Below are 144,179 nucleotides of genomic sequence, written 5' to 3' on the forward strand. Positions count from 1 at the left end.
TAGGGACAAAAGAGCCACAGAACACTCTGATTGCCGTTTGTAATACTCTGAACAGACAAAACACACAGTCAAATTGCATACAAGTCAAAATTCTTTAAATAAGCAAGTTCTTCCATTGGAGGCAGTTGAGAAAACTATTGAAATACTAGACACGTCAGCAGTGGTGTGAGCACCAAACATGTTTTTGCAAGTTGTGACGGCTTCACTGGTCCTTGATAATGTTGCTTTATGGAGGAAACAAGAAAACAGAAAATATTATGCGACAAAGTAACATTAGAGAGGTTTATTTCCCCCATTAACAAAAAGAACAGCTTCTGACTACATTTACATATTAACTAGAGTTTGGGGGATTGCACAACGACAATATTCTTCATTTAAAGAAGGTTTACATTGTGCCTGAAATAACATGAATAATGACTGCTGGCTAAGAGGTGTTCAGTGAATAGGAATGACATGAAGATAAAAAGTGTAATCTAGAAGCTTGGCACATTTTGCTTATTTGTAATCTCAGATGGTAGGTAAAGGTGTTCCATTGGCCTCTGATTCAGCCTTTGAAACAAAAGGCTAGGGGAAAGAATTAGTACAGGAACATTTTACCTCAGGGATGTTAAGGTCAACTAGTATTTCAAGATTTCCCCTTTTAATTGTCATCATATTTATCAAAGCCTGGAAATTAAAGACCATTTCCTTAATATCCTTGCTTTCTATCTGTTCAGATATCTGAGCTCAGGACTCCTGGGGGGAGAGAAGGGGATATAAATGTGGTTTTTCCCTGTTCTCCGCAGGAATCTGAGATGGGATCTGTTATATGTGGCTAACTTGAATGATAGCAAAGGCAAAGGGAAAATAAAAAGAGCCTAAAATACCTACAGAGGCAAAGATGTCAGATTCAGTGCACTTTTTGTGCTCTCGGTGTATTTCCCCCCCAAAATAATAACATTAGAGCTTTTCAGATACGCCATCTGGGATCCTACTGGGACCATAGCCTTATGGGCAAATACGTATATCTGCTCTGACCACTTCCAAGTTCTTAAAAACAGAACAGATTTACTTCAGGCAAGGAAATTTCTAAACACAGCTGATGTTTTAGCTCATTTAAGTCTCAAGTCACATCCCCATTTGTCAAGATGGTAAATAATGAATGCTTTTGTGTCTAAGTACTGTTGACTTTGGGGAGACTGAGAACAGTGCATAATCTTATGTGTCATATGGGCTGCACTGTGCAACAGGAATTGGGCCTGTTTACATCAGAGCTGGATTTGACCCTGGAAAAACAGTGCTAAGGAGAGGCTGAAGAGTCTTAAAACTGACTTTCCCCATCTCTGCAGGACTGGAATCCAATTCATCATCCATTTTTTTTAACATAAGTTTTTTGTGCCAAGCCACCCTAAGCTTTGTAACTAGCCTTCCCAGACTGCTTTTCTAATCTGTGTACAGTGCTGTCAACTGAACAAGTAGCAAGATCTTATGGGGAATGAGATTAGACACCCCATGAGACTTCATTTCATTTCAAATGGAAGCTCCATGGGAACAGTAGAAAGATCATTGCTATTTTTTCAGCAGGCAGCACTGTTTGATCCTACGTGCCTTTTCTTTGTGCAGTTAGTGAAACAAATATTGTGAGTACAATGTAATGCACTCAGATTTCAGTGCATTCATTTTACAGCCTAGCCATCTTCTCCTTCAAACGACTGTTTACCCACCTCTTTCTATTGTTGATATCAATCATGTTAAACTAGGAAAACATCATACAAAATGGCAAGCCTTTCCTTTGCTATTGCAAAACTTGGAAAAATATGCTTTAGAAGTTGGTGAGATGGAACAAAATCAGATCAGTCATAGATGAGATCCTTTAAGTAACAGGAAAATTAAATACTCTTTCCTTTTATATTTTGCATACTATAACCTTATAATGAAATAGACACCAAGCACATTTGCTTTGAATATGCCAGGCACCAGGCTCTGTGACAGCTTATGCTCCATGCAATCTCATTGGTTTCCCTAGTGTGTAAGCCACCACAAGATTTGGTCCAAAGAATTCAGGAGTGTGTACAATGATGGTCAATGTAAAAAGGCTCTGATTCAAAGCCCATTGATTTGAATGGTCTTTGGATCCGGTTCCAAGAGAATTGCACGTATACAACAGGAATCAGTGAAAATATAGTCTAAAAAAAGAATGGATAAATATAGTAAAGGGACTTGACCCTTTATGGGGTTATATGATTTAGAGTGTGTACAATTGGTGTTCTATGGCAAAGAGGTAGCCATTTCCTCTGGGAAATTCGAAGGATATGGCCCCTCCCCTCCCAGGAAGAGGAAGTGACAACTGGAGGAGAAAAGGAGGACAGATGAGGGACAGAGGCAGGCAGTGGGGAGCCTGAGAGAGAGAGAGAAAGAGTCTAGAAATAAGTGGAGAGAAACAGGGTGAAGGGAGGGGACAGCCAGTAGGAGGCAAACTGGGTGGAGTGAAAAGGCAGAGGTTGGGCAGGACAGACATGCAGGAGAGGGTCCTGTCATCTTAAAACTGGATGGTCAAGTTAGCCTGTGTTTGATGGCATTTTCCTGAGCATCTCTTTCTGTATGTTCCTGTCATTGATTCATGTGGTCCCAGAGATCCAGGACAGGAGACCAGATGTCCTTCAGATTCTGTGGCTCTGATCTAATGTGCATGCTTCCCACTCCATAAAACAAGCAGTACTGGAGTCAAATCCATCTCTTCAGGAAGTCACAAAAGGGAATTCTGAGGTTCAAAGAATGACTTGGGCATTAGACAGCACCCAGTGAAAGATTTGGGGAAAGAGGAAACAAACTAAAAATAAAATTATCTATAAGGTAATAGCCTGTAGATATGGAGCTAGACAGAAATATATTTTTATGTAGAGGGTTATATTTAGTTAAGTACACTTAGTAGTACATTTTAGTGTGCATTTGAATTTTTTGTATACATTCTTTATATATTTAATGTTATTGTAAGTAGGTAGAATCCAGTTCTCTTTTTTCTGGTTTAACTAAAACCTGGTTCTGGCTGTCAAAAAACATTTGTATTATCTTGTGTACCATTAAACATGCCCCTGCCTCCACCTGCTGAGCAAATTATACCACCACTGTGATGGATCATTATTAAATCATGGTCAGTGGTTTTTAGAGAGGGTGAGCCTTGGATACATTTCAAATTAGAAACACAATAACTCTACTCTGAGAGGTCAGTTTACAAATGTGATCTAGGTAACAAGTGGTGGACCAGAACATATCAATCACTATAGTAATAAGCCAACCTAATGTTGTTGTGCATGAAATGGAGTTGGGAGTAATCTTGCATATGTTGTACCCCAGTTCATTGGAAACATGGTGAATTGAGACAGTGAAGTACATAGTCTTTGAGGGAAAGGACTGACCATTCCTGTTATCACAAACCCTGCCTGCTGCTGAAAGAAGCCACCAATCCTCAAAATGGCAGCACTCTTTTTTAAAAGAGATAATTATTAATTCTACCTTCTAATCTCCACGTTAATACATGAGAAAGCTATTAAAAAGCTGAAACTGCTATGCTTGATCAGGGTGTGTATTAGCAATGCAAGAATGTGAAGGTTTCTTGGTAAAAGTATGATAATTAGCAATTAAATATACATTTGTTTTTTCAAGGGAATTTTTAATTTCAAAAGGGAATTTTGTCAGGGTAAAATGAGCCAGTAATTGCAAAGTGCTCTAAATGCATCCTAAGGAGAAATTTAGCATGAAGTTGTCTTACATTCTATTAAAAATCCAAATGTGACATTACTACTGTGTCATTTTGGGGGATCATTCAGACCAATAACTGTTCAATCAAGCCTGCCCACTAACTTTGGGTGCCTTAATGCTGGTCTGCTATGGCTCAGAGCCCTGACACCCCTCGCCTGCCCAGACAAAAGTCTCATCCTGGCTTCCACCAGCCTAGTTACTCCTTGCAGGGTCACACCAACCCAGCCCTTCCAGTCGCCAGTCTCCTCAAATACATCCACCCTGAGTTCTTAACCAGACACTTGGACTTTTCCCCTAGAGTTTGTCACCCTTGAAATGTGAAACCAGCCCCCTCCCCCCCGTTATCAATTCACTTTGGCACAGTTTGCACACCAGAGACCTGCTTGAAATAAAAACGAAAAATGTGTATTTAATAGAAACATAGCAGGTACCAAAATGAAATAATAAGGGAAAGCAAACACATACAAGTTAGATTGTAAATCCTGTGGCTGCATTTTAGGAAAGAAACACTTCCAAATTAGATACATTCCCTTATCTAGTACAAGTTACCTATTTCCTCAGAACAGATTCCAAGAGGGGAGTTAAGTGTTTCACAGACAGCACCTGCCAGTGACTGTTCCTCAGTTTCTGAATCAGTTTCACTTCAAACCCCTTCCCTCTTAAACAGGGGCTTTCAGGGTGGTTCCCCCTCCCCCCCTTCAGTCACTATAGATATTCAAAGTGGGGAAACTAAGAAAGGAGGGAGTTCCCCAAGACTGGGGATCTCTTTTCAGTGTCTAGTTGTTTCAGTGTTTTCCCATTAACTTTAATGGACCATCGTTTGTCTTTTCCTGGGTTATATAATGCTAGGTTCCTGGAGCTAGTCTCATCTGGTTAGGGAGGCAGCCCCTCCTGCCTGTCTGCCCACTGCCCTGCTATGGGTGGAGCTGAATGTGCCAGCACAAATTATATATATTCATGCACAAATTCATAGTCAGGCTGTTTACATATCTTACTACCATCAAGTTCAAGACATTACAAGCTTTGATAAAGACATTATTTGATACACTTTAATAGTACAGTTGCATTGTATATGCTCAGTTGTTTCAACTGCTTAGCCTTTGTGGTTTAAACTTCTCTCCCTAGGGTATCTGGACTCTGACCGTTAAAACTACTTACTCTATTAACAATACAGTACACAGTTTGGGGTGGGGCAAGATAAGTGTTTTAGAGTTCTGTTCTGCCAAGCACTCCCATTCTATTCAGTGATTTTACTTTTCTGAGCAAGGACATGCAGAATTGAGCCTTTACTCCCTTGTACCAGGACATACCTGTTCTGACTTCCAGCCCGGTTGCGGTTTCAGTTTCCCCTTATCTACAGCTCTCCTTCCAGGCTTGCACTCCTTTCTCAAGATTTCCTCTAGCTAAGGCTTCTCTTCAGCAAGCTCCTGTTCCTTTTAGGTCTCTCACCCAGGCCTTCCCCAGGGATTTCAGGAGAGCTGTCACCTGCTTTCTTCTGAGCAGACTCCTTCCCCCAACCACCAGCTTTCTTATAACTACTTCCTACCCAGGAGCTTTGGAAAGCATCTGCCTACAAACTCTCTTCAACTCCATTAACGCTCTCCCACAGCTCCCAGGCTTCCTTTTGTAATCCCCAGCAGTCCTGGTTCTGAGTCACCTGTCCCATCACATGCCCCATCCCCCAACTCATTCCCTTCACCTGCAGAGGTGGGCTAAGTGAAGCTGAGCCCCAGCCCCCTTAAGAATCCAGCTTGTTCTGTAACAACCCTAATTCAGGAAAGCACCTCTATTGAGGAAGGGCACATAAGCAGGTGTTTAAATTTAAGTTCAATGGGTCCTTAGCACATGGTTAAAGTTAAATATGTGTACAAGTACTTTCTTTCCTCAATCGAGTTCTTAACAGTGTAATTGGATGCATAGTACCTACCAGCCAGTGAGGAAAATCACTGCTATCATACAGGAACTAATTCTCCTCTCATTCACACTGGTGCAAATCTTAAGTCACAAGGGCTATGTCAGATTTACACTTGTGTAAATGAAATCAGAATCTGGCCCACAGTGTTTTGTGCTCTACTGTGGTTACAGAATAAGCACAGCACACACGGACCCAGATCCACAAAGGAACTTAGGTGCCTAGAAAGAGGAAAAAAAATCACAGGCTATCCCTAAAGCCTGAGTTAGATGCCTACTCTACAGTAAAGGGAGAGAAATAGGCACCTCAGAATGCGATCCACAAATTCCAGCATACTAGGTGGGGTCCACCTAAAATAGCCTGTGGGAGAGGCTTACCAGAGATTCCTAAGTACATGTACTAAGCACCGCCCCACTCATTGCTTAGCAATCCACAAATGGGAACCCTTCTCCAGAGTCAGGCAGCTTAGGTACTTAAGCTGTTTCTTGGGGAATGAGTTAGGCACCTGCCTTGAGCCACACAAAAACAGCTGGAGGAGAGAAGTTGAAGGTATCAGCAAGTTAAAGAAGTATGGGTTGGATAAATGGACTATAAAATGGATAGAGAACTGGCTAGATCATTGGGCTCAACGAGTAGTGATCAATGGCTCCATGTCCAGCTGACAGCCGGTCACAGGCGGAGTGCCCCAGGTGTCGGTCTTGGGACTGGTTTTGTTCAACATCTTCATTAATGATCTGGAGGATGGTGTAGATTGCACCCTCAGCAAGTTTGCAGATGACACTAAGGTAGGGGGAGTGGTAGATACCCTGGAAGGTAGGGATAGGATACAGAGTGACCTAGACAAATTGAAAGATTGGGCCAAAAGAAATCTGATGAGGTTCAACAAGGACAAGTGCAGAGTCCTCCACTTAGGACGGAAGAATCCCATACACAGCTATAGACTGGGGACCGATGGGCTCGGCAGCAGTTCTGCAGAAAAGGACCTGGGGCTTTCAGTGGATAAGAAGCTGGATATGAGTCAATAGCGTGCCCTGGTTGCCAAGAAGGCTAATAGCATATTGGGCTGCATTAGGAGGAGCATTGCCAGCAGATCGAGAGAAGTGATTATTCCCCTCTATTTGGCATTGGTGAGGTCGCATTTAGAATATTGTGTCCAGTTTTGGCCCCTCACTGCAAAAAGGATGTGGACAAGTTGGAGAGAGTCCAGCGGAGGGCAACAAAAATGATTAGTGGGCTGGAATACAAAAGACTTATGAGCAGAGGCTGAGGGAACTAGTTTGTTTAGTCTGCAAAAGAGAAGAATGAGGGGGGATTTGATAGCAACCTTTAACTATCTGAAAGGGGGTTCCAGGGAGGATGGAGCAAGGTGTTCTCAATGGTAGTAGATGACAGAACAAGGAGCAATGGTCTCAAGTTGCAGTGGGAGAGGTCTAGGTTGGATATTAGGAAAAAGCTTTTCACTAGGGGGGTAGTGAAGCACTGGAATGGATTACCTAGGGAGGTGGTGGAATCTCCATCTTTAGAGGTTTTTAAGCTGCAGCTTGACAAAGCCCTGGCTGGGATGATATAGCTGAGGTTAGTCCTGCTTTGAGCAGGGTGTTGAACTAGATGACCTCCTGACGTCCCTTCCAACTTTAATATTCTATGATTCTAAGTTGACTTTCAATAACTTTTAGCCCAGTGTTTAGGGCACTCACCTGAGAGGTGGGAGACCCCATTGCAGATCTTTTCTCCCCACAGACAGAGGGGAAATTGAGTTATTTAAGTATTTATCAACAGTAGAACAGTAATTGGGCAAGAGAAAGCATGTGAGTAGGAATGACTGTCCAGTCTAGTGGTTAGGGTATGCACAGGGGATGTGAGACACCCAGGGTCTAGTTCTCCTTCTCCAATCACTCTTTCATTATTTATCCACAGTGGAACGGCTTGCCATGAGAGACTGAGGTACCCCACATCAGAATAGCTCAGTGGTTAAATCTTCTCCCACTCTGGCAGAAGTGGGAAAATTGAACCTTTGTCTCCTGCATACCAGGTGAGTCAGTGTGCTAACCTCTGGGATAATAGTTATAAACTGAACAGTGCCACCACCTCTGCCACATTTTGCACGAGACATGATGTCGTAGGCAGCTTCCGAGGCCATCTACCAGCTCAGGCCCTGCATGTGATGTAGGCAGATGAATATCTATCTTCCTGTGGTTCGTGAATCCCTCTGGGGCTTAAATGGGACACAGATGTCCAAACACCTAGAATGAGGCACAGTTCACATGCCCAGAATCAGAAACAGATGCCAAGGGAACAGGTACCCTTAAAACTTAAGTGCCAAATGAGTTTAGGTGCCTACAGGGTTACACAGGAGTTGTGGATTGCCGCTGAGCCAAAAACTGGGACTCGAGCACCTAAATGTAGCGTCTAGACCCCAAAGGACCTTTGTATTACCCATCACTGCTGCTTACAAAACTCTGCCAACCTCAGTGGAAATGGAGTCACATACATGCTGAAATTAAATTTGTTAGTCTTTAAAGTGCTACAGAACTCTTGTTGTTTTTGCTACATACAGAAATGCTATTTTAATTTCAAATTCCATTTTAAGCCTGGAAAAAAAAATCAATATGGTAAAAATGAGAGATTTTGAAGGGGATATAAAAACAGTGGATGCGGGGAAGGGAGTAAGTCTCAAAATATTTGACTGTGTCCTTCTCAAGGTTATGAGGTAAATAGCTGCATGATTGCCTGGAGCTATGATTGTGATGACTGCTTGGTTTAATTAATGTCATGGAAAATAGCTCCATTTTCTGCACACTGTGGCAGCTGCACACAACATGTAGTGCTTGGTGCTAGGATACAGATTCAAATCTAATTCTGCCACAATACAGACAAGTGGAAGAGGTTCCAAATTCACTAGGAAGTGTTTATATGCCTTGTGAATGACACATACTGCGTGAAGAGAACATACTCTGACTGTGCATTAGTACGTTATGCTATATATGTATGTTATTTGGGTCTTGCTTGCAGACCTGCATAGTTCCATGATTTTACTGTTGAACCCTTCTGTGGTCCCTTCCACACTGGCCAGATCATCTTCAGGCTAACATACCTTTTACTGTCATATACCTGGGCCTGAGGATTTGGTCCTATGGCAGCAATGAAATTTTTTTTTCCCCCTTTCCACATGTGAACACACACACATCAAAGGTCCTACAGGTAGGTCCCTCTTCTCTGGGAAATGAGGTGGGAATAATGAATTTCATATTGACAGGTTCATCCATTTCAATGTGTTTGCTTTCAGATGTGTCATTTGGAGCTCAGTTTCAAGCTAGAGTGCTTGGGCAATGCTTGCTCAATCCTTTTCATAGTGAACATTATGTCTCTTATGTATTCTGTGACAGGCATGAGACCTTGGAAGCCTAGAAATTTCAAGAGATGTGCCAGATGCTTTGGGCACATAGGATACTCATAGACTATTGTATCAATAGGTGTTGTATGTATCATGTGCCTGGCTCACTGATTGGTTCTGGGGAATCTGGAATCACAGAGGGGGATAGAGCAGGAGGATAATTATTGCAAGTTTCCAGTGCTGGCTATGCAGATCCCCAGCTCCTTGCATCTTCACCCCCTGAGGGGCCAGTAGCATTCACTGGTTTTACCTGGATCAGGAGGCCTGGGAGACAAAGGCCCAACACTGTAAGAGAGTCAGACTGATCTGGCTCCGCAGACTCTCACTCAGGAATGAAGAACTGAGACCTGTGTACAGACCACCCAGGATCCTAGGCAGAGGATGGGTGACACCTGGTAAGTTTAGCATGCATGCAGACTATGGTTATTATGCTTTCTCTATAATGCTTTTGCCCCAAGTACACCTATGGTGCTTTGTGAAAACTGGCTGGTCATTGATTAACTCTGTCATTGTCCCCGAGACAGCAGAACTGCCAGTGCCGAACTAAAGTCAGATCTATTGGAATAAGCATAGTGAGTGACAAGGGGGCTACAGCTCTAAAACTCCTATCTGGAGGGAAAGGAAACAGGTTCCCATCTGATAAAGGTCTCGGCCTCTAGCCATCACCTAAGTAGGTACACGTGAGGGGACCACGAAGGGAGCAGAGGTGCAGTTATCCCTGGAACTGTGAGATATGCAACTTCTGTTATTTACCTATTGTCTGGGGTGATGGTTATTAAAGTCTTTTCCTGGTCACAGTGCACAATCCAACCCTATTTTTCCCCCACAGGCTAGACTCAAGTCCCTCCCACCTCTTTCCTGTCTTGCCCTGCCCTTGAAACATACTAATAAGCTACGTGCAAAAACTGAGCAACATCAGGGATTCATGTTTTGTTAAAAAAACCCATTAGTTCACTGAGTGATGGTGGCTGACGATTTATATTGAGAGAGTCCTCCCACGAGCATTGAATACTGACACATTCCATACTCATGCCAGGCATTGGTGACCTCTATCTCCACAGTATGGCTTGTTATTAACCCATTAGTTATATTGTCATTAACATATTGACAAGAAAATACATCATCAACTACTAATGGAACTCTAACAATAGAGTACAATTCTCTGAAGAGCTTCCTTAATATTTATTATTTTATAGTGCAGTTCTAATGTTAGTTATTTATCACAGGTTATTCCAATATAGCTCCAGTTCAGATGTAATCCCATGTATCTCCATTGACTAAATTAACATCTCAGTATCTGGCCCGTTGTCTTTTTGCTACTTGTGCACCACTTCATGTACTGTATCTGAGTTGATGTTATATGCTGCTTTACATAATGGGGATCTCGGACAAGAGCTGATTGTCGTAATCCAGCAATGTTATTTGGGGATTATTAAAACAAGGGATAGTGCAGTAATGCTTCCTTGGAGGGAAGTTTATATTTGAAGGAACGAATGGAAATGAGCATGTACAGGGAATATTGCCTGATATCTGTCAAGAAAAACTATGCAACTGGAGTCTAGAAGCAAACTCATTCTGTTTATAAAATGAAAATCCTAGGGCATGTATACATTAAACAAAGGATGTCATTTCAAATACTAAAGGATACTTGACTCTTGAACTTCAAGAGCCTGTGGCATATGGGCCTTCTGGTTTAAATCAGGAATAACTATGGTAGGCAACGGAGCTATGCCCTTGTAAAACCAGCATGCCAAACCCTGTTTTCTGTCAAAAAAAGAGTTTATGTACAGGCTCTGTGATATCACAATGGGGACATAAAACTGATAGAAAACAGCAACTTTAGGTTACATGACAAGATAACTTTTGCCATATGAGGATTGAAACAAAGTCCTTGGGTCTGTCTGATTTGTGCTTGGTGCAGGACCCAAGGCAAAATGGTTTAAAGCCACCTTTCCAACAACAGACCCTAGAGCCACCCCGGCCTCAGGGCTACTCTATGTTATGCATTCAGTAAGTTTCTTAGGGACGTTCTGTTGGCCAGGGTTGGTCCCCAAAACGTTCTCCATGCCAGGAAAGGGGAGCTGGGAGTGGGCTTTACAGGACCAAGGGATTCTCTTATGCCAGGAGACTCCCCAACTGCCCCACCAAGCTGTTTTCCAGCTCTTTTCTGCTGCATAAACAGTGCAAAAACAGCTAAATGAACAGTCGAGGACATGGCCACACAGCCTCTAGTTTGTAACTAAGATCAATGCCAGTCTAGAAATGCTTTCTCTATCGTGTTTATTTTTAGCTCTCCTTTATTTAAGAATTTTTATTCTACATCACTTAAATTATCAAAGACTCATTCTGATGAAGACAAAGCCTGATTAGCTAAAGTGTTAGCCTGGGGAAGTTAATGAAAGGCACACTTGGAGAAATTAATTACACTGGTCTGTCTAGGGCAACTGGCTGGGTGAAAAGTCACAGCTGTAGAGAAGACTGAAGATCTTTCCCCAAAAGTATCACACAAGTACTTGTAAGAGCCATTATGAGTACAGGGAGACTTGCCTGATCTGAAAGTAGTGAGGCATTGTTACAATTGCCTTTTCCCCAATTTGGACCTTCCCAGAGCACACCTCCTGGTTGTTGCTGTTCAACGTAAACTCACCTAGATTTGGTGGGATGATATTTTATTTTTATACTGTCTTGTTTGGGATTAAGTCTGGATAGGGTTTGAATCCCCAATTTTGCCTGTATTTGTACAGAATCTGGTCACTGGGCAATAATTTACTCATACAGGTTTCACACAAAAATAAAGATCAGGCAATGGGTAATTAAAGTGGCCACTCTATGGTGTGGTGGAAGCCACTGCAAGTATAGCCCAGCCCCAGTGATAGTTCCTGCCTGTCTTCCCTTTGCCACTCTGTCTATTCCCTGCCTTGTCTCTGCCAACACCCATCACCAGCCCCCCTCTACTGCATTCACTCCTCTAAGGTTCTGATATGCTTTACGCTTCCTGCTAGTTAATGGCTCTGTTCTGTAACCCTTCCTCCCGGGCACTCTGTCATAATGAGCACTATTCGCTAGGAGCAGGTTGCAGAACAGGTCCTAAAGAAAGATACATTCCCAAGCCTGCATATCACTGAATACAATTAAGGCACTAAGCTAAATTTAAAGTGTTGGGGTTGATATCTGTTTAGACACACAGTACATTAATATTCTATGTAGAATGACCTGGGATGAGAGCAGCTGCAGTGTATGTTAATGTTGCAGATTCTGCAGAGGCAGGCAGCATGTGTTGGACAGAGATCCTGATTGGTTCACAAATATCCCTCAGCAGATGTTGATTTAAGAAGGAATTATGAGACATTTGGAGGGGAGAGTCTCACAATGGTATGCATCTTCACTTAAGGTATGACACAGCTCTAGGTTTTACACCTTACATTCTAGTCACAGAAATGGGGAACAAAGCAGCTTTGGTGTCACAACTATTAAGTCATAGTGTTTCCCCAAGGAAGCAAGCAACAATAGTTTATGATTTGTGGTGGAGGAAATACGTATATGTTTATTTCCTTTATGAGGTGAAACAGCAGATTATAATGCTAAAGGATCTGCCTTGCAAATGTATTTGGAGCTGCCTGCTCTAACATACCAATATTACCAAGAAGTTAAAACAGACTTCAGTAACTTGTATTGTCTATGGGTTAGTTTTCTTTCTATAGTAGATCTTGGAGAATGATCTATGAATGTGTTAATTTGAGGTCTTCGGAGTCTCCATCTACTATTTCTAAGGTGCTTATTACCTTTTGATTTAAGTGGCCATAGAGAGACTGATGCATGGAACATAGATACACTTGTTAAATTTTGTCCGTAATTTTAATGGTGAGGCCAAGGATTTTAAAGTTCTCTCCATACCCTCTTATACCCAGAGGTGGTCCCTCCATGACAGGACTGAGGCATAGCCACAGAAAGAGCAGTAAGAGAGATGGCAATCCACTGCCCATACGGTATGTGTTCATTAAGTATGGGACCTCAGTGTTCACTGTTTTCAAGCTGGCACTTCTTGTGAGCACTAAATGCATTAGAAAAATGTAAACATAAAATATTTCAAATTCAGAGTTTCTTGGGCAGATCCTCAGCCTTCGATTCAACTGAGCAGTAAGAAAACATCCCTAACAGAGCATCTGGGGACTCCTCTGGCACAGCAGAATCTATGCCTTGTTTAAAGCTAGCACTGGTGACCTTATGCCACGGTATCCTATCACACCCACTGTGGAGGGGCACATCAGGGACAGGAGAAGCTGCCACTCTGCATACCACTGCACACTTCCTTGGCAACATGGCTCCTGCACATGGGTCTGAATTTACCTAAAAACACTGCTTATGACAGGAGCATCATGAACTGAAAACCCTCCCTTCCAACTGGAAAAACCCCTTAATTACCATGTAAATACTGCAGCAATATGTTCAGGCCACCAGCAGTTGCCTAGGAAGCCAATTGCTGTTTCCAGGGGGATTGTTTAAAATTCCAATTCAGATTCTAGTCAGATTCTAGGGGTAGAACTCCTGAAGAGTAGGTAGCTTTGAGTTTCTCCCTCCCCAGCTCATCTGGGCTAACAGAAAGCAGCTGTGCCAGACAGAGCAGGTGGCCCCTGTTACCCTTATAACCAATTAAGGTTATATAAATAGCTTTTCTCAGCAGCAAGACAAGAGGAACTGCCTAGACAATATGGGACTTGGAGGGCAGCTTTGTACACACACCGGACATAGCCAGTCCAAGCTGATTATTTTTTGCCTTTGCTTGTTCTGGGTTGCCTGTGTCACTTCAGACAGTGAATCACTCAAAACCCAAAATACAAGTCATAGCAAAAAGCATTTCAATAGTACCAAAAAAAACCTTTGCAATCTGAGTTATTCAGTGGGGCTAACCCCAGTCCTGCTAACAAGCTCCAAGTTAACAAATTAACCCTGCCTGTAAAATATTGACTAGAGCAAGGATGGGTACATTGACAAGTTTGTCAACTGGCATGAATATTAGTAGCTACTGTAAAATGGAGATGTATGCACCCTCTCCAGAGAGGCTGGGGGGTAACCTTACTTAGCTGGCTTGACCACTCCGAAGAGTCTGAATGGGTGTGGTAGACCATCTGGTTACCCTCCCTTAAGAGCCTGCCTGCTACTTTACAATGTCATTGGTGATTTAAGGCTGTAAACTGAAGGGCAGGCAGCATAAGGAGGGAGCAATAGTTGCTATTCAAATTGGAGGAGGATGGTCTAAACATTCAGATACAGTAAGCATTCAGATACAGTATTAGGACACCTGAATATGAATCAGCCATGACTACTTATCAGCCTAGTCACCCACCATTACAGCAGATTTTAGAAAAAGGCGATAAAAGCTAGAGAAGAGTGTGAGTGACTTGCTTATGCTATTAAACTAAGTGTACAAAGTTATCCAAATCTGTTAAAATCCTACATTTAAAAGGTAGCATCACTGTGTTAGGAATTGCAAGTGAGATGTGAGAAAAAACGTAAGTCACCGGTCCTTGCAACAAATGGTAAACATTGCTTCTTCGTGATTTACTTTTTTGAAGGGATTTATACTAAGTGCCATGTTCCAGTGGCATTGAGCAAAGGGATATCTATTGATAATATACTGTACTAGGCCTAGTGTAAACATGGCCATGCTGAAGGGGGGTTGGCTACAAAGAACACTGTTTAATCTCTGCAAAGCAGTAGCAGATGTCAGGGCTATGCAGGTTGATTTTCCCACTCAAGAAATCAGTAATATGGAGTATTTTCTTGTACTATCAAATTACATTATTCACCAATCCTTAAACCATGTCACAAATAGCACACAGGCAAATCCCTTTTCTGGAAAACACAGCTCAAAATCCAATGCCTGGCTCTCAGGGAGTAGGGTTGCCAACAGACTGGTATTATAAGGGTCATTCATTATTTAACTTTAAAAAATTGCCCATCCTGACTAGATTAATACAGGATGCGTTTTAGTCTGTTTTGCTGCCAGAGCAGAATCTGGGCCACTCTGGCAACATTACATCCCAGTTGAAATTCAGGATAAGAGGGGTCCCTATTCTGATTTAGAATTCTGATGGCCAGGCCAAATGTGTGTGATGTTGCAACCCCTAAAATCTGGCCCCACTGGCCCTCCATCATGCTGACAGGCATAGCCAGGCCAACACCACTCAAGTTTGCTGATTGGGACAATTGGGCCAAATTTTAGGGGTATTGCGACCTGGCCCCTGCAATCACAACACCACTCAAATTTGGCCTTACCATTCTTCCATCATACACATCCTGTACTTTCAGAAAACGTTGATAGCCGTACCAGGGAGCAATTGAACCCCAGAAATTTAGAGCTATTAAGGTAGAGATCAACCTCTCCTGCTGCTCACCCATAACGAAACGATCACAAAACAATACATTTCTTCAAAAACGAACTCACTTGCACACTAAGAAAAAACACTTGTAAGACTGTTACAGCACCACCCGGTGAGTCCCACCAAAATACTAAAGGTAAGTTGCCCTTCTGTGTAGCTGGAATAATGTCTACACTGATGTCAAATGCGGGAGGTGCTACACTTGGAACACAGACTAAAGCTTGCAGTCTCTAGCAAACATTGACTACCAAAGAGGATGTAATTAGAGTATTTTGATACATTTGAGTATTGTGGTGACAAGTACATTTGTTTGCCAGAAATGTTCTCATTTTCATGTGGGTAAAAAGATACTTTTTGCTTCTCTTGGAAGAGAAACCATTGTTCCTTTTAGAAGATGCTGGAATTAAGAAATCTGATGTTTCAACTGAACAGGTTACTAGTTTGCTAGCAGGCACATTTATACCCCAGAAAGGGAAAACTGTTCACAGATAGCACTCTTCTGCATTCACTAGAGAATACACAAAGGCAGATTTTTACATAAGAAAGAAAGTTATTGGTATGTACAGCTGGATGGCATCCTCTTTTTAATACCCTATCGCAGTGACCCCCTTCTCGTAACAAAAACTGCTGTGTGACCCCAGGAGGGGGGACTGAAGCCTGAGTCTGAGCCCCAATGCCCTTGGTTGGGGGGCCAAAGCCGAAGCCAGAGGGCTTCAGTCCAGGCAGTGGAGCTCAGGTTCCAGCTTCAGCAAGTCTAATGCCAGCCCTGGCGACCCCATTAAAACAGGGTCCCAACCCACAGTTTGAGAACCGCTGCCCTATGGCAACAATAGAGCTTTCATCCCAATGGTAATCTACAAAAATCAACTTGTGAAATGCTCCAGAAAAAGAATGGAACAGTTGGTAATATTCTTGGAGTGTAGGTACTGTAATTACTGATTACTTGATTATTGCTTCAGCTGATGAATCTAAGCATGAGAACATTATCATGAAGTTAATGCCAAGAGCAAGAGATAGAAACATCACATTTAACGGGAACAAGATGCAATACAAAAAGCTTTGAGGGTAAATGTTGTGATTCTCAAATAAGTTAAGCAAAGGTCAGAGTCTAAATACCATAAACGTAGAAATAACAGACATCAGAGACTGAAGTAACAAACTAATAGGAAACTTGAAGAGATGCTGAAATTCAATGGTATGCTTATACAGATGCGAGTGATTGGCTTCACTGATTGAACAGTGGCATAGCTACTAATTTAATGTCATGAAAGATTTTGCAAAGACTCCAGATGGACTAATATCAGTAGGTAATAATATACATATCCCAGGAGGAACTAGCAGTGTAATGTTAGAATATGTGCATGAGTCATTAGAGTGTCCAGAGGAATAAAACCAGGGCTACCCCACTCAGGCATTGGCCTTATATGTCACGTGCAGAGCCCCAGCCTAATTTTTTTGGGTCCAGTAAAAACTTGTAACATGGGCCCCCTCCCACAATCCCTCATCCCATACATACAAACTTATGAGCCGTGAAAAATGTTTGAATTCTGAAATTACTGTTACGTATTCTACATTTCTGAAAAATGCCCCCCTTTGCTATTTTTGTTTAACATAACACCCAGTCTGAGAGTCCTACAAGTTTGCTGACTATTTTGTAACTTTTTGGTCATTATAAAGGTATTATATCCTGTCAATATCTTGATTTTTTTATTCTAAAGGACCAGTGTGACTGCACACATTTTATAATTAGGCCAATTAACTTTAAAACTTTATTTCTCTGGCCTTTTTCATTGCAAAATCATGAATTAGCCCCCCAAAATCAATTTCTCTCGCAAGTTCACACTCAATGGACAAGATAGCTAGGTGGCTTAACCGTTCTTGCCCCATTGCAGAATGCCTGCAGTTTTTGATGACTTTTAGCTTGCTGAAACTTCTTTCAGCTTCTGCCACAAAAAAATCCGTAGAGCTATGCACACTTCACTGAAAATTAGTTGCAGTTGTTTTTTGTAAATCTCATTTAATAAGATAAGTGGGGGTAGTTCATATTCTTTTCCAAAAGCAGACTTGTAGATTTTTTTCAGGTGCAACATTTCACAAGGAAAATTCTCAGAAAGATCTGTAGGATACTTGTGAAGTAGACGTTTAGAAGCTTCTTCCAGTTCCCCAGGCTCTAGTGTCACATATTTTAGGACTGAATGGAATGTCAAACAAATGTTATTGGTTGCTTTGAACCTGTGCTCTAATTCGCAGATGACATTGTCCAAAGTTGCATCAAAAACATTCCTTCTGAATAAAGACTCTGGTTCATTTTCAGAGACGGTAGAACATGATTCCTCAGGCTCAAATGTCTCATCGTGAACTTTTTTTTCATTTCATTCCTCTCTTCTTTGGCAATTGTGCCAAAATTCCTATGTCGTCTGCCACAAGACATGCTTCCTGTAGAATTTTGGGCCACTGATCTCTAAGGTGTTTTATTTCTTCAATAATATCAGCAATGAGAGCTACCTCTGATTCAAGAGAGATTCCTCTAGCTTGTAAAATCTTGTTTCTGTCCTCAGTACTTGAAAGAACTCTGTACCAGAAGCTAGCCATCAAAAGGCATAAAAATGAGCTGAAGTACCTTTTCAGTGCTTCTACTTGTGATTGAGCTTCATGTGTCAAGTTTAATTCAAGAGCACATTCCAGGGCTTCCAGAATACCTGGAAGATGCTTTGTGAGTGGATGGAGAGCATCAGCACACGCACTCCAGCGTGTGTCTGACAAAGAATGGAGTGAACGGTGTATCCTATCTGTTATAATCTTCCACCTCATTGGGCTAGCACTGAAAAACACACAAAGTTGCTGAACATAACCAAAAAATGTTAATGTTTCAGTACAGGCTGCAGCAGCATTAACACCTACAAGGTTTAGTGAATGGGAACCACAAAGAGAATACACTGCAAGTGCATTTTTGTACATAATGCAGGCCTGAACACCTTTTATTTTCCCTGATATATTAGAGCCATTATCAAATCCTTAACCTCTACAGTCATCCAGAAGAATGTTATGACGCTTCAAGTTGCCAATTAGCATTTCAGCTATCTGTTCTCCTTTTTTAAAATCAAAGTTGATAAACTCAATAAACTTTTCTTTAATGTTAAATGTACCACTTTCTTTGTTGTTAACTACAAATCACAATATCAACACATGTTGTTCATGGTGAAAGGCATCAGGAGTAGCATCACATATGATACAATAATAAATGGCCTTTTCTCTCTCTGCAAGGATGGCCTTCTGCACACTCTTACCACATAATTCAATAAACTCACTCTGACTCGCCCATGAGAGATAATGAGCTTGTCTTTTCGTTGTTCTGCCCTCTGTTTGCTTCTGTTTGACTTTAGCCAAATGGTCATGATTGATGCTGTCATAGTGAGCTATAATCTCAAGAGTTCCTAGAAAGTTACCACTGTGTGGGTCACCTATCAGATTATTATTTCCTTGGAATGCTAAACCTCATGAAGCAAGAAATAAAGTAGCATCCAACAATCTTTCCAATATTTCTTTCCACCTTGTACCTTCTGTTAATATTTGTTTTTGAATCTGACTGTCCACTCCACGTCCACCTGACAGTGACTGCTGTAATTGCTTCCACTGGCAGTAGCAAGTTTTCTGTTCTATGCTCTTTTCGTGTTCAGGAAGTTTAGTATATAATTTAAGCCATTTGTTCACAGTTGGTGAATACTCTTCATTTTTTTCCAGCATACTGTATTGTTTAACCCTCCCTTCAGGAAACAGCCAACATGGAAAACAATACAGTGCTGGTAGCACTCTAAACAAGCCAGTCTCTTGGTATCTTTTCTCTTTTGTTGGAAGTCTTACATTTGAGAAGAAATTCAAGAAAATTATGCCCATCAACATCTTTTGGCATGGACTTTGCTAGTTTATACATTTCTTCAAAAGTCAGGACACCAGATAGAACAATTTTTTGACGAATAGAATCTGTTATGTTTTCAGGCCACAAGCCTGGATCTTTGAAAAGGCAAGATTCAGATTGTGTAGCACTACTCTTTCCTGCTTCTTGTAAATCTTCTGAATGTGGTGGTGCTAATGGTGATACTACCTGGACAATAAATACAGGGAAATAAGTTTCTATAAATATCCTCAGGTATGATCTACAATTTAGCCTCAATTTTTTTCCTTATGGTAATGGGGGTTGCAGCCTGGGATGGATCCCTGTAAAGTGTACCCTACTCCCCCCCATGTGGGGACCCTGGTCACATGACATTCAGAATATTCTAGAAACATGCAGACTTTGTATAAAACATGAACAAAGCAACCCAAAAAAACCCCATGGAAGGCCACATTAAATTCCAAGTATGCTGTGGCAAGAAGCAGCACAGAATTTTGATTTCAAAGGAAATTATTTTTAACTGATTGTTGGCTGTTCCTTTAAATACTGGGAATCAGTGATGAGGCAGCCCAGATTGTAATTATGAAGCTTAAAGCGGTGTTCACTAAGAATGGGATACCATCAGAAATAGTTAGTGATTTTTTTTCTAGAAGAGAGATTAAAGACTTAGTAGAGCATTGGGGAATATGTCAGAAATGCAAGCCCAGGATATCTACAATCAAACAGTGTAACAGAAAGAGTGATTAGGTAGTTAAAACTATTATTTTAAAAAGGAGGACTAGAGCCTCAGTTCTCTGTTCAATTTAAGAAATAGCCCTGGGACTGGTATGTTATATTCTTCTGCTCAGTTGCTAATTGGTATTTCACACAGAAATAGGTTGGCATGTACCTTGAATGTGCACAGCTTAAGATAAAAGTGGTTGAATCCCTCTTTCAGCTTAATCTTAACTATGGAACAGCAAGTTCTGACTCTCTGCCTTATGAAGCAGTCTGTTTTCAGGTTTTTGTGTGTTAGTTTGAATTTTCAGACATAAAATAATGTTATATTACAACCTCCTAGCAAAATAATGTTTTTATTTAACTTTTCTGTTTTCAATGATAACATGAGGGAAATGTTACCAGTGTGGCCACTTACTGTTTGTCAGGATCCTAATAAGGACAGCCAGGACTAAGAGTCTGAGCAGGGTCAAACTTGAGGCTAGGAGTAACAGAGGAGTTCATATTCAGGTTTGGAGGCAAAGCCCAAATCAAGCTAAGCACATACATGGCCATAGCAGCTACAAGAGAGCCATGCTGTCACCTGAACTCTTCTTAGCCTCCCCAGCAGCCACCTCTTGTGTTTATATAGGGCAAAAAGCCAATCAGGAGCCATGAGACTGCTGCCTGTCAAACCCCTTGAGGCAGGATTTTCCATAGCCTGTGTCCACAGTGGGTTATGGGTAGTGGAGCATAAGCAGTCCACAGGGTGGCAGCCTGGAGCAACCAGCTACCTGGTAGCTCTGTAAGCCTGGGTCCTAGACCTGTGGGGGCCTTACTGTGTTTCCTCAAGGGTAGGAGCAGAATCCAAGTCTTACCAGACTGGTACTCCGGAATATGGCATCTGCTGGAGAAACAGGAGCTACCTAAAAAGAAATCTGGCACACACCATCTATAATACTTCTGAAGAGGAGAAAAGACAACCACAGGACACTGCAGATCCTAATAGGATGAATGAAGATAATGATGGCCTGAAATGAAAGGTAATGATGAACCAGCTACATCAACATTAAGAGGGTGGAATGTTTGTTTTCTAGGAATAAACAGAATCTGTTCTGTATTAAAATTGGTAAAGACCAGATTCCCATAGCAGTTAAGTATTACTAACTGCTGACTCTTTGATGTGATTTCAGGATAGAACAGCATGGCCACACACAGGCTGAAGCAAACTGAAGACTGCTAAGAGTATAAACAATGGGACTGAGTTTAACGTCTGCATTTCATGTATTTTAAAAAAGGTGTATAGAACATAAAAGCTCAGGGGGAAATGTAATAGATTGTGGTATGTTTAGGAGGAAAAAAAACTTCCTGTTTGTGGGTTTGAGTCAGAGCAGTCGCATGCTTCAGAGTTTCACTTGCTTCTCAGTAAAGCTCCAGTTTGTTTATCTGCTGTGTTCTTTGCAGCATTCAGAAGTGCCTAGACCCCATGTATTCCTAACACTTGTACATAAGAGGATCATGAACACATATTCTTTCCTATCCAGGAAGGTGAGGCAGTCTGTAGGTAAGGTGACAATCTTCTAATGGATAACATTTGAATTTACAATGACTCTTACAATGTCCTTTGTAAATAAATAGGCTGGAATTGTATAATGCACCATATATGGCAAGAGACTTTACCTCTGACTTTATCCTAAGAAATCAATTGCTACTGAAATTCAGATACACACGAGAGCCCAGATCCTCAAAGTTATTTAGGCACCTAATTCCCATTCATTTCAGTAACCACAGAACTACAGAGTTATTCTCATTCTCTCTCTGCAGTACAGTGACTGTCCCACTGTGGACAAATACTTAAACAATAATTGGGCCAAAGAGAGAGAGAGAGAGAGAGAGAGATTGTAGTTGAGTGGTTAGGGCACACAGCTGGGAGGTGGGAGACCCAGGGCCCAGTCTCCTGCTCCAATCACTCCTTCATTTATCCACAGTGGAACAGCATCAACAAGAGAGCTTGTGGGAGTCCACATCAGAATATCCTTTAGCTCAGCTCAGCTCAGCTCTGAGCTAAAAGTGGTCCCAAAACTAGGATTAGGCACCTAAATGCAATATTTATGTGCCTAAATCTGGGGTTTAGGTGCCTCAGTATCTTTGAGGAAATGGGCCAATTTGCCCTGCCTCACTGAGGTGGTGGTATGAGAACAGTAAAAAGCTAGGCTGTTCTAATAGTTTAAGACTGAGTCCTTAAAGAATTATCTTCTTCCTGAGAAACAAAGTGCTTGAAGTGTTACCCAGAGGCTGTCTCTTGGGTGAATGAAGTCTCACAGTGAGGTTGATGAGACTTCTTATAGTAATTGGGGTAGATAAAGGCTAATGATAGTCTTGTTTAAATAAAATATATTTATTAAGTTTATTCTTAATAATTCTTTATTCTTGTCCAAAGTACTTTTTCCTTCTGGTTTGGGGGTATATAATTTAATTCTTTATAATCCCGAGTTTCTTTTTTTGACATAAATACATCTAAATATATGTCTTACTATTTTTTCCCTCATCTTGTATCTGCTGTTTATATCCCTTAAAAAAAATCTCCATAAAATATCAAAAAAGAGACACCCTTGATCCTGGAAACCAGGCACAAACAAAACAGGGCTACTTGGTGGTAGTATACTTTATTCTTAATTAAAAAACATACCTTATCTTAATTTGGCTAGCTTTTGGGTTGGCAGAAGCCAGATCTGACAGTCTGAAGTTTGTACCAAGCAGTATCTTGAAATCTAGTTTGAAACTATTTCCACTCTTCCTCCAGAGGGAGTAGGCTGTGGTAATAGCCTTCCTCCAGAGGGAGTAGGCTGTCAGGTAATACCTGACACCATATAATTTCTGATTTGCAGGTCTGCCTATCTAACCTTGGACAGAAGTCAGATAGGGAAATATCAGAGTATTTTAGACTCATAGACTTTGAGGTCAGAAGGGACCATTGTAATCATCAAGTCTCACCTCCTGCACATTGCAGGCCACAGAACCTCAATCCATCCACTCCTGTAATAGACCTCTAACTTCTGGCTGAGTTACTGAAGTCCTCATCTCTTGATTTAAAAACTTCAAGTTACAGAGAATCCACCATTTACTCTAGTTCAAACCAGCAAGTGATCCATGCTGCAGATAAAAATGAAAAACCCCCCAGATTGTGCCAATCTGACATGGGGGAAAATTTCTTCCTGACCCCAAATATCAATTAGACTGTGAGCATATCAGTGAGAATCACCAGCCAGACACCTGCAAAAGAATTCACTATAGTAACTCAGCCCGCCCTCCCCATCTAGTGTCCTGATATTTGTCTCGGATGGGCCACAATGCCATTGTAGGCAATTTCATACTATCCTCTCCAGTTTGACCCAATGCATAATGCCTTTCCTCAGCAAGGATCTAGATGCAGTTAATGGGTCTGTTGACAGGTTTTGTTTCTACACGCACAGTAGTAAGAATCTGCTGAAGTATATGTTACTGCACAAAAACCTTTGGTGATTTATAATGGTTGAAGTTCACCCTTATGCAAGGATACCCAGTGCTGTTGCTAGCAGAATAGTTTCTCTGTGCAACGAAGAGTATTTCTTCTACTCCTACAAAGACCTATAGAATCATAGGGACATTAGAGAAATGACCGGGAAAAGGGCCGGAGGATCTGCAAGTATGTAGATCCAGTTGAATGAAAACTCACTAGATGTGATAAAATAGGACTGTGGCCACTATTCCAGTCTGTAAACTGGAGTAGTCATTTGCTGTAGTCCACATGCTCTGGATTCAGAGTGAGAGAGTGGAGTTTGCCTCTCCACATACTATGATATGGTGTAAGTAATCTGGTGGCTTTAACTCCAAGAAAATTACAAATTCTTTTGGGCGTACAGACAAATGTGTCACTCTCCACAGCAAAAGGATTCTGCGAAGGAAATTAAATCCTTTTCATTAGTTAGAGAACAGATTGGGAGTTCCTGAATTCCAAATCCTTTGTGAATTGTATTTAATTCTGGGCCCAGATGGGGCTGTAACTCGCCTTGAAAGCACTTACTACCATGCCTCTATCAATGAGACAAGTCATAGCAGTTTGATTGTTTTTGGTAATATTTGCAGGATTGGGTCCCAGAGTTAATGCTACAGACCTGAATGTATTGTGTTTGTTTTTTCTTTTGATAGTCAACAGCTGGTGTGCAATCCCTGTTATATACCATGTATCTGTTAAATTTGATTTCTGTCACTAAGCAGAACTATTACACTTTGAAATGCAGGTTATATACCAAACTATGAGTCAAAGAAGGGAGTAGGCTTTTCACTAGGAATATACAAATCTGTAAAATTTAGTTTAATAGTTCCAGAGAACAAAAACAAACAAAAACCAGGTTTATTCAAAAGAACAGACTTTAGGAGCAAATGTGGAGCTATGATGATGTGGAACAATCTTCTATTATGGAAAAAGACTGGTTTAATAGTTGTGAGTTATACATTATCAATATCTCCAAATAGTTCATTGAGTTATGAAATTATTTCATTTGATATAAAAGAGTCCAAATCAATTTTAGCTTTTAGCTTTTACTTGAAATCTGTATTTCTTAAAGGGGCAATCCTGCACAGACATGCCAAATCTCAACAGTAGATCTCAGGAAGGCAAATGTGATGTGATGACAGAGTTTACCAGTATTTTTGTACATGGTGATCAACTACAGGTGTGTTTTTGTTTTTTTTATACAGGGAATTAATCGCCATACACAAAAATCTTGGGAGCAATAGGAAGAAGTTAGAACATTACATTGGTCAGCAGATATGTATTCAAAGTATTATTAAACCTAGCTCTAGCTTTTGATCCTCACCAATTGTTAGTCAAGGAAAAACAGAGAAGTATCAGACACTGGTCAAGTCACAAGCACCAGTGAGCTCAGGCTGTGGGGTGCCCAGGGCCCAGCACGCTGCAGGATCAATCCCGAGCGGGGTCTCTGGCTGACACTATAACATAAAGAATAATCATCCCCTTTGTGCAGACGGGAAACTGAGGCACAGACGGTGTGTGTGTGTGACTTGCTCAGGGTCATTCGGGGAGTCAGTGGCCGCGCTGGGAGTACAGCCCAGTCCTAAACCCGGCTGGGCTCCCCTTAGCCCCGCACGCTGAGCAGGCGAGGCCCAGGCGGAGAGGAGCTGGGCGGCCTGGCCGGGATCCGGTGGGTCGGAATCGGCGCGATGGAAAGGAACCCGGGTTGTGAGCAGCGCGGCCGAGCCGGAGGAGTCACCGCGCCGCTCCCCGCTCGGGTGAGGAGGGAGCCTAAGCTGCAGCCTCCCCGTTGAGGCGACAGATGGCGCTGGCGGCCGCCACGCTGGGCCCCAGGGAGCCCCGCGTGCGCGAGCGGGGCAGGACGGAGGCGGCGCTCGGCAGAACTTGACCCGCTCCGCGGAGTCCGACTTGGGGCCGTCGCTCGGCGGCAGCAGGAGGCGGACGGTTGCGGCGCCAGCCCCGGGCCGGGAGGAGGCGCTCAGCGGAGCAGGCGGCAGCCGCTGGGGAGGTAGGAGCCGCCACCCCTTCCCCCGCGACGGGCTCCCTCCCCGGGCGCCCGGCTCTGGGCAGCCCCTTTCCCGTCGGCATCCCCGCTCCCGCAACCCCTTCCTCCGCTCCGGGTCTCCGGAGCCAGCTCCGCGCTCCCCCTTGCACTGCCGGACTCCCCCGGGCGCCCCCGACGCTGGGCGCCCCCGGTTCCCCGCTGCCGGTAGCGCCGCCGCTGCCAGCGGGTACCGGGCTCCGCGCGGACTCTTCCCCCCCGAAAACCCCGCACCCGCTCCGGACGCTCTCTGCTGCCGCCGGGCTTGCCCGCTCCCCGGAGCGGGGGCTGCTTTGTCTGGGGAGCAGCCGGCCGGGCGGCGAACTACAGTCCGCGGCGTGTGTGAGCCAAGCGCCGGGCCGGGACTCCGCGCCCGTCCCGGATCCTGGCCGGCAGAGAGCAGCCCGGGGCGGGACGAGTGCGGGGCGGGGCGGCCCTGCCCTGCCCTCCTCCTTCCGGGGCAGTGTCACTCACTCCCCCCATTGCTGGGCAGCTCGCCCGGCGCCAGCGTGGGACATCCACGTAGCCCGCTCCCATTCGGGGCCGTCGGGAGCTGAGTCTCCAGTAGCCTGGATGGGGGGAGCTCCTAGGGCAGGGGAGGGGCTCGGTGCCGAGCGGAGTTGGACCCCGAGGGGTTGCCATGATACCACTAGTTAATAATCATGGTGCAGTGACTCTCCGGAGACATCCTCAGCCCTTCCCCAGCACAAAAAGAAATTATTTAGCTGCCAAAGAGGGTGTTTGCAGCCCCAAAGTTATCCTGCTGTAACCACCTCCTTCTCCAAATACAACCAACATGTCCCCGCTCCCAACAAAACCCCTGCCTTTTCGCAGTGAAGGCACTGCCTTAGGGTGTGACAGCCCGTGGACATTCATTGGCCTCCTCTTCACTAGGGAAAAGGTTTATTCTTATCTTGCCAATGCCATGTGGAAGACGAGTCAAGCTTTCACCCCTGCTAGTAGATGAAGTAGTTATCTCAACCTGCCAACACATGTAAAAACTACAAAGTGCCTTCTTGCTAGGATTTCCCTTTTTGTTACCCTGTTAGTTAACAAAACACATCCTTTTTTCTTTCTCTTTATTGTGGACTAGCCAATGAAATTTAGGCCCCTAAATTACTAAGGAGATGTCTATACAATGATTCTCTCTGTCCAGGTGGACAGTCTTGGACTTGGGCTTCTGCTAGTCCTCTAAAAATAGCAATAAAGACAGCATTTTGCAGTTGTGTCTGGGTGTAGAGCTCAGTCCAGAGCAACAACTTCAGAACTCTGTCTATGCAGCTATTTTTAGAGTGCCACAAGTCCCACTGAGCTGGTGTCTCTCAGCCCGGGCTGGGAGGCTTGCTTCTGTGGACTGTGTAGACATACCTTAGTCATTTTTGAAAATTTTACCTACAGGTTTTGTCTTCATGGGAAAGTTCGTCAGTATAATCTAAGATGTGACTTGACACTAGTATGGTTATCCTGGTCTGACCTCCCTTTGTGGACACTAATTCTGGGATAAGAATGGCTTTTTTCAGTTTAGTTTGTTATTTGAGGAGGGATTTAAAGTAAACTGAAAAAAGCTACTCTTACCACAGTAAAGGCTTCCATACAAAGAGGAGTACCTAGTAAAACTTTTCCTCATAGACAGTTCCTTAGGTGGTTTTGAAAAATTTACCCTAAATTTGCTGATTGGGAGTGAAGCTCCTAAACACCGAAATTGGATTTAGGAGCCTAAGTCACCTAGGTGACTGAACATTTTATCCATAGCTTGTCACTTGCCAATCTGAATGGTCTATTGGTGGCAGCACCCCAGCCAACTAACTTTTCAAAAAAGACTAAATAGTAGTAAAAATAGAATCATAATGGCAAAGGCTAGACAGAATTGTGTCTCCTCTGCCCCCCAGCTGTCTTGACACCTGATTTGTCTTCTTCTCTCACAAGTGTCTTTGTACTTTCTTCTATTCCATCCTTCACTGATGGAATGTGCTTCCTGAACTGATCTGTAAGGGGGCTCAACTCTTCTTTAAATTCTTCCTCAAGACCTGCTTGTGCCATAATGTCTCTAAGAAATTAACCAGTCAATGGCTAGCTGGACACTTAGCCCTCAATCCTGGAAATATTAATTTTATGCATGTGAGTACAGTAGTCCCATTGACTTCAGTGAAACTACTTGTATGGAAGATTAAGTGTGTGGATGTTTGCAGGACTGAGGAATTAGACAACAACTCTGAGGTTGAGATTGTATTGTCTTGTTCATGTGGTCAGTTCCTATAACATCACAGGTGGTACCAGAATATATATGCTGATAATTAGATTTGTGCCTGCGCTGGTACACTTCATAACACTAACCTTGCAAAACAGTTGTGTTGACTACTCTTGTAATGTCTTAGGGCAGGTCTAAAGTGGGAACTTACATTGGCATAGCTGCGTCTCTCAAGATGTGAAAAATCCACCCCTGAGACATCACAATGCTGTAGACAGTGCTGTGTAGACAGAAGAAGTCTTCTGTCTACCTAGCCACCACCCCTTGGGGAGGTGGATTACCTGTGCCAACGGAGAACCCTTCCTGTTGGCATAGGTAAAGTGGGTACTGAAGCGCTGCAGCATTTTAAATCTAGACATACCCCTAGTCATGCATGATATGTTTTCAAGTGATGTAGTGTCAGTTGTCAATTTCTAAAAATGATTCAATGTTTGTGAAGTTCACTGCCTTTAATGTATTTAAAGAAAGTCCATTTCTTTCAATGTACCTGAACTTCATCCTAATTTTTTTTGTCTATTTATTCTCAGATAATTCTTAATACTTACAAATCTCTGAAAGTAATTCAAAACCATTTTGATTTTTATTGTATTTTCCTTGAAATTTCTTGAGTTGTGCATACACTAGCTCCTTTATAGAACGTATCAGTCATACAGAATTTTTGCCTCGTAATTTTAGTAAAATGTTAGTTCCTTTAAAAAGTGGGGGAAAAGAAAGGATTAAAAGAAATGTTCATAACGATGCCTGTCGGAAGACTGAACTCTTAGGCTGATCACTTTATGTAAGTGCTGGGACAACAAAATGACCCGGGGGATAACCTTGTTACTGCCAGTTAAGGGACAAGCAACTGTTTTGATATACATATTCTTAAAAGGTGAAGTTTTGTGCTATTGTCCTTTATGGGTGGGGAAAAAATCTGTGGAGCAAGTGGATCTAGCATTGAGTAACTGCATGAACTGTCACACATCATGGTATGCAGTAGTTATTGAGCCAGCATTACAATAATAATGGGATGCTAGACTAACACATTTTGGCAGCAAGCAGTTGTAATACTGATGTCCCGTTTTGACATCCGTGGAAGGAAGATTAGAACAAACAGAATTGGTAGTGGGAGGGTGTGAGAGGGATGAAAAGGAAAAGCTGCTTAATTTTAATCTCTTCTCAAAAGGTGACTAAAAGTAGCACAGAGGGATAAATCATATTAACCTTATCTGAGTGGTTTTTAATTGTAGTCATTTAAACATTTGGTGTAAACTCAGCATTAGTTAAACACTACTTTAATTTTTAAACAGTCAATATATATGTAGGTACAGCTCCTTGTCTCCTGGAGAGTTTCTGCTAGAGCATAACTGGGTTCTGTGTGGAAACCTAAAAGCAGAAAATTGCTTTGATGCAGTGATTTTAATATTGTCCATAATTCTTTAAATACATTCCTGCCTTCTGATTTTGTTTTTCTTTCTATAAAAGTAGGTGACCAATTGGTGTAACATTTTAAGCCCTTTGAATTTTCTCTGCAGTTCTTTTCTGGTTTCTCTTCATACATTTTTAATAAGTGGTCTTTGAAATTGGGCTCTGGCTGAAATTTTTCCAGGGCAAACTGACCTTTCATTGTTGACTTTTTTCTTTCTTTCTTGTTTATTTAAAAAAAAAAAAAAAAAGATTGTCCATCTGCACAAAACTTGGAGCAGGTGGATGCTCTGAGAAGATATCGTGCAGTGGCTAGGCTTTTTAAATTGGAGTTAGGCTTGTTTTTTAGCAGCTGTTTATATTATTATTGAAATCTTACATAGAGAGCAAGCAGATCTGATGGATGAAGGCCGGACGCACACAGTCTTTCCTCTCAGGAGCTACTTTTCCTTCCACTTTGTCGTATGGTAGAGAAGGGTTTCCTGTGAAGTTGTTGACACACAAGGGTTTTCTGCACAGCTACTGATGGTCAAAATCTTTTGCATCAACTGCTGCACTTCTGCCTCAACCCCAACTCTCTCCCTGCTCCCCAATTTCCTACCCTGATTTAAGTGTTACAAAAATCTAGAAAATGAATACACAAAAACCTTTGTTTGGAAGCAATTATGGTTGCTACACTCAGAACATACCTAACACTAAATCACAAAAGCAAAGAAATGAAAAGTCAAGCCACCTAATATCATATATCCGCCACTCCTCGCCCACAGGTGCACACCTTACCACAAACACTGTACACCATAGATGAGGCACTGGAAACTTAGTTCTGCCACCAGGGCAATACGTTGCAACACTCCCTTTAATTAGTCTTCTGCAAACATTCAAACTAGCCTTTCCCAGCATAATCTACCATTACATCAAACATCTGCAATTGCTAGTGTTGGAGAGATGGGGAATCTGATAAAGGAGTTTATGAAGAAAGGGTGTGGAAGGAAAAAAATGGATGGGCCTCTTGTAGGTAATACTGGAGGGTGTTTGGAAACTAGGGTATGAGAAAAATGGCACGGTGCCCTACTGAATGGTTTTGAACACATTTAGTTAGCAAGTATAGACACTGCTAGATTGTATTCAAAACTCTCCTTAAAGACTCTGAAGTATCTGTTTAAAAGAAAAACCTTAATACCTCCAACATCCCAGTATCTTTAAATAATCCTTGGAGAGCAGTTTTGCCCTATGTTTGGCTGTGTCCACGTTTGCTAGCTGTATTCAAAACCGCTCCAGGGGTTTGAATGCAGTTTGTAATCATGACTCATTGTTAGTGAGGATGGAGCCAGAGCGAGAGCAGTGATGTGTTCATTCACATTAAATCGGTTATCTATAAAAACACTAGCTTGGCTAGGAACCTTCCTTTTTTAAAAAAAAAAAAAAAAGCTTAAATTCTGGTAGAAAATTTTAGGAATACCAAAAGTCTATGTGGAGATTTCAAATCCTGGAATTTCTACTCGCAGGAATTTTAGAGACCTGGTAATTATACTGAAATATCATAGAGATTATCTACTAAATCTCATTTTACGGTACGGCTTTTTTTCTATGTAGCATCTTTCATGCACAATATCCCAAAATGCCTTAGAGAAGTAAATGTAGGCCAATGTATGGTATAAATTGCGTGGAGCTGGCAAGAATAAATTAAAGCAGTAAATCATAAGGCCAGTAACAGGATGACAATGATTTAAATTTATATAAAAGTTATATAACACCTTCTATCTAGAAAGTTACCAAATACTGTCTCAATTATGAATTACTTCATCTTCCACTAAAATAGAACCACTATGTGGTGAAACAGTGACTCCATTGTTGACTACTATAACACTACACAACAGTTAAAAGCAGAAAATTATGAATACTGTGTCCTCTTAAAACTGCAGAGAGTGCTCCAAATAGGCTGATTGTAAGTACCTAGATCCTCAGTTTAAATCAAGTCAGTGGGACTCCATGTAGGAGCATGATTCTCTGATGTGCTTCTTTTTGCAGTATCAGGATCCTAGTTTGGAATTTGGTAGCCGTCAGAGATTAGCATTCCTTTTTAGTGTAAAGTGTCATGTGATCGTTAACTACAGTTGCTCAAGACCTTGATTTTATTCTCACCCAGGGAAGAAATTAAGAGGCATTTGCAAAGGAGTTGTTAAAAGATGAGACTTGTAATGATGTCTTGATACATGTCTTTTATAGATGCAGTATGTTAAAATACCATTGTATGTATTTTAAATGTAATGAGTTGATTTTAAAGTGCAAAGATATTTTCATTGTGCTATATTAGTAATGAAATTTGGAATATGTGCCAGGCAATCAGATTGAACAGTCAGGGAAGATAGACGCTTGTTTGTGCCCTAAGCAACATCTGACACTTAGAGCATAAATAGGATTCAGATTCAGAATCAGATTGGTGGCAGGCTGATCCTATTGATTTATACAAAATAAAATAAAAATTCGGGCAACAGAAAGTGAAATTACTCTGTATGTTGAGTATGTTTTAAAAGAACTGATTTTTTGGGCTGAAGTAATTAGGTCAGTTTTCTGAGCCAATCAGAAAAGAAGCTATTCAATAATGCTACAGTAAATAAGCATTACTCAAGTGACCCGTCTGTTAGACACAGTTTTCATAACTACATTAATCAGTTGATATAATGGGAATAAAGTCAGCATCACAGAAATTTGTCATAGGAATACTGTTTTAAAAATAGGTTCTGTTTTGAAAATAAATCCTAGGGCTTTGTCTCAACATCTGTATTGATAAATTGCATAACAAGCCAGGAGTGTTTATGCAGTGGATGGCTATCCTATGCTGTTCTTTTCCACTGATGTTCTCCTGTGAGTGAAATACAAAGGCTGTGGGAGTATCTGATTCTGTATTGTTAATGATTATTTTAAAAGGACAAACTAATACCTACACTAGTTTTTCTACACTCACTTCATTTGACCTTCTTCACATTGCTGTTCTTATGCTGGCTTACATTTCCCATGTATTCAAACTTCTAGTTCATACAAATTGAATTTCTACTTAATCTTCCGACTGCCATCATGGGGAATGTCTATCTGGCCTACAGTTCTGAAAAGGATTTTCTTAGAAATTAAATGGAAGAAGCAAAACAAAAAATATTGTGCCAACACTAAGGTTGCACATGTAGGTAAACATTCAGAAGAAGTAAAAGTGATAATTGCACAGTCCACCTGAAATCTGCCTGCGAGTGCATCCATATTCTAATAGCCTTTAATTGAAAGATCCCATGCTATTTCCACAGCTTTGCTTGTTGTACTATCATGAGGATCAAGCCATTTTAAAGTCACACATGCTATCTTGTTGCTGCTTCCCAAGCAAATATGTCATTGTCTATAGCTCTGGGGTGGAGTCATCACTGAGCTGGGGCACTGAACTCTGTCCTCACTACGTGCTGTGGAAGTATCTCCAGTGAAACTCTGCTTTGAAGAAAACAGAAGACCCTGCCTCTCCCTAATGCTCCTGAAGCAGCTGTGCCATCAGCCTAATGTCAGGTGGCAGGAGGAAGCTAAACTTATAAAGGGAATCTCAGTTTTGTCACTGCAGAGCTGAGGTGGGAGAGTGGCTTCGATACATGCTGCTGTCTCTCAACACTAGCTGAGGGAAAGAAAAGGCGAGCACTGCCTGCTGGGAGGGAAAGCCACACTTGCTCAGCTCTTTTGGATGGGGGGAGAGAGGGAGGGAAGGGGCAGAAAACAGCTCTGGCAGTTACCTGCTTCACACCTACCTCAGCTCTGTGACATCACAGTGCATATAAAAGTGATCAAGAGACCCATCATTAAAGGAGAGGGAGCAGCTGCCGTAGTAGGAGTAGGACCATAAAAAAATCTCAAGATGGGGAACAGAAATCCAATCTGGAAAGTAGAGAGCATGGATAACCAGTAAAAATGAAAATGGACATTTTCTGTGCTTTTTCCTATATTTATGACAGTAAGTACCCCAGTAAAATTAAATATAACAGTATGGTAAAAAACTTAGTAGCAACCACTGTACAAAATATAATCCATGCTCCAATATCTTCTGTTCCATTGTAAAATGTATTCTAAAATTCTCATCTTAAACTGAAACCATAACAATCTTAATAGCAACTTCTCCACTTACAGAAATTTTATAGCAGCAGATATATGTGATCTTCTGCTGTAATGATATAGTTTCTCAGTCTTCATTTTGATAACCTAAAAATGTGCAAAATCCAGAGGTTTTTTAAAGGATAGTCGTTTGTACAGGTTTGTACAATTAATTTGTAATTAGCATAAAATGGGTACTCCCAATAGGCTGAAAATTAAACCAGCCTATTGAGGGTGGGTGGAGGAGTGTGAAGGGAGTAGCAAAAAGTGCTTGACTTCTTTGTTAAAGTGATAGTGAAACACACATGGATGCAACATTTCCTTGTACTTAATGCTACCTGTAGAAAATGTTTTCCTGTTTTCTTCTTTTCTTTGTTAGATGCAAGGATGGTTAAAGTTTTCGTCTGTAGTACAGGATTGCAACTAGTGGCAAGAGATTGTATAATTTTTTCCTCAACAGATGCTTTGAGCAGGAGGTTGGACTAGATGACCTCCTGAGGTCCCTTTCAACCCTAATCTTCTATGATTCTATGATTTATCATACTGACAAAACTTTTTGTCTAAGTTTTTCTTAACTAATGGGACTATAACAAATATTAACGTATTAAATTTGAGTATCCAAAACTAGAAAATATGAAATGGCTTAGAGATATTACATGCTGACAATACAGTTCTTTGTCACTGCTGAGAAATGTAACAAAATGGTATCCACTTGTGTATGAGGAACCAAATTTTACTATTCTTTTGGTGTAAATTGGGATTGTCTACTGAAGCCAAGGTATGAAAGTAATTTGATTTGAAACATCAAAATAAATGTTATTAGATAACTGAAGCTAACTATAAACAGAGCCACAAAACAAATGGGCGTGTGAAATTACTTTTTACCATGCATCTGTAAACTCTAAATTGAAAAAAGTCAATAAATCTACTGTATTATGCATCTTTGTTCCTGTTTTTTTTGTGCACAGGCTTCTGTACACAGATATAGAAATAAGCATAGCAAGATAACCCAGATATGTCACATTCCGTCACTAGTCATTTCTTAGCGATCTCCTCTTCTTGATCAGCTGCTGCACAAATAAAACTTCTTTGATCCTGTTTAAGGTTTGTAAACATAACAAAAACCGTAACAAACACAGACTCAGAATAAATGTATAATAGTTCTAGTCACAAAACAATCCCAGGGTTCCCCTTCCATCTTTTCCGCTTGCAACTGTCCTGCCAAAGAACCATGTAAAGTGGAAAATATTATGCAAAAAAAATTGCACTATATATGATCTTGATATTGAGATACGTATCCTAGACACTTGGCTCTTTGACATACAAATTGCATATAAACATAGTGGCAGAATTCTAAGTTTAATCAAAACATAGTAATTGGGGAAGAGTGAGGGGCGGTGGCTAATCAATTGTGTGGTGTTTAAAGTACCTAGAGTTACACAGGCTATTTCTAAACAACAGTTGCAGCGTTATAGCAACGGGAGAAGCTCTCCCCTTACTGTAGTTAATCTACTTCCCCAAGAAGTGGTAGCTAGGTTGATGGAAGAATTCTTCCATTGACTTAGCGCTGTCTGTCTGGAGGTTAGATCAGTTTAACTACATTGCTCAGGGTTGTGGATTTTTTTCACATCCCTGCACAACATAGTTGGATTGATCTAACTTTTCATATAGACCTGGCCACAGATTCTGTAGAAGAAACTGGATCAGTAAGGTAGAATAATGCTTTGTAATGTAAATTACAGAGAATGAGGACCTGAGATGGGGATAGACTTGTCTAGCATAAATTAGAGACAAAGGAAATATATTTGATAGGATTTGTAATAGGCCATCTGGTGAGAAGGATCATCAGCATGAGTATAATTGGAAATTTAGAAGCCTTGTGGAAAAGGCAAACAAATTCATAATTAGAGAAATCTGTTACTCAAATACAGACTTATAGCTGCAGTAGTCCATTGGAAGAAGCAAGCAGTAGTCCTATGGGTATGGGTGCTTGACAGTACCTGCCTTCCTTACATTAGTGATAAAGAAGAGAATTATACAAAAGCAATTTTAGGTTTGAACACCATAGAAGATATGATGCAATGTAAATAAAGGAACTAATACAAAGAGTAAATACGTGGACTAGTCTACAGAATACAAGGATTTCAAAGCTAACCTTCACCCTGACATTCTGTCCAAATGCTTTTCCAAATTTAATATATTATGTAAAACAGTAAGGAGCTAACAAGATCGATGCACTTATTTTAAAACTCGCAGTCTCTTCTGGGTGAAATCCTCTTTGTCTTCCTCCCACCCTTTATCTCCTATCATGGCTAATTTAGACTTTTGTAAACTCCTCAGTGCAGGGACCTGTTCCTATTTGTCCTGTCTGACAGACATGTTCTGTATAAATATAATACCGAAGGCAACAGGATGCAGAACAACTGCAATTAGGATATTGCCACAGGCACTGCCAAAAGGCAGTGATGAGACAGCAAAGTTGTCTTAATGTTATTCGTCTGACGTGGAGACAATTTTGAAAAAAATTGAATTAACCCCTTCTTCCCAAACATCTATTTGATATTAACTTAGACTGGTAGCAAGAGGAGGCTTTTGGGAAAGTGGTGTAGTACCCAGAAAATAAAATCATGGTGCAGTCACCACCATAGGGAATTTTTATGAAACTCTTCTGGCATATATGCAGCAGCTTTAGTAACAGAGTTAGGAATTTGGTGGACCAACATTGTCTAGGAAAATAGCTCACTTCAAAAGGTGGATCTGGATAAACTACTATACCTTGTGTTTTGTCCCTATAATTTCCTGTTACTAAAAATTAGTAGATATTCAGTGTCTTTAGGAACCATTGATTATGCTGAAACAGTTGCATTTATTGATGGTCTCTAATGACTATACTCACCATAAGTAATAGTGGTTTGTCTGATCAAAGTAATGTTTCACTGTTCAAACAACTGACTTGTTTTTGTTTGTTTGTTTGTTTTCTTGCTTAGGTAATGTTTAGACTTGTGTGTAATATGAGAGATATACATATCCTCTAGGCACTTTAAATTTTTAAAACAATGTTGCTGTTTGAAACTGCCAGAGGCATATAATGTTAATAGTCCTTACAGAGATGAATTCGTGGGCAGAGTGTAGGTGAGGTGGTCAAATTAATATCATATTCTATTTATCATATAGATGTACAGTTTATTACATGAGTATCGCTACCACATGTGTGATATGGGTGTAAAAATTCAGTTATTTAATGACCATTTCAAGCTGTTTCACAGTCCCAATGATTTTTTTTTCCATTTATTTTTAACATGTCTTTAGGGCTGTTTCTTTGTAACAAACAATCTCAGTAATGGCTAAAATGTTTTCTTGTTACTTTACTTTTAACATTCCATCTTTAAGGTTTTTCCATATGTCTGATCTGAAGCTCCTTGTGTATGCAATTTTCTATTGGGATGAAAATATTTTCTCAAATCAGCAGTAATATAAAACTGTTAAGGGGCTGACTTAATTCAAGGCAAATCCACAAGTGAGGAGATCTGTGGCTGCAAAATGAGTCAGACACTTTAGTAGTGGGAAGGACATAAAATGTAGCCCAAGGTTATTATAGCATTGCATCTATAGTTACATGTATCAATCCTGACAGTCGTCTATGATGTGTAGTTCTGCATGACTTTGTTGAGACTGGGCTTATTAAAAGTTCCGTATCAAGTAGGCTTACGAAACTTGGGATTTATTTACAAAAGAAATGCATTAAAAAAATAAAAAGGAAGTTGACAAAATCAGTGTTAGTATATAAAACTTGTTCTACTTTCATGCTGGACGTCTAAAAGAAGCCAAGTCCTTTCATAGGGCCACCATTAACTATATACCACCATCACTTGGAACAAGATTTTTAACTCTCCTAACTACTGTAGTCCCAGTCAGTGTCTCCAGTTTGAATAAACTCTCTTAGTAGTTCCTAGATTGGTCTGCAGAGCATTTGCTGATGGTCTGTGAGAGCAGGCTGGTCATATGGAGATTTCTCTTATTTCCAGATAGGAAAAAGAGAAGAAATGAAGAGTAAAAGTAGTTTGACTGGCATCCTCTCCCCCAAAAAATGCACTATAGACACATAGCATTACATAAATATGTTTCTAATATTACTTTTATTTAAAAAAACTGCTATAGTAACCATAGGATGGAATATGATTGACCACCTTCCCTCATATTTGCAATGAGATGCTCCTTTTCATGGTGTGGTTCACACTAATAAAAAATTTAACACCTGAACTAGCCCCAATGGGCAATGTACTCTCTCCATCTGCCAAAGAGACTACAGCATTGAGAAGCTGGTTTACTACTTGAAAACTAGATATTGGTGGTAAGCCAAAGACTTCCATTGACTTCTACAATAAACAAAACTTTGGAACACTTCAGTTCAAATCTTGAAGTTGATTAGGATTAATTTAAGCAAATGTTGTTTGTTTTTTTAAAAACATTCATGTGGCATCTGCACTGGCACTTGGTCTTTCAGATGACACTTAAACTGAGAACTCAAGCACTTAGTAGGAATCCAGTGAAAGTTTTTCTCAGTCTCTAGTATCTGACCAAATTCCCATCTGATGAGTGTTTCCACTGTAGTTTCATCTTTCCATCATAAAATCCAACTACTGCATCATATCGCTAATGCAGGATGTCTTCTTCAAGGTGTTGCCTATATTTCTGACGTGTGAATAATGCTTCTATGTACTGTAAGCATGTAACTCACCTTCAGACTGGGCATACCATAATGGCTGTCCTCCTTCGGTGCCCCCTGCCAAGAGCTGCTCTGTCCCTGAGGTGGTCTTCCTCTTCTACCTTCCTCCAGCCAGGTCACTTTTAATCCTTCCCCAGATCTGGTTTGGACCAACTTCAGGCATTTGGGCCTACTAGCCCTAGTGGCCCAGTAGGAGAACCCAGGCATGCCCTCTACTCTGGGTTCATTCAGATCCTCTGCTATATCCCTGGGCCACTTCTTAACCTGCCCTGCAGGTAGGCCTTTCTCACAGTCTCTTCCCTGGATGACTCTTCTGCAGTACCCAAAACAAAGGGGATCCAAACTAGTTGAGGAAACTAAAAGGTTCTGCACCAGGCCTACCTGCTCCAAAGAGACTCTGACACTTAGGAATCTCTTGCTAGGCTCTCGTCCAAGCTGATCCTTCCTTCCAGACAGCTTCAAGACCTCTCTAATTAGGCTCTGGCCTCAGCCATGACATCCTTCATAGAGTTAGCTTGAGAGGTCTGTTCCCTCTCTGTCACTCACCACCGAGGGGGGCTTTTCTCCTCCAGGCTTGACATCTACTGCAGATAAAGTGGGGTCAGGCTGATTGGACCCTCAGCTCTCTTTAATTCCTTCAGGCTGTGTGTGTGGTTGGTACACGCCATCAGTATGTTGTCTTGTTTTATAAATAAATTGCATGATTCTTCAGGATGATACTACAGTGGTGTCAAATTCTTCTATGTTTTTATTATTTATCAAGAAGTTTAAGATAATTCTTTAAAAAAATCAACTTTTTTGTGCCAAGTGTGTTTTCTTTGGCTCTAACTTGCAAGAACACATACTCATATTTTGAGGAATAGCTTATCTTAGAAAAATTAAAAGTTTGATATTCACCAGCTTTTTCAGAATGAAGATTCTGAATAAACATGGTATTTTTAAAACGTGTTCACTTTGTGTTTCAAGTATAGTTTATTTGGCTTACACCACCCATTTGGAATAAACTTTTATCTGAGAAAGCAGCTATCTCTTCCTTCTGTCACCAAATTGTTTGAGTCAAAGGGAATTTAAACCTGTCTGGCTACCAGTGAAAGCTAAGCCCTTAAAATTAGTTTTACAGAAGCTTTAAATGTAAGATTGTGACAATCTGGACTTCCCATTCTTGTGCCTTTCTAGGATGTGAGACTTTGATTCCATATGAGCTGTGAAAGGTTCCAACTTCCCACATGTTCATATGCAGGATTCTGAGAAGAAGTAGTAAATGGAAATTTAATTCCTGGGGCTTCTCTTAGCCCAGATTCATTGCTTACACCTTGTTCCTTTTAAGATGGCTACTCCTGCTCGTTCACACTCTTGAGACTGTTTTGGCTGGGGCTGGAGATACCTGCCTAGCTACACTGAGGGGGTTTCCTCTTCAAAGGGCTTGCTGAGGCTTCTAGATGCTGTGCAGTAAATATAAAGCTCCATCCATTTCAAAGCTTTCTTACTTAGGGGACATGTCAACACTACCACTTTTGTTGGTATAACTTATGTCACTCAGGGGTGTGACACACCCCTGAGTGACATGTTACATCAACAGAAGTGCCGGTGTGGACACTGCTATGTTGGCGGGAGAGCTTCTCTTGCCAACATAACTACTGCTGCTTGTGCAGATGGTTCTGTTATGCCGAGCGATCGTACAGCAGCACTGGTGAATAAGTACAGCTGTGCTTCTTTAAGCTCTCTAGTGTAGACATGGCTTTAATCAGAATAGTGAGCATGAGGAAAAAATAGAAGCTCATTTGTGTAAAACTTTTCTGCATTCTATATAATTGATTTAAAGAGATGAGAAATTGTATTGGTTAGTTTGACAGACTGTGCAGTAGAGCCATGTCAATTTCAAAAACGTCCATTTTTCACAAAGGCAGCAGCTGGGACAATACAAATATATTAATTTTTTTCTAGGGCTCACCTTGACTTCTCCAGTAGTATACTGTTACCTGTGTTGATTTGCTCTCATGCTATTGCTGCACTGTTTATATTGGCAGTCCAGTTTAAAAGTGTTTACTATTGTTATTGCTAGCTTTTCATCTCCATGTTTATATTGTGGCAGCCTTAAAAAGAAGGGTAGAATAAGTTGAGAGAGGTCACTGTGTATAATTTTATACAATGATGGGCAATTGTACTCTTACATAAGGAAAATAACATGTCTAGGAAGTGGAACGACCTGTTGTGAATGGAAGATTATTTTATTTAAATTGAACTACTCGGCCTGGTTTAAGAGAAACAGTGAAGATAGATATATGAGACTGATTGTATAATCCTCTGCATGAGGATAAGGACTATGCAGAGTTGAGATTAACAATATTAAGGCTAATTATTTGTTGCTGCATGATGTTCCTGGGAAATCAGTCAAAATGCATCTCCAGTGTTGCCTGATGTACCAGGAATAATGTATCCACTTTAAATGGTTGACGTTCCAGTGGAACACTGAAAGGGCATCAGCTGGGATTGATATTGGGAGGGGGGGGGGGGGGAAAGAGTAGTATTTACTTAATTATGGGGAGCTGTCAACACTTTGGTGTCTTCTGAATAATTTCTGCTTAGTGTCACTATTTCTCTTTCTCTACTACCTAACTTGAGCACTGCACAAATGGTGAATCTGGCCACACACATGTGAATACAGCTGTTATTCCTCCTATTCCTCTGTAGGAATATGTCCCCGGACAAAGTCAGAGGGTAAAGAAAATGTTTTGGGCTATTCCACTTACCAGCTGCCAACATCACTTACTTTATGTACTTCATCAATCCTCCCTTTACCTCTATTTTGTGAGTAAGGGAAGGTGTCTGCTGGTCACCTTTGCTGAGATCTGGATGCACAACAGACTAATGGGTATTAATAATTAAAATGAATACTATTTAGTTGTCAGTTCCTTTCTTATAATTGAATACCTTTTTCTAGTATCTTAAACTGGAGTTATTTTGGGTTTTGGTGCTACCTAAAGATATCCTGATGAATATAGATCGCACTGATCTGGTCTGCCTAGCCAAGAATAAGTGGGGAATCAAAGAAAGAGATTTCTTATTGTACTTACTTTGAAGCATTTATCCTCCCTCCTGGTGCAATGTGCAGTGGGATAACTGGACACTCACTCAAATGGAATCATATAAGCTACTATATAACTCTTTGAATTTGGTCCTGTTTGTGAGGCATCAATAAAGTTTCTATGTACTGTTGTAGAGAGAGGCTTGCTGTGTGCAATTTTATATATTTCCTTTCATTTAATTTTCTTTTCTGTCTGTAACAAAATAGACCCTTCAAAAATACAGGACTTCTAATAATTCAAGTCTGCATGTGGAAACTGAAAATAGAACAAAAATTTTCATAATCACACCTGATGCTATCACTTTCAGTTCAGTTACCTTCAAACCAAGACTTACACACAGAAGAAAATAAATCCTTACTGTGCAATGGAAAGATACAAGACAGATCAAAAAATGAAAGCTCTCAAACAGATAGAACTATCAGCAGTGGATATGGGACTTGTGAGTGGGCTCTCTAAATTCCTCAGTAACTTTCCCCAGATGAATCCATGAATGTCATGCTGCACTAGCCCATATCTTTTTTCTTTCCAGGTTTTCTCATCTCAATTTCCAGACTGATCTTGCTACTGCAGAGCCTGCTAGCACAGTATGCTTGTTGTGTCTGTCTTTGGTATTCATTCAGCTATCGACTTTGAAACTTTCTTTCTTACAACTGTGACCATTTCCCTTCTCCATTTCATAATGACCACTGTCACTTGCTTGTATTTCAGCAGTTTGTGTCATTTTGATATGTTGCTGGATCTGCCATATCAGATAAGTACAGTAATTGTATGGAAGCAGACTTTGAAGAGTAGTATTGATTATTATGGAGACATGCTATTTTAATCAAGTAAATTCATTTCCCCTATCATGGTGATTCAGTATAATAATGTGCTTACTCACTAAATAAAATATTATAGGTTTGTGTCCTAGATGGATGCAGCTAATTTAGACGTAATGTTATTAGTCAAGTGGCACAGCTGTACACAATGGCAGTGATTATTTTGCAGGATAGAACAGGTCTAACTTCTCAAGCTTTTAAAGTCATTGGTGGTATGAATATATTTTCAGTGCATTGTGTGAAATAATAATAATTAAAAAACCTTTCTTACATAAGTCCGAGGGGACCTTGGAGTGCTTTCCAAACATTAACAAATTCAGTCTTTCTGTCAAGTAGGTATCCACTTAATGTAGGTTCTGTCATTTCTGTCAAATAGGTATCCACAGTTGAGGAAAGAGACTGTGACTTGTCCAAAATCCCAGAAGAAGTGTGGCCAAGGCAGGAATGGATCCCTGGTTTCCCTTTAGCCTGTCTCTTAATAACAGTACCATTTTTTTCAGCTTTGTATGAATATGCAAGTAGTTGCACAGCTAATGTTCATACAAACTGACATCTTCGTGCTTGAGTAGGTAATAGTGGGGATACATTAAATTAGATCAGTCATCTTCTGCCATTGTGATTTGTTAGACTAAATATTGGACACAATTTAAGAGGGAGGAAGACAAAAAATCTTAGAGCAAGTACATAGACTCTAGTGGAGGTGTCTGAATAGCTTCTCATTTAATTATTAGCTACATTTGGGTATAGAAGGTATGATTACATTCATTTCTTGTGTGTGTCTTACACTTAGTAACGTCGTTGGAATGAAGTTTGTGGTTCCACGGAACTCCTGTATCCAGTCTAGTGTTATGTCTTGAGCTAAAAGATCTAGCTCATCAGTTATGTGCGAGAAATGTTGTGATTTGTGCTAATGTATAAAACTGCTGATAGAACACCAGTGCTGAGAATGCTGAGTGCGGACTGGGTTTCTAGCATTACAGTATTTATTCATCTTTTAGAACAAGCGAGTCAAAGTCTGGAGAATCATGAGCCAACGAGTAGAGCCAATGTTATGTCAGTTGTTGATGATAAAATTGGCTTTCGGGTACTGAGAGCTTTCAGGTGCAGACAATGAGGCTAGGACATGACCTGCACTTTGAACCACCCATGAAGTAAATAGATAAAGATCAATATAGACCAAATGTCATCCAAACAGTAGCTGCTCTGCAGTACTGTGAGCTTTAATTCTGCAGCAGTATCTCTAATGCCTTAACAGTGTATTTCTAACATCAGAAGCACATTGGGTGCGTGTTTGTCTCTTCCTAATTTTTTCCTGGTCACATGGAGATGGTTTGGGGTTTTTTGGGGAAATTTATTTTCCTGCACTTAGTTTACATTTTCTAACCCCCCTCTTCTTTTTATGTACTACTCAATTAGAGTGTACGTCTCAAAGTTGCCGGTTAATTGTCCAGTGAGTATAATTAATGTTTATTTTATTGCCTCTACTTAATGTTGAAAGTCTTAGTGCTGCTTTTCTCTTGAATGCCATACCTATCAGTATTTTAAACCAGTTGTTTCATTTTCACAATACTGAGTATGTGCATCTGCTTCCATGATACTTGATATCAAGTGACAGCTGATAATAATTGTACTGACAGACCTTTATTGAACACAGTTACTCAACAGGAACTGTCCCGAATCAATCATAACATCATAACCATTCTTTGTTAGCATGCCAAAACATGTATACGTTACAAATAATCTTGCCTTCTTATTTACAATTTCTGAATTATTTCATCTAAATATTAAATCTTATTTGCCAGAAGAGTGAAAGTTTAAAGCTAATTAAACCTCTTCCATAAATATCCTGGCTAATGTAATGTAATGTTCTCTCCATTTTCTTTAATCTGATGTCTTCTCTAAGTTTCTCTCTCTCCATTTTTTGTGGCATCTCGCATTTATATACCAACATTATTAACTAATAATATGGGAGGGGGTGGTTGATACTGATTCATGAAATTTTTCTTCCTAATATATTTTATTTCTTCCTCCCCTCTGTTTAATTTTGTTTTTCCTGCAATTTCCCTTCTGTTCTTCCATCTGTTTAACTTAACTGCTTCCTTCTCTCCTGGTGGTTTGTAATCATCCATCCTTATGCCTCACTGTTTTCCCTTCACAGCTCAGTTTAGCATCAGTCAGTGGGCTGGTGCACCTTTCATTATGAGATTCCACCAGTGTACAGTAAGAGCTGCTATTCTGAAAAGTTAAAAGGGCTTTTAAACTACAAGCCTTTCTTCCTATTTATGCTGTCTCTTTTTAGCTAGGCATTTCTTACTGCGTTCCCATGCCAACTATGGCACTGGTGGTATTTTGGAGCAGTATAGCAACAGGCTTCAGTTTCTAGTTTCTCAGACTCCGCAGTTCTTTATAGCCTCTTGGAAATTAGTTTAACAAAATGGAAAGACAGTTCTCTCAACCCAGTCAGTACTCTTTGAGACAGACTGACTGACTCACACAAGTAATCTTGCAATGACTTACATGGTCTAGCTTTACATACTGAGAAATCCAATTAATTTCATTATCAGAAAAGCACAGGTCCCCATTAAAATATTTAAAACTCGTAATAATCCTAATTACATGATGCTGCTTAAATCTGCTGTTAGCTACCTCTAAAACTGTAATCTAATTCAACCCCACAGTCTAATTATACCATGTTAACAAATACCCCATCCAATTCCTATCCTGTCCTATTCCCAAGGGAGATTATAAGCTTCTCAGTGTGTCTGAAAGTTTAGCAGATCGAGGCTCTGGAGGGCGAAGTGGGGAAGTGCATCCTCAAGATGGCGACCCCTGCCACCAGTCCATCCCCTGTCTTGTTTTATAGCAAGGGAATTCCAGCTCAAGCACATGCAGTGACTCCTGCTGCAGGAACAATGATTTGAGGGCAGACGTGGTGTCTCCAGAAATGTGGCCCATTTAGGACTTTAAAGGTCAGTACCAGCACTTTGAATTCCACCTACAAGGCCCCAGGTAAACAGTGCAGATCTCTGTGCACTCTAGTGTAAGCTCTATTTAATAAATGGGCTCCTCCATTCTGGACTAGACATCTACTTATTCATTCTCTTGATTTATTGCTTCATAAATATATGCTCCATCATGCTGTGTACTAGCCACATAGAAGAACTACGTGATCTTATTGATGTTGCCCTTGTGTTTCTTTCCCTTTGCCAATTTTATTTGTTAAGTTGCCTTTAACACTGTTTGACTCCCAAAAAGCAGCCCAGAGGGCAACTGTGGTGCTGCTTTGAAAATGGTACACAAAGATGAAAAATTCCAGAGGGATAGCTGTGTTAGTCTGTATACAGCAAAAACATGCTTCGTGCATCTGACGAAATGGGTTGCAGCCCATGAAAGCTTATGCCTGCAGAAATTTGATAGTCTTTAAGGAGCTACAGGACTCTCGTTGTTTTTAAAGATGAAAAAGCCCATTAGGACAGAACCAGTATTGCTTTGATTTAGATTATCATATTTTGTCTCTATACAACTCATAGGGAGCGCTGCGTACAGGTCCCTAAACTTTGCTCTGGCTAAGCAGATCAAGACAGGAAGACAAGAAAGAATTTGCTGATATAGTTAATTCAGTGATCTGTGACACAGAAGAGTGTTTTCAAAGGTTTTCTCCTTAATCTGAGAAAATAATAATCTGACAGTTGTGAGATTGTAAACCTCCATGGACTGTCAACGATTAAAAAAAAAAAACAAACCTAAGGTCAGAATTTCAGCAAGAAGGTAAGCATAGCAGTGTTTTCTTCTCCAAAACAGGAAAGAACCAGGAATGGTATTTTCCATACAAAAATCAAGGTACTGGGACAAGAAGAAACACTGGGGAAAAGAAGTCCTTTTCTGTCAACATACTGTGCTGCTGTAAACTGACCTCAAATCAAAGGAGATGGGGATCTCAAAAAACCTTCTTTCAAGATCAACCGAATTCCTGCATCATTTGTTCAACACAAGAAAAAGGCAACTGTCACTCATAACTAGAATTTCAATTTTCTGCACAGCTCTGCTTGTAACTCTTCCTCTGACTCTTTATTCTCTTACCTCAGATTCCTATAATTTATTTAACAAGAGGGCTGTCCTCTTGAGGAAGTAATTCTTAATCTGTCTCTTTAACAGTTCAGAAACAGAGTATATGATAGTTAGAACATTCCTGTCAAGGTAAATAAGGGTTGATTTTGAGAGCAATTAGGCAAACATTTTCTTTTTCTAACCTGTATTTTGCAGGAGGGTGGGAAGAAAAACTGCTTTAATTAAAAGAATTTTAGAGTTGTTAAGATTTGGATCCTAGCCTTCAAAATAGCAGATCTCTACAAGATAATTATTAGAGATTGGAGAGGAGCAATTACTGTGTTGCAAAATTTGCTTAGTTTGATACCCTAGTTTGAGTGGCAAGGAAAAGACTTGATACCTTTGTATCTTAATTAGGGTTCTGTGTCTCAGAAACTTGCATTCATGAAATTACCTCACGTCTCTTTTGCACTCCTGTCAAAATTATACTTGGATTTATTTCAGGGTAGCTGAAGCTTCCACTTGTTAAATTTATACTTGCCTGTGATTCGTTCACAGAAAGTGTTCATGTATGGAGATGAAACCATGACAAGAAAGCAGAACGACTAATAATGCTTTTCCGAAATCGTTTTCTGATCTTGCTGGCTTTGGCAGCCTTATTGGCCTTTTTGAGCCTCAGCCTACAATTCTGTAAGTATACCTCCTTTTGTTTTGCCTGCAATATGCCAGTAGTTAACCAAGTGTGTTAGTTTAAAAAAAAAAAGGACACAACAGGTTTTTTTGCCTTTCTTAAGCATTCATGTGTGTTGTATAAATGTACATAATTTTTTCATGTCTTTTTAATTTAATTTTAGAAGGTAAAATAATTAAGAATAAAATAGTAAAATAGTACATTGTGCACTATATTATAAAATGAGATCATTTATTTTGTGAAAGCAATAGTCTGGGGATGGTCAAACTTCTGAGACCCTGAGATCACCCTCTGCTGGGCAGAATCCTCTAGCCCCACCACCCTGCCACAGGGCAGAAGCACCAAGCTCCCCACCCTAGTCTTGTAGGCAGAGAATGGGTGGGTGAGGGATGGGGACATAGGGGATTCTGTGAGCCGCACTTTAACTGTAAAAGAGCTCAGGAGCCACAGTTTGGCCACCCCTGCAATAGTCCTTGCTAAGAATTTGGTAGATAAAATTGAGTCAGTGTAGTTATGCAAAGCTGATATAAGTAAAAACATTGATTTGTTTTATATTGGACCAAGCAAGATGGGAATCCAGTGAATTGTTCTAACAATACTGAGCAATGGGACTTTTTCCTTCTTTGGTCTTATCTGCACAAGGAAATTTAACTGTGTTTTAACAAAACTTTTGACAGTCGAATTAGCTGACACAGTGCTGACTGCAAGTGACTGGCTGGTGTAGAAAAAGGCAAATAATGTTCCGCATCGTGTGAGCTTGTCATGGGTAGTTCAAATGCTACCAGATACAGTGCTCAGCATAATTTGTCTTTGTCTACATTCTCCAGTCAAATTAATTCGATCGTTAAAAATTAGGTTTACAAATGAAATTTCCTGGTCAAGGTGAGGCCTATGCACAAAACCTAATCTCTAAACTATGACAAACAAATATAAATAGGCATTGAGTGAAGGTAAAGAGAAGCGTATAGACAGAATGTAGGAAAAGTCTTCTCCTACATTGTATAGTTTTTAATTAACATGAATTAGGAAATACTTGAACCCTTCAGCCCTTGTATTTCATTTTTTATCAAATTTTCTTTTTAATTCTCTCTTTTGCATCTAAGGAATAAAATATGCTCTGTTTAGCAGCCAAAATAACACCTGTAAAGGAATACCTTGCATTTAAAATGTATCATCCAAAAATATATCTTGAATAATATTTTTAAAATTTTTGAAGCATGGGGTTTTCACATTACATTTTTGTATTTACTAGTCTCATGCAAAATGTAATCCCAAAACCTATTGCTTAAAGAAATCTTATTAGAGAATTTGCCATTCTTGGGTAGGATGTGAACCAGGCCGGCTGTAGGCTTACAGGCTATATATGCCTCTGCCCTAATTTTCTGTGCCTGTTCTTGAATTGTGTGGGAGGTGGCAGTCCTTGGGAGAGGCCAGTCAAGATTTGAAGCAGAAAAATATTACCTCTAATGTAAAAATGAGCATGCTACCCAAAAAAGGTACCCCATAAAGAAGAATCCTTACTTAGAGAGGAGATGTGTAAATGAGTGAGAATTCTGTGAAATAATGTCTTCAAAAAGACAGGTAAGTAATTTTCACTTCTTTAAAGAAACCATTTTCACAGGACACCTGGAGAGTAAGATGACAGAAGGATGTTTCAAAAGCAAAGTAGGCTGCAGCAATCAAGGCTAGCACTGACAGTGAAATAAAATTGGAGTTTTTACATAAAGAGGACTAAAAGGCCATCCAGCAGGCACCAAACAGCAGTCAGATAAGATGGCAATATTGAACCTGTTAACAGCTTCAATTAGCTGAAAGCTTTGGCCAAAATTAAAGTAAAGGATGTTTCCAAAACAAACAGGACTTTTTGGGGGATAGGAGAGGTGAGCTTCCTTTATCATAGAAATATTCTGGAGTACAGAGAGGCTGAATCCAAGCAAGAGTGCTTAGTAAGCTTGTGGAAGTGGCAGAGTTGCCTTTGACGGAGGTGGCCTCTTAGCTTCAGGCCAGCCAGATAACAAGAGGAGATGCAACTGAAAGTCTGTTTAAATGTGGTCCTCCTGGTAACAGCAGTGCTCAACAAATTGGTTTCAAATTAAATAGAAAGTTGGGTAGAGTTTCTAAAATCTTTTGTCTGCTCCAGATTCTGCTTCAAGGACTTGTTGACACTGAGGGTATGTCTATACTGATGGCAGCAAAGTCGCTGCTGCCAGATCAATCTTTCTGGATCGATTGAGCGGTCAGCATAGATCCACTCAAATCGATCAGGAAGTCGACTCAGTAAAACCACCCCCTCAATTAGCAGTGCAGTGAAGACGGCGCGCAGAAGGGATGCACAGCAGTTGTCGGGAGTTACGCAAGCTACTCTGTGTAGTTTGTGTAACTCCTGTCGACTGCCACTGAATCTCCAGGTAAGTGTATACCAGGGCTGAGTATGTCAAGATAGGCCTGGCTCGGATGAGCGTGCAGCGTGGCAAAAATGTTGGCAGGATGTTGTTCTCATTAAGGTGCAACTCCAAGAAAAGCTTGGAGAGGAATCTTAAATGAGTCTGTAGTACCAATTTATCTCAGTAAAATTTGATATACAGTTAATTAGGTACTAGAGCCTAAGGCCCACTCACTCAGCAAGCAAGACTCTATCACCAAGAATCTCCCACATAAGAAACGTAAGTTCACAGGAATCAAATGTTTCAAAAGGAACTTTTATCATACTTAACTAATATTCCATGGCACACAGCAGAAGACTTTTTAATGGGGAGGGAGGATTCAAAAGTGCCAAGGCACCATGACCAATAATAAGGGTCCATAGATACTTTGTAAAGAACTAAGTTATCATGGGCTAAGTAAAGAAATGTAACAGGAAGAGAGGTTTTTTTTTTCAGTCATTCTAGTTAGTCTATGTATCCATCTTATGTTTTATTACACATTAAAGTCTCTTTGACTTCTATCATATCATCTCTTAGTTTTCTCTTTTCCAAGATGAGTCTGTCTTTTTTAATCTCTCCTCATACAGAAGCTGTTCCACACCCCTAATCATTTTTGTAGCCCTTCTCTGTATCTTTTCCATTTCTAATATTTTTTTGAGATGGGGCGACCAGATCTGCATGCAGTATTCAAGATAAGGAAATATCATGGATTTATATAGTGGCATTATGATATTTTCTGTCTCATTATCTATCCTTTTCCTAATGGTTCCTAACATTCTGATAGCTTTTTAGACTGCTGCTGCATGTTGAGTGGATGTTTTCAGAGAACTACCTAGCAACTTCAGCTAAGTTGGGAGAGTTGCCCTCTTTGCTTCGTGAAGGCTTAGCTCCACCGCTGGCCAGTTGAACCAGTAGTTTGATTTCTGGGGGCAAGAATAGGCTTTGGAGATGTGACTTGCTCTGAGCTCTACCTGGCTAGCTGATTGGCTGAAGTGCTGAGGAGGGTTTGATCCATTTCACCTTAAAGTGGACTGCAACTGTTGAAATGCATGATGACTCTGAAATGAATTGCAGGAGGTGGACAGGCCCCCAATTTGTACAACTAGTACATATCCTGAAAAGTTGTTTTTTATAACTAAAACATCCTAATGTTTTCATTTAATGAGCATCTAGTTACATCCCTAACTCTTTCCATTTCTTTCCTGGATATATGTGGCTGAGCTACTGATACACTCTACCACATTAAACTCAACTGCTATAAAGTGAGGTTTTCTTGAACAGGTGATGCTTCTGAGTTGATGTGTGCTTTACATTTTTAAATAGTATAGAGAAGTGCTGTTTAAAACAAAATTCTTGTCGAGTGAATTGTTTCTGACAGCATATCTTCAACTAGCAGATCTTACAACCCTGAATTATTATGCGGTAGGCTAAATCTCAAACAGTATGAAACTGTTGACAATTGAAATGTATAGGTAAATGTGTCCTGTTACACTGTTGTAAATATATCTGAGTAAAGTAATGTTACACATGTAAAAAGTGATTATGTATTTATTTCTATAACATTATGCTTCTTACTGGCCATGATATCCTTTTTTCCCTCTATCTTTTCCCTCTTTGTTTTTCCTGTTTTAGGCTGCCTAATGGAAGAGCTCAAATAACATTCAATTTTCATACAAAGCTGGGTTTTTTTTAAGCTTGGTTCAGTCATTCATATACTGTAGTTTTCTTTTTCAGCCACATAGAAAATATGATGCTGAAATTCAGTTATCAGAATTTCATTGTTAATTCTAAAGGATGAAGGGAATACTATTTTGATAAGCTTAACAAATATCATTCTTAAATTGAAATTTTGAAATAAGAAAATAATGGAAATACCTATGGGGTGATATTTTTGTTTAAAGTGTTGTATTACCAAAGCAAATACCTTCGCAGAAAAATAGCAGTAAACTGAGTGGAAAAGAACATCATCTGCCCTGCATTGTGGCCAATACCTTCCTAGGGAAGGATGACTGATCAAAATTCTTGTCTACATGGTTCTGCTCTCTAACACTGTTAAGTAAAAACAGGCATTTCTTCCACTGAATATGTGATTTCTGTAGCATTCTGTCCTTTTTGCTGTAGAAATAAGATCCCAGGGGTGAGATCTTCATGCCTACTCCAGCTGCTTTATGCTGGGTAAAAGGGCCAGAGCATCATAAAGGAGGAAAGATTCCCATGGCACCTTCTGAGGATACCTTGCCCATTTACCAAAATTGTTTAAAAACAAACAAACAAAAGCAAACCTAACAGGTGACTGTGATTGGAAAAAGCATCTCTTTCTACTACCCTTCCCTCAGGGAGCATCTCATGGCAACCGGGCTCTGCCTCCACAGGTAGGGGCCAACTCCCTGGGGGTATCGCTGGCCAGCGTGGGGCTCCTTCAAGGCAGAGGAAAGAGCTTGTCAGGAGTGCAACTTGTAGCTGTGCTGCGTGCCCTGGCTGGGGAGCACCCAGCTGTGCAGAGGTGGCCCAGCTTGTGGAGCAGGGCAGGGAGAGCTGCAAGGCAGGCAGCCAGCCAGTGCCTCAGCTCCCACAGTGTGGAGAGCCAGGGGCTCAAGTGGGCTAGACGACTCCTATCAGCTTCTGATCTGCTGGCTCCTGACAGGAGGCCACAGTTTGAAAATGTCTGTGGTAAATGGAAGGCAGAAATCTGGGAGGCACGTGACCCTGCATACACCACCCCCCCCCCCTCCCCCCAAATGCCTTGCCTCTGGGGCAGCTGGTGGAGAATGAACCAGCTATCCCTGCTGGGTGGCTGGGGACCACATGCTGAGCCTAAATGCTTTTCTTCTGTAATCAGTAAGTAACTCCCTGCAGGAGCTGCTTTTGTCAGTTGCTGCTCTGGCCTTTCTCCCCAGACTGTTTGTAAGCACTTCTGCTACCCTTCTGGGCATGTTTCATATACTTCTTTAAAATTGATTTTGTGAGGCCCTTTTGCTTGGGTGCCTCAGCACTTTGGGAAGTGCTTCAGACGTGTTTTGCTGTGGGGGGCCTTGGCACCCGCCACTACCGTTTAGTGCTTTGTTGCTGTATTGGCAGAGTGCTTGTTTCTGACAGTGTGCTAGTCACTGCCTAGGTGCCTGTTGGGTTGAGTTTTTTAGCTCTACTTCCAGAAGAACTCCCTTGTACATTTAACATTGCACAGTTCCCCAATATACACTTTGACATTGTAATGTTGCAGTAAGATGACTTTTCAGTAATGTCTTCTTGGGCGTATGCTGCTTGCTAGTCTGAGGCAAACATCCATGCCTTGGTGGCCATTGTGGCCAACTGTGAGGTAGGTGCAGCTAAGCTCTGTAATTTGGAATGCCCTGGCATATGACTGGCTGTGTGAACACTTTGCCAAGCAGGGGATCATTCAATATGGCTAGCAGCTCATGGATAAAATAAAAGGGATGAAAGAACAGTCTAGGATAGCAGATGTGCTAGAAGGAAAACCTGCCAATTTTATGTAGCAGTATATATTTTGGAAGGAAATGTAGGTTTTTATCCTTAACATTTTGCATTTTGTCAGAAGTCTTGGGAATTAAAAAATGAACAGAAATTGTTACCTTTACCACATTGTAAGGATTAACTGACGTTAATATGCCTGTGAACCTTCTCATGTCAATGGCCACTACTGAATTAAGAACACTGATACCAGACATCAAATTCTTTTCATAATTGGCCAATCACTTGGCCAATTTGAAGGGAAGGAAAATTAGAAGATTTATTTCTGGGCATGCAGAGGGAAATAAAGGATTGAGTGATTTTTTATTTTTATTTTTTTTGAAAAAAAAAAAAAAAAGAATTCAGGCATGAGGACAAAGAACTGCTGCATACTTCCACCTATGCCATAGATGAAGACAAAAAAAAACTGGAACGCAGAGGACATACATCTGAGTGTTCTTAAAGCCATGTTTCTTTCCCAGTTTTCTTCTCTTAACATTGGATACTTACTGCAATTGATGTCCACATTTGTGTGTTTGTCACAGTTGACCTGTTCTGTGTTTTACCATCAGTATATCATTTATTCTCTGCTGCATAACCTCCCACTCCAATACTCCAATACTTACAAGTTCCATTAAAAATAAGGATAAAAAAAGAAAAGAATACATTCTACTTAAAACTAAGCCCACCAATTGCAAAGGAAACCATGATAGCAACAGTTGTTAATGTTCACTTCTACCTATATTAGGCATCAACATTATTCACTTTTCCCTGGTTATCTGTTTTGAAAGAGTGCCATGGAAATGGAAGCAGGTGACAGGGAGTTCAGAGTTTGACCTCTTGACACACAATCCCTTTATACTCTAAAAGTCTTTTGAAGTTTCTTACAAGCCACGTATTCTAAGAGTTGCACTAGGAACTTTGAAATAGGTACCCGAAGACTAGTGTGCCTGCAACAGTAGAGTAAAGTGCTTGAATGAATGCAGAGCAGAAATGCATTCTGAAGAGAGTAGGCTGCCTAGATGCACAACATCACTCTTTTTGCTCCAGTTCAGTTCAACTGACTGACCAATTGTTCAGCTCCCTAGGCCGAAGAGGGACAAGGTTGTAAGTCCTTAGTGTTGAACCATTAGCCTTGATTAAACATCTGCAAGTAATATATTTTATAGGCAACTGGCAATATGTACAGTGTTTATTCACTGCTCAGTCTCTATATTAAAGCCTTGTGCAGGACTGTTCTTTGATCTCACTCCCACCCGCTCCTGCTACTAGGGCTCTATACCAGTCCTGCGCAGGGCTCTACTCTATATCTTTCATACTGAGTTTTGTTTGGCAGACTTTAGGGTACTAACTGAGTTCAATGCTAATTAGCTCATAGCCTGATGTGGTATGACAGCATTTGAGATAAAATGGTAATAATTATATAACTTAGAACATTACATTGCTGCTCTACGTCATACCTTTCATCCAAGGATCTCAAACAAGCTCCTGCTGGGTGAGAAAATAACATGCCTGTTTTACTGTGTGTAAGCAATCGTGTTCATATTGTAGCCTGACATATAGATTATATATATTGTTTACTTAAGGATTCCCAGCCTAAGAGCAGTAGTCCTATGGACTACAATATCTTGTCACTAGATTACCTGCAGCACAAACAGTACATTGATTTTTAATAATGCCTTCAAAGGGCAGGATTTCTTTTGTCTTCTGTAGAATTTGAAAATGTTTGAAACCTGTATGGTGTTTTTATTGTTGACAAGTCAGAAATGCTGAAAGTTCTCTAAGTAATGCAACATATCCTTGCTGTTATGCCAGTTGTTTTATAGATTTAAAAAAAAAAAAAAAGTGTTCTGGAGCCACATGGGTGGAATGATGAAATACAAGCATCCATTATACAGTTTAACAGGTTTAATTTAACTCAGTCTCAAAACATAACACTGCTTCCTTGGTGCACTTCGGTAAAAGTGATGTCATCAGTGTAGAACCTTGCCTGTGTGTTCCAAACACACAGTATTCATCCAGTCACATACAATTTTGTTTATTTCATTGTACTATTGCAAAGTTTCCATGTAATGCATCTGGAAATTATAAAGCAATCCTCAAAAATCTCAAAATCGTGAAAAATTGGAGATAGTGAGGATAATGGGGCTGCAGTGCCATCTGCATACAAGTGACATGCAATGCTCTGTTTCTTTTTCCTTACGTGCGCCATGTGTCATCTATGTCTTCCCCAGTGTGTGACATCAGATAAGGCTCTAGTGAAAGCAACCTAGCTGTGGCTCCAGGTAGACAAGATGGGTGTATGGGGGAAGTGTCAGGAGCACATGGAAGGTAAAATGTCTGCCCCGTATGATTGAGGGAGTTGGTTTCATGTATATTAACTAACTTTCAAAGTTGCATTTCACGTACCATAACTGAGTAATTGAGTTCCTAATTAGAGGCAGCCTCAGTTGAAAGACTGTACTGATGACCCTGCTTTGGTTATGGTAATAATAGTGGCAAGGCAGTATTAAATCCAACTTCCAAGTTGTTTGAAGTGTCACAGTTTCTGTTAAAGTTGGGCTTGCATCCATGTTTGCTAATGCTAAACGCTAAATAAAAGCAATGGCACAGGGTAGTGAGGGAATCACTGCTCCCTTTTTTGGAGGGAAGGAGGACATGACAGCATGTGGGAAGACTTTGTTTATTGAACTCTCTGAAGTCTATAAATAGAAACCTCTGCAGCATCTGTTCCACAGTCCCTTCCTTATGAAAACGTAAATTCCATTCCACTTTGTTAAATCCTGCAGCTGCACGTTTAATGAAATTCAGAGAGCTCATCCAATCAGTGGAAGTTCCCTCACTTTCTACGTGTACCCATATGTCTGGCAAATAGAATGTTGGGAGATAGTTTTGTTTAACAAACTACTGTGAATGCAGAAAATAACTTTTTTTAAAAAAACATTGCAACTCTGGCTCTCAAATCAAATCTGATTTTTTTTTATCAGACCAATATAGGAAAAAACAGCTACAACCTACTATCCCTGCCAAATTTCCACTTTCCACCAACTTTCCTTGGTGTTCAAGCTGTTTTAAAAAAAAGAATTGATTTTTTTCCCTTTAGCAGAAAAACTACATTTGTTTACTCCTGTTTAAAAATAGCTCAACCTTCTCTCTCTCTTCCCCCCCCCCCCCCTTCATTAGTCCTTGGGGTAAGAGTGGGGAACCTCCTCTTTGGCTCAGAACAAACATACCAAATTTGACCTGAAAATTAAAGCTTTGAGAAATTTTTTAAAAACCTCAAATGATCCTTAATAATAATGGAAACCTGTAGGCAAGCTTAATTATAGGTGTGCATGTGTGCCACCTACAATAGTAATATCCCCAGAAGATAAGCACATCTCGTCTCTAAGGAACTGGTAGGCAACTTTACAGAATATGAAAGAAAATTTGTCAAACTAGGCTAATTAAAAAAGAAAGTATCAACCTGCATTCTTTGTGCCCCCGTTTAGAAAAATAATTAAAACTGATGGAGTGCAACACCAGTAACTTCAAAACATGGTTGACACCCTCCTATTTTGCTCCTCTCTGCTGCAACTGTCCCTCTTGATATTTTTGCCCTTTATCTCACAAAGATAGTTGCCACATCTTTGCTTCCCAATGGACTCTCGTTATGGCCATGATAGTGCTCTTTATATCTGCTCTTATGGCACAAATAGAGACAAGAAGATCATTTTTCTGTGCTTAATGTTTATGCTGAGTGTCCTGTTTTCTGGAAGTATCTTTAAGTCTGTAAGAGCAGAGATACTTGCTTCTAGAGAAATGGGTGACAGTCACCTTGTAGTTGGGGGAGTCTGAAAGGTCTGTGTACTTGACTTGAAAATAAGTTTTTACTTGACTGAACTGGCACTTGTTTGGCAGAAGAGTTCTGCTCTGACCAATCCTCCTACGGTTTGCCAGAAAGTTTTGCTCTGATTAAATTACAACAGTTTGTCAGAGCAGATCTCCTTCCCTTATTTCACCAGCTGAATCCCTTTTTCCGTGCTATTCCTCCTTCTCTTCTCCTCCCCCCCAAAAAAACATGCACATTCCTCTTGTTTCTTTGGTACATTGCAGAGCCGAAATAGCAGCAGTGCAGGAAGCCCTTGAAGCACTGAGCTGAACATCAGGCAGCAGTTTCTATTGTTGAGGTATCTGTACTTCAGGTGCTCCCCACAGCATTGCTGCTGAATAGGAAGAAAAGCCAAGAGGGAGTGCAAGAGGCAGCAGGAGAGTGTGTGGTACCAGGATGAGAGGAGCAGGGGTTTAGAGTGGGGTGGAGAATGTGGAATGATGGCAGATGTTGTGGACAACTGAGGTGTGGGGAGGGAGCACGAGGAAGAACTTGGGATTCAGCTGTGGATGGCATGGAGGGAGAAGTGCCTCCAAAATTAGCTCTGCACTGACAAGTCTCCTCTTCTGATGTCAGACATTGCCAAAGTCTCTCTTCCCCTACTTGCATTGTTTGACTAGCTCTAAAATGTCTTTTTAAATGTCCTTTTACTCATAATGGTTGTAAATATGATACCTACTGAGTGAGAATTGTTTGTCCAGAACTGGCCAAACCAACTTCTCTCTAATGTGGTGGTTAAATAGCACAAATAATTGTACAGCTGTAGGTGCGCTACGCTTAGAGTGCTCAGCTGCATCAAGGCCTTCTAATATCACAAAAATTCGAAATACCTGTACAGCTATCAGAGAGAGTCAAATTGGACAGGTGGATGATATTCTGTCACACACAAGCATATTTGAACGTCACTGGCGTTCAAATACGCATTTGTAGTCTAAAGCAAAGCTCTACAAGTGGCCCTAGGGAATGAATGCAGGGTGGCAAGAATCATAAATTGGTATGATAGGATGTCAGGGTCCTGCGAGCACTTCTACTGCTACCTCACTTTTAAATTGCCAGCATTATAGGTATTATTTTATGCTAGCAGCTCTCCAATCCAAATCTCATCTGTCTTTTCCAGACTGCTTTTAATGCTATATATCTTCCAGAAAATTATTCCTCTGGTATTCCATGTTTCAGTTGTTTCAACACACCCCTACTCTTTCTTATTGTTCTTTCCTCACCAGTTCTCTGCTTTCCCCCTTTCATTTTCTTCACAACCAAACCAAAAAAAGAAAAGGTGCAGTTATCAAGAGGATTTCAGAAATCTGTCGGGTCTCCGGTGTACCATGTGACCCTCGTAATGACTTATTAATGGCAAAAAATCTTTACCTTGGAGGAGGGATAAGTAACCATTTTTTAGTTCCTCACATGCTTGTTTGCTTTTATAGGCTGGAGTAAGATTACCATGTATTCTTTTTGCATTTTTGCTGCATGGCATGGGTCCATGTCAGTGCTTTAAATAGTTTGCTTACATAGAACAGAAAGAACCTTCTGTTTTATAAATGTAGAAAAATTTTAGATCACTCTATGGCAAGAAAAAAAATGCAAGGCTAAAATGGCCACTTGCTCCACACTTTCTTCTTGGATCCATTGGAGTTCTAAAGGAAAAAAAAATTGGGACATGGCTTTGTTGTCTACGTTTATGCTTCTAGGTAAATATTGATTTTTTTTTTTCTGAAACTGTGCTTCTGTATAAATTGCTACAGCACCATCATGTGTTTAATATTCAAAACTATACGTCAAGGAATGGAAAGAATTTGTAATGCAGTGGTTTGATATAGTAGTTAATGTTATACAGCATACGCTTTGTTCTTTGTGGACTGAAGTTTGTAATAGTTTTGTTTTCTGCAGTGTGTAGTTTTGTTCCTGTCAGTTTCTTCTGTCTACTTTTTACATACTCAAAATCTGTATAGAATTGCCTCCCTACAGTTATTCATCTGAAAAGAATATTTGATTTCTTAAATTATACTTTCTTTCCAAGAGAACTAGTTCTCATGTAGTCATGGATACAATTATTTCACAGTGCTTTTTGTAATGATTGTATCCTTTTCTTAGAAACTGCATGTCTAGTATTTATCTTCCCATGTTTTGGAATTCATAAATTGTGCTGCAAAAACAAAAGAACAAATTAATCATACCTGTTTTAGATTTAATAGGTCACATTTAAAATACAGTGAAGTTAGAGCTATTCAAAGGAATCTTAAAATGTTTCAAAGTAGCGATTTTTAATTCATAAACAAGATTTTATTTCTGTTTGCTTAGCCAAGACTCTTTACGTATTTTAAAATGTTTCCTCGTGTTCTGTAAAATATCAACTTTTTTGTAAATCACACATTTATATAAAAAGTCTAATCTTCTGTTTAAATATTCTGTAATGTGCAATTCAGATGTTTGCTAATAAATTGAAAAACACAATGAAAGTCTTGGAACAGATAGCTGATACAAATTGTTATAGCTCCATTGACTTCAGTGGAGTTACCCTGACTTACACTAGCTGAGAGTTTGGCATCCTTTCTCCGATTAAAAATTTTGTTAAATACGAAACCCATGAGAATTCAGACATAAAGATTCCTAGATCATTGATAGTGGTGTTTTTTTTGTTCTCTCATGTGACCAACCGCCTGTAATTCTCTTAGCATTAACAGTGTCGATTGTCCATTTTTGTCACCTTTAATTTTGTCTGATATTTGCCCATGTTTTTGCTTTTTCTCATGTTTCAGACATTTTCTTGAGCAGAAGTTCTGCTGTATTTGAATGTTAATGTAAAAATTATTTATTGTATCTTGTTTCTACTAGTCCTGGCTATTTAAAATTATCCTTTAAAATTTTTATACTACTGTTCCTCTAGTTATAAAGATTTTAAAAAGTTATGAACTTTCTAAGATGCTTAAATTACATCTCTGTTGTCAAACTGTTTTAATAATAATGATATGCAAACATAGTCTCTATAGCCTAGTTTCAGTGTAGGTGAAATGTCCAAAAACCAAGAGTACACTTTTAAATCTGTCTTTTATCAATTGCCCTGACTTCTGGAAATGCTCAGATAGCAAAATAATTAAATCTGTTGAAATTTTCATCTTATACTTTTGGGTTCTTCTCCTGGCAAGAGAAGTGCTTAAGTCCTGGCAGGATAAGGGCCTTGTTCTAGAATACCGTTGATTGGAGATCTAAATGTGAAAATGTAAGCATGACAGAGACCTGGCTATTCCACAGAGATACATTTAGATCAGTTGCAATTGATCCTGTACAGCATGCATTACATTGAGAGCACTAAAGGCTGAATTCACAGAGTGTAAAAATAACCATGTCTTAGCTGTTTGTTGTAATGTAAAATACATTGTATAGTAGTGGTTTAATCTGATAACAGTTTACAGTAGAAAAAGCAGCAAAGATATGGGACAACATTAGGTGGTCAACTCCATAAGTTATTTACTATAACGATCCCTGTAATCGCATATTGCCATGGGCTTACTGGTCAATAACCCTGATCAGTGGCAGAGATAGAGTTGACACTGAGCAGTAGGAGTTTCAGTAAGGAATACTGACACGGAAAACTGCTGCTTTTCTAAGAGCTTTTAATAGCTGCTCCTTGTGGTGCAGAGATGAGGTGGCACAGTTGGAGAAATGAAATGTATGCGCCAAGTAGTGGGGAGTGGGGAGGAGCAAGAGGGCGTATGTAAAGAAAAGTTAGACAACTAAGGAATAGGAGAGTACAAGGAATGGACTCAAAAGGAAAAAGAACAATAATGAAGAAATAAGACAGAAAGGCAGAAGGGGAGGGAAAACAAGAAGTTTAAAACAATTGAGAGAAATTCTGAGATGGCACAGGGTGAAGTGGATATTGTGCATTTATTGGTGGGTGGGGGAGGGAAGGGAAAGGGAGGCAAAGGTATAGAATTGAAACTTTAAAAAGAGTCACAAAGAGGAATTTAAATTACAGTATTTTTATTCACTTATAAGTAGTCTGACATTATGTAACTAGAAATAACCTTATATATACAGCTACTAGGAGTATAGAATTTGCCGTACCAGATCAAACCAGTAGCCTGAGCAGAACAGAACATAATATCCCAAGTGAAGGATTATATAAGAGAATGATATAATGGAACAATAATATTTTCAATGTTGTTTTTCTATCCCATTCCTTAAACAGCCTAAAAAAAAAAGTTTGCTCTATTTTTTATCACTACTACACATTGAGCATTCATTTTAATTCAATTGTGTCCACATTAGTGCTCAGGTGTGATGCCTGGGTCTTTTTAACCTGAGTGCTTACACTTAATTTAGAAATCATCCATTTGAATGAGTAGTTCAAATCATTCCTTCCAATGTACATTACTTTGATTTGTTAAAATTGGATTCCATTTGCTGCTGTGTTGCTCATTCAGCTGATTTAGCCAGGTCCCTCCACAAAGTTCTACACAGTTTTCTCTTCTTGATTAACCTAAATAATTTTGTAAATTCATTTGAAAATTTTGCCACCTAGCTGTTCACCCATTTCCATATAATTGATAGATGTATTAAGCAACACTAGTCCTTGTGCAGAAACTTGGGGCAGCCCACTGTCAACTTTTGCCTTGATGAAAATTGTTAGTTATTCCTAATCTTTGTTTTCTTTATTCTATTTACTGTCCACGACAGTTTTATCTCGCTCCCATGACTACTTTGTTTTCATAATAGTCTCTTGTAAGGGATTTTGTCAAAGGCTGTTGTAAACTCCAAATAGATTACATCATCTGATTCTCCTTTAACCACTATGTTGTTAATATGCTCAAAGAATTTGAATAGACAAGGCACATTTTTCCTTTACAGAAAAGATACTAGTTTGTCACTATCGTTCTATTCATTCAGCTGTGTTATAATATTGGTTTTAGTTATCATTTCAACCACATTTACCTGGAAATGATCTAAGGCTTACTGATCTGTAAATAAAACACTTGCTACTATCCAGTCATACAAGGTAGCAGCTGATTTTCAGAGAATGCACATTAGTTTTAGCAACTTTGCCACTTGATTTTTAAACTCCTTTAGAACTCTTGGGTGTATACCATATAATCCTGATGACTTGCTCTTTAATTTATCAGTTTGTTCCAGTACTAATTCTTTTGATACTTCAATCTTTGATAGTACCTCATCTTTATTACCTGAATAGAGTAGGCCGGTGACAGGTAATTCACCTATATCCTCTGTTGTGAAGACTGATGTAAAGAAATAATTTTTGTTTCTGTGCAATGTCTTTATTTTCCTCTTTATTGCTCCCTTTTCTTCCTAATTCTGGCTTCCTGCTTCTAATATACTTAAAGAAATTCTCATTTGTGTTTAGATCCTTGGTTACTTGCTCTTCAGAATCTTTCTCTCTTAGTCATGCTGAATTTCCATTTTATATTTTGCCTGCCTTTTTATTGTCTTTGCTAAAGTCAGTTTTCTGTTTGCTGTAGGATACTGGTTTAGTGTGAATAAACTCTGGAGCCTTGTCATTTAATCACATTTCTCCCCACCTCACCCCCTTTTTTTTTTTTTTGCTTCTTTAGGGGCTACACATTTGTTGTCTTATACTTAATAGTTTCAGAGCTAAGTCTAAATGATTTCGACTTATTTTATTTTACTTAAGGATCTTAAGGATCTTTTTTTTTTACTTGTTTCTTCATTTTATTTTTAAATCCTCCCATATAAGATATAATGTCACTTTGCTAGCTGTTGGTATGATTTACCCCCAACTACCCACCAATGGATGTTGAACTTAATTATATTGTGTTCTTTATAAACTTAACCAACCCCGTACATTACTTAATGCTAAATTGATAATGGTGTCTCTTGTTATGTGCTCTGGAACCAGCTTTTCCAGGAAGCAATTGCTTACAGCATTTGAAAGTTGTCTCTAAACCTTGTCTGTTTGAGACATTTGATCGATTTATATGGGGGTAATTGAAGTCCTCCATTAACTGTTTTATTAGGCATAATAACTACTTTGATCTCCTTCAACATTGTTCATTTACAGAGGTTGGTAATATAATCTTACTAGTATAATTCATTGTATTATTCTGATTTGGGATTTATAGCCATACACATCCTACTGTAAGTTCCTTTCCATTCAAAGTCAGCAGTCCAAGAGAAGTTACCTAGATTAATGATAACTTATTAATATATTTTACAATATTTGTATGCAATATTTTGAAGTCTCAATGTGCAATAATCTTAATATGGGAGGACTGGAAAAAATGGATGTAGTGAGTAGGGAAATCCGGGGGTGGGGGAGTTGACTTTGAGAGTAGAATACCAACAGTTCCACCTCCCCAGCACCTAAAGTCTAAGGATTCCATGTTCATAGATTCCTCCAACCCTGATTCTGTGGGTTTTCTTCCATATAAATAAGTTTAAAAACATCAATAGGTGAAATTCAGAGCCAGTCTTTGTAGATGTTGCCATGTCAGCAGCAGGAGCAGGAGAAGCACAGCATCTGAAATACTTGAACTTTAGTTGTGGCAGATGAAGAGAAACCAATTTTAAACCTTCTTAATGCATTTAGACTAGAGTAACTTAATTATTTTAAGCTATGTGTATATTCTGTTAATTACTTTGACTTGGACTCTTACACATTTTTGGTACTGATTGCATTTTAGTAAACCTTTTAAATGCTTTGTATTGTTTTTCCCCACTTCTGTCCCCAGCACACCACCCAACCACCAGGACAAATATGACTCTAAAATCAGTGCCTTTTGCAGTCATGATGTGATAGAGGAATTGCCACAGACAGAAAATCAGTAAACCCTTCAGTGTTGAAATTAGTCTCCCCTCTTTGCAATTGAAGACTTCTAATGGGAACAATATGAACTACTTTCCCCGTCATTTTCAATCAGTAAATCTTTTCCTCTTTGGAAGGTCAGAGAATGTTGGCAGGGGCAAAGCCTTGAGAGTTCATTATTATGGCTGCAGTTTTCCAGGGCTACTATTGAAAATAGTCTCAAAACTAGGCAATATAAAGAGACTGTCAACTCAGCTTCCACCAAAATTTCGATTCTGTAGAAACAAGCTTTTGCAAATCCAAAGACCAATAGAAATAGTTCCATTAATTTTGTTTCACAGTGAGTTTGAGTTGGCTTGTGTCCCTTTCAGACATCAGGCGTTTAATGAGACACTGTCAATAATATTTTCACAAATATGCTAATATTAACTTTTGTTGAATTTATTTTGTTTTTGTTTTAATTGGGTAAGTCCATAATAATTAAAATAGGTAAATTTTTTTGTATAGTTCTAAAATCCATATTTCTTATGTCGCTTTGAAAGGGCCACTCAGATGTTGTGGATGCCGTGCGTGATCTGTGTTTTGTTCCATTCCTAGTCCGCTTGAGAACATACTGGTTGGCAAATTGAATGTAATTTAGCTTTTTCTCATATATCTTAATAGTTTTTTTTTTTTCAATTTAAAAAGTCTGTACTATCATTCCACACATCATTATATTCTATTTTTTAAACTTCATTTGTGTACAGAATTTCAGTTTCAAGTTAAATGATTTAAAGTGAATAAACACTATTAACTATACCTTGACATTCTTATGAATATTTCATTGTACAAGTAAGCAATTCCGGATGGGGGAAGGTGTGATAACTTAAAAACTCTAAAATCAAAGTTTACTAAAACTCACCAATTGAAGGAAATATTTGAGAGTGATGGGGAAAAAAGGAGACTCCTGTGAGTTTATTTTTTAACGTTGTTTCCCAACATCACAAAACCTCCGATTGCTGTTGCATGACAGTCTGTTAGGCTAACACAATCGATGTTGTAATACCTCATCTTTCAACGTGAGTGTCTCAAATAATTTCAGTGAAACAAAGTTATTGCCAATATCTCCGCCTCATCTCTTTCTCTTTTTCTTCCTTTCCTTGTTTCCTTGCTTTTCTCCCCCCCATGTTTTGCAATAGTTTTTTCTCTCTCTACTTTGGTGCTCTCATTCACTTTGTCTTCCTTCTCCTGGTCTTTCCTGTCCTGCTCTGCTCAGATTGCTCACTCCCCTTCCTTTTTGGATCCTTCCAATGTCAAAAGATAGTTTCACATGCTTTAGACAGCCAGTTGGACAGCAGTCACGGGTCCTCCAATGAAAGTCCGTCCATGCAGACAGCGGATTGGCAAGAAGCGATCCTGCATGACAAGTATTGGTTAGACCATGCTTTAGCCCTGGGCTCAGAAACATTTTATATGTGATATAAAATTTACTTCAGATGAATTTTTCTTATCACCTCCACCAATCTGGACTAAGGAGATTTTCCTATGTTAATTTTGCCATTCTCACTGTTTGTTAGATCATAAATCAGGTAGCTGGACCAATCAAAACTAAAATATACTACTTTCTTCATACATCATACTTCCCATGGCCCCAGTCAGCACTACATACCTTAAATAGATGACCATTTGTACTGAAAATTTCCAATGAGTTAAATTGTCCTAAGTGTAAAACAAGATTGACTGCCACTCTCAAAAAGATGAAATGTTGGAAGTGTGATATGGGAACTTTAGAACTGTTCACTGGGTGTTCTCTTTGTAGTGCTGGCAGTCAAGACTTCTCATGTTTCTAAGGAGATGATGAGACAAAAAGCCAACAATCTGTCATTTTCTCCTTGCTTAAACTAGTCCCTAGGCAGGCAACCAAAGCAACAGTTATAATATACTCTGTAGAGTCAAGTTTCTGAAGGTAAATGCTTGTGATATTTACTGTCAAGAGAGGCTAAGAGTCAATGCAATCCTGAGCTATTAAACCTGACTTCCAGAATCAGAAGAGTTGTTGGGGAAATTCAGTCACTCCCATCCCCATAAAGAATAGACCAAAATCTGCTTTTTCCCTTAATGGAAGAAATTCCTTCTCCAAATATTAGATCTCCTAAACTATTTTCTCAAGTGCTCTTTACCAGGAGAAGTTCCAGTAGTTACATGGTTACAAGTTTCTTTACCAACACAACTTTTTTCTTCAGCAACTCCGGTCCTACCTCTCAGCATCTATGTTTAAGAGTTAGGATATCAGCACTCATGGGAGGTTAGACTATAATGATTCATGTCTTATCCACTGATTGTTGATAAAGCTTTTAAAATTTCTAGTCCTGCTGCTGCAGCTCTTGTCACCCAACAAATATGCCAAAACAACAAGCGGTTTCAAGGAAAAGAGTGAAAAGGGCCAAAAAACCAAAAAAAAACCCCAGTTATTCATGTCCAGATAGATTTCTGTGGTCTTACAAGGGCTCGCTGATTTGATTATATAAGGGCATCAAAAATGGATAGGGTGAACACAGAACCCAATGGTCTAGCGTGACTGATTTTCATGGAAGTCCATATCCTGGTAAAATAACCAGTGTTTACAACATGATATTTTGCACATTTATTATAATAGTGGGGATGCAATCCGTGACCAGTATTAATTTACTTCCAATGTTACTAATTTTATGTCTTTTAGTGCACTTAATCCCAGTCAACCCAGTCAAAGAAGATGGGCTGAGCCCCAAGAGCCGAAAGAGAATAATGCCTGATCCACTGACAGAACCCCCTGCAATAGATCCTATTTATGAAGCTCGTGTTTACTGTAACATTCCTAGCATAACTGAACGCAGCATGGAAGGTAGGCTGTGTGAATAGTGTAGGGAATTGACAGGGTTTATTTCATTTATTAGTTCCTACGTATTGTCATTGGAAATGGTGATTTTAAGTGGGCATTGTAAATGCTTTAGAACTTGGAGCTAGCCACAAAAATCTTAACTGGCTGCTGAAATATAGTCAGTTGCCAAAAATGCTTAATTCCTCCTTCCCCTCATCATGTATTTTGATTTTGAAGTTGATTGCTAAAGGAGATCTCTGAAGGTTCTTCTGACACTTAACTTGTTTGTAAGAGCCACAAAGGGACAGGGGGATGGGGAGAGAAAATATAGATTGTAGCTGTTGTTTAAAAATATTTAGCACTATGTTTGAAAGAGTGTAAGCACTTTCTAGTGGTAACAAATTTAAACATGTTAATACTGAAATTTCAAACTGGGACACAAGCAATTGGGATGCTTCCCTTAAAATTACTGGTCAGGCTTGTGGGAACCATGGAGAGAGATAATGATGGAAGGGAAAAGCAGTCTCCACCTTTAGTTGAGGAAGACATTTTTGGACTGCCCGTACCAAGGTATGGCACGAAGCGTCTTATATCACTTTACGTTTGTATCACCAATTAATGTCAGTTAAGTGCTTATATCAGTCATTCTCCTTAGAAAGCAAATCCCAGATAAAGATAAAAAAACAATAAATTTGATCCAAAGTAGCCCACGTTTGGTGACTTCGTAGGCATGCTACAAAAGACATCTGCTGAATTGGGTTTTTGGAGAGGGCTGAGAATATGCTTCCTAGAATGATTAAAGGGGTGGAAAGGAGCTTTATGGTAGGTGGCACATTAGCAGAGCTTTTTTTTGAATAATTATTCTAACATTTTTGGGGTTCAATTGTAATATTATGTGTTGGGCGCCTACTGCCTTAATGGGTATCTTTTTTTATTATTTAAACTGAAATAAATAAATTCTTCAGGACAAAGGACTCTCCTCCTTAATCTCTAAGCACTGAATGCAATGTTGATAAACAGCAAATAATTAAAAGTAATACATGTTTTCTTTCTTGGAATAGTAGAATTAGGAAACATGGAGACTGATGTTTAATTTTACTACTTTCTTCCACGTAGGTCATGCGCCCCATTATTTTAAGCTTGTGTCTGTGCACGTGTTGATTCGCCATGGGGATAGATATCCACTTTATGCCATTCCCAAAACAAAAAGGCCAGAGATCGACTGCACATTGGTGTCTAGCAGGTAAATGTCCAGGATTTTACCATTTCTCTCTCCATGTTGATATTTACTGTAAGATTTCTAAATATTTTGTGTGAGCTGAGGCATGGTGCATGGAAAAAAAGTGGAGAGAGAAAAATGACTTTTGTTGTTATGCATCCAGTTTGTAAAACAGCTATCTGGGAATGGTTGGTTGTCTATTCAGTCAGCCATGAACAGTTGTCCAAGTTTTATTATTAGTCATGTAGCAGTCTGTTGTTTTGAAGTCTCTTTTGCATGTCAACTGCTTGGATAAAGTCATTGAATTATCAAAAAATCCAGTGTGTGTTAGCTACACTCAGACTAGTTCTTTTGTCATTGAAAAGATGGCTTCTGTCATAGCAGGCCCTGTGCATTGAGATGATCTTTAATCGCTTCATTTGGTCCTTAAAAATGTAAAAATCAAATGATGTAATAGTGCACAGATGCACATGAATATTTTGCACACAAATTATGTTAATGAAGCATTTTGGTTTGGATTAATTGGACAAAAGTGTAGAAATTCCAAGTTATGGTTCTTACTCCAATCGTAATCCAACTCACTCATCCATGTATAGGTTGTGTGTTAACATATATTAATATTAAGGAAAATCCTTAGTTTTAATAGCCATTTGGTTGTCATTTTGTGTGAGATCCATAGTTTTCAATTTCTTGAATTTGGAGCGATTTAAATTTTAACCCTAATTATATTAAAAGACAAATCAGATGACTTTTCAAAGTGACAAAATCCAAGACTTCTTTTAAAAAAAAAGTCCATTTAAAAAGTAAGATATTTAGCAAAAGTAATCAAATGTAGCAAAATTTCATGAAGGAGGCCATTTCCTGGGCCAGACAGGAAATTCAACTGAAGATGGTGGTAACTCTTCAATTGATTTCACTGGTAAAACAGTTGACATTGACTTTGCTGTTTTTAGATAAGGTTCAATGTATATTTAATAGTTTTTAAAGGGGGTGGATAAATGGAGCTTTGTTTTACATTATCTTGGATACTCGTAGGCAGATGTGATTGGCACTTGAAGAGAGATGTTATCCCTGAGTACAAGGGCAGTGTTGATGTTCTTGTTCCACAACTACTGGTTGAATTGGTGATTGAAAGTGCTATTGATATATAAACTGAATGTGCCATTCCTATTCTGCAGTAATCTAATTTTGTTCATAGTACTTCTTGGTAGAAAAGGTTCCTTTATTTATTCCAGCAATGGAACTAACACAGTTCTGCTGGATTGCAAGGCTCAGCATATTTTCTGATGTGGGTTTTGGGTATGGTTTGGCCCCATTCATGTAAGTATTTGAACAGAATTCAGCATGGTTGAGGATGGCACTGGTCATGGGGTCATTTGTGATGTCTGGAATCAAACAACCACCCACATGCTGGTACCTACAGTCTCAGACTGAATTTACCCCCCAATTGCTAGTAAATCTCCAGGCCTTCAGTCTGTTTGACATATCTCATTGTAAGCATCTCGTTTGTGGCCCAGCTCACTGACAGTCTTCTCTAAGTGGCCACACGCTAACATTTACACATGTTCTCTCCTCCCCCTAACTCAACTAGGATTTTCTGGGATTTTCCTACAAGCTGGCTCCTTTCTCTGCTGGGATCAGGTCTGATTGCTGCAGCAGTACAAGTTGCTGTGAATTCCCATTAGGTCCTTCCCATTCAGTTTTTCCTCCCACCCCATCCCTCTTTTTAGCTTGTGGCAGCCTCAAAGTCTTCTATGCTGCCCTGCTTTTTTTTTGGCTCATCATTTTAAGGTAACCATCACCCCAGCAAACTCCAGATCATCATTTCCTTGCCACTACCTCACTCCAATAACTTGGTTTAAGCAAAGATACTTTCCCTAGGTCTGTCACTTTGATGACATCACCCCTCTCTTTGCATCTCCGTGCTGGCTCTCCCTTCCCTGTCACATCATACATAAGCTACTTGTCTTCACTTTCAAGGCCCTTCACAATTTATCTTCATCCTACTTATCATGTACCATTCATTGTTGAGATGTCACTACCCACTTCCAGTTGGCCCTCTATGCCAGCATCCATCATGCATTTGTTAAATTTTCAAACAAGCACTTATGTATTTCTCCCAAGCTGCCTCTTAGGCTTGGGAGGAACTCCCTGTAAACATCCACAAAACTACTTAATTTGCATTGGCACACAGTGCCACAAAAATGCCTAAAAATTTGACAGTGGTTAGAACCATTGGCTGTCATGCTGACTAGTATTGTTTCGTTGTACTCCCCATCTGTCTGTATCCAGCGGGGGTTTCTTGTCTTATACTTAAACTGTAAATTTGAGGCAGGGACTGCCTTTTTATTCTGTGTCTGTACTGCGCCTAACACAGTGGGATCCTGGTGTATGATTACAGCTATGAGGCATTACAGTAATACAAATAATAAATATTATGACTGGCATGTTATGTTTACATAAATATACCATATTGTGTTACCAGTTCAGAGCAGCACATATTCTTAGGGATTATCTATCTCCATCTGCAAATCCTGGGCTACATCTGCTTATAAAAAGCTAAAACCAATTTAATTGAATATCTACACTACACTGCCTCTCTCAAATTTTAAAAAACTGTTGTCACTTATCTAAATGAAGCATTAGATATTGACTGCTTTTTCCACATCAATAGGAAAGAATTTCCATCTCAGTTAATCAAATTTCCTTTCCTGCATGATAACAGTAAATGTCAGTTTCTGTTCAGTGAGTTCAGATCCAGCATTTGCTATAGAAATGTTGAAACTTCTAAAAGTATTTATACTCCATGTATAAGTTACCTTTGATATTTATTTCTTAACATTAACCTTCGTGTCAAAGAGAGAAATAATAATTTTTCTTCAGTTTAGTTTTTTTTTTTCCAGTTGAATTTCAGTGGGGGAAAATAAAAAGAGAATGTTGCATATTGTCATTTGAATTTGAACCCTCTGATATAAACAGATACATCACTATTCAAAAATTATCATTTACCAATAGTGCTATTTGAGATGCCAGAGTGAAATTCAAAGTAAAAAGAAAAATGTGTCGGTTAACACCATCTAATAAATATTTTAATGACAACCACTTAATTTGAATGCTTGTTGCGTTTATTTCAAGTTATAAGACTGTGTATTGCCTAGCACTTCCACTGATAGCTGGCCCAATTCAGGTTGCAGACATTCTCTAAGTGTTGCTTCTACTTTTGGCAGGAACGGTTGTTCTTTTTACTTAGCTGTAGTGCTCAGTGATATGAGAGGTATGGAACAGTCAAAAGCGGACTATAGAGATAGACAGTATAAAAAGACTTCACCCTCATTTGTTTGTTTGACTAGTACTGCACTTGAGTCATTGATGATGATTGAGATCCCAGAAGACTCTGTTTACCCTAGTGAACACCGAGGGTACATCTACACTATCTTTCAAAACCCACAGCAGCGAGTCTCAGAGCCTGGGTCTTCAGACTTGGGTGCATGCTTCGGTGCTAAAAGCAGCTGCGTGGACATTTGGGCTTGGGCTCCGAAACCCACCCCTTTCCCAAGGCTTCAGAGCCCAAGCCTGAATGTCCACACAGCTGTTTTTAGCATGGTAGCGTGGGCCCAAGGCTGTAGACCCTGGCTTGGAGACTCTCTACCACAGGTTTTGAAACATCGTGTAGAGGTACCCTCAATTTTGACAGCTGAAAAGAAAAAGAAAAAAGGGCTGCCCAACATAAATATCCTTTTCTATAGGTCTGTAGTTTTTTATGCATATTGATTACTTGAGACAGAATGAATATCTGCAATAACTTGTTATATATATGTTCTTCAAATATATTTGTCCTTTTGTAAATTTGGGACTACTTGGCTCTTTTCTGTGGTTCTCACAGTCTACGGTGAGGTGCTTTGAGATCAGTGAATCAAAAGCAACATATGAGAGCTAAATATTAAGTAATGTCTTGCAAAACTCCTTTATTTTTCTCTTTCCTTCTTTGGTGTGGTAGGTCTCTGGACTAGAGCAGCAGAGAATTTGAGTACAAATCTCATCTGAACAAGGGTTGGGTTTTTGTCAGATTTCCAGTACTTCTTAGCAATTAATAGAGTTACAGATATCCTCATGAAACCACCATTGTTCTTTTACCTTGTCCATTACAAATTCTAGAAAATGCCATGAAAATTAAACCCTTTCTAACCTGAAAATAGAGACTTAGTTTAATGAAGGGAGAAGTCAGTTCATTATCTGACATAGTTCTCGCATCCTGGTTTCATACTGGTTACTCATATAAAAATACTTTTTGTAAAACAATTTCCCCCTGATACCATATGTCACTATTGAAGGCAACTGCACCTGTGTTTCCCTCAGGGGTCTAGCAAACACGCCAACTCTCAGGCTTCCAGTTCCCCAGCCATTGCCTTTTTGGGCAGAGACCACATCTCATTCCCTTCTGATTGGAGTATGTCCAGGCTGCACAGTTCCCTGCCTACACTGTGTTAATCACAGCAAAGACAGCCTGCCTAAATGGACCTGTCTGCTCTCTCTTCAGAGATGGTTACAGGTGTAATTGCTACAGTTATAAGGTACCACACAGTACTTCTTTTTCAAGCCTACTTCATTCTTAAGAAAAAAAAACATTTACAGAGAAAACAGTAAAAACACTAAAAGAACCTACAGTATGCTAATAAACATACCAGACGTCGCCCCGACTCTCAACATGGGTTCTGGCAGGATAAATCCTGCTCCCTGTTCTAAGGGGAGTCTTTGTGATAACCAGTCCTTCACAGCTTCAGCTCAGAACAAAGCACACTCATGACGTGTTTAGTTCTCCCTTTATACAATTCCAGATTCTTTGTTCTGGAGTTACCAGAAGTAGGTAATTGGTACACAGTGGGTCTCTCTTCCAGGGATATATCTTCAAAAGGTTGGCTTTGAAGTACTTCATTTGCATTTCCCAGGTATTTCCTAGGAAATCCATTTCACAGGTAGTGTTCCAAAAAGGCCATTGAAGTTTGTAATATCTTCCAGAGATTGCATTAGTAAGTTTCCTAGAGAAGGTACATACATACAGCTTCACAATAACACACACACAGTTGCATTTTTAATACAATGGATCCCAAAGATGTTCAACTTAATTCAGTGAAGTTCGTTCATGATATTGCAAGATACTGGCAGTGCCACATTTAAAATTTAAAGAGAAAATCTTTTAAATTAAGCTTGAGCCTTTTGCAGTTAGAGAAGTCTGATCATACTGCATTTTGAAAACATTAGTATATTTTAGTGCTTAAGCTAGAATTGAAAGCAATTCAGTGAAAATCAGAAGCTTTATTGCTACTGTCCACTCAGCAATGCAGGGGTCAAACGCAGAGGTGTCAGATGGATTCTCTGACTTGCAGTGTTTTCTTGTATGCTCTGATGCCCAGTGCCAACACTATAGATGCCTGGATTTTGCTTCCTCCCCATGTCACTCAGGCAAGAACTGACCGGCAGATGAGCAGGCATTAAGTTACTCTTCGAAGCAGCACACAGGATCTTCAGTTCCCTTCCCAGTCAGTTCTTCCTGCTCCTGTACTGTAGAATCAGGCAGAGGTGGTTGTTCTGTGGTGTTTAAGGATAGTAGAGTAGGAATTTGGATGGATTTAATTTGGTTTTTAGGTTTGGCCTTCTCACATGTCAGCTTTTGTCTCAGGAGATATATAAGATGCATTCCTGCATGCTCCAGTTGCCCCAAGCATAAGCAACAACTGAGGTTTTGTCATTGGAACCAGAACCACTTCACCCCTTCAGTGTCTAAATGGTTTTTATGTAACTAATCTCTAGACAGTGGGTATTGTGATATTCCTTGTGTCCTGACTGGCTAGTCTTGAGCAGTTCAGTTTAGGACACTGTTAGCCGAGTCCCAGACCATGTCTTGTTTCAGTTCTTTGCCTGTCTGATTATATTAAAACCAGTGACTTTAATAATCATGCATGATGGGGATGTTGCTAACATATGCAGAACTGGTGTGAAAAACTACCTGAAATGAATCATTAAGCATAGCTTACTCTCATACTCCTAAAACTGATAGGAACCTTGACTAGAGGATCATTTACTAGACATGTATCATAAATGGGCAGGAAAGCTAGCAGAGATTGAATTTGGCGAGTCCAGTGTTGGAAGAATGCTGAGAGTGTCATGGGGTGCTTTGCTTACTATTGGAACTCCTCCCTGTGGCCACATCTGGGGATTAGCTCTGCCTGTTGTTGATTCTGGACACTTTGTGATCAGTGTGGATACCAGTGAGACTCGGTTTGCCCGATTTGCAGATCAATAAGATTTAATGTGCAAGGTTTTCTATAAATATACTAGTTAAATACAAAGCCTAAAATTAACTACAATATATCATACTCACTAAGCCTGAAGAGCTAAGCAGTAACTCAGAAGGATGTATATAGGAACGGCTTTCTTCAGGGGCCCCGCCAGGGAGTCAGTGGATCCTTTGGTCAGGAGTCAGGTGTTCATGGAGCGCCCCCCTTTGTCTAAATGGTAACTACTTATACCCTTCCATAAACAACCTTCACCTAATTATCTCTCTCTCATGATCATATATGCTAATTACCTACATTGGGTTTCCACGCTTAACTACATTCCATTCTCACCATAATAATTGGGGTCGTCAAAACAACATCTGGTGATAGGAGGGGCAGAGTAAAAGTATGCCCCTTGGCAATAAAACAGCGTACTCCCAGATGTTCAAGGATAGCTTCTTGTTCCCATCACTGTTACCTATGTGCAGCTGCAAGCATACAGTATCTGTATTTTGTCTTGTTATGTGCCAGGGTATGCAGAAACTGAGACATCTATAAGGTTATTCAGTCTTTGCCAACTGGAAGATGTCATGCTACAGGGGTCAGAATAGCCAAGCAAGCAACTGAATGCTATGCTAGGCCTGTAGGACAGTGGTCAAGCAAATCAAATTGTACTGGGCCTCCAACACCTGTCTGTTGCCCACTTCTGCAGTTGTGCGCTCCTCCTCTCTCTCTGTGTTGCGCTTTCAAAATTCAACTACTCCTGCTTCATGGCTTGGCCCTCTGGATGGATCACTGTAGCCCTCTCCTTCCAGGGCAGGAAAGACTCTCAGGACTTACTGTCCAATGCAGTCTTTCCTCTCATTCCCCTTAATGATGCCACTACCCAGTGGCCGGTTGGGAACCAAGGCCTGCCTGACATTGGGTTCCAGCCCAGAGACGCTATAACAAGCAGTCGAAATCTGCACAGTTTGAACCTTACTGCTGTATATTTGGGCTGCTCCTATGTTGCCTTCTCTCATCATGAGAGTGACTGCAATCTCTCTCTCTCTCTCTCTCTGCTGCCCCCTTCAGCTGTCAACTACTGGGCTTTATACAGGCCTTTCCTGTCCAGCTGAGCGTCATCTCTAATTAGTCCTTGGCCCCTGGCTGCTCCTCCAGGTGCAGTGTAGGCAGTTAATTGGCCTACCTAACCACCTTAACTCCTTCAGGATTTGTGTGGGGTGGACACCCCATCACAAGCAGATTTACTGTTTTAGTCAGATAAGAGATCTGACTGAACAAGAAAAACAACCTTGAAGTAGGTACATGTCCTGAAATTTGCATTATTTAAGATACTGCCTTCAGTAATAGGCAGTGCTACAATGAAGCATGAATAATTGAACAGTAACCATGTAGCTAGCCAAGTTAATACTCTGATTGGATGATTCCACAAAGAGTTGCAGAGTTCAGCATGCACAATCTGTTTTGCTCCATCAGTGTGTCTGCTGTGGCAGCAGCTAGAAAATGTACTTCAGAAGACCCTTCAGACTTTATTTAGGTTATCATACTTTTATTTTGTTAAGCCCAAATTATTTATGGATATATGGAAGAGAAATAAGATCCTCTTCCATAACCATGTCAAGATAATTGCAGTATTGTCTCAATTTTATGACCAACAAAATAATCCCATTATTAAAGATTTTTTAACATTATTTCATTTAACATTTTAAAAGAGAAACACATTTTTAAGGACCTTTCGCCCCCCACACGTCCTCCCCCGTTGTGTAAAGCAGCCCCATTTCTAAAGCATTTATTTCTACTTAGGCACAGAAAATTCAGGATAGAACAGAAGTAAACAAAACATTAGCAGATACCAGGAGTTCACATGGTATGTATAATGTTGCATTAAGAAGCTGAAGGTTCAAATAATATTCATTTTCACTGTCTTATAGCACAGAAACAAGCAGTTATGGAAAAGATCAGGGGCAGAAATTTAGGGAAAACAGATTAGTTGCACACCCTCACTGTGGAAGGGAACCCAAGTATTAATTTATTTTGCTGTGATTTTTCACCAGTGTAGTTAAGGGTGAGGTACAGTGGCTGAGTGGTTAAGGTGCTCAGCTATGGTCCTGAAGGTTGGTTGTGGGTTCAAGTCTTGATCTATTGCACACAGAAGGGCCATCTCCAGTTTACCCTCTGCAAACTGGATACCTGATCCATCAGGTAAGGGCAGTCAAAGGTGGCCAGCTGTGAAACTGATGTGCATCAGCCATGATGCATAAGTGCATCAGCCCTATGAACCGCTGGCTGGGTGATACTTTGCTTTTATAGTCATGGGTCAATTTATTTTAATTTAATGCACACACATTTTTTCAGGAATTTTAACTTTTATCTTGTATGAAAAATGCATGCTATTTTGTGAAAAATTTCTTTAATATAATGTTCAAAAAAATATGTGGCTGTGCACAGGTTCAAATATGTACTGTTAACATGTTTAGAAAGTTAGATACAGTTTAAAATTGTGTAATATTATTTACCCCAAATACATTAAATTTTTTAAACATGTCATAGTGAATTACTACAATTAAACTTAAAGGGCCTGTGGATACCGTATAGGATCCCCACAAAAAATCAGAGATCTGTCTTGTCCAATGGTTCTGTTTGCTTCATCCAATACTGAGATGTTAAAGTGTAACACTTAAGATAAAAGGACAGATTAATCAATCAGGATTCTAATCACTTGTCTAGGTGGACAAGGTTAGGTAAGCATGGATTGATTCATTCTAAAAATTAGCCACATGGTCAGACAATCAGTTCTCAATATCTCAAACATTATGACCTAAGCGTTCTGTTATTTAGTCAGATAATTTACAGTGTAAAACACTTGTTGTTTGAGGATGTGTCAGACCATATACAGTTGTTGATGAGCATGTGCCTCATGCGTGTGAGTTTGGCTTCTTTTGAATAACAGAATCTGGTGGGACCAGGCATGTGCCCTGTGGCACTCCCCTCCCTCCATTCTCCCGTGCCAGGGCATAAAAGGCAGAGAGGCCCTCACTCAGTTCCCTTTTTCCACCCTTGGCAGCAAGATGGAACCAGCAACTCTTAGAGACTAGTCAGTTTTTTCAACTTACACAGTTAAGACAAGATAATCTTCATACTTCTATTTCCTTACATTGGACATTGCCCCTTCTTCCCCTCAAAAAACCAAAAAACCCAACAGCAGCAAGCATTGGCCACTTCCTTCCCTATGTACACCCTACTAATTGGAGGGAGGTGCTTTGTGCCAAGAGCCACACCTCTTAGCAGACTCATACTTTCAGGTGAACCTGTCTGTCTTGGGATGGACTGATTCCCATCAAAGGTGGGGAGATAGTCAATGCCTTTCTTGCCTAGAGGAAAATCACATCCCAGGGAGATACTCTGTGTGCAAATCCTTCTTTAGGTTCTGCAAATCCAGGGATGCTCAGCTCAAGTTACGTCTGCTACAGCAGTCCACGTGGATCACTTTGGACCCTGAAGTGATGATATCTAGAACAGTGTAGCTGGAAAAGTCACCATTGGCCAGCGCTTCCTTGAGCACATGCCATGCTCTGGGATCAGACAGTGAAAAGAAGGCAAAGAGGATATCTGCAAAAGCCAGCACTGGTGACTTTGATGCTGATGACCCTTGGCATCAGTGAAATCCTTACTGTGATGTACCAGGATACAGTCCAGGCTAATGAGCGTCTGTGATACCCCTGCCCTGTAATCTTGGGGGCCTTAAAATGCCTTGCTGAAGTAGCTTCCACCTGGGCAGCTCATAAACAGTCTTCCAGCATGCAAACCATACCCTTAGAGTCTATGTGTAACGACAGCCTGCCAGCCACACTGGGATTACACTCTGCTTCTCACCAGCCTTATTTATATTGCAGGGTGATCCAAACATAGTCTTAGATTTTCTCTGTGATATGTAAGTCCTGTACTGCCCAGTCCTCTCGACAATGCAAGTTATATTAGGCCCATTATTTTTTTTAAAAAAATAATGTGCACACAACTTGTCATCCCAAATGGAGTTTCACAGACATTTCAATTTAAAACAGTGGATTAGATAAAACAAAAAAACCAAGTTAATAACTACAAAGAGAGAGCTTGTAAGTGAGTACAGGTAATGAAGCATAAAGATCAGAAATGGTTACAAGAAAATTAAAGATAAGAGGTTTACTAAAAATACCTGACTTAAAAACTATATCAGATTCAAGCAAAGTTTCTTTCGGCAGTCTTACTGACCAAATCCTATAGATCAGGATCCCTTCTCCCAGGGTGCATCACTTGTTTCTTTTTTCACTTCAGGTACAGTGAATGTGATGAGCAGAGAGAGAGGGCTGCTTTGTCCCTTCTTTTATAGTTTCAGTTCCCTCTTGAAAAACATTTCCAGCTGGGCACCAGGAGACAAACAGTCTATGTGGAAGAATGTTCCCTGCTGCTTTTTTCCCCACCTGTTTGAGTGGACACATCCCTTTGTTTAGGACAGAACTGTTTGCTAACCTCAGTTTGGGCAGGACTGTGGGGTTTGGAACATATGTCAATAACATAGTACAGGGAAATCTTACAACTTCACATACAATGTTCACCACACACATTTTCAGGACCAAAAAGACCAGCAAACTATGAGTTTTTAAATGATACCTTACAAGGCATGCTTTGTACAAAGATTTTTACAATAGTATGTAGTGTGTGAATACAGAAATATATTCCGTTACACTCTTGGCATCAGTGAAATACTTGCAAAGAGCATCAGTGCAGCCCTCCAGAAAGTATCCTAGTCAATTAAGCAGGTACCTATGCTCCTACAGAATGGTGAAACTGAAGTGCAGAGCCAGATGGAGATCAAGCATAACTCCAAGCATGAGAGAACATCCAGAAAGAGGACATGAAACACCACTCCTCCAAGGACAGAGCTTTCAAGTCCTCCACCAAAACTGGAACATTGTATGGGGAGAGAAACTTGATACTGTCCCTGGTACCAGCACCCATAACTGAGCCAGGCAAAGGCCAGAGATATACCCTAGAGGAATCTGTTTTCCCTTTAGAGACATTCCATGCATCAAAATGGCTTTGGGAACTGGTACCACTATTGCATGTGGCAGTACCATTGGAAGAGATTTACTCCTCCCCATCACCTAACTCCTTATTTTAACTGGTGTTGGGTGGGAATCCCTCTCTCTTATCTTCAGAGAGGGATCCCAGGGAAGATGCAAAGGGGCCCTCAGTTAGAGCCCTGCCTCAGACAGAGTGGCCAGCCGCAATCAGGCCAGTATCAATTGGCCTTAGTGGGGACAGCATCGCATATGTCCAGGGGCACATCCCCGCCATGCATCCATAGATGTAGCCGATGCTGTCTTCTTCCCTAAGCCACACTTTGCTCTGGAAGAGAGGATATTGCACACTCTGGATGTTTCCAGGACCTTGCTTTACTACATAAGCAGAACAAAACCGTTCAGACTGTCCCCCTGGTTGTATCCAGCAATAGCGCTTGTTTTTCTAAAGGTCAGGCCATCTGGTCACAGATGCGATCGAAACGGATTACGCAGTGTATCTCAGGGCGGGATCAGTTAGCTGGTTTACCTCTCCCACTAAATATTGCAGCTCCCTTTACCAGAACAGATGCCCCATCTCCTGCCTGCTTCAGAAATGTACCAATATCAGAAACCTGTGAAGCAGCGACACAGAGTAACTCACCCTAGACATAGCCACCTGATCAGATGCCAACGTCAGGAGAGCTATACTGCAGTTTCTGCTTGACGGATGTGGCCAAGACTTCTCATCCCACCCTCTGGAGGTGATGCTGTTCGCCACTCACCTATAGTGAGATCCACGCTGACACATACTCTAAGAAGAAAGAATGGTTACTTTTCCCTACAGTAATTGGTTCTTTGCGTTGGTGTCCGAGTGCATCCCTCTACCCACACACCGTCCTAACTTTTCAGAGTCCTCAGCAACACTGGCTTTGAATTGTGAGGGTAGTTTGGGAGGACCACAGCCAGCCCACCCTTTAAGCCCTTGCATGGGAGCTCGAGTAGGCACAGGGAACTTGCGTGGCCCCCAACTGATACTACTGTTCAAAAGATTCCAGTCTCGTGCATATGGGGCATGTGCACATACACAGTGGGATCCACGCTGATTAGAATGTCTCAAAGAATCATAGGGTACATAAACTGTCCATTGTTGTTCTTGCAATACAGTGGTGAATTCAGTGTGAATATAGTTCACTCTTACATTCACATTTGTAAAGATGTGTTTTGTTTGCAGGAGCAGGTGTAAATTCTGATAGGAGGAAGCCAGTTCTTCAATGCCTTCACTGAATATGTTCCACAACAAAATGTTAGAATATTTATCTATGGCCACAAACTACATCATACAGTAATATATATATATTTTTTAAATCTGTTTCCTGGTTGTGGTCCCCATAGTAATGAGGATGAAAAGGGTATCCCTGCAAACGTGGTGGTCATGACCTTTTACAATTTCTGAAAACTTTCTTCTGCTACCACCCCTGCCATTTCTTTTACCCTCTCATGCGGCTTCTGTCACTGAAGCACTTATTTGATCAAACAACTAATAATCTATGGCATCCTGCCTAGATTCAGTGTGCAGTAAAGGATACTAATAGAGCACAGCAGTCAGCACTCTCCACAAGTCAAACTTACTGTCTGAATTAGGTCATGCAAAGTTGAGATTGCTCCAGGACTTGAGTCTTTTGCATGCCACCAAATATCTCTAGCACTGGGCTGAGCAGGCCATTAATTTCTCTAACAAGAAGAACAGTGAGCAATTTGCTAATTGCTATGATAGGATTTTTAATGATCCGTCTGTGGGGAGTGAGATAATATTTTCCTTGGAAAATAGAGACATAATTCAAATCCACTTAGATATCATAAAGGCTCTGATCTTTTGATCTCAAAGAATGTCTGTAATGTTATAATATATACAAGAAAGCACCTTTGCACAGATAACTGGAAAAGATGATGTTCAGTGACTAGGTTTATTTTTCTGGCTTACAGGGGGATAGGAGACCTCAGTTTGATACTTTAAAGTCAAAGTTGATGGAGGGCTAAAAATGGCATCAGCAGTTCCTTGCCTTTTCTTTAAAAAAGCTGAGTTTTGCACAATATTTTAATCTGTTTACTCCCTCTTAGTGGGATGGGAAAGCTCAGTGAAGTTGGTTAAATAGGGGGGAGAGAGGTTTTCACCTGAAGGCTACCAGCTCAGAATTTATCCAGGAACCTGAGCCTGCAAATCCGATCTATGCAGGCAGAACCCTGCACTGCGGTGGAGCCTAGGCTGGATTAAAAAAACCCAACAAAACCTATTGTAATTGTAATCTATTTTAAGACCAAAACTAATTATAATCTATTAAAATAATTTAAATTAAATAAAAAATAATAATACCAAGTAAATACATTTTTGCTGCCAAGTTTTAAAGAAAGTTCTGCTAAGCACCTGGAATTAGAGTTAGTTGAAGTAAAACCAGTTTTGCCATCAGTAGCCTCTTCTGCAGGTGCAGAGAAAGAGAGTTTTCTTCATTTTAGTTTATTCAGCCGGTTCAGTTCAGTTCACATTTAAGAATCAGTTGGACACTGAACAATCAGGAAAGCTTATTTTCCTCTTTCAATCTCTGAATAAAAATTAGGTGTGAGAGGATGAGATCTACTAGTTTCAAAATCCTGAAGGACAAGGTGATGAGAAACAATCAGTTCAATTCACTAACTGCAGATAATGCTTCCTTTCTTTAATAACTCAGTTTGAAATGCAAAATGTGTGTTGATAAACATTTTAATGTAAGTTTTATTTAGTAAAAATATATTAAATGTTTTTTGTGCATTTTTAATTGCATTTGAATTTCCATCCAAATACAGCTTGAAATAAATCACAAGTAAAAAATTAATAATCTTGTAAATAAGACGTATATCAGTCACCATTTTCTAACATCATAAAAAAGTAAAAATTCAGAATTTGAGTAAGTATAAATTAAGCTATGTACTTGCTTAAATAAATGAGTATAGCTATAGTAAGTATATCTTCCTGATTAGCAAAAAGAAACTCCAATTTTAGTGTAAAGGTTATGTTTAGGTGTGAATCAATATATTTTAATGGTTACCAATCAATGCAAATCAAGCTTTCTTCAGGAAAATAAGAAGTGCAAAAGCAAAACTTGATTGAAGTTGATTATTTAAATCAAGGTTTTTTGCTTGCTGATTTAAATCATGATTTAATTCAGAGATTTTAAATCACTTTGATATAAATCTGTCCATTCTAGTGGAGCCCCTTTGTCCTAGCAGGATTCTGTTTGTTTGTTTGGCTTTTTGATTCTGACTGTGATCTCAATCTGGATTGTAGTGGAAAGGAGTTTATATCATGAACTACCCATAAAATCTAACTGACCTGATAATGCTGTTGGCATTTTCAGCAGAATGGTCAGGTCAGAGAGTTAATGGCTTTACAATTCAAGAGTTTTCTTACTTCTGATGCCTCTAGGACAAGGTGGAAGCCATGACAATATGAGGAAGCTTGCCCATGCCTGTTATTAATTTGTCAATTAATAGAATGTCAGTCTTCAGATCTGTGTATCCACCACCTTTCATAGCCACTAAAAATAAAAACTTAAAATTGAAACACACTGTCTCTGAGAACAATTCTCTTGTAATTAAAGCCCTGCCTGCCATAAGAGTGCAGCAGTCAGTGAAGGGGACAGCTTGATGTGCATGTGCCATCATTTCAAGGCTTGGCAGAGGTGGATCCCTCAGATAAAAACGCTGGCATTTTTCATTTTGCTGCCATCATTTTGGATGGTTTATTGTTTCAATGTCAGAAGGATGTTTAGTGTCTTTGCCTGTCAGCCTTGTGTTCCTTTATGACTATATATTGGCTTTTAATTGTAAATTTGCATTCAGAATATTTAAAGTTATGTAATTGGCGCTTTTTTGAACTGTAGGTTTGTTGCTATTGAATAATTAATGTAAGGTGTCTAATTAAAATTTCAATTTGTTTAAACTGCTTGGATTTTACTTTCTGATAAGTATGCCATTCAGATTCAGTCCATTCATTGTTTGATTTTAGTATTCTGCGGATGAAATTCATTAATTACACAGATTATGCTGCAGCCCAATGAACTTTTAATAGATATGTAAAATAGCTTTGAGGTCAAAGCTTGGGCTTTGTGAATTAAGGATTGTGAATTAAGGATATACATAAAATGTGCGATGAATAGAAGAAAAATGGATGAAGTGCTTTGGGGATTCTTCTGTCTGTAACTTCAATCAACATTTTTATTATTTTCAACATTCAAGATGCAAATTTCCAGAGAGAATTTAACAAGCATGCTTTTCTCTGTAAGAAGAGTTATTTTTTATGCTGTTGATCCAAATTTTTCCATAGGAGTAGTTATTTTTTAGGAACAAACTTAACTGTTTTGTCATGTTTTTCTCGAATATTTGATTTATAATGTGTCAAAAGCATAAAAAATATAGAACATCAATTTACTAAAATAAATTCTGTTTTGGATAGATTAGAAATATTTAATCGGATTAAAATCATTACAAAAGAAAGTTCCAATTTAATAGCATGCTGGTTTAATTGGCAAGGGCTTGTGAGGTATTGATGTGAATAAATGAAGAAACAGTATTTGGGTTCTGGGTGCATCTCACACACAAGTGGGAGCAACCCTATTTACTTCAGGAGGCCTGCATCTGCTTATAGTTGCAGTGAATTTGGTGTGTGGTCTTTAATGCTACGTCTTCCACTGCTGTACTCCCACCAGTGCAGCTCCACAGGGCTAGTGCCTGTGTCCTGTCATGCTCCATTGCTATCACCAGTGGAGCTGTCCAAAGGAAATGCAGTGTTGGGAGAATTTAACAGAAGACATAATAGCGGAGTCTTCTCAAAATAAGACATAGAGGCTGTCAAGAATTACGCTACAATCTCACCTTGAGGCTGACCCACTTACCGTCCTGTAAACAACAAGGCAGAGGTGGACCACTATGACTAAGGTAGAGAGTTGGGAGTGCTTCTATAAAAATAGATAAAGGCTGAGAGAAGCTGAAAAATACTAATTTTGGGGGAGTTGTGCACAGTGACATGACAGTTTGTACTAAGAAAGTGAAAGTTGCAGCAGTTCTGTGAGTAAATAAGGCTAAACTGTATTGTGTTTCTGTTCAATACAGATTAAGACAATTTATCGATCCTGTGTCTCTGTCGATTCATTTGTCTTCCAAAGAGGAAAATAATCCATTCCTTCAATCCATAGCTATTTGACTGCTCAGAAGTTGACACCAGGTTTGAATAAAAACTTATATGATTCCCTTGCGGAGTTATAAAATCACGTAAGCGCATTAAGCATAAGAAAAAATTAATTTAATTTCAGTGTAACCGTGAGCCAGAATGTATTAAAATATAAATACAATGAGATTGTGTAAAGGGAGCAGGATCTGAATCACATGTGACCAAAGTTTTGACAGGTCAGTTGGAGCTGTTGAGGAGATCTCAGATGGAAACGAGGCAGCAGATGCTATCTCACCTAGTGAAGCAGTGGTGTGATCTGGATTCTGATGCTCAGTGTTCATAGGGTGAAAAAGCCTCTCCACTTCTCATCTTCTAGAGCACGTCTCTCTGACTCTGACCTGGCTTCAGTAACTCAAATCAGTACATGGAATGGGAAGTTTGCTCATATTCCTTCAGCAAGTTCCATTTTCTTGTGGACATGTGGAGGCGAGGAATCCCTTTTCCCGGGTATCCTCACATACACCCACAGATTTTCTCCTGAGGCATGCAGATGTCTGATAGATCACTGATTGCACTGCTGTGAACATAGCACCTTGCCAGAGAAAGAGATAATAGAGAAAATTCACCCCTCTCCATTCCAGCGTATATCTTTAATCTGTCAAATTGGCAGTTTCCTATTTGATTAACTATTCATTTAACTTTTCCCTTCTTGCTAAATTTAAGACACATTTTTTAAAATGTGACTTAGTATTTGGATGCAATGATTAACATATCTTATATTACAGCACAGTTTTCCTTTAATCATAGTTTGACAGCTTTTTTTCTGTTTGTCTTTAGCATCTTGCATGTAGGGGGAAGCTACATTATTTATGTCATTTATGAATATTTACAAACATTTAAATGATTAAAAATAAACATGTATTGTCTTGTGAAGATAAGATTTTCATATTTTCACTAATAAATGCTGTACTCCATCATATTATTACTCAGTTTGACTCTGTAGTTTTCATGGAAATCTAATCTAAAATGACTTGTGAATACTAATATCTATCTTTTTTTAACCTCAGTAAAACAGACATATTGAACATAGTGGTTTGCCAAATGTCATAAGTAGTCATGTTGATTGCTAATCAGCTAATTCCCTGACAATTTCCATGTACTGCTTTGAGTTACTAAAGTCAGTAAAAACATACATTTTAAACATTTTAAATATCTGCAGCAGAATTTTCAAGCTGCTGCCCCAGAGTGTCACAGAAGCAAGGGACCTTGCTGCAGAATGCATGTCCAGCTTGTTGAGGATAGCACATGACCTTTTGTACATAAATCACACTTCATGCATGTGGGAGAATATATATACATAAAACCATGTGTTCATGTGCATCATATATGCATCATATGGTGCATACAGCACCATATACTCCATAACAAACTGGACCTGAGCAAACTGGACCCAAAACCTACAACAAGGCTCCTTTTGTTTCTGTATGTTTTTGCAATTTAGGATTTTTTTTTAAACATAGATACCAAAAGCAGGGATTTCCCACTGTGCTGTACACATTCAGAGGCATCTACCTAGTTAACAGTTTAAACCACAAAGCAGAAGTCATTGTTCATTTCTCATCAAATAAGCTAAAATATCTCCTGATTTTAGACCTAACCCTACAGAAGCAAGGACAATTTAATGTCAGGAGGAATCATCTCAGTTTTTGGCATCTGGTGTATGTATGGTTTCTTTTCATGTAGTTCCACAATATATTTTGCTTGATACAAGCAATAAAAACATAACATTAACGGGACAGTGGCATAGTTTCGACATACATTTATTTTTTTAAAAGGATTCTAGGAGATCTAATATAAATGCTTTTAATGATTTTAAAAAATAAAAAAAAAAGTTTTTGGATTTAAACATTCTTCCACATTGGTGCTAATGCATGAAAGCAAGAAAATGAAACTGGCAAACGGTTTTTGTTATCCCAAAAACTATCTAACACCAATGTTATATATCTAACACCAGTGTTATATAGTGCATTGATAACAGGAAGCAACATGAAAAAGCAAGCATATGTTATTGTTAAAGGGAAAAAATTCTTGTATTTTGTTAAAGCTAAACATCATTTTAATTTACAGCAATCAAACATAATTAAACAAGCAATCATACAAATAAATCTTTTACTAAAAACCAGAAAATAGATGTCCATGATCAGATAAAGTTAGATGATAACAGCTGCTTTGAGTGATGGAACCTCACCATGTACTAGCTGACAATTTAAAAACACATTTTGGATGGAAAGGGTTTGAAATAGCTGCCGTATTAACCCCTGCTTCCCCAACTGGAGTTTGGAATGCTGCTGCTGTAATAATAAAAATGTCAGTCAAGTTACACAATGAATCCCCCTCATTGTACTTTGATTCTTCTGTGATGTTATGGAAATTAAATTTTATGAATTTCTCTGAGGCCTTAATCTTTTCAACTACACAACTGAGTAATTTTCTTTGCTTCCTGCTCAGAAGCAGTCCCAGCAGTCTTAGCAGTGTTGCCTAGATACTCCATCTCCTGCGGCATCTGTAAATTGGCCTATTCCACAATAAGATTGGTAATCTAAATAAAAAGCCTTGGGAAAAAGGAATTTGTCAACTACCAGTTTAAATACTACTACAAGGATTGCTTTTCAACACCACTTTGCAGAATTCTGTTTGCTTTATATAGAAACTTTCCACAATAGAGCCATTGGAAAACGTATTCTTTTTGTTTCATACTGGAGTTTTGCAATAAGGATAGAAGGCAGAAACACATTTTAGTTTGAAATATCCTGTCCTGAAGGTCCCATTTTGGCAAAAAAATCTTCCTTGTGTTTGTATTGCTTCTCCACTTCTCTGAAATTATAGGAAGTAACTAGAAAACCTTCCAGGTCTGAAATCCAGCTTTCGGTGTATTGTTTGAAGAGCTTAACAAAAGAACTAGAAATTTTATTGAAGTGAACATTGCTGGGAGAAAATTTCAACTGGCAGTTTATGCAGGCTAGAGTTTATTAAAAGACCTCAAAGCTTTTAGGCTTTTTTTTTTTTGTTAAACAAATATATTTGTGGTGATGTTCTAGCCTTCAAATTTTGTACAAACCTGTTGGCAGAGGGGATTACATATAAAATAATTTTCTTTAAGTGCATTTCTTTCATTTTAGATTCTTGTTCTTGGGATATGTCAAATAATTAAATCAATGAAAAGTTTTGTGCAAGTTCCATATCTAGAACAGGATTTAACTCTGTGGTACAACAGGAAATCCGAAGTGATTTGGAAATGAAAGAATCTTTTATGGCCTCTACTTTCCTAACACTACACTTCATTTGAACTACATAAAATTTTCCGAAATCTGGAAACAGCCATAGAAATGACTAAAATCTCATACATTAATGTATCCTTTCAAACTGTATTAATACTGTAGAACTTAAACTTTTCTTTTCTTTATGCCCTTCTTTTCTCTTCACACAATTTGTCATTCTCTCAATGATTTTCTACTTACATAGTCACAATAATGTACAAATAACTTTTTTTCTAATCCCTTTATAAAGAAAAATATAATGCACACTGGTTTTGGAAATCTATTTAAAACTGCAGACAAAAAAGAAAGGGACATTTTGATACCAAATGAGGGGAACTCATTTGCCTGAGAGCTAGTGCGATTAGTATTTCTTCGTGCTAGATCCATTCTTGTTAACAAAAGACATCTCCCTTGGAACCACCTTACGTTGTTGCCTAGAGAAAATCTGACTTCAGAGTAAAATGCTCTTATTCAGATGGTGTTGTGGCACCCTCTAGTGGTTGAGATTTCTTTCAAAGAAAAACCTAATGTTCCTAGCTTTCATATCAGGGTGGTATATTGCTGTGGCAAAAGTCAATAGAGGTGGGGTTTTTTAAACTTTATATATATGGTATAATATATATATAATGGTTTATATGGTATATAAACAATTTCATTAAAGTACTAGAGACACTTTAAAATTTTCTCTTTATAAAATCGAAGTCAGTTCTGTTTTAAAACCCAGTGAGATTATTTAAGGCAAAATCTCAGTTGAATTGTTTCTAAGCAATATCAAGAAATGGATGGCTATATCTTATATTGATGGCTAAACGCCACATCGAGATGATGGTGACAGTCTTGGATTTCCATGGGTAAGTGAGCTGTCTAAAGCTGTAATAGTTAGGGTAGGGGTTGGGGGCGGGGGGAGGGAAAGAGGGGAAATACAATGACCCAGGACTAGATGAAAAAGGAGATTCTTTTAGAAGTGTATCATGTATGTAATGGAATATGAGAATGTAAATACACCATTCAGTTATGATTCTCAAAGCTTGTGTGTGTGTGTTTAATATTTTCCACTTCTGCATGTGTTGTTAAATATGTGACTTAACATGTACATATGTGATATGGTCCTGTCATGGAATTTGAATTTAACACTTTTTGGAGTTTAAGTTCCCACCAATACACAGAAAAATCAGTCTCTTTTTCTGCTTCTGTCCTCTCATTTTTTTTTTCATATTTGTCTCTTGCTTAATCTTCAGATACCCCCTGAAGTAACCCACCAGTAGTAATAATGAAAAGAGTTCATACTGTGGTTCACAGTCACTTTGGTTGAGGTTGTCAAAGCAGTTTAGGGGATTTAGACACATCTTCCATTAATTTGAACTCTCAGTTATTGTGTTAATTTCATATACTTTTTGCTTATATCCAGGACAATTATGTCCATGACACTTGTAGGATAGGCAAATGTTTGCATTCAGTTATTGTTACTGCATCTGTACTTGTTTTGATTGCTTAAAATAAACACACTACTTCCCCAGCTGTCTCAGTGAAAGGCCAAAGGGACAGCTGTGGAGCAGCCATCTCCTCCTGATGGGGGCAACCCGAGAATAGGGATAACCAACTTTCTGTAACAGCCATTTTCACTGATGAGAAGGAAAGGTCAGGATCTATCAGCCTCCTTGTGCCACACTGCTGCCGCTCTGTTCCATTCTCGTAGATCTTTCTGTTAGTTATATGCCACAGGGGCAAGGACATCTCGGAAGCTGCAAAGCATGAGAAAATTTAGTGGCAGTGAGAAGTCCTAGGTTTGCAATATCCCAGAGTATGTGGCACAAGTTCGAAATGGAGCAGTAGCCAAGGGTTCAGTTCTTTGGAGCTAGAGCCATGTTTCTTGTTTGTAGTCTCAGGGAAGCTGAATATTTACTTTTCCACGTAACTGAAATTAGTTGCAGAAAGAACGTTATTTGTTGGCATGTTTAAATATTGATTCTTCTACATGTTATGACTGCATGTCCAGGGGCAACTCGCTTAAGCGTTGTGCTGCTCAATTTCCCTACCTGCAAAATGAAAATACCTGCGTCAGAGGGAAATTGGTGAGTGTTTCATTAACGGTGGTAAAGCACTTTGAAAGACTTGAAAGTGCAAAATTTTATTAATAGTGAAATACATATCCTGATTTATACACATGCAGTATCTTTGCAGGGGATATTTGATCATAAAAAGCGACTTTTAGTGACTCTGTTAAATTGTGGCTGTATAATTTAGATATTGCCACTAACGCTGACATACTTTTCTGCTAGACATTGATTAGCGAGAGATTATGGAGAATAATTGATGTTCCTTGACTGTTTGCCTGCCTGGGTGAAATACTGAGTATTCCGTGAATATTTCCCCTCAATCTTACTGTGACACTGCTTGATTTGTTTTGGCCTCATGCATAATGGTCAACCCAAGAGTGTTAGGATAATTTTCTTCCTATGTGCTTTCACTGTGCCTGACACAAAGGGCCCCAATTTTACCTGGGTGAATTCTTTTATTCTTCCAAAAAGTACCATGGTGTTTTTCATGGTAAATCAGGAAGTTGCTTTTACTTCTCATTGAAAGACAGCACCAGTAGTGACATAGTGCCCTTTTAAAAACCTGGAGTGGAAGCGTAATATGGACTCAGAGGAAATTATGACTTACTACATTTCCAACAGCACTTCCTGCACTATAGCACCTAAGAATTCCCCGAACATCTCCCATCTAAATACTGACTCGGTCAGCCCTGTTCAGATTATCAGACCTGACAACATCACAAACCAAGGTCATGTGGTTACAGGCCGTTCAGCTGAAATGCAGTAGTCTTTCTGGTTCTGGAAAAATGTCCCCACACACAACAAGGGATATTCTCAGTATTTTTATAATAATTTGGTGCAAGTAACTTGAAAAGTTGCTAAACTGATGAATGTAACCCCATAAAAATGAGTTAACTTTTATTGAATTTTTAATATTTTTGTTGGACTTTCGGACACATTAAAGTCCTTTATATTGTCCTCAACAGTTCTTCAACATCAATGCACATCTATGTGGATTTTTTTAAGGAAAGCCCTGATCAAGAGCATATGTTTTCTCAACAGGAAATATTCCCTTATCCTGAAATGATGTGAATTAACATAATTAGAACTCTTCACTTTTCCAAGCTATTTTTGTGTACACTTATGTGTTTTGGTTTACCTCTTCAGGAAGCCATCTCACCCTCAACTTGAAGCTTTTGTTAGGCATATGTCCCAAGGCTCTGACGCCCAGATGGATGGCACCCTGAGCAGCCTGCCTCGCTTCCCCAGTCATTCCTTGTGTGAAATGGGAGAACTTACACAGACAGGTGAGTTTCTGTAGCTGGTTTATTTATCTTCGTCTCAGTCTCGAACAAAATATAGTCTGCTTCCGGGGCTCTTTGGTCCTGTTTAGATCAGAATTCAATGTGTGTTTGTGCTCTGCTGAGATGGAGGGTTCATGGTTTGAGATCTCGGTATCGAGAAAAGAGCAGCCAGGCGAGCCAGTGCCCACAAGATTTATGTATTTAAGCTGTTAGTAATACAAGTCAGACGCTTACCACAATGAGGGAGGGGAAGTCCATTGCCTCCCTAGAAGCGAGCTGCACCAGGAGCAGACCTGACACGTAGCACCTGTGTGCGCAGGTCTAGTGAGAGCCTCACCTTCAATGTGTTACTCCTGTCAGGATATAGTCCACTCTATCACTCTGATTGGTTACCTTTACATCTGCTAAATGATTGGCTATTGACACTTGTTTTTCCTAGCACTATTGGTGTGCTTTTGGCACCCAATCAGCTGTTACTTCCCTCTCCCACTATCATGCACTATTCCTATTCCATTTATGGTATATGCATGCATTCTTACCATATATATATATAGAGAGAGAGGATGTTTACCACTTTGACTGCTTTCAAGCTGCTTTAAGCCAATTTTGTGGTTGGCTTACTTCTGCTTTATCTTGAGTTCATGTCTAGGCCACTCGGGCCTAGCCGTTGCCACTTATGCTGCACTCGCATCACAAAATCTTGCGTGTCCTACAGTGTTAAGTAGAACCATGTTGAAAAATGATTTTTCCTGCTAATGTGGTTTCCAATCCCATGTTTAAAACTGCGTATACCCCACACAATCATGATAGTATCATATACCTTGCCTACATTCAGCCTACTATTCCGTCACTGTTGGGATTAGTTCTAATATGTTAAATCTACAGTATCATCCTGTTGACATTTAAAGATAAATAAATCAACCTTATTTCCTTTTTCCTCTTCTCCCAAACATGAAATTCCTCTCTGCACCCTCCCTCACCCTCTGAAAAATTTACATTAGTCCAACATCCAGGAAGAATATTAATGCTGATCTGGTAGCAGGTTTACGGCTCAATATCTTATGATTCATCAAGATTAGAAATGATTGGCAAGATTTAATTGTCAATTTTCACTTGTCATGAAGTTGCTGTTTCTAGCCCAGCGGGATCCTGAGATAGCAGATGTCAGATTGTGGCACTTGTAGGTATGGAAATGGAAAAGCTTTTAATGCATGAGTTTATTTCTCTTTCTCTCTCTCAGTTCTGAACAACTGGATTAAATTGATATTAAGGGGGCCAAATTTTACAGGTGATAGAATTAAAAAAAATTCCAATAAATAGTTAAACGATTCTAAAACATTGCTGAACTAGTTTTCCTTTAAAACATGACATATATAGGACACATGATGGCTTTGTGATGTGGTTATAGCTTTCATTGGTAGCCAGCTGGGAGTATTTACATAACTCAGTCATGGCTTCACTATTTGTGGGTAACGTGTTGTCTCACATTTATTCTGATAAAACCTTTATACAACACCATCGTGTATTTCCTATTTGTAAAACCATGTTACAGTTTAGGTCAACCAAATTCATTATCCGCAGTATTGTAATAAAAATGAAGTGTATATTTCACATTGTTATATGAAAAGCTGTTGAATTCAGATCCTCAGGTTTATTTGTGTATTTTGTGTGTATTTTCAATCCTGGTCAATGTATTCCACCACTCGTGTATAAGCTACAATCTGTTTGTGCATTTATTTATATTTGCTGTCCAAATATGTGCCTCCAAAATTAACAAAGACATTTATAAACAAACAAAAATCCCCGTCTATAAACCTAGGGAAATCAGTCATAACAGTTGTGTTGAAACGTGGTTGTGAGCAAGACATTAGTCTTTCTGTTGTCAGATTTCTTACCTCAGTATATGAAGTTATTTTGCTTTTTTAAAAACACGCTAGGAACACACATCTCTGTGCTCTGGACTCCCTTTACAATATTTAAAACAATACTGAACCATTCATATCCACTGTGGACCACCTGCACATTCTTCATTCCTGCCCCATAACATCATTCTGTCATTAACAACCCCATCCTACCTCTTCCCCACATGCCTATGAATAATGGAGTTCTTTGCAATGTATCTGGAAGGACAAATCTGGGTTCTGGCTAAACAGGGTGTTAAACACATTGTAGAGTTGAGGAGCCTCTGTGGAGAATGCCTTGCCAACGCCCACCTCCCTTCTGGATTGAGGAAGCATCAGCTATAGTGTCTCCACTGATCAGACTTTTGATAATGGTCAGTTATACCACAGTAAGTTCCTCAACCTGCTGGAGCCTGTCAGATCTCAACTGTCACCTTGGAGTGTATCATTGAAACAATAGCTAGTTGTGCAGTCCATACTGAGAGTGTAATAATAACTTTGCAAAACCCATTCCTAGCACTAGATCCAGATTGTGGCCAGCTATATTTGTAAAAACAAGAAACCATCTGGGGTTGCCCTGTGGCTGTCACCATAGCCATAAAATTCCAGAGTCAAATCAAAAGAATCATCATCCGCATGGGCATCAAAGTCAGTGAGCAACGTTGGCCTTAGCACATGCAAGACCCTCCTCATGAGGAATCTGCAGAGCTATCCCAGGATTTCTGCCATACAACAGGGTAACGTGTATCAATCTTAAATCCAACTTTACCCCCTCCCAGGACTTGCATATTGGCTGTATGTGGTCAGTTAGTAAGCAGGACAGATGCTCCCTGTGACAAGGTGTAAAGGTGCTCTGGCATGCCAAAGGTTACTGACTTCTTGCCCATCACTTGGCTGTACTGGACAGGGTTATAAAAGGAAAAGGGAGTTTGTTGCAAAGGAGCCTGCTATAGGGGAGGGTTGGGACTTCTCCCTTCTCAGATGGCTGAAGCTGAAAAGGCCTGAGAGCGGGAGAGTCTTATCCTGTGCTGGCTTTGAATTTTGGTTTTGGAAATAAAGCAAGCCCTGAAGAAAAAATGGGAAGAGGCCAGTCGTTGGGACTTGATTTCCTTTCCCCAGCGTGTGAGTCTGCACACTGGCTTACACTCCCCTAGCCCATTCCAGCTTTGTAGTGTGCACTTCTTAAGGGTTGTTCTGAAACTGTATGGCTGTTTATCTGTGCAAGCAGCAGCATGTTAACAGATTCCTCCTAGAAACTCTGACTATAAACCACATATTATTTTTCATAGAGCATCAGACTGGCTCTCCTGTTTAATTATTTTTAAGTTCTATATCCAGAATTGCTTGTGAATGAGCTGCTTTATTATAAAAAGTTATAGAACTAGCTGTTTACTCCTCAGTTTAGACAGACAGATAGAGAGCTAACCTATATTTCAGATTTAGAAATATGTATATTTTATAAATTTATAAATCTAATAATAATTGTATACTTCGTGAAATCCTCCTGGATAATAGCCAAGCTTAAGTGAATGTTTTGTAATCAATTTTTTTAAACTAATTTGTGTACATGTTAGAAAACAGTAGTTGTCATTTTTGCAAAAATGTCAACGTTCTAAACATTTCCCACAACCGGTTTATCAGAACACCAATAACAAGATTTTTAAAATCTCTTCTAGGTGTTGTACAGCACTTGCATAATGGACAGCTATTACGGGAAATTTATATAAAGAAACATAAACTGCTGTCAAGTGATTGGACAGCAAAACATCTCTACTTGGAAACAACAGGGAAAAGTCGAACACTGCAGAGCGGGCTAGCACTTCTGTATGCCTTCCTACCAGATTTTGATTGGAAGAAAATTAACATAAGACATCAGTGGAGCACTATCTTTTGTTCTGGAAGCTGTGATTGCCCCATAAGAAACCATTACCTAGAAGAGGAGCAACGCCGCCAGTATAGCTTAAGGGTGAAAAACAGCCATTTGGAGAGAACATATGTGGATATGGCAAAAATAGTAGGCATTCCCACCAGGCAATTAAGAGCTTCTAACCCAATAGATTCTATGTTATGCCATTTTTGCCACAATGTCAGTTTCCCTTGTACTAAAAATGGCTGCATTGACATTGAACACTTTAAAGTAATCAAGACACACCAGTTAGAGGATGAGCGAGAGAGACAGGAAAAGAAACTCTATTTCTGGTATGCTCTACTGGCCACTCATCCTTTCCTTAATCAGACAGTTAACCGGATGCAGCGTATTGCAGAAGGCAAGAAAGAAGAATTATTTGTCCTTTACTCAGCTCATGATGTCACTTTGTCACCTGTTCTCAGTGCCTTGGGCATTACAGAAGCCAGGTTTCCAAGATTTGCAGCCAGATTAGTCTTTGAGTTGTGGCAGGATGGGAAAAAACCTAGCGGACACTTTATCCGCATCCTGTATAATGGGTTTGATGTCACATTCCAGACCTCGTTTTGCCGGGATCATAACAAGCATTCCAGCAAGCCCATGTGTCCTCTAGAAAAGCTGGTTCATTTTGTCAAAAGGGACATGTTTTCAGTTTTTAATAGCACTAATTATTATGATGCATGTCGCAGGAGACCATTTTAAAGGGCATGGAGGAGAGGAAGAAATTTTAATTTGTGTATTGATACAAGATCTGTGTGTCTTTGTTAGTGGAGGGAGTGGCGTTTGCCTTTCGGTTTTTCAAATTCTAGTACATGTAAGTACAAAATATTGCTTGAAACAGGTTTTAATATAGTTTTATTTTCACCAAAATGCATTCTAGATGTTCTGAAGTAGAAAATAATGTTCTTGTTTTTTTTAAGTATGCTTATGAACACACTTGCTAAATTATTTGTAATTAATTGATAAATTAAGTGGGCTACTGTAAACTGGACATTGCTTGAAACCATGTGAAAGTATAGGTTTGGTTCCTCTGTTTTCCAGGACAGTATTTGGATATTAGAAAATGTTCTTTTTCTACCATATTATCACAATAGTTTTAATACATTATGAACAAACTGGATCAAAAGTATTTATGTATTCCATGCATCTGTATTGTAGCCTTGCTAAAGAAATCTTGTGACTGGAACATCCTTCCCTTTACCAGCAGGGAAATATTAGGGGACAAGCTGACAGAAATACACACATGTTTGTGCAGCCTAATTAGAGCACACGCAAAAGTGTGCATGCTTTTTTGCACACAGCCCTCTGAAAATTTGTCAGTCGGGTAGGTGTACTGAATGAATGGATAGAAACTTCTGTTCTTTGATCAAACTTTCAGCACTTTCATAAATAGTTTGAACACAGTGCAGAAATGTTTAAGGTTGTGTGACTATCATCAGAAACAGATAAGTAAATGCTAATATTACAGCTAAACATGAGGGGAAAATTAGAACAATAAATCCAGTTAGATTAATGGTAAAACTTTGGGATCTTTCCCATTAGTAACTGTGTTCATGCTGGTAGACTGTGGTACAAACTGGTGTGTTTTAGTCTGATGTAATAGCTGTGTTAGGCAGAAAGACAGCTTGACTAAATGCTCAGAATTTTTGTAGTCCAATTAGTATTTTTATAGACTAGGAAGATGTTTATAAATAAAGCCAGTATCGTACATACTGTATTGTGTGTATGTATAGCGCACTACATTTTTCTTACCTGCTTGGTTTGCAAAGGGCTGTGAAAAGCTGATTTTTGTAGACACTTTCCAATGATCAGGATAGACAACTTGGGAACAAACTAACTTTTATGGATAATTTATCTTGAGCTACCATAATAGGTATGTAAACTCCATTTTTAAACTACTTTCATGTCTTATGAGGAGTTAATTCGGATCCAATTTTTAATATAAATGTTTGAAAAGTTACTCAATACTAGAGTATTACATTTTATATTTGTAAAGTTTTTTACATGTAGGCACCCTGTACTTCTGGGGCCTTGGAACTTAATTGGGAGTTTTACAGTTAGGAAGATCCTGGGAGACTACAACTTTCATGATGCTTTGGGGAAAAAGGAGAGAGACTCTTCCCCTTCTAGGGAGTGAGGAAAAAAAGCATGTGAGACACTCCATTTTGGTGCTGGGGTGGAGTGCAGCTGAGGCTGGGAGTTGCTGGCTGACTGCTGCTGCCTGGGTCCCAAAGCTGCTGCTGCTGCTTCCTGCTGGGGTCCCAAAGTTGCTGCTTAGAGTCTGTTGGAGTTTTGAGTGAGCAGGGAGCCTCGGAGGTTGGTGGCATTGCCCTAGCCAGAGCAGGGACTGAGCCTGGAGCTGACTGAGGAGGGCCTGCAGTGAAGGTGGTGTGAGTGTCTTTCCCTCCCACCCCCCGTTGTTTGGGGTAGGGCTTGTAAAGGAAGGGGCACAGCAGAGAGACTTTGACTGGGCCTGAGAAGAGGCAGAGAGAGAGTCCCTTCAAGCAGAGCCAGGACTGCAGACATTTGGTTGGGCTAACTCCAAATCTCCAGCTTGATACCTGGGCTGAACTGGTACACTGAACCCACAAAGTGCTGTCTCCTTCAGTTCTTCAAGCTCGCCCACGCAAGCAAAGGGTTAGGGCTCTGAACTTTAGGGGAGTGTACACTCTGGAGGTGGGGTAAATAGTGACAGTGTAGATGCCAGTTAGACAAGTTTCATTTATTATTGTATACTATTTGTATTAATTGATTTATTCAACTGCCCCTGTGATTTAAAATAATAGTGATGTTTAATTTCAGTCTGTTATGCCATATTTCTTTAATTTGTTAAGTAAAGGTGTGTTAACTCTAATTTAAGTAGATTGGATGTTTAGTTTGCATAATTGCAATTGTTGAGTTAGACCCATGCCTCAGATTATTATAATTATTAGACTAGGTTTAGTCTTGGAAGCTCCCAAGGCCTGCTATTGAGCGTGTATAGCAGGGTCCAGCGAGGTGGAGGCACCGCCAATTTTAAATTCCTTTCGAAGTAAAGGGACTGCAGCAGAGGGGTGGATAGAGGATTCCCACAAATCCTACATCATCACTGGGATACTCAGGATCTCCTTTGTTGTTAACAACCTTAGGCGCCCTTGCACACCGGTGGGTGTTGCCCGCTCCCAAGTAACCCAGGAAAGAAAGGGGGTTACATACATGTCTAGAAATAATTAAGATTTAGTTTGTGGTTTGTGACTTAATGGTGCTAGTTAATCAAGGGAAATGTGAGTGAACATGAGGTTCTCTAACTTGATTAGCATTCCAGTCTCTCTCTCTCTCTCTCTCTCTCTCTCTCGTTTTCAAATGCTCCATTTGAATACATTTCTATAAATAAAATTTTGAGGAATATTTGTACACTTGTGTGTGATTTGAGTTCAGTATAATTCTTGCTTTTCTTTACTGTACACAGTGTTTAAAATTTATATTGCAAGTTGTTTGTTGCATTGATAATTTTCACTATCACTGCATTATTTAAATTTTTGTTTGCTTCTTTAAACTATTTCTGAGTAAGGAGCTAGTAAACACATGTAAGATTTTAAAGAGGAAAAAAAAAGGTGCAACTTAGGTTTTACACATTCCTAATGCAACGTAAAACTTCAGGAAAGGTTCCTGTCCTTCTGTATATGTGGCATATTTAAATTGCTCTTGTGGAGCAGTGGGAAGATTACAGTAAGTATGAGGTTGAGGGATTTAGCTCACTTTAGACAAAATTTTTGGGTTTTTTTGAAAACTTATTGAAAACAATCAGCTTGTTCAAAGTAGGCATTGCACTCCCCAGCTCACTCTTCAAAGGGCTACTGCAAAACGTTCTTCAGACTGATATGATGCTGTTGTTTGAGGGCCTTTAATGGGGTATATAAACCCCACACTGGGATAGAAGGAGTTAAGGAGCAGTTGTGGGTCGAGGGAGCTCCTCCCTGCTGCACCTGCAGAACTTGCTGCAGCTGGAGGAGGAGGTTAAAAGAGAGCCGGACAACTCAGAAAGGAAGCAGACAGGAGGGGAGGAGAGATTGAACATGGCACTCCATTCTGAGTAAGGGCATAGCTGGGTTGTGGGCTGCAAGCAGTGCTACCACAGGCCCTAGAGGGAGGGACTTGCCTTTCCCTAGGACTAGGGAACCATTCACTTCATCTTCTGGTGAATCGTTTGAGAGGCTTTTAACCGCACTCTGGATTGGGAGGGTAAGTGGTAGGAAGTGGCCCAGGGAAACGGCCCCACAGTGTTTGATATTGCTGCCCATCATAGGGTCCTGAGCTGGAGCCCAGCTAGGGAGAGGGTCCAGGCTCCCTTACTAACCTCCCTTCCATGAAGGGGTACAAACCCCTTCTCACTGGAGACAAGGGGGATAGAGACATTGTAAAACCTGTGGCAAGGGTGCGCAGCCCACAGAGGACTGGACGTGAGCTGAAGATTTTTTCTTTTGTGGGAAACATTGAATATATATTTTGTTAGACTCTCTTAACCCCCTAAAAGGGGGGCTGACTCAACTGTTGATGTGGCTGGAAGGCTGAGTCACCCTCTACCAGAAAGGAGACCGCTACTGTGCCGGAACGACCACAGGCAGGGGATGCTAGAGACAGGACAGAGTTGTGACCCAGCTATCAAACCCACTATGCAGTGCCATCAATAAGTGCCGCCCATCACAGGACCTCTGTACATTTTCATTCGTGAGACGAGTGCTCCAAGCACAGCACCCTTTTCCAAAGCCATGTCAATTGGGGTTGCACATATGCACCCTCTACCAGCATCGAACCCTTTGCTGTGTCTGGGTGCACCAGAGAGGTCAGCTCCAGAGGTTTATCCTGGGAAAAGTGTTTTTCTTCTGATAGTTTGGCCTGTGGGAGGGTGTGTGAGTGCTGACAGCAGCCATTATAGGCCTTATGTAGGCCTCCAGACCTCTGGAGTCGCAGTCTGTGCCTTTAGGGGTTCTCCGTTCTCCAGTTGGAGTGTTCTCAGTGTAAGGCGAGCCTGTCAAGGCTCCAAGTTCTCCAATCCACGGGAAACCAGGGAAATGTTTTCCTCAAACTTAACACTGAAAACTAGATGCAAGACTGGAACAAAACTGTAAAAGGGGCTCTAAGTAAGGGCCTGTGGTGCTGCACTTCCTTAGGTAGCCTGAGGCATGGAATGTTTGCCTCCGCTAGACGGTGCAGGCGTGCCACCCCACAAACCCTGCTTTGGAAAAGGCTTCCATGCCCAAGCCACTGGCAGTGAATGTCTAGAGGCAACTTGAAGAACCTGATACTGGTGAGTAACTTTTCTCAGTTTCCCAACAGCCCTCTTCACCCACAGCCTCCTCTCCTCCCTCAAATTCCATTTCCATACTACCTTTTCACTCACTGCTTGCCTCGTAAATCTGCAGAGGATATTGATGGAACAAGAAATGCAGCAGCAACTCATTTATCTAGGGCAACATTGTTTCAGACAAGAAAATAATAGCCACTAACGCTCTTCATAGAATTATCTCTTTTAAGGTCAAAGAGTGGGGATAGAGCAGCACTTAGAGTTCATTGCCTGGAATTGTGCTCTCAAAACACTCAGCCTGAGATCTTTAATTACTGCAAAGGCACTAGTTGAACTAATGTTGATTACTCACAACGTTGGTTCAGTGCCAATGGACTTGCAGAGTATAATGAAAAGGACATGGGGCATTCCATATAAATGGAGGCATAATTTGACCCTTCAGCTTTATATAAAGGCCAAGATAAATGTTTAAGGAGAGAACTGCATGGCTAGGACCTAACAAAATGCTAAGAAATAATGAAAAAGTGAGCAAGGGTCTTAATAGTCTGATTTCCTTTTCTTGAGTTTTCTGCATATCAATTTGTACCACAGTGGCTATCTGTATGCATTAGGATAATAAAAAAAAGGAGGGGGGAGGCTCCTTAGCCATTTCCGAATGCTGCTGTTCCAAGATATTGTTTTTGTGCTGTATAGATGATTTTTTATAGAGAAGTAAAGATTATGTCAAGATTAAAAGCTAAGTGCTTCCTCCCACCCCAAGAGAGAACCAATTCACTGCATCCTTAAAGGTTTCAAGTATTTTAAACTTACAGAAAATTCATTTAATGTTTTGCTACTGCAGGAACTTTTCCAGAATTCAGATTAAAACTAGTATCTTTTTGCAATATTGTAAACAAACTTGCATTACTAAAAAAAGAGCATTAGGGCTGTTTGTGATGGGAGGGAGAGAAGCTGCATAAAATTGGGGCTAACGAGAGGAACAGGCTCGACAGCTCTGTGGACTGAATCCTTCTGTTACCAGGCACCAGCATCGCAAGCTTTCCCACATTGTCCACAAATCTGGAGCAGTGGTTCAGTCTCCATTCACATTCTTTCATGAGCCTGTCTGTAAAGACTGTCAATGAATGTGCCACTCTGATGTTTTTCCATTGTTTACTCTGAAAAGCACCTTGCAGTCTGGATCTACTGGAGGAATGGTGTTACATAAACAAAGACAGCTAAGTCTTCTTTATAGCTATAATACAGAGAAGCCCAAATGGAGCAGATGATCTGTATCCTCTGAGCTTTGAAGTTGATATTCAACTCTGGATCCATACTTCATGACTTGTACCTAACTCTATAATGGGCAAAAATGCAACACTGAATCTGGATAACCTTGAACTCGGAGGGAATTTGGGTTTGGATAAGATTCTTGATCCAAACTACAAGCTCATCTCTAGTTAAAACATAAGTGGGAAGAGGTATTGTAAGGATATCTTTTAAATATTTAAAAGGTAGTCAGAAAGCTGTGAATCTTCAATGTGATCTTGATCTTTTAAACTCTGCACTCAGGCGTGTCTTATACATCCCAAATTAGATTAGTTTAGAACCTGTTAGTATATATAATAAGTACACTAGTACTCTGCTTCCTCACAGGGAGTTGGGAGGCATAATTAATTTATACAGTACACTAACCTTAATATATTCCTAGAGAAGTAGGTTCTAAAGCCATAAAGCTATCTTAATGTCAGGATAATCACCTCAGCCATCTGTTCTGGACAAAGGTAGTGAGTGGAGGTACTAAAATGAAAAAATGCAGCTCATTAGAAAAAATTGCATAGTTCAGGAAAATCAGTTTGTCACCTTTTTGAAGCCACAGGCTTTTAGGGTCTGATCCAATTCCCATGGAAGTCAATAAGAGTTAGATCTGACCTTCTCTCGGGTGCAGAATTAATTGTGATAACTGAATTGTGCAGAAAGTGCAGCCGTCAATAAATTTTTTAAAATTGTAAGTAGATTGTCACTCTCAGCACTCTCCACAAAGCTCTTTACCGTTACTAGAATATGCCTATGTCCTGCAGCACTTTTTCTTCCATTTTGAACATCCATTCAAACGGATGGGATGTTTGTGCACAAAGGGGTATCTTACACAGCAGACCTACTACACCTCCCAGCAATTAAAATAAAGGCCATTGTATGGCTTAGTTGCGTTCACAGCATTGACCCTTCTGTGGAGATGAAATGAAGCAGGCAAGCTATTAAATTTAATTCATTACTTTTATGACTAGATTGAAAAGATTTGCATCATTTATTGTCCAATTGACAACTGAGAATGGATTTATATTTGGTACATGACCATAAATTTTACTACCTGGATGACTACTTGATGAATTTGTGGCTTGACTTGATAGTCCCTGTGTTTATATATCTCAATAGATTAGATATATAAACTGGGAAACCTTGACTGAATGGCTGTGGGTTTAATCAGATGGACAGAATAGAGATAAAAACAACTGCCGCTTTACAATGTTTAAAAAAATCTTGCTGTTCTGAAAGCATCCGGTTGGTTTAAATAAAACTTAGTGCCTGGTTCAAAGGTGCTGAGTTCACCTATCATTCCCATTGACTTCAGCTAGGGTTGTGAGTGTTGAGTGATTCTCAAACTTGTACCCAGCTTGCATTTTCATGGCAGAAACAGAGCCATGTTATTTCCCATTCTTCCCTCTCCTACAGTATCATCTGTGATATGGCTAAAGATGCTAGAATGGGTGAACTTCTTTTCCCATATTTTAAACCCACTTGAACAATGTAGTGGTCAAATAGACTGACTTGGAGACTAGCACTATTGGCTTTGCATTCAGGAGAGGTTGAGACAAACTCTAACGTTGAAATGTGAGGATGAGAAATGGGGTGGCAGGCATTTGGGCAGAGGGAATCTGCGCTGCAAAAATACAGAGAAGTAAGCCTGTGAAAATAGGCATGGATATGGGAGGGTGAGAAATCCTAACAGAAAAATAAATACTATATGTTTGCATATGTACAGATAGGGCACTCCCTGGTGTTGGCTTCCTATTATACAAAAGTGGCTTTTGCGTGATTTGATGTGAAAAGCAGCCAGGAAAATTTTAATTTTTTCCATGTGAAACTGCCTGTAACTCTCATGTCTTGCACAATGACTTGGGGGAAAAAAGTCCTGCCTTTTGCACAGCTCTAGTGTTAGTCCCTACATGTGTATTGGAGATCTTGCTGAAAATAAACTGGGATAAATCCTGTGTCGACTGATAGGGCAGACACTGAGTGGCAGATTTATGATGGTATCCAACCTTCTGCGTCTATTTCTCAATTATTACTTTCTGGTGATGGATTAAATGCAGGGATTGTGTTGGTAGGAGAGATGGTGACAGTGTAATAAATGGAAAGGGATAATTATTTGCCTGCCATGCAAACCAATGTATTTGTAGCACATTACTGTCAGTTTGTTAGTTAGTAGCTCTGTTTGAGAGACAAATAATGTATCAATTGCTGTACTATCAAGAGGATTACAGAACAGGAGTAACTGAATTTCACACTACCATGCTCCATCTGTACACCATGTGAAAGAACTGTTGAGGGTAGTGACATCACTAACAGTGATATCACCAGAAGCACTGGAGCCTCTGAAGACATTGATCAAGGTGATAGTTGGAGAGTGGTTTTCGAGAGAGGGAGATCTGGGAATGGTGACAGGGCATCACAGGGAACAGGGAGTCAGAGGGCAGACAGACAGCCTGGCTAGATTTGCCTGGAGTAGAAGGGGGATAACTGGAGAAGGGTTAGGAGAGCTCTGGGAACAAGAGGAGGTTGAAGAGAGCTCAGCTTGGTGTCCCTAGCTTCAGCAGCTCCCCTAGGTAGATCGTGATGGGTTCTGGAGGGGAATGAGTCCTCAAGAAAAGCGAGGGACTCCCAAGGCTGTCCTAGTAACCTTGCATCAAGGGCTGGTGCTACATAATAATTACCAGAGGCAGCAACAGTTCCAGATAAAGAATCACCAAGTGTTTATGTCTGTCAGCTGTTCATTGGGTGGGAGGGAGGGCGGAGGGGGGAGTAGATTGTCACACATTGTATTATTAAAAACTAAGCCACAGGGTGGGAACTGGAGGGGTCAAAGGCGCAGTAACAGGAGGCGGTGCATTTAGCTTTCCATACTGAACCAAGCCCAGGTTGTTGGTATCATATGGCAGTTACCCTCTGGGGGCTCTTTGGTAGCCTACATGAGATGAATCAGCTGTATAAGCAAAGCAGCCAAGAACTGAATGAAGTGAGAGTGTGACCCCTCTCTCAGCCAAATAAGTTGTCCTTTCAGAACAAGATTAAGGCTGACGGGGCACTGGCATTGCCACATTGTCTCCGGGCTGTGGGTAAAGAGAGCTTTGTTTTCCCATGTGCTCAATCCCACTCCTTTCACAAGTAGTAAATTACAAAGTGAAGTCCCTGGTCAGTACACAGTGATATGTGCCAGAACACACCATTGACGTTTCCCTGTCACCTCATCAGGTTACCATAGGGGGCAAGGAGTTCTTTCTCAGTTGTGATTTAGGGCATTCTCCTTTTCCTGCTCATGCTCAAAAAGGAGCCATCCCTCTTTGTGTTTTCTGGCGTCACTTTTAAAGTGGCTGAGATATGACACACTCTGTTGTGCTTTGCATAGCCAGTGTCAAGACACTTCAGCCATTGCCTTGGAAATGGGCCCTAGCCTTGACCTTGCTTGGCCTCTCCTATAGTTTAACATACAGAGCTACACAGAAAAAGATTGTGAGGAATTGCTTAGACTGTCTTCTAGGGCAACTAAAACCTAAGAATACTTTGTCCTTAGGGCTCATTCATGTGTTGCTGCTGAGTGCCTTCAACTCCCATTAAGGACAATTAGGATTGAAGGTAACTGAGTATTATGCTTGACTGGAACCTGCTAAAGCAATTCATGACACCCCTCTGATTGAGGCAGGTGTGCAGTATTGTACCTGTTTTACAGTGAGTAAGCTGAGACACAGAGATGTTAAGAGACTTTCTCAATGTAAATGACAGGGCCAGATGTTGAACCAAGAATCCAGCTCCTAGTGACCTGCAGTAACCAAAGCATTGAACTCATTGAAATACCGCTGGAACCTTTAGATCTGATAGCTTCTAGAGCACTTCCAGCAAATCAAAAAAAAATGGCCACCTCTTCTCTCTAATCAGCCTTGGCAATAGAACTTAGAGTAGTGCAATTAAATGCAATCTGTTATGCGCATCCACAATGAATTGCTGTTGTACTTTTAGGGAATACCTGTCCAGGCGTGTGCAGGACCCTCCAATCATCATCTGGGCCACAGAACTCCTCTGGCTTCGGGGCCATGGGGGCAGAGCGAGCTCCTGCTGGGGTGTGTGAGAGAAGCGCGAACTCCTTCCTGGGCAGGATGGAGAGGAGCACAAAACATGTCCCTCCAAAAGGGGTCAAATTTAAACTCCTGCGCATACATACCCCTGTACCTGTTCCGTTAGTGTAGACATTGTCAGTTTTCTGCAATTAATTCCAGTAACTGCATTAACGTCTACAATACAGCATTCTTCTGAATCAGTGCTTATTCCATGTGGTGGTAATGTGCATGTTTAGTGCAGGCAGGATCCTGAAAACTTCTGCTGAGCATTTTCAGTTGTGTTTACGTGTCATGGAGATGGATATTAGAAATTGTGGGTAAATAGCATCTTTCATCCTGATGGATCTCATGAGGCTTTACGCTCTACAGTGTCTTTTCTTAAGGGACCACTCAAGGAGCTAGTAAAAATCAGTTGGCTAGTAGAAAGCTGGTTTTTAAAAGCTGAATGAAATTGTACTGGAAACCACAGGGTGTTTTAAAGTGGTCATGTAAGGTAGGGACTTGCATCTTAGAGGTGGCCTTTATGGTAGGTTTTGCCAGTATATATAGGGAGCACTTTACTTACCACACTGTAAATTTTTGTCCACTTTATAATTTCGAAAGAATTGGATATTTACATCCTGAAGACTGCAACTGCCACTATCAATTACTAGTGCTTAATCCAGAACCTGAAGAACTAGTGTCCATAGGTGTGTGTGCAGTAAGTGTCACACTCTTTGGAGACAAATATAGCGACATAGGGTAAAATTTTCAAAAGTACCTATAAAGACCCATTTTCAGAAGTTACTTAGAATCCTGTGTCACTTAGACAATTTTAAATATCTTATTTCCCTTGCATGGTCATTTCTCTCTCCTTTTTTTTTATTAGAAAGAGCCTCTATTCACTTAACAGCATTTGCACAGCTTTTCATAGAGAGCTGGTGCAGCGAACGCATTTGTCTGTTTGGCAGTAAGGCTTTATTTTAAGAGCACGATGTTTGTTCTGTTTTTGGTGTTCAGTTAGTTTTCTTATTTCCCACTCCTGCACAGCCACAATGGATAGTTATGTTAGTGTGATGTGGGGCACTCTACAGATTGAACACCAGCTTGCCTCCGTGTCTGAACTGGGGGTATTCTGTTACCTGAGCAGGGATAACTTGCTACAGATGCTCTGCCATATCGTACTTCTGGAGATTTTCTCATGCTTCTGTTGTGAGGATAAGAAGAGGTGTTTGCATTGCCTTCCTCCGGATGTGGCAGTCAATCCAGTGCCCCAAATCTGCAGATTTCCTGAGATCCTCGAGAGCCCAGGACCATCCATGCTGAGGCCTGCCTATTGCAGTGCCCTGCATTGGACTTGCACAGATCCGCCAGCTATTGGCAGCCAATCCCGATTGCTGCTATCCCATCAACCGTTTTCCAGGACTGGGGCTGATAGCGCAGCAAAGGAAACTGCACAAGTCGGTGCTGACTTGCAACTCTGATAGAAGGGCATCCAAGGACTAAAGGAAAAGAGGGACTCAAGATCTACAGGGGCACATTTCACTATAAGAGGGTGGGATGTGGGAGGGAGCCTTTAGCTTGAACTTTCATTTTAAACAAGAAAATTATCTTATGCCTCTTGGTGGCGGAAGTAATTATTACATCAGATAAAGTTGCACGTGTAAAATTCATAGTCGCACTGCATTTATGTTTCTGGCATTATTAGACCTATCAGGTACGGCTTAGGTCTGTGAGTTCATCTCCTGTTTTTAAAAGTCCTTGTCCCCTTTTACACATACAGCTCACACAGGAGCAAAATGGCCAGGGCAGATTCTGTGTCCCGCTAAGTGCACTTTGCACCATGCAGTGCAAGGTAGATTTATAGCTACAGGAGATAGTCAGTCCAGAAATAACCCCGTGCTGGGGAAAGCTGCAGAAAGCTGGCAGAGGTGACTCCATTATCTCTGGCATCAGCTGCTCCCACCCCCACTCCACGTGACCCTCCACTGTTCTAAGTTAGAGCTATAGAGTAGCAGCTCTAACTTGCACTTGGTCAGGGCAGTTCAAGACCACAGAGTACAACCAGCTTCCTATGCAACCTTCTCTGCTTTGTCCCAGCTCTTGTCAGGGAGGGTGGAGAATCCCGGTGTACACGCACACATCACATGGCTGTTTTTTGTGTAACTTGCAAAACAAACTGTTGTCTGCAATAGTACAGGATGTCATTTTGTCAAAGTAGGGAAAGATGTTTTTTTAAAGGAAAAGGAGTAAATATTGTATTCCTCCTCCTCAGGCTTTTAAACCCACTTACATGTGGAGTGAGAAAGGAATAGAGCTCTCTCTAGTGGGCAAGACCAACCACTATCACTTTGTAAAATAGCTGCTGTTAATGTAACGTCCATCAAGTTGCACAAGCTGGGCCAGAAAACAAGGAAATCATGACGGTTTAACATCTCATGGTAGAGAATTAGAAAATTACACACCTCAGGAGCTGAGACTAAAAAATATTTTGCCCATTGCCTGGGAAGATAGATGTCTGTCTATTTCATGGTCAGAATCTCAGCCTCTGTCATCAGAATGAGATGAAGCAAGAATTTCAATCTAAACAGACAAGGCATTGTGAAACATTTTGGCAGCTGCACTGTATATCCATCCTTATGAGAGCATATAACAAGATCCCCTGTCCTGATCTTTAGTGCATTGGTCTAATTTGGGGATATGTAAGTGAGGGGAAATGTACCCTTGTAGGAAACATGGAAGAGTTATAAAAGGTGTGCTTTGCTACCTGGGGTACTGACTACAAAGCCCAGGTTGGGGCAGGAATTAGAAGGTTCACCAGGGGTAACCAGACCTTGGGGAAATTTCAGGTAAACTTTGAAACATGGGAAATATAATTTAAGAAAAATAAATAATTATATTAATATGATTTAAAAAAAAAAAAAACAGCAAGTCAGAGTCAAAGCTGAATTAAATCCATCCAAAATGGGGAGCAACAAAACTAGGTGCAAACAAAGCCCTGCTGTTACAAAGGGCCCAAAGCTGCCCAGTTCAGCCCCAGAAGTGTTCAGCGCTTGCTGGGAGATGGGATTGCCAAGACAGCTGAGTCACGTACTTGATTCAGTGCACTCCCCTGGCAGGATCCACCAGTGGGGCTCTCGACTGCAAATTGAAGCTGGTTTAGCTTGGAAAAACACTCAAAAAAGGGCAATACTATAAATACCACCTGCTCTTTCTCCTTGATCCAAAGATGATTCCAACCGTCCATCTCAGTGCATGAGTTCTGTTGATTAGTGACTTGTGAGCAGTATGTCATTTGGAAAAAAATGAATCTTAAATATCAGCCTAGCCTTGATTATTGGGTATGAACATGTTAGTAAAACATTTTAAAGAGTTCAGTTAAAAGATTGTCAACAATGAACAGTGAAAGCTACAAAAAGGATTTGTGAAGATTTGTCTGATTCAAAACCGCAAATTTGGGACATTAGAGGGTGCTGCAAACAAGGTAGATGCAAGTTGCATCGTCCCCTAAACATCATCCAACCCCAAGAAATATTCTACCCGACTATTGAAACCCCCAAGCTGCCTTGTAGCTCTGCAACATCCTCTCCAAATCCAAAAGCACCAAAACACAGAGGAGATCTGCCTCCCCCGACAAACAAAATGGTGCCTGAGTCTGATGGAATGCAGCTGTTGGCTGTACTACAACAGGTTGATGCAGATACTGTTGAAATAAAATCTACAGTTTTCACCTTATAGACCACCATGACTGACAATGAGTGCATTGCAGTCTTTCCATGTGGGATGGGTGAAGCAGAACACAGAATTTCTGAAGTGGGAGATGATTTGAAAGAGAACAAATTACGGGTTGTGAAGAACTGTAATAATATCAAGACTATTAAGATGAAGCTAATTGATCTGAAAGTCACTCAAGGTGATGCAACATCCTGAGGGAACAGAGAAAGCGAAACCCTCTGAATTTGTCTCTAAACTGCTAACTAAGTTGTTGGACTTATTGGTAGATTTTTGTTTAATTTTGAATGGGCACACCAGGCCCATGACCTCATGCCATCTTCAGGAAACTGGCCTAGACTAAAGCACTGATTCCGAAGTTTACCACTCAGGAGTTTATATTGCAGAAATCCAGAGGAAAAAAAGCTGTTATGGGGAGAACCAGCAATTAAACTATTGCTCTTTCCAGATTGTGTCCATGATGTGGTTGCAATGAGGTCAGCTTTTAACCAAACGAAACAATTGGCCAGGAAGAGGGATTGGAAGTATTTTATTAAATACCAGGCAACACTCCATATTAAGAATGGTGAGACAATAGTATCATTCAGTTCCCCTCGCGAGGCAGAAAAATCTCCTTGCAAGAGGAGACATCTATGGAATGATCTGACTGTATGGAATTTATATATTGCTCCCTGAGATCTGGTATGGTTGCTCTAAACAAGTTGATGGGTACTGGTTGATACTGATATGTTAGGGTTTTTTTCCATCTCTCATGGGATTGAAGGATTATCAATAATTTATTTCCTATTCCCTTACCTCATGGGAAAGGGGCATCAATGTAAAATCTATCATGTGATTAATAACCAGGGGCATTTGCAGGAATGTAAACTCCAGCGCTTTTGGAGGGGCATGTTCTGTGCCCCCGCTGGCCCCCAGGGCCGAGCAGCACACTCTCTCCCCACCGGGGCCCTAGGGGCCGAAGGAGTTCTGTGCCCTGCCCATTGGGCTGGGGGAGCGCTGTGCTGTGCTCTCCCCGCTGGGGCACCAGGGGCCAGAGGGACTTTGTGCCTGGAGGCAGAGGAGCTCTGTGCGCCCCCGCCAATTATTGGGGGGCAGTGTCCCTACTTGCCTCCTCTTGTGCACGCTCCTGTTAGTAATTATTATATTATCATTGCTGTATTAGATGGTGCTTTCTTAAGGACTCATGTATGACGGTTGTATTGGTAATAGGTGATTACTGTAATTGTAATGTTTGGGGTCCCAGACGCTGTGAGGTTCTCTAAGTTTCACTTGATCCAGCCACCCACTCTGGGTGTCAAGTGTATATTTTGGACTGTTTAAACAGATTCTTTTTTTTGATTATATGATATTAATATGTATTTCTCTCTCCAGCATCTTTTCCGTTTTATGTTTTCAATTATTTAATTCTTCCTTCTGCCCCCTCTCCCCCACTCCTGTTACCCTCTCATGCTGGGAATTTCTTTCCCTCTCCTGTAGAATATGGACCGGGAAGCGATGTCCAACCCATGGATTATATAACTTTTCCTGCATACATATGCCAGAACTGTATGCTGCTCAGGAAAATTTGCAACTTCTCATTTATTCACAAATGGACTTTGTTTTATCCAGTATATTTTAACAATGATGGCTCCAAAATTATATGTGTCTCCTGGAATATAAAGGGTTTTAATAACCCTATTAAAAGAAAAAAAATATTCAATGCTTAAAAAAGGGGAGAATGTTGATATTGCCATGCTCTGGGAGACACCTCTGATAGAACTTCAAGATTACAAACTAAATAGATTGGATAGGCCTCTCAGTTTCTAATTGCTTTAATTCTAAAGCGAGGGGCATTGCTGTACGCCAATACATAAAAAATTAAATACTCATATTCTGAGCACAAGGTCTGACAGTAAGGGTGGATTTACTGCCCTTGGGGCTGAAATTGGCAATTCTATAATCAGCTTTGCCAGTCTCATGGGGCAAACCAGAATGATTCCATGACTCATGACATGGGCCATCATCCTGTTATCACTGGAGACTTTAATGAAACTCTAGACCCAGTCTTTGATAAATCTTCTACATCTCCATATAAAAACACTAATACTGATCAGGTACTCCATACATCCTTGGGTGATTTAGATTTACAAAATGTGAGGAGACTGTGTAATCCTATAGCCAGAGACTATAGTTTTTTCTCCTGCAACTCGTTTTTCATATTCAAGATTGGATTATTTCTTCATGTCAAAAGAATTGATCGATTCTGTGACTGATGGTGGCATTAGTACTATTGTTATATCTGACCATGCTGCTATACATATGTCTTTTAAGCCGCCAGAGCATGCACCCCCACTAAAATATGGAGATTAAATACCTCCCTGATGTTTGAAATATCATTTGTTAACTCTATCCAGTAGGAGTTAGAACTTTTTTTTTAAAAACAAATGCCCCCACCACTTCACCAGTTGCCACACTTTGGGAAGCTTATTAGGCCATATAATCTCTTCTGCCACTTTTAAAAAGAAATGGAGAGAACATAGAATTGATACCCTTGTGAAGAAAATTAAGGCCTTAAATGTAAACTATGCTTCTGGCCCACTTCCCAGAGAAATTCAAAACCCTCATCAATGTTTCTCTGCAAACATCCACTCAATGTGCAGCGGCAGTCAAAAAAGCTAACAGAATGTTGGGAATCATTAGGAAAGTGATAGATAATAATACAGAAAATATTGTATTATCTCTTTATAAATCCATTGTATGTCCACATCTTACATACTGCATGCAGATCTGGTTGTCCTGTCTCCAGTAAATATCTCCAGCTAAAGCATTGACTTACAAATGTATTTGGACCTGGTGTATTGGGAGCTCCAGAACCTCCAGAACTTTCATTATTTGGAGGACACTTCCTGGATTTTCTTGGCCAGTCGTATCCTTTTATAGTTTTTTGGCCCAAAGAACTCTGCCAAAGATTGATAATTTGAGAGTTGTTTGGAATCACCAACCCAATGGATCCCACTGTAGCTAATGTTAAAAAAGCAACTATAGTCCTGATGCTACAGCTTATTTACCAAAGACACTTTTCAAATATACCGGTCCCCGCATTGACCTCATAAATGCTGACCATCATTGGAAATGTAACTCCATTCATGCTACATTAGCTCATATGTTTTGGGAGTACCCTGTATCAAGAATTTCTCGTATGAGGTGCATCAAAGGACTAATTTTGGTATTGGATGCTAAGTTGGAGCCCTACCCCTTAAGTTTCATTCTTAGACATATTCCTGACATGTGGAGTCTACCCAGTAACAAGGCAGCATGGCTCCAACATGCAGCTTTGGTTGCTAAAAACTTAATCCTGCCAAAATGGAAATGTCGATCACCACCAAATGTTGATGCCTGGCTCAGTGATGTGGTTGACCTAACAGCTAACGAATGACTGGCATTCCACAGAAAGGGAATGCCTGAAAAATTCAAAGAAATTTGCGCTGACTTTTTATGATTAACCTAGGCCCTAAAGATAGATATGTTGCTTCCCCTTCCTTTATCCTATCCCTCTTTATGTGCTTATGTGTTATGATGAATTTGGTATTTTGGTATATTTGTTGCATTTGTAAAAAATTAGAAATAACACCACCATACAGATTCATTTCAGCAGGATTTGCAATCCTGTTTTTTTGCTTTGCCACAAATATTGGGTGAGCAAACTTCGGTTAACTGAAATGGACAATGTCACAAGCACTTTTACAAATGTGTCTTTGTCGCAAATACCGATGCAGATGCACATTCGCACAGTTGTGTCTACTGAAAGCATTCATGGGGCTATTGGTTTTGAAAGTGTCAGGAATCAGGGCCTGCAACAGAGCTCATCTCCAGGCTGCCTCATCAGTATAGCTAGCCTGCAGCAGGCTACCTGATCAGCCACGCTGCCTGCATTGAATCCCTCCTTGCCTGCTGCACTGCTCGCTCCAGTCCCTGCTTTCCGATCTGACCCTGGGTCCAGTTTCTGACTTACTGACTCTGGTTTTGATTTTAGTCCTTGGGTCCAGATGCCCATGCTGACCACTAGGCCTGATAACCCCCTCACCATTAGGCTAAGCTGCCCTCATCCTGGTTGGCTGACAGGAAGTCATCCAGTCAGGGAACAGAAAGAATGTCAAAACTATATAACTTAGGTGACCCAATACTAAATTACACATAGCGAAGACTCTGAGCAAGAGGCACAGGGAACAGGCTGTGTGGAAGCCATATGTAAAATATATCACATAATCTATTAATTGAATAATTTCAGATAATACATTTAAAATGTCAGTCTGTTTATGATTACTTTGTGAATAGGAAGAAAGGGCTAGATTCATTGAATAAATGGTTCATTCTGAATAGTTCACCCAGCTCTAAAAATTGTTTAATCAGTTGATAAATTATTGCACTAGGATGTTTTTATGGAAGATATAGTGTAGCTATGGTGTCCGCATCCCTTTAAAAATCACATTACTAATCCTGCTCTATCATATTTTCTTAGCCATGAATGCTTTTAACTAAGGGAGATGTGGATCCTCTTCTTAAAATCTCTCATTTACTTTTAAGCTTTTCATTTACCACTGAAATGCTCGTTACTACTTCTTCACTCTTCAAGCTCCTGAACGCATTTAAATATATTGTTTTAATAATACAGCACTGAAAGAGGAAATCAGTATCACTTATGGAGCTTTGGAGGCTTCCCCTCCCCTGCGTCTTTGTATTTAGTGAAATCAATTGCAAGGGTAAAAAAAAAGAATGTTATGCAAATTAACCAATTAATACCAAATGCCTTGATTTAGGAAATCATTTTGCTTTCTGGTTACACCAGCATAAATTCAGAATAATTCCACTGAAGTCAATGAGCCTCAGATCCTCAGCGAGTGTAAATAAGCCTAGCTCCTTTGACTTCAATGGAGGTTTGCCAATATACCTGCTGAGGATCTGCCTCAGTGAATTTATTCTAAATTTACAGTGAACCATGATAGCTGAAATCAGAATGTGGCCCAGTATCTTATTTTAAATCAACAGTTTAGTTCATTCTCTTCTTCCTGCTTTTGGTAACTAGAAGAAATGTAATTATTCCCAGGATCAACTATCATTAATGATGGAGTTAGGGACGACCTCCAGAGAGGTCATGTTCAGTTCAACCATGGCCATCAAACAAGGCCTTCCACTACCAATGAAAAGTGTGCAAGATGTTTGTAACCATAGTTGTTATAAAATTCAGACCAGATTTTCCAAAATGTTTTTCAAAGTTGGCACAAGTCTGGGCCTGGGGGCAAGAAAGACTGGGTTGAGTTTCAGGCAAACTTGAGTTGATTTATTGGGTTAGATCATCGGGGTAAAAATTGTGTAGTTCCATTAGGTCAGAAGGCAGCAGTATGATCTGAGCTCCTGCTCAGTAAAGACCAAAGGAATTAAATGTCTATGGAAGTAGGCTAATTCACACCCTTTGAGGAGCTGGCCCGTACCTTTGAGCCGCAAACATTGCCAGTTTTGTTTGTTTTACTTGGAGTATTTGAATTTGTTGAAACCTAAATCTTAAAGTGGAGCTAACTTTACATAAACCCACACAAACCACGAACCTGTTGGCATGAACTCCTGTGATCCACAACTGCTGTTTCACACAGTGTTGATACAAATCCAATTAACATTTTACCTAAAATTTCTGAATGTGTCAGAGGAAGTTAATTCAATGGCCCCACTTCCCTAAAATACGGTTCTAGCAGAGTTGGTCAGAAATGATTATTTCTCCCATGGAACATGTTAACCTTTCCTCGAAAAACCCAAAATTTTGGGTCAAAAATTAAAAAAGCTTTTGAGGGAAGCAGACACTTTACATACATACATGCACAACAAATTGAGTTGACCATCCAATTTTCAATCCAATTGGATAGTTTCGACCAAAATTTTTCAACCAGCTTAATATCTAGTCATAGCTAGGGATAAAAATATATATATATGAAAATAGTGATGGCTAAGGCAATTCTGCCATTGCAAATTCTTTTGGTTTTCATTCATTTTAAAGTCACTCTAAATTGAGTTTCTAGATCTCAGTGCCAGTTGTATGTATCCTGGGGTAGTGTGTGCAATTTAATCTGACCTAATATAGAGAGAAGGGTGCATTTCCTTGTACCGTGAGTGTCTCAGCTTTCACAAACTGAGATATTTTTACAGTACAATAAGGGATTCAGGCCATACATTTCTAATATCTGTTGTGTAAAACACTGCTGTGCTATTTTCATGATAGTCTCCTGGCAAACCACTTAAGCATTTCAAAAGTGTATGGCTTCTTCTTCAAAGCTTCTGATGTGGAGAACTATAAGTCAGGTATAACTAAATGATAACTTTTCATCTGTCAAAGCTGAACCACAAAACTTGGCAGGCCTGTGGTTTCTATCCAACCTCAATACCCAGAGGAGTGTGCAAATGTTGGTTTCTTCCCTGGGTTCCTGCCAAAAAATCTCCTTAGGGAAAAATATATACTGTCTGGATCTGCTATTTTTCATTTCTTTCTTTCTTTCTTTCTCTCCAAAGAGGTTGAAATATTTCCTGTTAAGTCAGTGACAGCTCAGGTTGCTTTAGTAAAATGTATACAAGAGGTGATTTCCAGACATAGAATCAAGGCGTGCATGATGCATGCTTGATCAAATCCTACCCCTTTCATGAATGATCTCTTTAAAAGCACAGTCAGTATACTAAGAACAGAAAAGTCTGCTGAAGAGGTGAGTGGTTTTTTAGGAGGTGTAACCATTCAGTGGCCTGGCATTCTCACAAATCAAACAGTGCCTCTGTCTTAGTGTGTGCTTGTGTGAATGCACACACACAAACACCTATTTTGTAACAGGATGCACATAGGTAGAGAAGGAGAAACCAAACTATTAAATCATTAACTGTGTTCAGTGTGTGAGCACTGAGAGAGAGAGAGAGAGAGAGAGAGTCAAGAGACTGCAACGTTTAGCCTTTAATCCTTCCTTCCTTCATATATACTGTTCGGTCTCATCCAGCACCTTCTGGAAGCAGAGTTCTTGAAGTTCCTATACATAATTCAATTACAGTGCCTTCTGTGGGGAAGTTATTTATTGTAACAAGTTCTCTTTCCTTAAAAGGTAGGTTATAGGTTCTTTTTGGGGAGACTATCAAATATTATAAGATCCTAGATAAGGCTTTGGCTGCTGTTAGAGAGCCCTAGTTCAGGAGGTATTGGTAGGCTGCAATTTATAACAGTTTAAACTTTAGGGCCAACGTTTTCTCACTTGGTCGCTTAAAGTTATGTCCTTTAATCCATACCTTAATAAGTGTCCTGATTTTCAGAGCAAGTCAGTAGGAACTCAGAGTACTCAGCATCTCTGGCAGACAAGTCACTTATTTAGATGCCTACGTATGGGTTTAAGTGTCTAACTGCAGCCATCGGCATTTTTACGATGTTGGACTAAGTTTCCAGAGTTGATTGATTTATTAATACAGTTCACATAAAAATTAGTGGGAGCCGTGTGGCTGAATCACATACAAGTCTTTGAAAAGTTAGGGGTCTTTGTGTTCCTGTGTCTCAGATTTTGGCTTTCGTCGGGCTTTGCTGTGATTCTGGATATGTCTACACTGGGGAGGGCGGGGGGGAAAGATTCATGGCAACAAGTGTCCGGGTAGAGCTACATCCATGGCTGGCCTCTGTCAGCTGACTCAGACTCACGGGGCTCAGGCTAAGGGACTGCTTAATTGCAGCATCGGTGTTTGGGTTCAGACTGCAGCCTGAGCCATGGGACCCTCCCACCTCACAGGGTCGCAGAGCCCAGCCTCCAGCCCTAGCCCAAACATCCATACTGCAATCAAACAGCCCATTAGCCCAAGTCCCATGAGCCTGAGTCAGTTGGCACAGGCCAGCTGTGGATTTTTAATTGCAGCAAAGATATATCCTCAGAGCCCAGGTCAACAGACTCAGGCTCACCCTTCAGGGCTAAAAATAGCAATGTAAACCTTTGGACTCAGGCTCGCCCAAACCCAAATGCCTGCAATGATATTCCTCATCGCATGAGCCTGACCTGGGCTCGGAGACTTGTTGCCGCAGGGCTTTTTTTGCAGTGTAAACATAGTGACTGCTGTTTACACCAACCAGTCCCTGCTCCCCAAGGAGTTCCAATGATGTCAGTGGGATTACTTGTGAAGTGAAGTGCTATTCAACATAAGGGTATCAGAATCTGACACATAGTTATCATTTTCAATTCTTATCTTTTGCTGTCATTGTGATTAACTTTTGCCCAGGAATATGGTGCCGTTAAGTGCCTCCAAAATATTACTCATTGCTGCTTTAGTCAATGGTCTAAAGGGAAGCAGGCTGTTTAGTCCCAAGTCATTCCATCAGCTGGGGCAATGCAACCTGAAGAAAGAACAGTACATATAAATAATCAGTTCCAAAAAAGTCAGGGTATTTTCTGGAAACTTTAGTACTGCATCTACACTAGCAAAAATGGGACCTGCAGTCTGTCATCAGTGAGAGCAACAGTGGAAGCGGCAGTGTAGACAGAGCTCAGACATTTTCATCATTAGGTTGTATAACCCTGCTCAGCACAGGGTTAGATTTCATGTTGATAGAAGCACCTGACCCTCGTCTACACTATAGCTCTCTCCAGTAGGGCCATACTGGTGGTGAATTATAGTTTCCATATTTGCCAGTGTAGACACCATCTAGATGCCACTTCAAAATAAGTTATCTAAGACAAAGTGGTATATTCATTAAAGTTTTTCTGATTTCAGACAAAGCCGAGAAAGTGATGTTAACCCCAATGTTCTGGCTACATTCCAGACAGAGCAAATGTAATTATTCAATCTAAAGTCCCCCGGCAGTTTTAATATAACAATCTGTTCTATACTTCCTGCCTTACTGCTGAGTAGTATTGTGGTGCACTGTTAAACAGATGCTAGGGTTCACCTCAGAGGGGAATGATGATGTAACGTGTATAGTTTGTATAGCGTTTTGTTGCCTTTGGGATCCTTCAGAATGAAATGCACACCAAAAATCTAAGATGATCATTCTCCATTTAAGGCCAGTACTGCAATATTAACTGATGAATTACTGTGAATTTTTTAAGTTTTTTATTCAATTGTACTTCCTTATTTAATAATGAAACTTAGGTCACAAGTACATGATTACATATTATACATTGATCCAGAGTTGAGCGCAAAGAGAGCCTGATTAATTGTTTGAATGCAGAATCCTAATGTAATTCATTTAGGGATAAACTCTAAGCCCTAGTAGCCAGACCGATAAGATATACAGGAGTTGGGAAGGAATCCTCTACCTTCACCATCACCTTTATGTTGAACTAAGAAATAGATCCTCTTTGCTGGAGCCCAACTAAGAGGGAAGTACTCATCAGTTTGTAGATCCTCCATTTTCAGAGAAAACTCTCTTCTGCAGAGAGCTAATAGTGGTGTGCAAAGTATTTCTGTGAAATTAGAAATGCTCAAAATTTGAAAATCAGTCCCATTCTTGTGACCACCGAGCCGCTCAGGCACTAGTCAGTATCAGTGAGCCATGAAGTGGGAGAGTTGGTTGGTGAAGGGCTGGAGTCCTGCTGGATTCTGCAGGAGTCCTGCAAACATTTCTGCTTTTTAAGAACTTCTTTAAGATCCAGTTTGTAACTGATGGCTGAATTAGGAGACATGAATTATTTTATTTTTAGGTGAGTGGTCACCATAATATTTATAGCCATTTACAAATATGCTGCTGCTGTGTTAATGTAATAGAGCACATGACTGTCAATGCCAATGCTATAGGTTTATGTTCTATATTAGGCACATGGCATTGCAGATTGCTTTAAAAATTCCTCCAGATGATTCATAAATTTTCTAATGCAAGTATCCTAGACTGGTGATAGTTTCTTATATAGATACAGCACACACAATGACAAAGTTGATGGTTATAATTCCATTTCTTTTCACATTATGTCTTTTGTTAAAAAAAATCTATTGTATTTCATTATGACCTAGAGGCTTGAAGTGAGATGGGGCCTTATTGTGCTATAAAGGATATATAGTGGGAGACATCCTTGCCCCAATGGGCTTACAGTCAACATAGGTTCCAGAAGGGTAGCCGTGTTAGTCTGTATACAGCAAAAACAACGAGAGTCCTGTAGCACTTTAAAGACTAACAAATTTTATTTCTGCAGGCATTAGCTTTCGTGGGTTGTAACCTACTTCGTCAGATGTAAGGAATAGAAATCAGATAGGAGGTATATATATATACATCTAAGGGTAAGGAACAACAATGGGGAAGTTAAGTATAATACTCACCAGCAATTGTACACCATACAAGATGAACACTAACCCAGGAACATACCTCTGCAATAAACCCTGTTGCCAGCTCTGCCCACATATCGACTCTAGTGACACCATCACAGGTCCTAACCACATCAGCCACACCATCAGGAGCTCAATCACCTGCACATCTACTAATGCAATATATGTCATGATGTGCCAGCAATGCCCCTCTGCCATGTACATTGGCCAAACCGGACTGTCACTACGCAAAAGAATAAAAGGACACAAATCAGACATAAAAAATGGTAACATCCATAAACCATTCGGAGAGCACTTCAGTCTCCCAGGACACACTGTAGCTGACTTGAAAGTTGCTATACTTCTACAAAAAAGCTTCAAAAACAGACTTCAAAGAGAAACTGCAGAGCTGGAACTCATATGCAAACTTGACACAATCAAACTGGGTCTAAATAGGGACTTGGCATGGTTATCTCATTACAAGAAGTAATTGTCACTGTTCACACATTCTCACCTTCTAATCAATAGTTGTGAATAGGCTCAACTACTCTAACTGAATGGACTTTGCTTATACATAACTTCCCCATTATTGTTCCTTACCCTTAGATGTGTATATATATACCTCCTATCTGATTTCTATTCCTTACATCTGACGAAGTGGGTTACAGCCCACGAAAGCTTATGCCTGCAGAAATTAAATTTGTTAGTCTTTAAAGTGCTACAGGACTCTCGTCGTTTTTGCAGTCTACATAGGCAAGACTGACAAAGGATAGGATGGGAAATAGGCCTGGAATGACTTGCCCAAGATCATTGCCAGAGCCAAGACTAGACCCGCTCACCTGAATCCCGGTCCAATGTCCTGTCCATATGTGACACTAGGCCCGAAAAAGCCAAGCAACTTTGCAAGTTGCATGACCCAACTCTGATTTTTCAAGATATATTATAGGGAAATACAATGGTAGTGAGGGTTATTCCTTATAAGTAGTCTAGAGCTTTGATATGCAAATGTATTGTTGGTACTTGTTTGATGCTGTTTATGTATCTCTTGTTAGAGGTTAGCAATGTAGATAAACTGCTTTCCTGTCTATCACTGTTCTATTGATTAACAGTTCAAAAGGAACATATGAACATTTAGATGGAACTTTGAATGTTACAATACCATTGTTTATATTTCTCTTTGAAGTTTAAGTAGTAAATACCTGTATATGGTTGTAAATGGCCAATAACTTTGTGCTCATGTAACTAGTTACTGGTGTGCACAGGACATAGGAGATGATACTTCAGAGTCCCAAGTAATCATCTATTATTTGTTCAAGGAGACACTTGCTGTCAAGAAAATATTGGTCAGCCTGCATGGATCTATAAAAGACTCTAGTGGACTGATCCTTTTTTTCTCAAATCCATCTGAGCTTGTCAGGGAAAGTTTGGATCGCAAGATTGAGATCACAGCACCAGCCTGGAATCATCCTGCTAATTCTCATGGGAGAATTTGAACAACTCTGCACATGGACTATTTAGTCTTCATTTCTCTGGACTGGATTTCTAGCAAAGAAACTGTAAACAAGGACTGACGACCTCCAAGCTGTGTGGGTAATTTCAGAGACTTTGCAAATTGAGAACTTTGCAATTCAGTTATCATCTCTCCTTTGAAACTGACCTAAGAGCTTTATTTTCATCTGTGTATGTATATTTTATATCTGAATATATATTTTAACCATTACTCTTTCATTTTTTAAATAAATGTTAGTTTAGTTAATAAGCATTGGCTTTAAACGTGTATTTGGGTAAGATCTGAACTATTCATTGACCTGTTTGGTAATGTGTCCTATCCTTTGGGATTGGTAGAACTTTTTTACATATGAGGAAAAGATTTTCAGTAATCCCCATCATATTTGACTTGGCTGGCTGGGTGCTAGCTGAAGGGCTGTATAGTTTTCAGGGAACTGTGTTTTGTCTATTGACTGACCAGTGAGGTCATCAGAACCTGTTTGTTGCTGGCTTGGTATATCTTATGGAAGAAAAACCACCAGAATTTAGGGCTTTTGCCTGCCCCCTTCTTTGCAGTTTGCCCTGTTTAAGCTATCTCAGCATGGCTCCCCCAGAGGCCAATGTCACGCCATAAAACACAGGGACAGCTTTAAAGTAGCCAACCATAATTTGCACTCTGTTGGACTGAAAAGGTGAATGATGTGAGATTTTCTGTGGGGAGGGATGTCTGTGATCTCCACCCTTAATACAGTAGACCAAATGGATCATTAGTTTACTAGATTAACACTTAGGGAAATGTGCATAACCTCCCATTTTACATCATTATAAAAATATACTGAAACTATAAGAAGTGTGGCAGATTCCCCTGCTCATTCACTTTTTATTGTCTCCCTCCCTTCTCCATGGATTTGCATGGTATATCTACCTAAAGTTTAAGTTCCTCAAGGCAGAGACCACTTGACCCATCTATGCTGCTATAAAACTTGTTTATTTTCACCTAGGCCTGATCCAAAGCTTTCTGAAGTCCAGGGAAAGACTCCCCCTGGTTTCCATGGACTTTAGATCTGGCCATTAATGCATCCTCAACTGTAAATCTCAGTTCTGCTCTGAGGAAATTCAACATTGTGTGCGTGTTATATCTGTGGGAGAGCCATCATCAGCCCAGGATAATTTGAATAAGAACATGGAAATGTTGATTTCAATAGGGCTACCAGCAGAGTAAGGTACTATTCAATGTGCGATGGTGCTCTGTCCCAGGTGATTAGTTAACAAGCCAGTGACCTGGAGGAGGAAATGTGTTCCAGTTTGCCTCAGGCAGCGAACACCATTGTGTGTGACACAACCCTTGACATTCTCCCAGCAGACCCCCTAAGGGCTGGAATACTTGTCCCTGGTACTTTCTTTCGTGCCCTGAAGGCAAGAGTGACTGAACACTCCTTAAATAGTGAGGAATAAAAGCACTTTTGATCAAAGACAGGGCTGAGCTGTACACTGCTGCGCTAAACCTTTACTGACTGTTTCTGAATTAAGCTGTATGCTGAGACAGTCTCCTTAGGTTTGATCATTTGTACTGTGTTCGAGACATACATACGGGTCATAGAACATGAAGGCTGTGGTTAGCATAGAAGTTACCAAATAGGGGAAAAATATTAGCCATGTCAAATGAAATTTACATCAGTGAGCTGGGATTTGCCCCCACCCCCCCATAGCAGCATTAAATTAAGATACTGGTCAGCAATGTCCTAGTTAGAAACTCAGCAGTGAAATTCTCTTGTCATTCTTCATGGACAGAAGTAGCAGCCAATTACCTCAGGGTAGAGGAAGAATTCCCCAGGTGTTTCCTCCACAGTATCACAAGGCATTGTTAACAATGGAAATAAAGCTTATTCTAGGCCATCTTACTCAGCAGGGATCCCTGTGCTGGAAAATTCCTTTAGTTTAAAATGCTACACCCATTCAGGTACTTACTGTTCTGTCACATACAGTCCTGGACAGTGACATTAGGTAATACACAAGTCCTGCTCTTCTTGTCCCTTGAAGGTTTGTCCATTCACAATATGATATTGATTTTTTTCACATCACCTTTTACAGTCATTCTGTAGAGTTTTCACTGCTATGACTTGATAAATTTGCACAAATGCAAATGTGATTAATTCATTAAAAATGGTCAAGAGAATATAGCCTTAGAAGATACAAAATGTTATTTCTTGAAAGGCCTGGGGAAGAAGAGGGGTCCACGACACAGGGTTTTAGACAAAGAAATCAGCCATACACTGTAATCTGAGCTATTTTAATGTCTATTGATGACATTAAAATCCTGCCTAATAAACAGAGGGGTTGTGCAGGCAGGCAAAAAACTCATGTTTCACTAAAAAATTATGCAAAGTAATATTTGTTTCCAAATGTAGGAAGAGGGCGTTTAAATATTGGGATTAGACACCCTCTTTTTTGTAAGATTTTATTTTGAACTGAGAAAATAATTCACAGTTTATTTCATGAATTAAACCTCTTCTGCTCCTCAAATGTCTGAGCAGGGCATGATTTCCTTAATTTTTTTTTATTTATTTATTGAACATCTCATGGAATATTTTTGCATTAGGATCTGATCATGATTCACTACTTGATACTTGATCTGTTTAATTGTGATTGGTCTGATAAACCACATGATATTTTTTCTGTTTACTAATTGAGTGAGCATAGAAACACTTGTAGCTTGAATGAATTTAAAATTTCATTTCCATGGATACTAACACATGAGACCTGATTTTTTTTTTCTTTCACGGTCTCCCTTGTACAGCAGTTGTAACTCCATTCACATCAATCAATGGATGTCAGCAAAGTTTCTCCAGATTTGCACTCGTGAAAGAGCAGAATCAGGCGCTCTTGAAATTTGCTATCAGTCAATATTTTTGCCAATAAAATATGATTAATTAAAATATGTGAATGAATATTTATAGGAATTAGAGGAGAGTTATTTTTGTGGGGTGTGGGGAGGAGCGGTTGCATGATTTGCCCAGCTGCCCTTTTAACTGGGCTCTTATTAAGTCAGAGTTACTACTGCCATACAGTTTGTTTATTATGCTCACTGAGGGCTCTGTTCTGATACACCTACACATGCTGAGTCATACCTTACTCCCTGAGTAGTCTATTGAAATCAATATAGACATTGCATGAGTAAAAGTAAGTGTATTGAATACGACCTGAAAGTATTGCCAACATTTATCTAAGTGGCTAGTGATTCTGGGTATCTAGGTTTTGGATGCTCAACTGGAGACATAGGATATGTCTTCACTGATGGCAGCAAATTTGCTGCTGTCAGATCGATTTATCTGGATCAATTGAGCAGAAGTGAAGATCTGCTCAATCGAGCCAGAAGTGGATTTAGTAAAACCACCTCCACAAAAAGCATAGCGCTGTGTCAATAGGTACGCATGTCCCATTGGTGAGGTGTAGTGGAGATGGCATGCAGAACAGACATTAGGAAGTCGACGTAGGTCTCCCATCATCTGCCGCCGAATTTGCTGGTAAGTATAGATCAGGCCATAGTAAAGTGAGTTGATTTTTTTGGAAGGGTGTCTCAAATTGGCACTCAAAAAATGAACACAGCCAAAATCTTTAGTGACTTGTGAAAAGCTTTGCCTTATGTGCTGTAGTAAACACACTGCAATTCTAACTAACCCATTGATGGCCTTGTTTGTATGCAATGAAAACACACACGTTCAATTTTCATATCTGTTGCCAGTGTTCAAAAGCTGCTGAAATGTACTTTGAACTCGGAGTATGTAAAACCACCAGCTGCCCTGGCTAAAATGCTGTCTTACAAAGTGATGAGTTAACAAGTTATTTAGGTAGTGGGAAAGGGTGTAGTGGTCATATGATGATGCAGTGGCATGTAGATGGGAGTATAAACAGCTGACCGTACACTTGACTAAAGTCTTATATAGTTTATATATGCATCTTATTTTTATCACTTTAAGTCATTTTGAAGTGACTAATGACTATTATTAATTCTGAGCACCAAGGAAGCACCTATAATCAGTTAGTGGCATTACAAATTGATAGGCATCATGACGTCTCTCCATTGTACTTCGTTGGATTCCTTTGATAACCTGAGTGACTTGGAAGTTACTCTGTGTTGTCTGAGTTATCCGGCCCACTAAAAATGGCACATTTCATATATGGAATTAGAAAACTCAGCACACTATTCAGAGTGATATTATGACTTCTTTGCTGTTATGTGAATAGCTACTACTCCATATCCTGCAATAGGTTAGCTTTTCACTTCAGATAACTATACATTTGCTTTTAGAATTTGCAGAATTTTTATCTTTACTTCTGTATCTTAAAACTTACATCTGTATTTACCTGTCCCTTTGCCAGCACTGGAAATGGACCTGTGTAGCATCATTCTAGATGTGAAAATCCCAATTCACCTTCATGTCTGTCTGGCTTCAGCTTTGGGGCACTGTGAATCACATCAGCTTTCTCCTTCTCAGAGTCAGCCCCGATTTCAGTGCTGCTGCCCATTTATGAAAAGGGGAAGATGAGCTAGATACACACATCTTAACATGCTACTCTGCTTCATGGGTCTCAAAAGAAAGCAGGCAGCTAGCTAAACTGCTTGAGGCAGTTTTGAATGTGTGCATGTCTGTAATAGAGAGTAACATATTTGGGAAGGTTTACTGAAAGACTATTTATATGGCTGTCTCTGTCAACTAATGGGAAAAATCCATATTTATGGGGCATGCTAATGGGGTAGAATGTAGCTTGAATGCATAAAGGGCAGTTGTTGTACCCGTCACTTTTTTCTTTTTTTTTTAAGCAACAAGCTTTCTAATGCCATTTAACTCTGATATACTCTATTAATTTGTTCCTGAAATCCAAGACCTAATTTCTTGGCCATGTTTGTGTGTTGATTTTGTTTTCAGAAGTTATGTGCTTTGCTTATCAACTGCTATAGTATATACACCTACTGTGCTGAGTAGCTTTATTCAGTTTGTTACACCGTAACATGAGAGCAAGAGGCCTTTATTTATTACATACAGAGACTCATCATTTAAATGCATTGCTGCGTTAATGGCAATTTGCATCAAGTTGTTCTATGTCATCCCAAGGCACATCTTGAAATTGATGGTGATGGAAATGATTACCATGCAAAACGTATTCAAAGACTCAAATAGTTTGTTATATTTCAGTTTTTATTATTCTTCCAAAATCCTGAGGACCTGAAGAATGGGGAAAGCACAAGCAGAAGCAGAATCAACAGCAGGAAAATTCACTTCTAATATAAAATGACAGTTTGACAGCAAATGCATTCAGTATGAATTGCAAATACAGTGAGGAGTGGGGACCTTAATCTGGTCATTTAGCTCTCAAATCGTCCTATTATACAGTGTCTTATATATGCTAATAACCTATGCACTATATAACATCCATAATAGCACTGACATTATAGAATAGAAAAATTCTTAGCATGGTTACTGGAGTATCTTACACTGTCCTATGCAGTGTCATTTCTACAATGACCTCAGTCCTTGGGGTTTCAAATGTTATCCTGTTTTGATTCCAGACAGGATTTAAATCTTGCAGCTCTTTTCTTCTGAATATGAGTCAGATACAACCTAAGAGATCAGAAAGCTGATAAAAACAGCTAATCTCATAAGATTTCCATCATTTGGGGCTGAAATATCACAGAAATTGCTTGAGAGAGTTTGATGTAATTGAATCTGACATTAGCCCTTGTTTGAATACTCAATCCCAAACATTTGCTCTGGTTTGTCTCAAACTCTGACCTAATTTGTCTAATTTAAAGGGAGGGCTGAAGTTGCTAGGGCAAAAATTAGCATCCCCTACTTTGCTGTTACCTTGAGAGTTGTTCTGTGTTTCAGTTTTTATGCAAAGCATTCCAACTACTGCTAATTTTTTTTTAAATAGTCCTAGCTAGAGTGGGCAGGAAATCCCTCAAATGTGCACCTTATTTTGCATTAGTTAGTAAATAAACTAATGCACTATAAAAGGTAATGCAGTAGTGGACTTAATTTTCCACTGCCATACACCTTGTGCACTCATTAATACATATGTATAAAAGTTACCAGTGGGGTAAATGAGGGGAGAATTAATATTTGATACTTTGTCTTGATACAGATGGAATAGGGATTATTTTGGGGGAAGTTCTATGGCCTGTGCGATTCAGGAAGTCAGATTAGATGGTCAGAATAGTCCCTTTGGGATTTAGAGTCTATGAATCTATGAAAGGCAGTGAAGAATCCGGCTCGTTTTGAGTGCACTAGTAAAACTGGCCTTTTTTTCCTATTCCTTTGCTACACAGACCATTTGAATAAGAAAAAAGGACCTGGATTCCATGTGAGAGATGTATTTTAGTGGCCTGAACACCGAACTAGGAGCCAGGAGAATCTGGATTTTGATCTGGACACTGACATTGACACCATGTGACCTTGGGCAAGTGTCTTTGACTCCTGCATCCATAATAGTTACATGACATACGGGGATGCTGTGAATATTAGTTAATGTTTGCCAAGTTCTTTGAAAATTAAATAAGCTAAATAGATGCCTGATATTTTCTGTAAAGTACCAACTCTATTACAGAATCACTGAAGTTTGAAATATTGAACAACTGAAGGAATTTGACAGGGGTCAGGGTAACAACTGTGATACTGTGTCTCTAAGAGCTTGAATCACTGAATTATAGGGTTAGAAGGGACCACAAGGGTCATCTAGTCTAACCCTCATTGAGTCTGAGATGTGGTGAATAGGTTTCAGTTCTTAGGAACACTCACTGAAAATGCTCTAACCTACCTCCTCCTGTTTAAAGCTGAGGCTGTTCACTTGAGGGTCTTACCTGATCACAATTGCAAGGTATGACCTAAAGAGAGACGAGATTCCTCAAATAGTCAGGACTACTCAAGAGCTGGGCAGGGAACAGTTTTCCCATTCCGTAAATGTTTTCAAGATTTTGAAATTTTTTCCTGTCCAGAATTGGGATGAAAAGTTAGTCTCAATATACTTTAAAATATGCTCTTTAAAAAAAATAAATTAACTCAATTTCTAAATGAAAACTCATTGTGAACTGAAAAGTTGAAAAAATATCAAACTTTTTTTCAATATTTTTTCCCAGATTCGTCGAAACCAGCCTCCTTTGGTGGACAGTTTTGATTTTGACAAATCATCATTTTCCAATGGGAAAACATTTCATTAGAAAATTCATAACCAGCTCTAAAATCCAACGTCATCACCTTTGCCTTCACCAAGAAACCAATAGATAAATCCAACTAAATAGGATGCATAGCTGGTATAAACGTTCTGTCTTCATAAATATCCACTTAATAAGCAGGCAGCCCTGTTCTGCACTAGCTGCAGTTTCAACAAGTCCTTCTATACTTGCCTCATGCATAAGGCATTGCTGTCATCTAACATGGAAGACAAAGACATGGAGAGTTGTGACAAGGTTTCCAAAAGAAAAGGTCTCAACCTACTTGCCAAGCAGATGTCAGTAAGTGCTCTTGGCCACTACTACTGCTCAGATATCCTGAAACAACCAACATGAATATGATTGCAAACTTGAGTAACAAAAGATTCTGTCGATGGATGGAACAGAAACTGCCCTTGCTTTCACCCCTGTTTGCTTTCCCCAGTCTTCGGCTGTTTTACCTCTGTGCTAAGGAAGGATTGCATGGTTTGTCTGAAATATTTATTATGGTTGCATTGTCTTTGATACATTTATGCTTTGTGGTCTTTGCTTGATTTCAGTGGCTTTAATTAAAGTCTAAAAGATAACAAAGGAAAGTGGTATTTATATTATTATTACAAAAACAAACAAACAAAACAAAAATAACCCATTCTGCTAAAAGAATATCATTAAGGTTGCAAAGTCAAGCACTCAAAAGTCAGGAAATTCCAAAATGAAAGCTGCTTATGCAACCTTAATTCAACCCCTTGGTACGTATGCATTATGATACAGTCTTTAATTATATGATCAAATACTGTTTTTTTCACAGGACCTTTGCCTCATTCACTTTACTGGATGAACTTTCCTCACTTAAATAGCAGCTATTCAACACTATATTTTTCTCTTCTTTGTTCTATGTGTGGATCCATACTTTGTTTAGTGCAGACTATTCAAACCCCACTTTGAAGACAGAATTATTAATTTCCTCATGGGTTTTTCCATGGTGTACATTGCTATTGCATCTGAATGCTGCACAAACTTTAATTCATTTATCTCCACAACAACCCCAATTTACAAGTTGGGATCTGTCACAGAGATGAAGGTAAAAAGTTTCCAGTAATTTTGGGTGCCCACTGAGACACCTAGATGCTGAATTTTTAGAGTACAGAGAATTCTATAGCACTTTGTATGGTCAACATACAGATCCCATTCAGTTCAGGTGCAGGCCTCAGCACTTCTGCTAATCAGATCCCTTAGCAACAAGTTGGGCACCCAGGAAATGCCTGCCCAGTCCCAGTGTCTACTCTTCAGGCTTCTCATCCTAGACCCAGTCTCCTTGCCCAGCAAGTGCTAGTCTCTCCCTGCAGGCTCACTGTCTAAGACCCAGTCTCCCACCCACTCTGTCACTCTCCATCCCCACACCCAGTTCCAGTCTCCTTGATGAGCTATTCCCATTTCCCCCTTCCTGCTCAATTCTTTGTCCCTCCTCCTCAAGCTCCTTGTTCCAGTCTCTTTGCACAATCAGTCCCAGTTCCCTCCCCATACCCCAGCTCCTTGTCCAATCTATCTCCCTGCCCTGCCCTCACTGGTCCTTAGCCCCATGCTTCTTGTCCAGCAAGTTCCAGTCTCACCACTGCTCCCTAACTTCTCATCTGATCTCAGTATTCTGCTCCATCCACCAAGTCAACTGGCTCCCAGTCATTGTTTCCCTTGCAAGCTCTCACTCCCAGTCTCCCTCCATCTGATTCCCAGTCCCAGCCTTTTTTTACCCTTTCATTCCCAGTCTTCATACCCAATCCGTCTCAGTTTCTCTCTCCCCCCCCCCCCCATCCCAGTCCTATCAGACTACTTGTCCCAATCTACTTCTTTCCATCCCATCCCACCCCATTTCAGCTTTGCCCCCCTCTGCATTCACATCAGCTGGCTTCCTCTTCCCCATTGCCAGGCTGCTAGCAGCGGGATCATTGAGAGCACAGAAGAGACAGGCTCTCAGCTCTTATTCTGGATTCCTGGCCCCATCCTAGCCCAGAGTAGCAGGAAGCAGCCATTGTAGAGAAAGTTCATGTTCATGACTGTAGCCCTGAGTGGGAGCTTGCTCAGTAGCTCCATGGGAATGGCACGTGCATGAGTCTGGACCCACATAGGAGCTGTTTGGGGATGTAGCATGTTCAGTTGTTCTATGGGGATGGCTCATGGACATCCTGGTCAGCACTAGGAGCTGGGTGGGAATGGCACACACACAGGCCCATCAGCACTAGGCCCAATCGGAGGCTCAAACCTGCTCAGAGAAGGTGGAATCTTTGGAGATTTTACTTGTGTGTGTGTGAGAGTGTGAGACCTGCGATTTGCCAAAGGATTATAACATGGTCAATTCTGGGCAGATTATCACAGAGGCGGCAAAAGGCCTGACACAATGGCCACCTTCCTGCCAAATTTCACGTCCTTGCTCCAAAGAATGGAGGCACTACAACTGTTCAAAGGAAGGCGGCGGGGGGGGGCAGAGTTGGTTTTTTTTTTTTTTTTTTTAAATAAATGTGCCAAACAGAATATTTCCCCCTAGCCTCATTCTCAGAAATGGCTGAACTGTTTTGGCTGAAATGTTCCAAAAAAGGGTCAGCCCCAGGCAGACACCCTGCATATGTTACACTAAATTTTGGAGTCCACGAGACCCTGTGCTAACTTGAGTACACTAATGAACCAATCCCAAACCTTACTTATATAGGCAGGTAACCAAAAGTATGAGATTTACCAGAGGGGGTCCATTTAAATCATTAGGAAACCCCCAATACCTGCTTGCCTCAATTTACCCTTGAGAAAGTACAAATACAGCCCTCCACTCAAAGGATTGACACTACAACAATAACTTCTTCAAAAACAAAATGTCTATTAAATAATTTTAATAAATTGTATTTTAAATAAAAAACCAACAATGTAACATTTGAAAAAAGCCTCTTTAGGCAATACAAGACACCATAAACTACATAACTGGATGCAATGCAAAATCAAATATAACAAATAAAATTGCAATGCAATACTCACAATACAATGTAACATTTCCTTAGTACATATTACAATGTTATGAATACTTAATTGTGATGTGGCATAATAAACATGCAATGTTCCAACATATAACACAAAGAAATCTTGCATACATATTAAAATACCATACAACTCCTTTATACATATGTATACAGTAACCCTGTACTAATACATATTCAATACTATTACTACAAACTAACTAACATTCTACAAGTGTTGATCAGGCAATCATAGAATGGGTGGGGTAGGAAATCATTCAGGTGTAAACATCCAGTTTTATTTACAATCATACACATACAGTCTCTATTCTAAGAGAAAATCATACTTCCTTCCTTGATTAAATTCCTCTGTTTCATCTGTGGTCCTTCTGTCACTCTGATGTTCTGCTTTTGTTGCTGATGTTCACTGCTGCTATCTTCTCTGATCATGATCACCTACACCCAAGCCCCTCCCGCTCTGTGCCTTATATACAATTTTCTGCCCTTTCCTGATTGGCTGCTTTCTTAATGTTGATCAACAGCACCATCCTCACCCAGGTGATATTGTTTTCAACCAATCAGATGTCTGATATGCTAATTAGCTTTACTTGTTTAATTTGAACTTGGACCTCCTTCCTACCTACTGACCCCTCCCTGCAGGTATTAGGAGTGACCTTTATTTCACCCCATCTACCTTTCTGCTACTAATCAGTTTCTTAACAACTCCATTTTGTTTCTGTCTCTTTCTTAGCATGACATCATCGGCCACCATTTTAGATTTCTAGCTAAACTTGCTGTAAACTAACATTATTTATTACTTATCAAAAGCCTTAAACTTAAAACTAACTATATCTCTAATTATGCCTAATTATTATGAGTCTGTCACCATCTTTGTTATTTAAATCAGAATAGATAAAATCCACAATGTTTTCTCCCCCTCTCTGCCTGTTTTTCAGCTCTGGCTAAATACTGTCTCTGGTGTTGACCTCCTTACATGGACTAGAGCAGCTTAAAAATCTCTTATATCATACAGACAATTTCAGCTTGAATGGTTACAGTTCAGCAAAGTGATATGCAACTTAGAACAGGATCCTTATAATGGGAGTTGTTGGGCAACCTTAATAATAGGTGGTGCAACCATCCCCGCCTATAGTACATACATATACACACAGAGGACCATTAATCTCACCTGATGAGGCTGAAGAGAAGGGAGGACAAGGTGGCTGTAGCCCTTCTTGTGCCCCTTGTTGCCCCAATCCTGCTTTTATGAAATACATGAAAGAACAGAGCCACAAACACCCCCCCTTCCCACCAAAAGACACTTCAGCCTGATACACTGTACCTTTAATCAAAAGCTAAAACCTCAACTGACAGTTATTGTTCTACCCTTTGAAATGTTCACTTCAGTCTTTTTAAAATATTCATTTACTGCAATATCAATGGAACCAGAGATCCCAGCTTTTTGTCTAAGCTATTCTCTGTAAATCCTACATTCCAGATTGACATGGTTCTAAATCATATTATTTAGTAATAATTCAAGTCTGTCTTTACTTTGAATAATTCTATCTGTTTTAAGATTATTTGTAAAACCACTCCACTGACAATTTTATCTGTTGATTTTACCCACTTTCAGAATATTTGTAGAAATCCTATTTTATATGTGCTTAAGTCAAAAATGAAATAATGTTTGCTTTAAAAGACATGTAAATTCTTCAGGAAGGAATTTGCACTGAGTGATTGGAGTGTGAGTGGCTGAGCAATTGAGGTGGGTGTAGACAGGGATAGTTATTGAACAATTGGTCTAAGTAAGGGATGTCTAAATATGATGAAGAAAACACCAGCCTCACCTCATATGTTTGTGGGAGGAAGAAAGGAGTGAAGATAATAACTTTTATCACTCAATTGGCTGAAGAGGAATCCACCCTGGTAACTTTGGAGTCAGCCCACTTCAAAGAACAAAATCTGATCAGGCTTGCAACAACGTGGGTGATTAAGGATCAAACCAAATGCAGATGCAGCATGACAGAGCAAAAACCAATAGACTTACATGGGATCTTTTGCCTATAAAATGGGACAGAAAGATGAAGGCTGGAAGTTCGGGTCTAGATCACCACACCATCCAGAAGTACCGATGTGCATTGCTCCTCACCCTCGTCCTATAGTCACCTGGCCAGTGACTACCACAAACACCAAAAGGCTGGTAACTATAACATCTGTGAGACCCCTATATATGTTTGTCTGTCTCCCTGTCTGTGTTTGCCTGTATGAGTGTGAATGAACATACCAGTTGAAACATGTGTCAATGAAGTATACTTTATTAACAAGAGTCTCTGTATTTGTAATCACTAGGTAAAGCACAATATTAATATTGATACAATTTTGATACTATTTTCCTGGTGTTTACATTATTGATACTATTTCACTAAGTAAAGCACAATATTGATATTATTACAGTGTTGATACTGTTTTCTTGATATTTGCATTATTGATACTATTTACCAAATGTTTGTATTCACAATAAATGTGGCTTATTGCCTTATCCCCTGAAAAAGATCCTGTGATATTTTTTATTTGAATAACATTAATCGTGGCTCCGCAAGGTCGGGACCATGGCAGCAGCAGGCGGATAGGAGCTGAAAGTGCCCGAGAAGGTGTTCAAAGATGTCAAGTTCTTCGCAGTGGGAGACCTCAACCCCAATGTTATTCAGCTTCTGGAAGCTGGGAAAGTGAAGGATGTTTCTTATAATGTACTGGCTTCACATGTTATTTCGGAAGATGGGGGCAAGCCTGAGGTTGGAGAATTTCGTGAGGTCTTTGATCTCCCTGCGGTAAAGCCTTCCTGGGTGATTTTGTCTGTTCAATGTGGAGCTCTTCTGCCGGTGAATGGTTTCTCTCCAGAATCATGTCAGATCTTTTTTGAAGTCACTGCTTATCTCTCTCAGATTTCATCTGAAGACCGAAGTGTGCTGTGGGCTTTGATTACTTTTTACGGAGGGGGTTGCCAGCTGAGCCTTAATAATAAGTGTACTCATTTGATTGTGCCTGAGCCAAAGGGGGAAAAATACAAATGTGCTTGTAAACGAGACAGCATTAAAATTGTGACACCTGATTGGGTACTAGATTCTATATCTGATAAAACTAAAAAGGAAGAGCTATCCTATTATCCCCATCTAATTATATACGAGGAAGATGAGGAGGAGGAAGAAGAGGCAGAAAATGAAGAACAAGATTCTCAAGATGACGCTAGTACCGATGAAAAATGATCAAGCCCAGCATCATCTCGAGAAGGATCGCCTTTGGGTGACCAGGCTTTTTCAGATATTTTTAAAAATCTATTAGTGCTGATAAAACAAAAGGGGAATTGATGTTTGATTCCTCAGATTCCTCTCCTGGAAAGCAAGAAAGAAATTTGAACTGGACACCAGCTGAAATCCCACAGACAGCTGCAGCAAAGTGCAGGTTGCCTCAAGGCAAGGAGTTGGGGTTAATTAATTTATGTGCCAATGTCCCACCAGTACCAGGCAATATATTGCCTCCAGAATTCAGAGGTAATATAATGGCTTCCGTTCAAGGCACCCAAGGCTCTGAACGGCCAGAGATGATGGCTACATGGAGTGCAACAGTACAAACATTAAGAAATATTACTAATAGTGCTGATATTCAGCAGATTAATAGACCATCAAATGTAGCACATATCTTGCAATCCCTTTCAGCACCTACACAAAGTTTAGAACAACAAGTAAATCCTAGCCAACACCCTGACCTTGGGGAATAACAAAGAGCTTCCTCTTACAGTCCTATCATCTCAACATGCTCCCTAGCACAGAGATGAGGGAGTAGGTGGTACAAAGCCAACTTTATGTTTGGGGACTCTTCAGAGGCCCCTTTGGAGCGGATATAAGGTTCCTTTGTTGAGACTGCCCACAAAAGACCCCACCAGGGGCTGAGGATTGGGATCATAATTTTGGGGAGATCTTTCTAGCAAACACGTATTCATTCTACAGAGTGCCCTGTTTGAGCCAACTGAGCTTCTTTTAAAACCAGAGCAGAGTTTAGTTTAGAGGTAATAAAAAGGCAGTATAGGGTACCTAAAATGAGAATAAGAATTAGGTACATTTTTGTGGTGTGAGCCTGTTTTAAATCTGAAGCTTAACATTTAATGGAATGCGTAGCTGAGACTGACACTCACCTTGTATTGGTATCAAACACCAGCATTACACTTTTGTTCTCTGTAATGGAAAAACTGACATCAAGGAAACCAGCTCTTGGCTTCAGTTCACTGGAGTGGTCTAATGAGATTTACTAGCAATTTTCTTTGAAATCCTACCTATTACAATGATTCAGAAATTCATTCCCAGTTAAAATAGACCCATAAATTATGATCCTTGATCTTATGAAAACTGTCCATTCCCACTGTCCCTGCCTGGATAAGGATATCCCTTGGATATGGATCACAACACTGGTATTTGGAAAAAAACTTCAGTTTCTTTGGTTGATGGAACTGAAAAATCATCAGCCAACTCCTTATTAGAGCTGTGATGCTGTCTCTTCCAGAGGTCATTAGCATTCTTTCAGCAAAGTTTCCCATCAGGCCCGTGGTTGCTAGAAGAAGCAGTGGTATTGCGTATAGGTGTATAGTAATGTGCCAGTCAGTGGCATGAATCAACTTTCAACAATAGTGACTCTTCTGTATACAAATTCCATTAGATTCCTTTGCTGTTTTATGTCATGCACGCTTTATAGCACTAATAACACTTGCTCTACAGGAAGAGTGTACTTAGTCTCTCATCCCTGTTTAGACTGTCTAAAGTGAGATAATGTTACTATGCTCATTCACTTCAAAAATTATGCTGGTTATTGTGCCAAGTTAGAGACACGAGCTTCCAGCCATTCCTCTGCGCTAGAAAGGATAATAAAAATGTTTATTGATGTTGTGGATTTTAACAGTTTGACATTTTTAAAGACCTCTACTGCCTGGGCCAATTTACAGCTGTTTTAACTCTTAAAAAATATCAAAACACATTACATACAAAAGAAATTAAGGAAGCCATAAGCTACATACTCAAAGAGCTTTTGGCTGGCTAAAAATAAGAGGGATAGCTATAAAATTTAATATCCCCCCAAGTGAGGGAGAGGGTTTTTTTTTTTTTTTTTTTTGTCTGGCTAAGGAAATGTGTTGCCACGATGCTGAAGTGTAGCTCATGCTTTGCCTCAGAACAGTCCATGGCAGTGACTGCTATTTTTATTTTAAAGGTGACTTTTAATTTCCTTATTTATATTTGATTCTCAGCATAAAGGATTTATTATAACTATTCTAAGGACATTCTGGATGTTAAGAGGCATCTAAATTCTGACACGTCTCTAATTCATGTAACAGCCATGGGGTTGAGCAATGGTACCTGGAAGTTTACTATAAACAACATCAAGTTTGGGAAGGAAGTGGCAAATGGTTCACAAAGATATAGACTTCAAAAGAACAGCAAAATAAAAATGCTAACGATCAAGCACTTGGCATCCCCCTGTATCATAAGGGTGATTGTGTCCTGCCAGTACCGTATTTAAAAATATTGGTTAATATTCCCAGCTGTTGGGACAATCTGCTTCTTGAAGAATTGATGTTAGGTGAGAAGCAAGGCTAAGATGTGAGAGACATGTTTAAATATGGTAGTGCAGGATAGGCAGCTTAGTGCTCTGATTTGTAAATGGAAAGCAGTTTGAGAGAGGTTCATAGAGTGAAGTGAAATAGACTGTTCTCTTAGCATAAGGTAGAAAAATCCTAATGTGGCTGATAACAAGTGAAATACAGAATCTGTGTCTGTTACAACAAAATACCCTGCATTTCTGCCCACAGAATCATATTTGAAATTAACAGATGTGACCATTGCTCCCAGAATAGTCACCATCTTACACAGAAATGGTTTTGAAATTCTACTTGTAACATTGGATAAATTGGGGAAGAATAGTAGAATTTTATTGTTTTGGCAAATATTTTTTATCTTGGTTATTCCCAATGTTTTGTTCACTGTGCTATTGCTTTTCTTATATATAAGTGGACAGTGTCTTTTTAGAAAAATGTTAAATGACTCAGTGAAGAATAACATTAGGCCTAGATTTTCAAGGATCACTAAGGGTTTTGGCAGTCTGAATTCTTGTGTCACTTTAAAGGGGCCTGATGTCAGAAAGTGTTGTGCACCTGCCTTCTAAAAAAAATCTGCTCCTTTTGAAGTGTTTCAGACTGGGCACCCAAAAACTGGGGCATCCACTACTCACTTTTGAAAATTTAGGCCTAGTAAAAATACTTGTACTTGTACTTCTTCTGGTGTGAAACTAATACTTCAAACTTGAAATGAAGTCTACTAGTGTAGACAGTTATGCTCACATAAAGTGAAATTTTGGCCCCACAGAAGTCAGTGGCAAATCTTCCATTTACTTGAATGGGGCCAGGATTTCACTCCGGGAAGTTCTGTTTGAACTCCATTGGGACTCCATGCAGACGTAAGTTTCCCTCACTTGTGGGCCCTGTGGCAGGACTGCAACCTAAAATTCTTATAAAATAAATGTCAGATCACAATCTGGTGAAATTACATTAACTTCCAAAGTGTTGTCCTGAATTTGACCCTCTGTGTCACAGTGATATCTGGAGAGAAGTGGCATCTTTCTTACTAGATACTGTAGAAATCTTGTGGAGAGGAAAAAAATCCATTCGTCAAACTTTTTCTGTAAAAAGTAAATGCTTGTCAAATGTCTAAGATATGTAATATTTGGAAAATGCTGTAGGAAATGGCAAATCATAAAAGATATTGTTCAGTGTCCCCCACTCTTCACATAATATTTGTGTAGCTGGAAGCTTTGCCCCACTTTGTATTGGCTCACTGAAGCCGATCTTGGAAAGAGTTTTTTTCCTTCAAAGTCTAGTTGTCTATAAACTTAACACAAACTTAATGGGTGCATTAAATGAATTCAGTACTGATGAAATAATGCTGGATTGCAGCCTACTAGACTGAATTCCTTTATACAGACACAGAACATGTAGAACCTGGAAAGCATCAGTGCACTTTCTTCCACACATATCTCTACCAAGGTGCTTTGATAATGCCCTGGAAGAAGGCAGGTTAGACTCCATGTTGTTCCTCCTGTCCTTGGTGTCCGCTTACACTGCTAGCAAGGGTGGTTATCACTGCAATATAATAAAACTTGTATTGGTAGCTAGTGTGTAATGAATTGCTGTCTCCTTGAGACAACTTGGAGACTACCAGCTCTTTTGCTTCTGACTGGTTTCAGGGCTTTAAAGAGAGTTGAGTGGGGCTTGCTGAAGTAATGGGCCAAGATCAGAGGAAAGATGGTTTTGTGGTTAAGGGATCAGTCTGTGACTCAGTTGATTTGGGTTTTGTTCCCAGCTCTGCTATGGACTTCCTGTGTGATCATGGGGAAGTCATTTTATCTCCGTGAGAGGGATTTTCAAAAGTTCTCAGCACTGACCTAATTCGGTTCCCACTGAAGTCAATGGGAATTCCTCCGTTGACTTCACTAGGAACAAAGTTAGGTCAATGCTGAGTGTTTTTGAAACTCTACTTTCTGTGTCTCAGTTCCCCACGTGTAAAATGGGGATGCTACTCTTCCTCAGTGAGGTGCTGTGAGAATTCAATCATTAACCTCTTTGAGGTGCTCAGATACTGTCATGCTGAGTCCCATAGAAAGTCATATACATAAATGAATAAAGAATATGGAAAAGTTGGAGAACTGCTGCTTTAAGGTTTCTGCCAGAAGCTCACAGCATTTCATGCTCTTTTCATTAATCAACATTTCAACAGCCTTGTTTAATCTCTGTTATTTCACATGTAACATAGAATTATAGAAATCGGAAACTGATACCTGCTTTTAACTATAATTCTGGGCAAGAAACACCACCCCCAGTGAAATATTAAACAAAAGAACATTACTAATGACACACCACTTATGAAATAGGTGCAACAAGATGGAACACTACAAGATCTTATGGAGAAGACTCACAATAAAATGGTCTCTCTGGCTATAATTTTGATAGGCCATATCAGAGCAGACCTTTGGACCACCTAGTCCATTCTCCTGTCTCTGAGAGTGGCCTGGACCAGATGCTTCAGAAGAAGGTACAAGAAACCTCGGCATAGACAGTTTTAGAATACTTTGCCTCAAGGGGTAGTTTCTTCCTGACTCACCAATTAGTGGTTAGTTCCTGGCCTGAAGGTTTATCAATCAATCAATTAATTAATTTTGAAAATAGATCTGGGGGAGCTGTGGAAGTTAATTTATATAAATAGCCAATCCTTTTTTTATTTCTGCTAAGCTCTTGTATTCAGTATAATCTTGTAGGAGTGAGTTCTATTATGCATTGAGGAAAATAGTATTTTCTTTTCATGACTTTATCTTTGTCATCTTCATTGTCACTGGCTGTTCTGTTTTTCTCCTATTATGACAGGGTGAATAGGAGCACTCCATTACCTTAGCTGTACCATTCATTAGTTTGTATACTGCCATCATTGAATGCTGCATTGCTACTCCTTGCGAGCGGAATGGGACTAGGTCCCTTGCTATGGCCAAGGACTGCATCATGAAGCTTAGTAAGAGTGTGGATGCAAAGATGGTCTTTGCACTCCCTTGATCCTGGGCCAGCTATGTGCCAGGCAGTCCCCTGAGGGCAGCTCTAAGCTACACCAGCTATGAACGGCCCCAAAGTGCCAGTTTCAGGAGAGTAACCCCCCTATACCAGCAGCAAAAAAGGTAGTAAGTCAATGAGAGTCAATGCCTAACTCCCATTTGTGCCTTTGAAAATCCTCTATGCTGGCTCTAGTACTGCTTTTCTCTGGCAGTGTGATGCAACTGGAATAAAGGATCTGGGCAGGCCCAATCATTTCAGTCTATATGGTATATATGATATATAATGCAGATGTATATCCACAGTCATACAGGTCTCTTTCCATAGTGGCTACAGTTCCTTTTCTGTTGTGGTTTAAATGTCGAAGTGCTTTAACAAGTTTCCAAGATGTTAAATCCAACAAATAAATTCCCTAGACATTTAAATGACTCCTCCCATCCTCCCCAACTATCAGTAATCTTCTCTGGTCTAGGTAGCTAGCAATGAGATCAAAACCACATGAATGCTCTGGGGAGTGGAAAGGAACTCAACCACCCACAATTGACTCAGAAGGATTATTACAGGCTCATTCATCTGCTGATTATCAATGAAATCTGAGCCTTGTACCAACTTGCCAGAGGTATTTTGACCCATTTACACATCATCATAACTCTGCAATAACCAGAAAAGAGGGTTGGGGGAAGCCCACAGAAATATTTTCTCATGACTGTCACTTGATTTGGTAAGTGATTATCTATTCTGAGTGCAATCTATATACGTCTCGTTATGACAGATATGACAGCTTTAAATAATTAGTTAATTAACATGGTTACAGCAAAGTTTGTGTCAGTGCTATCATCATAAACCCCAAGTATCCCAGAGGTCAGGAATTAATGGTAGCGTCAGCAACATAGTCTCTTTGAACTCCTATGCCTCTCACCTCTTCCATGATCTGTAAATCTGCACGCCATTACCTTCAAAACATTTCCCCACTCCCATTGAAAACATCCATGACCATTTTTCAGTTCCTCCACTGATTCATGGATTCATATAATCTTCACTGTCCTCCCTCCCACCCTCAATGGTCCCCACTAGGTTCCAGTTCAACCCACTTCAGTCCATCCAGGATTTGGTACCTATACCTGGAAGCAGGAATCTCATCCTCCGTGATAATGATTGGCTCCCTGGACATTTCAGAACCCAGTTTAAAACATTATTCTCTCAGGTCTTCAGGACTGTGAAAGTAGGCCAGTCGGCTACTTATCTCAAGTGCCTGTACACAAATGCAAGAAGCCTGGGAAACAAGCAAGAGGAACTGGAAGTCCTGGCACAGTCAAGAAACTACGACATGATTGGAATAACTGAGACTTGGTGGAATAACTCTCACGATTGGAGCGCTGTCATGGATGGGTATAAACTGTTCAGGAAGGACAGGCAGGGGCGAAAGGGGGGAGGAGTTGCACTGTATGTAAGAGAGCACTATGACTGCTCTGAGCTCCAGTATGAAACTGGAGATAAGTCAGTTGAGTGTCTCTGGGTTAAGCTTAGAAGCAAGAACAATAAGCGTGATGTCGTGGTGGGTGTCTGTTACAGACCACCAGACCAGGAGGATGAGGTAGATGAGGCTTTCTTTACTCAACTGGGGAAAGTTTCCAGTTCACAGGGCCTGATTCTCATGGGAGACTTCAATCACCCTGACATCTGCTGGAAGAGCAATACAGCAGAGCACAAACAATCCAGGAAGTTTTTGGAGAGTGTCGCTGACAATTTCCTGGTGCAAGTGCTGGAGCAACCAACTAGGGGCCGTGCTTCTCTTGACCTGCTGCTCACAAACAGGGAAGATTTGGTAGGGGAAGTAGAAGTGGGTGGCAACCTAGGCAGCAGTGACCATGAGATGGTCGAGTTCAGGATCCTGATGAAAGGAAGAAAGGGGAACAGCAGGATACGGACCATGGACTTCAGAAAAGCGGACTTTGATTCCCTCAGGGAACTGATGGGCAGGATTCCCTGGGAGGCTAATATGAGGGGGAAAGGAACCCAAGAGAGCTGGCTGTATTTTAAAGAAACCTTATTGAGGGCACAAGAGCAAACCATCCCGATGTGCAGAAAGAATAGCAAATATGGTAGGCGTCCAGCTTGGCTTAACAAAGAAGTCTTTGGCGAACTTAAACGCAAAAAAGAAGCTTACAAGAAGTGGAAGCTTGGTCAGATGACTAGGGAGGATTATACAAACACTGCTCGAACATGCAGGAATGAAATGAGGAAGGCCAAAGCACAATTGGAGTTGCAGCTAGCAAGGGACGTGAAGGGGAACAAAAAGGGTTTCTACAGGCATGTTGCCAACAAGAGGAAGATTCGGGAAAGTGTAGGCCCCTTAAAGAAAGAGAGAGGCGACCTAGTGACGGAGGATGTGGAGAAAGCTGAGGTACTCAATGCCTTTTTGCCTCTGTCTTCACAGACAAGATCAGCTCCCAGACTGCTGTACTGGGTGGCACAGAATGGGAAGGAGGCAAACATCCCGCAGTGCTGAAGGAACAGGTTCAAGACTATTTAGAAGGATTGGACATTCACAAGTCCATGGGGCCGGATGCAATGCACCCGAGGGTGCTGAGGGAGTTGGCTGAGGTGATTTCAGAGCCATTGGCTATTATCTTTGAAAGCTCGTGGCAACAGGGGAGGTCCCTGAGGACTGGAAAAAGCAAATATAGTGCCCATCTTCAAAAAAGGGAGGAAAGAGGATCCGGGGAACTACAGACCGGTCAGCCTCACCTCAATCCCTGGAAAGATCATGGAGCAGGTCCTTAAGGAATCCATTTTAAGGCACTTGGAAGAGAGGAAGGTGATCAGGAACAGTCAACACGGATTCACCAGGGAAAGTCATGCCTGACCAACCTGATTGCTTTCTATGATGAGGTGACTGGCTCTGTGGATGGAAGGCGGTGGATGTGATATACCTTGACTTTAGCAAAGCTTTTGATACGGTTTCTCACAGTATTCTTATCAGCAAGTTAAAGAAGTATGGGTTGGATGAATGGACTATAAAATGGATAGTGAACTGGCTAGAGCATAGGGCTCAACGAGTAGTGATCAATGGCTCCATGTCTAGCTGGCAACCGGTCACAAGCGGAGTTCCCCAGGGGTCGGTCCTGGGGCCGGTTTTGTTCAACATCTTTATTAATGATCTGGAGGATGGGGTAGATTGCACCCTCAGCAAGTTTGCGGACGACACTAAGCTGGGGGGAGTGGTAGATACCCTGCAAGGTAGGGATAGGATACAGAGTGACCTAAACAAACTGGAGGATTGGGCCAAAAGAAATCTAATGAGGTTCAACAAAGAAAAGTGCAGAGTCCTCCACTTAGGAAGAAAGAATCCCATGCACAGCTATAGACTGGGGACCGACGAGCTGGGCAGCAGCTCTGCAGAAAAGGACCTGGGGGTAACAGTGGATAAAAAGCTGGATATGAGTCAGCAGTGTGCCCTGGTTGGCAAGAAGGCCAATGGCATATTGGGCTGCATTAGGAGGGGCATTGCTAGCAGGTCACGGGAAGTGATTATTCCCCTCTATTCGGCATTGGTGAGGCCGCATTTAGAATATTGTGTCCAGTTTTGGGCCCCCCAATACAAAAAGGATGTGGACAAGTTGGAGAGAGTCCAGCGGAGGGCAACAAAAATGATTAGGGGGCTGGAGCACAGGACTTATGAGGAGAGGCTGAGGGAACTGGGCTTGTTTAGTCTGCAAAAGAGAAGAGTGAGGGGGGATTTGATAGCGGCCTTTAACTACCTGAAAGGGGGTTCTAGGGAGGATGGGGCTAGGCTGTTCTCGGTGGTGGCAGATGACAGAACAAGGAGCAACGGTCTCAAGTTGCAGTGGGGAGATCTAGGTTGGACATTAGGAAAAAGTTTTTCACTAGGAGGGTGGTGAAGCACTGGAATGGGTTACCTAGGGAGGTGGTGGAATCTCCATCCTTAGAGGTTTTTAAGCTGCGGCTTGACAAAGCCCTGGTTGGGATGATATAGCAGAGGTTAGTCCTGCTTTGAGCAGGGGGTTGGACTAGATGACCTCCTGAGGTCCCTTCCAACTCTAATATTCTATGATTCTATGATTCTATGACTCTCTGTGGGCTTGACTTTCCTCACTACTCTGATCTCATTCATCTCTTCCTATTTTTTAGGCTTTTTTCTCCACTACTCGTGTGATGGAATTGATTTGGTTCCCCCTTGCTGTCCCCACATTCAGTTCAATTCAATACAAGTACTGCCAAAGTGCAGGAAAAAGACATATCTCTTGGGGGTATGACCAACCTAGGATAGGGTTACATGCTGTGTTTGGGTTTGATCCCCTGTGTCTATTTGTCTTTATTACCGATGCCTGATCCAGTGGCAAATGATACATAGTGTGGTGCCAATTCTGTTGTCTATCTCCTTTCTCCCTGGGTCAAGAATAGTTTATCCTCAGTGCTTTTTGATGAGATGTCTTTTATGATTCCTGATAGTTTGAGGAAATATCTTTCTTGCACTTTGTATTTAGTGCACATTGGTGCAGAATTTGTATTTCTGTTTCAATCTCTGATCTGCCATAATGGATGCATAGTTGCTCTTCTGGGGTTGGGGTTTGCCCCTCCCAAATTCTGCCTCTATAGTGTGGTCACTGAGGCCTTGTAGACACACACAAATTGTACCAATTTAAACGTCAAGGTATATGTGAAGGGATACAAGCACAATAGCATGATGCAGTTACTTCATTTCCTTCCTCTTGGACCTGTTAGCGGCCTTCAACATTGTTGACTGTTCTCTTCTTCTTGAAATCTTCTCCTCCATTGGCTTCCAGGGTTCTGATTCTGTCCTCTTCTGCTTCTCTTCTTACCTCTCTAATTGCTCCTTCACCAGGTCCTTCAGCAGATCCTCCTTCTCTTCCCTCTAACTTTGTGAGG

At 40.1% G+C, this 144,179-nt stretch overlaps 1 protein-coding gene and 1 pseudogene across 6 annotated transcripts; both read left to right on the plus strand.

The window, feature by feature from the left end:
• Positions 1 to 21,282: 21,282 nt before the first annotated feature.
• On the plus strand, positions 21,283 to 96,018 carry PXYLP1 (2-phosphoxylose phosphatase 1). 6 transcript variants are annotated; one of them, XM_067538956.1, is made up of 7 exons: positions 43,141 to 43,439; positions 44,853 to 44,958; positions 46,595 to 46,726; positions 65,969 to 66,130; positions 67,223 to 67,349; positions 90,363 to 90,502; positions 94,077 to 96,018. In XM_067538956.1, exons 3-7 carry the CDS (start codon positions 46,648 to 46,650, stop codon positions 95,006 to 95,008), a joined length of 1,440 nt encoding a protein of 479 aa, XP_067395057.1. In that variant the 5' UTR covers positions 43,141 to 43,439; positions 44,853 to 44,958; positions 46,595 to 46,647; the 3' UTR covers positions 95,009 to 96,018. The 6 variants fall into 6 exon arrangements, with proteins under 6 accessions (XP_067395060.1, XP_067395059.1, XP_067395057.1 ...); XM_067538958.1 differs by lacking the exons at positions 43,141 to 43,439; positions 44,853 to 44,958 and adding an exon at positions 25,488 to 25,555; XM_067538957.1 differs by lacking the exon at positions 44,853 to 44,958.
• A 37,227-nt stretch (positions 96,019 to 133,245) lies between these two features.
• On the plus strand, positions 133,246 to 134,411 carry LOC137147021 (PAX-interacting protein 1 pseudogene; annotated as a pseudogene).
• Positions 134,412 to 144,179: the final 9,768 nt, after the last annotated feature.

This window comes from Emydura macquarii, unplaced genomic scaffold (assembly GCF_026122565.2).
Source record: "Emydura macquarii macquarii isolate MOO-44397 ecotype Brisbane River unplaced genomic scaffold, CSIRO-AGI_Emac_v2 contig_499, whole genome shotgun sequence".
Taxonomy (NCBI): Eukaryota; Metazoa; Chordata; order Testudines; family Chelidae; genus Emydura; species Emydura macquarii.

What these genes read in the sequence shown, in the direction of transcription:
- PXYLP1 (XM_067538955.1), top strand. Translation starts at nt 65,878, where the DNA reads ATGATATTTTGCACATTTATTATAATAGTGGGGATGCAATCCGTGACC. An exon ending in AACTGAACGCAGCATGGAAG is followed by an intron (nt 66,131 to 67,222) that starts GTAGGCTGTGTG and finishes TCTTCCACGTAG; the next exon opens with GTCATGCGCCCCATTATTTT. An exon ending in TGCACATTGGTGTCTAGCAG is followed by an intron (nt 67,350 to 90,362) that starts GTAAATGTCCAG and finishes TTACCTCTTCAG; the next exon opens with GAAGCCATCTCACCCTCAAC.